This window comes from Notechis scutatus, chromosome 2 (genome assembly GCF_049901735.1).
Source record: "Notechis scutatus isolate UNSWTSFEM ecotype Mainland chromosome 2, rNotScu1.2, whole genome shotgun sequence".
NCBI lineage: Eukaryota > Metazoa > Chordata > Lepidosauria > Squamata > Elapidae > Notechis > Notechis scutatus.
In genome coordinates, this window is record NC_142010.1 from 167,462,789 (window position 1) to 167,606,967 (window position 144,179).

General features: G+C 40.0%; 6 protein-coding genes across 12 annotated transcripts; 4 read left to right on the forward strand and 2 right to left on the reverse strand.

Annotated features, from left to right (window-relative positions):
• Positions 1–13,214: 13,214 nt before the first annotated feature.
• On the forward strand, positions 13,215–74,091 carry VAMP1 (vesicle associated membrane protein 1). Of its 5 annotated transcripts, none has more exons than XM_087954049.1 (5): positions 13,215–13,378; positions 15,762–15,895; positions 16,203–16,361; positions 17,066–17,117; positions 46,047–46,537. In XM_087954049.1, exons 2-5 carry the CDS (start codon positions 15,782–15,784, stop codon positions 46,301–46,303), a joined length of 582 nt encoding a protein of 193 aa, XP_087810175.1. In that variant the 5' UTR covers positions 13,215–13,378; positions 15,762–15,781; the 3' UTR covers positions 46,304–46,537. The 5 variants fall into 5 exon arrangements, with proteins under 5 accessions (XP_087810175.1, XP_087810176.1, XP_087810177.1 ...); XM_087954050.1 differs by lacking the exon at positions 46,047–46,537 and adding an exon at positions 73,088–74,091 and having other exon boundaries at positions 13,216–13,378; XM_087954051.1 differs by lacking the exon at positions 46,047–46,537 and adding an exon at positions 47,121–47,146 and having other exon boundaries at positions 13,218–13,378.
• On the reverse strand, positions 23,468–51,934 carry SCNN1A (sodium channel epithelial 1 subunit alpha). 3 transcript variants are annotated; one of them, XM_026688029.2, is made up of 14 exons: positions 47,144–47,467; positions 46,627–46,729; positions 42,499–42,902; positions 40,392–40,629; positions 38,135–38,322; positions 32,840–32,940; positions 31,529–31,692; positions 29,850–29,948; positions 29,585–29,702; positions 29,382–29,460; positions 28,948–29,005; positions 27,908–27,963; positions 26,913–26,988; positions 23,468–24,041 (listed from the first exon to the last, which is right to left on the reverse strand). In XM_026688029.2, the coding sequence occupies exons 2-14, from the start codon at positions 46,627–46,629 to the stop codon at positions 23,724–23,726; spliced, it is 1,902 nt and encodes a 633-aa protein (XP_026543814.1). In that variant the 5' UTR covers positions 46,630–46,729; positions 47,144–47,467; the 3' UTR covers positions 23,468–23,723. The 3 variants fall into 3 exon arrangements, with proteins under 3 accessions (XP_026543814.1, XP_087810174.1, XP_087810173.1); XM_087954048.1 differs by lacking the exons at positions 46,627–46,729; positions 47,144–47,467 and adding an exon at positions 51,869–51,934; XM_087954047.1 differs by lacking the exon at positions 46,627–46,729.
• Positions 74,092–91,092: 17,001 nt separating the features above from the next.
• On the reverse strand, positions 91,093–92,037 carry LOC113425770 (olfactory receptor 2A12-like). The gene has a single exon (XM_026688028.2). The coding sequence runs from the start codon at positions 92,029–92,031 to the stop codon at positions 91,093–91,095; it is 939 nt and encodes a 312-aa protein (XP_026543813.1). The 5' UTR covers positions 92,032–92,037.
• Positions 92,038–103,516: 11,479 nt separating this feature from the next.
• LOC113430987 (olfactory receptor 2A12-like) lies at positions 103,517–104,912 on the forward strand. The gene has a single exon (XM_026693368.2). The coding sequence runs from the start codon at positions 103,555–103,557 to the stop codon at positions 104,464–104,466; it is 912 nt and encodes a 303-aa protein (XP_026549153.2). The 5' UTR covers positions 103,517–103,554; the 3' UTR covers positions 104,467–104,912.
• Positions 104,913–121,429: 16,517 nt separating this feature from the next.
• On the forward strand, positions 121,430–122,347 carry LOC113430257 (olfactory receptor 2A5-like). The gene has a single exon (XM_026692717.2). It carries the CDS (start codon positions 121,430–121,432, stop codon positions 122,345–122,347), a length of 918 nt encoding a protein of 305 aa, XP_026548502.1.
• Positions 122,348–125,104: 2,757 nt separating this feature from the next.
• Positions 125,105–141,681, forward strand: GSTK1 (glutathione S-transferase kappa 1). The gene is made up of 3 exons (XM_087954208.1): positions 125,105–125,215; positions 140,600–140,786; positions 141,029–141,681. The coding sequence occupies exons 1-3, from the start codon at positions 125,105–125,107 to the stop codon at positions 141,199–141,201; spliced, it is 471 nt and encodes a 156-aa protein (XP_087810334.1). The 3' UTR covers positions 141,202–141,681.
• The last annotated feature ends 2,498 nt before the right edge of the window (positions 141,682–144,179 follow it).

A 144,179-nucleotide genomic window follows, 5' to 3' on the forward strand; every position in this document is an offset into this window, starting at 1 on the left:
CTATTAGCTGTGCTAGTGTATGCAGGATCATTATCTGTTTTTATTTCATTTGGGCGTCCCAACGATGCAAAGGTGCAAATGCAATGATTGATGACATGTTTGGAGGCTTCTCCCCTTTACGGGGTTGCCATTATAAACCCTGAGTAAGTATCAATTGTGACATGCAGATACTTCCAGGGGGCAAATGGAGGAAACTGAGTAACGTCCATTTGCCATATTTCGCAGGCTTTCAACCCGCGGGGATTAACCCCTAAGGGAATGGAATGGGCTTGTTGACTGCAGGTGGGGCACTGCTGTCTAATGGCCGAAGCTTCGGCCATAGTGAGGTTAAAATGTTTCATGAGAGCTTTTCATGAGAGTGTTTTGATGGAAGTATGAATAGCTCTCTCAAGGAGTTAATGTGTGTGATGTCATGGTGCCTGCAGCTGCTTGATCAGCCACATCATTGCCTTCCTGGAGGATTCCTGGGAAGGTTTGGTGGCTGCGAATGTGTGCTACAAAGAGCGGGTGCTGACGCTGTGCAACAAGGTGTTGCAATGTAACAAAAAAAGAGAGAAGATTTTTATCAATAGCGGGAGAGAGATAAGAATCTTGAATAGTAGAGATTATTTGAGTAACATATAGGCTGTCTAAGATCAAGTTGAAGGGTTCGTTAAAATTCTGGAGGACTAATATGGTTGCAGCAAGCTCAGCTCTTTGTGGTGATGTATTGCTTGAAGCTGAGGTTGCTGCAAGGATATTATGTCAGCAGGCTTTTTCCCTAAGTAAGGGCTTCAAACAATGGAGAAAGAATATCAGTGGTTAAAGACAGGAAAGGTCGGGCCCAGTTTATGGTACCCAGATATTGCTGAAGTTGAACCAGAGTGGGTTGAGAAGGTAAAGACAGAGAGTTTTACTTAGAAAAGCGATGGGCTGGTATTGCCCCTCCCTTTCTCTGGTATTTTGGTGAAATCAATCTATGTTCTCTGGAAAGGCCAGCCCACTAGGGGTCGCCCTCCCATTTCTTTTTTCCTTGCTGCTTTCTTGTTTACTTTCAAACATCCAGAATTCCCCTCATTGCATTCACAGACACACACATCCTTCTCAATTTGCACACACATCTTTCCTCTTCCAACTCATCTTTCTCTTTTTCCTCAGGTTTCCAATCCTATCCTGATTTCCTCTTCTATTTCTAGCAAGGGAATTGATGCCATTACCAGCTCTATTTCCCCTGTAGCTTCAGTCCAGATTGTCACATCAATCCCTTCAGCTAACTCCAGAGGCCTCTTCAAAGCCTCTTTCCTTCCTCCAAACAACACATCCACAAGCCATCTCTCTCCTTCCTTCTTCCAGATCCTCCCTCACCTTTATCACATCCAATCTACGTGCAACAAACAATCTTAGCTTCCCACTTCTGTCTTCTCAAGTACACCAGAAATTGTGGAAAAGCAGAACAATAGGGTAGCAAGACATTATTTACATAGTGTTGACACATGGTAGAGTTTTAGCAAAAGATTCCATTAATCAATAATGAGTTTTGTGTTAAGTTGAGACATAAGATCACGGCCCCACAGGTTGAAAATTTCCCAGATTTCTTTTTTATGACAAAAACAGGAGTATTGTATGGGCTAGTGGATGGTTCAATGTGGCCAGCGCTCAATTGTTCAGAGACCAGAGTGGTTAGAGCGAGCACTTTTTCTTGAGTGAGTGGCCATTGATCTACCCATACAAGGATAGAGGACTTAAGAGTAAGTGGAAGAGAGGCAGGCATAGTGATATTCACGGAATGTGAAAGGTAGCTCCAAGCTGTCCTAAAAGATCCCGACCCCACAGATTGAAAGCAAGGGGAAGGATATAAGGTTTGATGAGAGCAGAAGCAGAAGCATCAGGGGTAATGGCCGTGAGCCAATTAGAGCTGACCTGAGCGCTTTGAGCTCCACCAACGCCGTGAACAGAAGGTGATTGTTCAAGGGGCCATTGTGGGGGCCACTCAGTCGTTGAAATAACCGAGGCGTCTGCTCCAGTGTCCACCAGTCCTGTAAAAGGACGACCATTAAGAGACACTGTTAACAGAGGTTTAGAAGCCTCTATAGAGCAGTCAATAGCCATCAGGGAGGGGGGAGAGGAGGGGGTGGTGGAGGAGGGAAGAATAATAAGAGTGGCTACGATAGTGTTAGCAGGCAATGAGAAGGGTCTATCACCTACAGCTGTAAGAGAGAGGCAATTAAGAGCGGATGAGTCATAAAGAAAGGGAGAGGCGACCACCCCTTCCATGATCAAAGAGGAGTTTGGGATGAGCAAGATGGGCGTGCGAGGTGAGAGCGGGTGGGGAAGCGTAACTGTGAGAGGGAGAGTAAAGACAGATCCAGGATCCTCATAGATGATAGCAGTTGAAAGCAGAACAGGGAAGGCCGTTTGTGTGGAGGGGGGTGCAGCCTTGAGGGTGGGGCTAGCTGCAGGCCCCGAGATTAGTTTTCCGACGGTGCGGATTGAGACAAAGAGAAAAGATTGGAACGGCACTGACTGGCCCAGTGATAGCCGTTGCGGCACCTAGGGCAGATTGTTTTTGGTCTCGCAGTGGGAGCGGGGGGGCTTCGTCCCTTTGGTGCCCTGCTGCCCCCTGGTGAGCGACACTGGGAACGAAAATGACCGGGTTTTCCACAGTTGTAGCAATTACCAGAGCGAGGGGCAGTCATTGCGAAAGAAGAGGTTAGAGCTGAAGCAAGAGCAGTTGCACGGTGAGCCTCAGTTCCTACATTTTGGCAGGCTGTAATATAGTCAGCAATAGTCTGATGGGGAATGGACTGAAGAGGTTTCAGAACTTGCTGACAGTCTGCATTAGCATTAGAAACAGCCAGTTTGGCAAGAAGTTCAGCTTGAGCTTGGGGATTGTCTATTTGCCGGTTGAGAGCCTCTGACAACCGGTCAATGAAAGAAGTATATGGCTCAGAAGGTCCTTGAAGAATTTTGTTAAAGGACAAAGAAGGTTGAGAAGGATCAGGGACCCTGCGAAAGGCATTTAAAGCAGCATTTCTCATGATGGGATAACCCCTGCCCCCATCTGAATCTCATCCTGTGGAGTACGGATGGCTCCCTGACAAAGAAGATGGTCCAGGGTAACAGCCTGAGGAAGGCCAGCCATTGCAGCAGATCGAACAGCTAAGCGATAGTCATTGTGCCAAGCAGCAAGTTGAGAAGATGTTAGGAGCATAGAAGCCATCATTTGCCATTCAGAGAAAAGAATATTATGATTATTAGAAATGTTTTCTAACAAGGTCTAACATAGGGTGACTTAAGGCCATATTTGACAGTGGCGGATTTGAGTTCTTTCATGAGATCCCACTCCATAGGGACATACTGAGGGGCAGGATTTCCATTTCCACCACCTGCCGGGGCTTGGAGGACCATAGGAAAACAAGAGAGGTCCTCCGGATCTATTTTTCCTTGAATCAGAGCCTCCTGAAAGGTATTACATACAGGCAAGGAGGCAGGAGAATCATTGGATTTGATAGGGTTAACATCAGGAATGTGAGGGAGGTTGTAGGGAGGAGGGGGAGGGGGGGAAGAAGGGACAGCAGGATACAGAGCAGAAGGTGTGGAAGTTTCTGCCGAAGAAGGCAGGGGATCTTTAGGAGACGGAGAAGGCTGATCCGAAGTCTGATCAAGAATTGGATCAGAGATTGATTCAGAGGGAATTGGATCAGAGATTGATTCAGAGGGAGGATAAAGAATGTTGATGGCAGTCATAAGAGCTCTCCAGGCATAAAGAATTTCCGGGGGGGCTCGAGGAGGCTCATGAATGTATTTCCCTATTTTTCCCCAAATAGATTGTTTAAGAGTGCCACCTTCTGGATAAGCGGGGCAATGTTTTTGAAGGAATAGAACTAATTTTGTAATAGCCTTTTTTGAAATAGGGTATATAGTTGTACCGTTAGCTTTCTGCATGTGATTCGCCTTCCTGACTAAGGAGTGAAGCTCGTCCACATGCTTGGACAGAGTCTTGGAAAGTGGGGTGCCCATACTTACGATGCGCTTTGCCGATCTCCGGTGCGTAAGATGAGAGTCAGGGCAGCACACTTCTTCCTGGAAGTCGTGCTGTGAAGAATCACGTCGTGAAGGAGGACCAGATGCAGCCAGATGCAGCTTTGCTAAGGGAGGATGTCCTCTTTGCAGAAGATTCCTGGGGAGGGATCCGTAACACGAAACGGCATCCCTGGGCTGCAGCTGGCTCGTCCGGCTGGGTGAGATCACGTCGGGGTCACCAGTTGTGGCTTTTTGCTGCCCGCACCCTGGCGACGGCAGGGTCTGAGTTCAGAGCCCTGGGCCTCTCATGGTAAATAAATAAACACACGGACACAATGTTTACTCGGGATGAAGGCACTTGAACAAAGGCAGGTACCTCCTTTTATTAGGTTGCTTGCAAGCGTCATAGCAGGAACAAGGAAATTTTCCTTATAAGGTAATCTACATAATTATGCTAATGCAAAAACTATACCATTGCTGGGGTCTTATCACCTCCACTCTTAGCCCTGCCCAATTACTTTCTTTTCCCATATAACTTTCGTTTCTCCAGCCAGTATTTTTTCCACACAGTCAGCACTTTACCATGTAGCAACATTAGACTGTCCATCCAGCACTTTTACAAGGTTGACCATTGCAACATTAAGCGTCCATTTATTGTTGTACATTGCAACAAGTTTTAAGATTGATTATATGTGTTGGCTATGAAAGTGAACATATGCCAATAATATAATTTGTAAAAGGTGATTGATTTATAGGATTTCTGTCTTTGGGATCAAATAACAAATAAGCAGTTTTTCATCTCAAAACAGGGTTACAAGACCCTCTTGGTAGAAAAGTAAAATTTTCACCTTGTATTCACCAGTTAAAGGAGGTGGCATCTGAAAATTTTTGTTGAAATGTTAGATGTATGGATTGAAAATATGAGTTCTCAAAGGGCGGAGTTGGCGTCACAACGATACGGCATGCGATCTCGGAGGTCTGAGATCTCTGCCAATATCTTTGCTCTTGGACGGTCCAAATGGATGTAAACCATCCCGAAGAGATGGTGAATGTAAAGAGCGCATCCTGTCGATCCCAGGGATATCGCAAAGTCCCTGGTAGATCCAGGAGAAGCTCTTTTTGCCAATGGCAAAGAGGCAGCCATTAAAGCTGCTGAAGTTGGGACAGCTGTGAAATGGAAGAGAACGGAAAGAGAAAGTGTGTCGGTTTGGTGAGAATTTTTTCTTTACTTTAAGATTTGAAAGGACACCCTAAGGAAAAGAAAAAATCTAAAATTTTAGACAGAAGTGACTGAGCGGCGATCTTTAAACAGGAAGTCAAAGTGATACTTTTTTTTCTCTTTGCTGGATTTTTTATATATGATTTTATATTTTGAAACGACTGGTTTTTTTTCTACCTATTTTTTCTCTCCTTTTTGACTTTATAATATTTTAGGCTAGAGACTCCCTTCTAGTCATTTTTTAAAATATCTTTTTCCCTTTTTAATTAATTTTTATTATATCTTGTTTGGAAAAGGAGGGGGAAAGTGAAAGCAGAAGAAACTTTGTAACACTGCCATCTAGAAGCTTGGAAATATTCTATCTCTTTTTTTTCCCTCTTGACCAGACAAAGCTGAGAAAGATCTGAGACTTTTTTTCAAGGACTTTGAGCCTGTTTGATAAGATAGAGGGAAGAGCATGGGAGAGTATTATTGCAGGTGCTCTTCTGGGTTTCTATCAGTAGCTGGAGTCTGGTGTTGAAATTTACAGAAAAATAAGACGATAAGACTCTAGAGAAGAGAGTTATAAATTTTAACAAAAGCCTTGGATAACCAAATAAGGTGCAGTGTGCTCTTTCTATATTTTTTAAGCTGGGCTATTTCTTACTTTAACAAACCCGCTCCTTACTAGTTTACTTTTTGTAATAGCTATTTGGATTTTTGGCCTTTTGGAACTTGTTTTTGTCTTTCTTTTTGTTTTTGAAGTCTAATTTTTACGTTTGCATTTTATTTTAAAGGAAAAGTTTTAGTATTAATGTTTTCCTTCTTTTTTTTTTTTCTTTTAAGGGAGTAGTCTCTTTTCTTTTTTCTCTCTCCCTCCCGTTTTTTTTAAATTTACCTTCAATATTGGGTGGTTGTTTTTTTTTGTGGCTTCCTTTTTTTTTGTACATCTTTTTATACCTGAGACTTTTTAATTCGATTAAGGTGTTGAAGAACCTGAAGTACTTCTTTTTTTCTTCTTTAGTTTTTTATTTTCTATTTTTCTGCCTCTTTCAGGATTTAACAATTTTCCCCTTTTTCTGTTTATGGTCTTTTCTTCCTTTTTTGAGTTTTTACTGCTATCTAACCAATCGATTGAATTTAGGTATACAAGAACCTGAAGAAACTTTTTTTTTTTTTTATCATCACTATTATTTGGCTTCTTTTTCCCCCAGTATTTTTACTTGGAATTACAATTGGTTATTTCACCAGTGGATTAAGGTCTAGAAGAACCAGAAGATTTTGAATTGTCTGAAATGAGTAGGAAACTAACAGCAGCTGATCCTTCAACTTCTACTTCTTCCTCTTCACCATCTGGAGGACAACGCTCAATACAGACAATGTTACAGCAAGAAAAACAACAGGAAAAGGTGATGCTGCAGATGATTATGCAAGGAATTCAAAATATACAAACAAGAACAGAGAATATTGAAAAGAGAACAGAGAACATTGAACAAAGAACAGGAAAAACTGATGAAAAGGTGGAGAACATTCAACAAATGATGATGAAGTATGACGAGGGATTCCCAAAAATTGAAGAAGATAAACAAAGAGATAAGAAGATTGGAGATATTGATACCAGATTAACTGTGGTTGAACAAGATAAAAGTGGGATGCTGAGATGGGAGATGGACAGATCAGAATTTTATCTCAGATTCCAAAACATAGAGGAAGAAAAGGGACAAAACCTAGCTGAGATAATGATAGAAATTTTGGCTGAAGCTTTGGAAATAACCAAAGAGAAGATGATGGATGGAATAGACGAGGTTTACCGAGTCTTCACAAGATATGCAATGAGAAATAGCTTACCAAGAGAAATTCACATCAGATTTACAAAGAAAGCCATTAAAACGCAAATATTGCAAGTGGCAAGAGAGAAAACATTGAAATATAAAGATAAGGAGATTGTGGTCCTGAAACAAATACCCAGAAGAGTGAGAGAGATGAGAAGAGAAGAGAATACCGATTTATGACTAAAATTCTGCTTAAAAAAGAGGTGAATGGCTGATTCCAGAAGGTTTAATGTTCATATGGCAAGAACAGAGACATAGAATTGATTCAATTGAGAAAGCTGAATTATTTTATACAGAATATTTTGGAGGGAAAGAGGAGGAGACAGAAAAAGAAATGTTACTAATTGAATTCCAAGAGGACTACCAAATAGTGACTGAAAAAGAAGAAGGTGCAGTAGGTGGAAAGGTGGAAGTTAAAGAACAACGTGAACCAAGATCTACGAGAGCTGCTAAACCTACCTATAAAATATAATCAGAAGAGAAGAGAAAAAACTGATTACAATTAACATAAACGGACTTAACTTCAGCTGTTAAAAGAAGGAAAACTTTCCATAAATTAGAGAAATTAAAATTTGACATAATCTGCCTACAAGAAGTACATATTAAAAAGCAACATGAACAACTGTTGATACAGCCAAAATTAGGGAAAATATTTACTTCTTTGACTCAAAGCAAGAAAAGAGGCATGGCTTTATCTATTAAAGATATTATCCCAGTGAAATTGATTTATACTGATGACGATGGAAGATTATTAATGGTGGAAATAATGGACAATAATATGAAAACACACCAGACTGCAATCTATGCCCCAAATGACAATCAAGAAGAATTTTATAGAAAATTACATATGAAAATAATCGAACTGGACTATGCTAATATAGTTATGATGGGAGACTTTAATGGAATTGTAGACAATAAATTGGACTATACAGCACAGAAAACAACAAAGCAAAACAGAAAGACTCTCCCTAAATCCTTTTTTAAAATGATAGATGAAATAAATTTAAAAGATACATGGAGAGAAAGAAATGCTAAGACTAAACAATACACCTTCTATTCAAACAGACATTTATCATGGTCCAGAATTGACATGATATGGATGTCAACAGAATTTTTAGCTAATATGCAAGAAATAAATATTGAAACAAGTACTTGGGCAGATCACAATCCAATGACGATTAAATGGAAAGGACAAAGAAGAAGATCTAGATGGACGTTAGATAATACTATACTATAAGAAAAAGACTTCATATAGAGGATGGAGAAAGAACTGGCTTTTTTTTTTTTTTAGAGAAAATAAAAAAGAAGACACATCAATGCAGAACGTATGGGATACAATGAAGGCATATGCCAGAGGCTTGATAATAGATTATACAAGGAAAAGAAATATCACAAAAAGACTAGCCTCTAAGACATAAGAGGATGAGTATAAAGAACTTGAAAAAGAGTTACAGAAAATGCCACAGAAAAAGAACATTAAGTTAAAAATGGATATAATTAAGCATAAAATGGGACTAATGGAAAAAGAAGAACTAGCACAGAAAATCAGAGGTGCAAAACAGAACTATTTTGAAGATGCAAACAAACCAGGTAGATGGTTGGCATATAAACTGAGAAAGGAGAAAGAATCAAGGAAAATATTGCAATTAATAAATGATCAAGACCAAGTTTGTTATGGAAGTAAAGAGAAAAAGGAAATTATACAAGACTACTATGGGAAACTATACACACGAGAATATTGACAAGGAAAGTGTTAAACAGTACTTACAAAATGCTAACCTACCCCAGATACCTAAAGAGATTGAAATAATGTTAGAAAGTAATATAACGATGATGGCATTAACTGAAGCACTTAAGAAGCAAAACAATGGAAAGGCACCAGGCCCAGATGGACTTCCGGCAGAATTCTACAAAACAACTACAAGAATAGTTGAACCTTCCATTGCTAGAAGTTGTTAAAGAAGAAGATACCTAAATCATGTTCAGAAGCTTATATTACACTCGTCCCAAAAGAGGAGGCCGACCCATTACAAATCGAGAACTACAGACCTATTTCCTTACTAAATGTAGATTGCAAAATTTTTGCTTCAATATTGGCAGAAAGACTTAAAAAATACCTGAATAATTTTATCCACCTTGATCAAAATGGATTTCTGCCAAAGAGACAAATCAAAGACAATATGAGAGTAATCTTGGACACTTTGGAATACGATGAGGCACACCCTGAAAAACAAATGGCTTTGATATTTTTAGATGCACAGAAGGCATTTGATATGTGAATTGGTGATTCATGTTATTACAGCTGGAACAGATGGGCTTTGGTAAAAAAATTATCCAAGCAATAGAAGCTATATATCATAACCAAACGGCAAAGGTAATGATAGAGGGAGAACTCAGATTTCTGTCTGAATAATACTGTATATTCAAATGGATGTTGGCTTCCATCAGGCTCGGGGTGTTTTTACTTCACCATCACTTTTGGCGACACCATACTGGTTACATATTTGTATAATGTGACCTGTGGTCCCAGAAAATTAGTTCAACAAATTTTAATCATGACTAAGTTTGTGTAATTATTAAAAAGTGAAGGAATTTACTGCTCCTCTTTCAGTTTGGAGCCTTAATTTGAAAGAGAACAGATCAGATGCCTTATAAAGCAGTTTAGCTGATACTTTGCAGAATCTGCTGCTACTATATGTTGCTCTCAGCACCGTGGAGTTATGTATCCTGGCTAAAAGGATTACTAATATAAGTAAGATAAACCTCTTTGTTTCCAAAAATACATACTTTATAATGTTGTCCAGTTTCCTATTGAACTTGCATCCGATTTTATAGCCTTTTTTGCCATGGTTAAAACACGGCAAAAAGTGAATCATTGCAGTTGTTAAGTGAATTGCACTATCAGTAAGTAAATCCTGCTTCTCCCACTGACTTTACTTGTCATAAGTCAGGTGGAAAGGTTGCAAATGGTGATCATGTGACCCCAGGGCACAGCAACCATTGTAAATAGATGCTGGTTGCCAAATGTCTAAATTTTGATTATGTGACTGGGGGAATGCTGCAAAGGTCATAAGTGCAAGGACCGGCTTATAAGTCACTTTTTTCAATGCCATTGTAACTTTGAACAGTGCTAAACAAGTGGTCGTAAATCAAAGGCTACCTGTACTTAGATTTATACTTGTATGATTTCCAAGAAACTATATTGCAGCTAAACGTTTGTGTTCAAACAATATGGTTGTAGCATAGCTAAAACAAGGTAAGATTTGGGCAGAAGTACTGAAAATCTATCTAATTAAGCCAATAAATCAAAAACAAAAGAAGTTGATAAGTACTGTGTAGTGATTGAATTAACTCAAGAAGTCAATCTAAAAGGTGTAGACTTTTAACTATAGCTATAAAAAGAAGGTTCTTGGTAACAAATCAATGAGTTGGGGTTTAAAGTGGTATTTATTACATATTTGTTAATCTGCTTTAATGCCAAGTTTAGGTGATATTACTTGCTTTGGGACTCTTGGCTGTAAATAAAATTGATATTTTAAGAGAGCCAGTTTGGTGTAGCAGTTAAGGCATCAGGCAATTGAGAGCCTGGACATGAAACCAGCTAGGTGACCCTAGGCCAGTCACTCTCTCTTAATCCTAGGAAAAAGGCAATCTATATATATAAAAGCCAAGTACCGCTCACTCATCACAAAATCTCCAGAACCATAAAGTCTACAAACTTGAAATTTGGCACATACGTTCCCCTTGGCTTCTAGGTGCTTTCTAAGAAAGGATTTTTCAAAATGACCATCAGATCATTACTATTTCTTAATACAATAATTAACACACTCTGATGCTAAGGTTTTCTACTCCCCTTCCCCACCTGAAAAGAACTGTTCCAACCTCACAAGGTTGCGGAACAGCAGTAGGTAGCATTCTCTGCCATCACGCTCCATTATCCTATAGCTGTAAAAGTCAGCAGCAGATATGGTCTTCTTGAGAGGAACCTTGGTCTTTACGTCGTATTGATATAATAGCCATCTTCTCCATGGCAGAACATCAGAGGGTACTGGAGAGCCCAGAGTAGTCTGGGATTCTTTACAGTACTAAACTACCTTGCCAAAATGTCTATGCCTTCCACCTATGGAACTGCTTCTGGACTCAAGGCTGCAGGAGCAATATTCCCTTATGTGTTTCAATCACTGATCACCACTGAGCCAACGGATTGTGAACCGGATTTCTACATAGCCCAATCACTGCCAGTTGCCTCACATTCCATTACCTCAGTTCAAACTGGCAGACATTCCACTCCTTCACTCAGAGCGGTCTGGGGCTCCTTACAGTACTAAATGGTGGTGCCTCACCAAAATGTCTATGCCTTCCAGCTATGGAACTACTTCCAGACTCAAGGCAGTAGGAGCGATATTCCTTTATGTGTTTCAATCACCGACCACCACTGAGCCAACAGGTTGTGAACCGGATTTCTCCTGCATAGCCCAATCACAGTGTCATCGCGAAGCACCGGCACCATCTAGTAGCAATATATTTCCAAAGAACTTGGCAAAATTGTGTAGACTTGCCCTGGAGTTGAAAAAAAAAACGATTCAAAGATGCGCCTGTATGCACACACCTTATTTTAAAAACATTTCAAGGTTGAACCACTCCCAACTTCCCACCCGCCAATTCTGGAAGTGGCAACTCCAATGCTAATGCAGCTCTACTGATAAAGTATAGTAGTCATGGTTAGGTCTGGATGGTTTACAAGTTGAGTATGAAACAAAAATACCTCTATGGTCTCTGAGAAAAAGGCAAGATATAAAAATGTAGAAAGAATTAAGAGAAGTTAGACAACCTTGAACTACGCCAGCTAAGATTGGACTTAAGCATAGTACATAAAATCATATGTTACAACGTCTTGCCAGTTAATGAATATTTCAGCTTTAACCACAGCAACACGAGCACGAGCACACAACAGATACAAACTTAATGTAAACCACTCCAGACTCGATTGCAGGAAGTACGATTTCAGCAACAGAGTAGTCAATGTCTGGAACTCACTACCTGATTCTGTTGTCACCTGCTCAAACCCCAACTCCTTTACCCTCAAAGTAACCTCTATTGACCTCACCCCATTCCTAAGAGATCTGTAAGGGATGTGCATAAGTGCACCCTCGTGCCTACCGTCTCTGTCCTATTGTCCCCAAATATTAGTTCCTATTTCTTATATTTAAAGTTATGTTTATTCCTATTTCTATTGTATTGTAAGCTTTTGACAAAATAAATAAATAAAATAAATAAAAATAAAGTTGGTGGAGCTCCGCTTGGAAGAATAAGGCTGCAGCGTTGTCATTCCGATTTTCGATATAAACAAACAGAAGCCGATTTGGATTTTCCAACCGAAATTCCGCACACATTTCTACAGCAAATATCAATCCCTTCAAATTACTTTCAATATCTCTCATTCTCACAAACGTATCTCTCACTTAGGTAAACACGTTGCTGTTTAACCCCCCCCCCCCACCATATAAAACTCGGGGTTCACCAGTTAAGCAGAAGAGAACGTCAGGATCTCTCTATATGACTTCCCCCCACTCCCTTAAAGGAATATATTGCTGTCGACGCAGTCACAGCTTCAGTTCAGTTGGCCGCCCTTTGTCACCCGCAGAGAAGAATCTGAAAGAAGCAAAAGTTAGGAACCGCGCACCAGCGTATATGACAACAGCAGCAAACTGCTGACTGAAGTTATTGGGACTGTCGCTCGCGTGTTCCCAATTGCAGTCCCAGGATCTCGGAGAGGTTCGGAAGAGAGAGAATAAGCGTGAATCAGAAAATAAGAGAGAGCGTGCATAAAGCGCACCGCCGTGCCTACCGTCCCTGTCCCATTGTTTCTTTTATTTTTCTTATATGTATCCCTGTATTCATAACTATGTTTTTACTTATACCTATTATCTTGTAAGCAATTGACAAAAATAAATAAATGAATGAATGAATGAATAAAAATAAAACTATGCAAATTTGCCCAACATCGAACCGCAGCCCCCTGGTCGCTGAGGCCTTCGCGCTTAAAGGCAGAGAACGCGGATTCGCTGGCTGAGTTTTGCCGGCAACAATCGGGGGCATGTGGTGATAGGAACGCGCCCCTCATTGGCTCGCTGCGTGACGGGGCGGGGCCGAGAGGACCGCCCCTCCCCTTGCATAAAACCCGGGAGCGGGGGCGAGGTTCCTGCTGCAGTAATTTTCGATAGCCTCCGGTGGAGACCCTCTTGCGTGGTCCGTTCCCACCGGACGGCCGTCGACCCTTGGCGCTGCTTCGTGCATTTTCTCCTGAAAAAGACGACAAAGGGCTCCTAGAGCCGAGGCCGGCCATGTGAGTAGCAACGGGACGGACGCTCTCGTCGGTGCTTGCCTACCTGGGATGCGCGGCCGGTTTTCCCGCACGGTTGCGGCGCTTGCCGAGTTGCGCATTGCAGCATCGCCGCCCGCCCCCCTCCTCTCCCTTTCTCCTTTTTTTTTTCCGGTAGTCCGGTGCCGAAGCGGGATGGAACTGGGACGGATGCCTCATCCCATCTGGTGGCTCCGCAGTTTTCCTTGTGGCAAGCGGGTGCTTCGCCATCTCCCCGTCCCCTCGCTGCGATTCCTGCCCCCGGCCCCTGAATAGTTTTCAGGCGAGAGATATCCGGTGGCCGGAGGCTCCAGCGGGTTTCTTGAGTGGTAATATAGGTGGCAATGGAGGAGAGGGGCATTTTCACAGAACTTTAGAAGGCATCTTCGAAAAGGCCATTTTTTTTTTTTTTTTGCCTTGCGTACAAGCCGGGACTTAAAAGTTTATGTACCGGTATATTAGCGCAGGCGATTGTCCCTGTATGAAGAAATAAAAACGCAGCACGAGTTTTGTGTGACCAAACTCTGCTTGATACGGCTTTCTCCTAGGAGGTGCATGTGTGAACCCGGGTAATAAGATAGCTGGTTAATTTCAGAAGCATTCAAGTTGGCCCCCTAATAATAACTGCTGAAAGAGCAATTTGATGATGGAGGAGGATTCATCATTGAAAAGAGAAGCAAATACTGGTGTATGCGCAGGGCGCTTGCGTGCAAATGACTGCAGATATTTCTTTGCTTGTGGAACAGAAAGTTTGAAGTTTTGTTCTGTTTCTTGCCTTTTCCATAATTGCATTTCTCCAGTCTCCTCCTTCATCTGTGGGATAATGGCAAGATTGCTTACCGAAACATTGTCTGAAGCTTCTGATGGCATTTTTTGCCAACCTGGTCATTAATTAGTCTGTAACCTTCATGAGTTTTTCCCACTGCCCCCCCCCCTTGGAAAATTCATCGTTGTTTATCTAAACTGATTTATTTGGTGGTTTCTTTGACCTATTCCTCCTCCTGCAGTAAAGCCAAATATATCTAACAATGTTACTTATTGGTAAATGTTTCTGCCTCATGACACAGCAGTTCTTTTATGCTTGCGGACTTGCTTTTCATTTATCCATTCAAGTTCTAATTGTTTCTGTTAACATTACTCAAGTAGTACATTGTATGAATTCAGCACACTTCATAATCAGTGTCTGATAATGAGTCAAATAATAGTGTCTTATAGAAGATGATGAGAGGGTTAAATAATCCCCCCCCTTTCTTAAAAAAATTGTTGCTGAGGTAAGGGGAGAGTTGAGTGAACATGGCTGTGTCATCTTACTTGCATTTTCTCGGTGAGGAGACACTGCTATGACTTGAATTTAGCAGCTAAAATGAGTTGTCACAACCGTGCCATTGAACCTTCACTTGCCATGCACTGGATTTCCATGAAATTTTGCCTACGATGCTTGTTGTGAACTCTGCTTCAGTTCTTTGTATCCTCAAGAGCCCAGATGAGTCAGAGCAATGCTCCAATATATCTCCTGACTTGTAATTGAATTGTAACACCTGAACTGCTCTAGTAGTGAGATGGGTGGCATATAAATTAAATAAATAAATAGTTGTTCTTGGGGGAGAGAAAGACTACATCTGAAATATAGTTGCGTCCTTTGCTTTAATAGTTTATTTATTTATTTTATTTAGCGTATGACACATGTTAGCCAGGGATCACCGAGGTGGCTGCCTGCCTCTGTGAAAGGATTTTTTCAGGCAGTGTTATCTTTATCCCCGGGACGCCTGAATACAGGTAGGCATTCGGGGAAGGCTCCTTTCTTGTCCCTATGCGGTTTATTCGCGCACAGGAATCGAACCGCCAAGCTGCCAACCTCAGCGGTGCAGAGGCCTAGCATCTTACCATGTGAGCTACTTCGGCCCCTGATTTAATAGGTACTGAACCCATTCTCTTCTACATTCTCTGCTATTTTTCACTACTTCTTGCATTACTATCAGGCATTTGACATTTATTTGTTAGATCTAGAAAGCCACTACTTCTAAATCCTCTGGATTAACAATTAATAAGCAGTACAACAATGTAAAATAGTGTGAATTATATTATTATACAAGTACATACTTGTTTATGTTAGACCTAAGTCTTCCAGCTTCCTCTTAAGGTCCTTTTGCTTTAAAGATGAACAGATCAGGAATCTGAATGGCCCAGTTCTTTGGAAAATTTGAATAAATTTCTCTTTGTCATTTCCATGTTGTAGTGCTTGGGTTTCTTGTGTGTTGATAATAAGCCTGTAGCTAAATTACAGTTGTATATATTAATGTTCTGGTTTCTGGCTGAGTATTGGACATAGGCATCTGCATAATCTCTCGTACTTGACCTGTCTCCACAGGTCTGATCCAGCTCAGCAAGATGCCCCAGGGACGGGACAGGAAGGAGGTGAAAGTGCTGGGGGGGGGCCCTGGTGCACCTCCAAATATGACCAGTAATTGGCGCCTGCAACAGACTCAAGCACAGGTGGAAGAAGTAAGTGAATAAAATGGTTCTTTGTGATCCTCTGCTGTCGGTGAGAGACTGGCCATGCCAGGGGGAGGAGTCAAATGGGGAATTAGTCTGGAATTTCTATGTAGGCACAAGAGAGCTAGGTCTGACTTCTCTTGAATGCCAGTGAACCTTATCTGGTTCAAGTATAAACTGGCAATCTGAGAAGATTCTTGTGTCATAGGCATGAATTACAAAATAGCTAATTGAATTATTCACGTGTGGATCTGATTGTTTATGCCTGACATCTGCTTTCTCTCTTGCTAGGAAGCTAATTATATTTTCTCTTCAGGTGGTGGATATTATGCGTGTGAATGTGGATAAAGTTTTGGAGCGAGATCAGAAACTCTCAGAATTAGACGAACGAGCAGATGCTCTCCAAGCTGGTGCCCAAGTATTTGAAAGTAGTGCCGCAGCGCTCAAGAGGAAGTATTGGTGGAAGAATTGTAAGGTGAGTAAGAAGTGAGCAGCTTATTGAATGTATAGCTGCTGAGGCAATCCTACTTTTAAAAATATTTTTATTGCAAGAAAATGTTACATTAAGATTCTTTCCATAGGAAAGAAGGACACATAGAAAAAAATATAAAAGAATAAAAGAAAAATGAAAGATAACAGAAGAAAGAAAAAAGAAAGAAGCAACTTCTGATCTTTTCAGCACTTACATAGTAATAAACATTTCTGCCCATCCCCCCAAGTTACATATCATGGTTCCCTTCTTCCTATAAACAAACTTTTTAAATCCCCAATTCATTTTTATCCATTTCAGCCAAACATCTGTTCAGCGTTTCCAGTCTTTTATATAAGTAATTTTCCTACTTTGTTATAATAAAACCACAGTGTATTTCCTGAACAGGGGATGGAGACCCATAGATCAGAAATAGAGCCAATGTTTTGCATGCTTAAAGTTATAGGTTCAGTTTGGAATATTTCCAGGTAAAAACCCTGGCATGTCTGGGAAAATATAAATGGGAACCTGGAAATTGATGCCCGACAGAATAATGAGTACTGGGATAGTTGGATCAATGAACATGAATATGGACTTGGAATAAACAGTTTCAAGTGGTCCATTGTCCATCTTTGTTGGAGACCTTGATTTTGCCAAAGGAGATGTTGTATGAGGGTTCTCTATGGGCTCATTGTAATTCTTCTCTTTAGATGATGATCATGCTGGGAGTGATCTGTGCCATTGTGGTCATTGCAATTGCACGTAAGTACTAAGGGGAATCAGAGTAGCTGAGTTTGTGAGCCACAAACATTGGCTAAACAACAATGTTTGCTTTCCCTCTGGCATGGGAAATGGTACTGCTTTTGTCTCTCAGCACTGTTGAAGGCCAACAGATCAGTAACAGTTCTGCCTTTCGAGATCATGAGATATATCACTTGCTGCATGAGAGGCAGGCAGAGAGGGGGGTGGTGGTGGGATTTCCTTCTCCTGATGCTCAACGGTGTTTGTTAAATGTGGGATGCTTGGTGTAACATGCCCTCTGTTTTCTCCTTTCTCTTCCTTCTGTTGCTTCTGTTCCTAGTTTACTTTTTTTCCTGAGAATGTGTCCCTTCCCCCTTTCCCCACCCAGTCTATAGCCTTCTTACCCCATTTCCCTTTCCAGACCCAATTCTTCGTTCTCTTTCCTTTCTGGCTTTGTCATCGATTTTCTGTTAGTTTTGTTTGCTTCCATTTGAGACTGTAACGCACCGTTACCAGATTTGAGTTGACCTCCTTCACAGCTGCTGCAGCCTCTGAGTGGACCAGCTCGTTTTTGGAGGGTGGCAGTGGGCCTAAGGGGAGGAATTGTGGAGAATTGAAGGAGCCTGTTGATTACACCTAGGGTTTCACTTGCAGTCTGAGATAGCCTTGAGTCTTCTGAGATGTCTTCTCCCGTGAGTCTATAGGAAAGCATTTCCTTTAGCCACAAACAGTATTATTAAAAACTTCACCAGAATAGAGAGAAGAAAAGTTGGGTCTCATTATAGTAGTGATACTGGTATTGTGCCATGCAACCAGAATTGATGGAGTTTTCTCTTAGATTTTAATATAAACTCCTGTTGTTGCTCTGGTGACCAAAACTCTGATCTTATGATGACTGCAAGCCATCCTTTACTTCAGTGGCCCCCAACCTTTTTTGTGCCGCGGCCCGGTACCGGCATCACAAAATCATCCGCGGCCCGGTACCAGCATCAGCACGCATGGCAAGGCGAGCCGAGCCGAGCGACCGGCCAGCCATCCGTCCCCCGCTTCTCCCCGCCACCTTCAACTCCTCCTTTGTACCTGTGTCGATGGGCTTCGCGACAGCTTTGGGACGGTCGCTTGGCTCGCCTTGCCATGCGTGCTGAAAGAATCCTCGCGCCTTAGTTTTGTTCGAAGCCGCCCCCCCCTTCGATGAAACTAAGGCGCGGGGATTCTTTCAGCACCCAAACGCCGCTTTCTACCCAGAAAAGCTCACTGGAAGCACTTTTTCATCAAAACAAGATGGCGGCGCCCAGCAAACCGGCGGCCCGGTAGAAATTGTTCCACGGACCGGTACCGGTCCGGGGACCGGTGGTTGGGGACCCCTGCTTTACTGTTTCATTGCTTGGATTTAGTAGAAAAGTTACTGGTTTGATTCATTAACCTTGACTCCATGAACAAGTCTGCCTTTATTCCCAATACTGCCAGAATTAGAGGTTAGATTAATAATATAGCACATGGGATTAGGATCATTCTAGTGTACTGCCTGAAGTCCCATCACCCTTGCTCTCAAAGGCTAGGTGGCTTATTTGACTAAATTAACAGATAAGGGAGGGTTTCACTGAATTGGAAAGTCCCTGTACTGCTTGCCCCTTAGTGAATAGTAAGTGTAGGAACTATGTCCTGGAAACCTCTGCAGTATATTTAGAATCCTTTTAAAAGCAATGTGCTATAAAGTGAGGACCCTTGCCGGTTTCATGACTCGGAAACAGCAATGCAGAATGCCAAGGATTCTGGAATAATGCATTCATATTTTCTTGATGTGCTGTTTCTCACCACATTTACTTTCAGGTCATCCCTTGGAGATAGTTGTCAGAATATACAGTGACATGTGTAGGTGAACTCATGCTCATTTATTCCTCGGTGGAATAAGGTATCAGACTCCAGGGTGGAAGGAGTACAGAGAGTGGTGAATATGAGTTTAAACATGCTGAAGAATGGTAGTTTTCCTGATTCCAGTCTAAGGACTGATAAAACGATGAGGCTTAACTTGGTAAGAGGCCTTGTTGTAGTGTCAGTAGTTGACAAAGAGAATATTGTTGCAGGGGCTCAGATGCTGTAATGCTCTGACAGGACTTATCAACTGGTGCCCACTGGGCTTATTTTAACCTCAGACCAATTATATCGCACTCCTAAACATTCGTTCTGGCTGTGCTAGGAGTAACCCTACTTTCACCATAGCATGCTGCAGAGGTGCTGATTTTTTGCATGTTCACTGCCATGCACCAGCATTTCATTTGCAGAGTCCATCTGTTTGCCAATCCCCATCTTGTTTCCCCTTTGTGGGGAAATGATGGAGGAGAACAGGAATGGAGTTCCCATCTTCTTTGGACAATTCTCTTCCTATTTCGGTGGGACTGTGTTGATGGAAGTGCAACACCTGAAGAGGAGCCCGAGGCACAAGGTGTGATGCTGCTGTCAGTATGAGAGGAAGCACAGTAAGGTGGTACAGCCCCTTCTTGATTTCTTCTGGACAAGATCTTGGTTTAATCTGCTGCCGTATTGTTTTGAGAAAAGGCCACTAGGCTGCTTTCTTCTGCTTTTCTTGTCTGTTTTCATAGATGTTGTATGTTACGCTTCTTCCCTTTCTATCTCCCTACTTCTCCATCTTTATGCATGGGCAAACAGTACCCCCATTTCCCTAGGCCCTCTTTGCCTAAACCAAGGGACTACTTTCTCTATGCACAGGACTTCAGCCGCTTTCTCACACATGCGTGGTATGTTCTTGTGAGGAATGCAGCCATAATGTTCTTCTGGCATGTGTAACTACCAGCTCATGTTAACAGTCTCCACTAACAAATACTTCTTGACCCACTAAAATGAGTGGGGTTCATCTGTCTGAGTACTGGAGGAAACAGCATTCTACTTGCAGGTAGTAAAGCGGAAGAATGTAGACCAGGGGTGTCCAACCTTGGCAACTTTAAGACTTGTGGACTTCAACTCCCAGAATTCCTCAGCCAGCTGGCTGAGGAATTCTGGGAGTTGAAGTCCACAAGTCTTAAAGTTGCCAAGGTTGGACACCCCTGATGTAGACTGAAATAAGAGTACTAAAGCAATATTGTCCAAATATGTGTAACCCAATGTGAGATGGATCGCAAGTGTCCAGCATGGCATCTAGATTGGATAGATAGATAGATAGATAGATAGATAGATAGATAGATAGATAGATAGATAGACAGACAGATAGACAGATAGACAGACAGACAGACAGACAGACAGACAGACAGACAGACAGATCTTCAGGGCTGGCAAACTTGATCTTCACCCATGTGGATTCTTGTTCATTGCTGCATAAAACAGGCTGCATGCTGGTTTAACTAGTTGATATGTACAATTGCACAACGGGATGTTGCACTGAACATCGAGTAGATGAGCAGCGTTTGTGCTTAATTTGAACTTGAAATGCCCTTGTGGAATTTTAACAGAATTGGCTGCAGTTAAGAGCAGTGGAAGGCAAGATCTTTGGAAGAATCCTGAGCGAAGGCAGCCTTTGACTAGGGTTTACAAATATCCCTTCCCTCCCCCCCTTTTTTTGGGTTTTGCCTAATCTGCCTCTCCTGTTTAATCCCCATTATACTGGCATAATGCATTTTCTATTTCTTTTGCATAAAGAAATTTAGCAAAATAGCTGTTACAAGCAGAATAAACAAATGTCAAAGAGAACAAAATGCTAACAGTGTAATATTCCTAATTAGTTCCATTGTGGAAATAAACGGTATACAACTAACCTCTTGGATACAGTGGTTGAGAGCGCATGAGAATTTGTTCGGATCCTTCTGTTTAAACACAAAGCTACTGTGCAAAAGAGTTGTATGATGGTCTCGCATCTGTAAAAAGAATTCATGAACTTGCTGACCTTGCACGAGAAAGTAGTGATGAAAGGGACAAGCACGCTGTTGTCACGATAGGCCTTGTGCTGTTTGACAACAACTTGTGTCCAGTTTATGCATACAAGGGTGCACAACTCTCATATTCATAATCTACTTTTTATTATTTGTGTTCAAGTCAGAGTTATAAGACCAAAAGAAACACAGTTCTCAGATGGCACTGCTTTTGTTATGTATAGATGATATGGAAATGTTGCATTAAGATCCTGCCCAGCTGCTATCAAAGCAAGTATATAGACTACAGCATACTGAAATTAGAGCAATACTTGTCTGTCTTGCACTGTTAATATGGCACACGGGATTAGGATTGTTCTAATGTACTTAAAGGGTATCTACCTTCAGTCACTGCCTGAAGTCCCATCCTCATTATGTTACTTCATCTTCTGCATGCCAGATATATTTTCTCTAAACTCCATCATGTGCTGATTTAAATGCAGAGAGAATATTGGATTTGATAAGGATGTATTGGAAAAAATTAACCGTCCTATTGTATATTAAACAATTCATCTTCATTCCCAACTGTAGCTCATGGAATGGGAAGCTATAACTTGCTGACAGTGTATGTGTACACATATACAGTGTGTACAGAAGTGCTGAGAGACATGTCATTGCTGAAATGTTTAACTTGGTGGTTCTCAACCTTTTCTTCACATTGGACCCCCTTTAAATACCCTTTGTGGCCACGGCCACCAAGACTTAACTCAAGATTTAAATCATAACATTTCTTCAAGCTATGACAACATCGCAGCCCCCCCACCAGGAATTCGTGCACCACAGGGTAAGAACCACTGACTTAACTTACAGATATGGAGAGGATTCCGAAAAGCAAACACAAATTACAATAATATACTTTTTAAAAGACATATCAGAAGGGTACACAGGAAAGGCATTTTAAATGAAACCTGAATGATTATAGGATTTGTAGGCACTGGTACACTGGGTTTCGGTCACAGTTATACTTTCCAATCAAAATCAGGATATTTTTCCTCTTTCATTTTTGGAAATTTATTTTTAATTTGATACTCCTAATGCTAAAAATGCAGAACAACCCCCCCACTTTTTTTTTTTTTGCAAAAAAAATGTCGCAAATGTTAGCTATGATCATTTTATCTGGTTAAGCTAATATATCAGTAAACATTCAGAGAGTGTCCACTTTGGGGAAGGGAGAACTAGCTTAGGCTATCCACATGCAGTCGTGGAACATTGAAATCTTTAAGAATTCAGAAAAAAATCTTTAAGAATTAAGAATTCAGAGGGAAACACTGGGAGAGAAACACTGATGTTGATTCTTGCTTCACTGCCAATATGGAAATCCTCACAGCTGAAAGTACTTTCCATTTTTACAGGCTGTAATATGCAAATAGCAAATATTTTGTGGAGAGAAGGATTAAAGTTCTAATTCTGTAAAATTCTTAACTTAGAAGGGCTGAAGATCCATGTCTTTCCTTTTTTGTTGATGAAATGAAATACAGAAGGTGGACCTAGATTGATGGAATGCTAGTAGAATCTTCATAAATTAATATTTTCTTTATATCACATGGTTATCATCCTATATACTAGGTAAGTGGGTTTCTGCAGAACCTCTGGCATACAGACTAGTTACCTATATTAAAACAACAGTGCTTTCTAAAAATATAAATTAGAAAGTCTGACCTAACCCCATCTTGGATTTTTTATACAATACTATTGAAAGGGAGAAAAGGACGCTGATGTTCACATAACCATGTTTTGCTCTTGGAGGGATATTTGTTATTTGCTGAATGGGAAATAGTGACAATATGAAGGCCTTCCATTCACTTCAAGAATGAACCCAAGACTAAGAATATACTGCCCCAGGAGAACAAAGGAAGTGAGAAAGAATTTAGGTCCTTGTTTAACTGAAGTCATTCACAGGGAGATACACAAGAAATTGAAGAGATACAATACAGAAGCTGAATATTTAGTCTCATGAGTAGCGGAGTAAGACTTAACATCCATATTAAATGCATAATAAAGTATACAGTCTTCAAAGTTTGGATCTACTCAAAAGGAAGAGAAGTGGATGAAAATCCTTGTTATAGCTTTCTTAAAGAAGCACCGATTGAAGTGTACCTGGGTAGTTCATGGACCCAGAATTAGGGATCTTTTACTGTTCATAGTATGGAAGTTTATCGATGTATAAGGGTTGTTCTAATCCTAGCAAGCTTTAATATCCTGTTTAGCTGTTCTCAGTTTCCAGTACATATCTTCATGCTGATACTTAGCTGCAATCAGCAAAGAGTTCTAGCTATCTCAAGGGATAGGAAAAAGCTTGTGTTTGTTTTTAACCTACAAGAAAGGGATTAGATATCTTTGTCCATTTGACTTTAATTTGATCAGCAAGTGGCCTCAAAGAAAAGAAATTGAAAGCAACAACCAAGATCAATTTGTAGAAACTTATTTCTCAAAATACATAGGGAAAAAATACACAGCATCCATCTTTTTAATTTTGTTTGGTGGTGGACAAATACAGACTTGAGGACTTGCAGACACCAAGGACAAAGTGAGACAGAAAGGTGCTTTCATGTCATTGGATCTGTATCTTCAGAATTCTTTTAGAAATTCAGACCTATCTTCTCTGGGTGTGAGAATCCAGCTAACAAGTTAGTTCCAAGTGCTGAGTCTATAAGTCAGCATTAATTAAAATACATAATGTCATATCCAAAGCATCCTGGTCTGGATTTTATTCTGTTCTGAAGGAAACTCTGTGTAAGTCTAATGTTTCTAAGGTGTTATAAGATGGCAATGCAGCAATCCCAGTCTCAGCAGGTATTTCTTGTGGAGTTTTGTGAGCCGAAATGATGTTATGGAAAACAGAGTTATTTGAGTTGCTGGGTGTATAAAGGTCTGAAGATTGATATGAGTACAGCCGGCGGAAAACCAGGATGCAGGTGACGATCAAAAAATCTAAAATCAACTCTGCCAGTTCCACCACAGAAAGGACTGATGAACCAAACCAAAGACTCCACTGGTTCCCTAGCTGGGAAAGCAATGTTACCACCTGTACAAGGAAAAAACAAAACAAAATTAAAAGTGGTTCAAAAAGATCTCTGTTTCTGTGTCCAGCTGATATATTGATAGAGGTTGAAGAACTAGCATATTTTGCTTTGGAATTGCCTTAGATTTTAAGGGATTTGTTGTTGGTTCTAGGAATTGGAAAATCACTCTGTTTATAAATAAGAATAAACATGCTGCTTTTGTCTTAAAAGCAGGATCAATCCTGTCAAAGTTGAAATTACATTTTGAAATTTAACCCAATGCTTAATGATACCGTGCAAAAATAAATGGTTATCAAGCTTTGGCTATTGTTTTGATTTGTTGAATGAAAGTAAGGTAAAGTTACTCATTGTCATTGTACTATCTATGAAATGTTTATTGCTTACTGGTTCACACCTGCTATGATATTCTGATTCTTGTCTTTTGTTATGTATCAACTACAATTACTGATACCTATAGCAAAATTACTGGAGGTCAAATGTCAATTACTGAGAAATGTTTGCAGAGCATACAAATCTAGAGTACATTTTGTGAATTTTCACTATAAATGTTTGCTTAAATGAATGGGTAGACTGAGGATAAATAAATAGTTTTTTTGATCAACCTAGTATGCGTAACCTTTCACAGTAGTTGAAAATAATTTCAAAATTTCCTGCTAGGATTGAGGCTAAGAACTAAGACTAAGAACTTCTCCATCAATTATTCTAAGATTAGTGGAAGAGAGATTGCTCTGTCAGGCTAGGATGTGCCTAAAAGTATTGCTCTAATTAGTATTAATAATTAGCATTATCTGACACTGCATTCTGTCTGTCACCTTCCAAATAGCATCCAAAGTGAGAAAATGCAGTCTATTGAAAATGGAAACATAGCTAAAAGGAAGATGCTGGAGAAGGTTCTATAAAAGATAGTTCTAGAATTTTACCAACTACCGTGTTTCTCACAAAATAAGGCTGGGCCTTATTTTTTTTGATCCCCCCAAAAACGGCTAGGCTGTCTTTTCAGGGGTGACTTAATCCCTCCCCTTGCATCCTCGAGCAGGTGGGCGGCGACGGCTTGGATGTTGACTTCGGTGTTGGTGGGGCACTTCGTATCGGGAGACCTTCCGCCCCTGTTGCTTTCCCTTCTCCCTGTGCTACCGCGGCGTTTAGAGCAATGCCGCGGCATTTGGTGCAGCCACGCGCGGCCATCCAGGGCTCCTCCTTGCAACCGGAGCCCGGAGGAGACACTCGGCTTCAGGCTCTCCTGTCGCTGCCTTCCCTTTGCCTTCGAAGGCAAAATCAATTCTTTTAAAAACGATGCCCTACTACCGGTACGACAAAGACTCCCCTGCCTGAGAGGGCAGCCCAACCCCATGTGGGGAGGCAAATCTCCTGGGGCCGCAGTGCAGGATTGGCCCACCCTGGGAGAAGCGCCCAGCCGCCATCCCTGCCTGGCGCCGGGCAGAGCGTGAAGAGCTTTGCCTGGGGTGCCCAGCGCAGCTGACAGGCGGGCCCTCCTGCCTGGCGGTGGAGCTCTCGCCAAGGCAGCAAGCGCCTTCCTGCTGGACCCTCCGCTCATTCTGCCAGAGCCATGCAGGCTGGGCAGAGCCGGGAAAGTGAGCCGCGGGTACGCGCCTGCCTGCCAGGCAAAAGAGCCAGGCCGACCCGGCTCTCTTGGCTTCCTTCCCAAGTCCCTCGATCCCGAACCCAAAGGGGCCACTGGGAGAGGCTGCCTGAGGCAGTTATAGCGCCCACCCATCTGTGGACAGGGAGGTAAGGTGATGGCCTGCGCCGCATCCTCCGAGCTGAGCCCTGCCGAGTGAGCGCCTCTGCCCGATGCCCATGCTGCTGCAGCGTTTGGAGTTGCTGGTGCGTTTGGGGATACGTGGGGATGGGGACGGGCTGGGCGAGGGGTGGAAAGGATGGGCAGCTTTGAGCTCTCTCCGCCAGACCCGCTGGCCAGGGAAGCAGCACTGCTGTCGCCTCGCCTCCCTGTGGACAGGTGGGCGCTATCATTGCCTCGGGCAGCCAGTGGCTCCTTTGGGTTTGGGCTTTGAGGGACTTGGGAAGGAAGTCAAGCTCAGGTCGGCCCAGCTCTTTCGGTTGGCAGGTGGGTGCGCACCCGTGGCTCGCTTTCCCAGCTCTGCCCAGCCCGCAGGGCTCTGGCGGGATGAGCGGAGGGTCCGGCGGGGAGGCGCTCACTGCCTTGGCGAGAGCTCCGCTGCCGGGCAGGAGGGCCCGCCTGTCAGCTGCGCTGGGCGCCACAGGCGAAGCTCTTCGCACTCTGCCCAGCGCCAGGCAGGGATGGCAGCTGGGCGCTTCTCCCGGGGTGGGCCGATCCTGTGCTGCGGCCCCGGGAGATTTGCCTCCCCATGTGGGGTTGGGCTGCCCTCTCGGGCAGGGGAGTCTTTGTCGTACCGGTAGTAGGGCATCGTTTTTAAAAGAATTGGCTTTGCCTTCGAAGGCAAAGGGAAGGCAGCGACAGGAGCACCTGAAGCCGAGTGTGTCCGCCGGGCTCTGGTTGCAGGGAGGAGCCCTGGCTGGCCGCGCATGGCTGCGCCAAACGCCAGCAGCACAGGGAGAAGGGAAAGCAATGGTGGCGGAAGGTTTCCCGATACGAAGTGCCCCACCAATGCCAAGGTCAACGCAGGCAGCACCATATCTGTGTATGCAACAAAAGTACGTCCTAACGGTCAGCCCCCCCGCCATTCCCCCCCATTTTGCATGTTTAATTTGGGTGGGGGGCTTAATTTGATTTTATGCCTATAAAGCATGCTGGGACTTCCTATTGGGGGAGGCCGTATTGTTGGTGAAACACGGTAGAAGGACATTTTAAAGATGGTAGCTCTGTGATATTTTAGGCTGCTGGAAACATGCGATCAAATGTGTGGACATACCGTGAAAGCCGGAGATTCTCCGTTGCTTTTATAATTCCACTCGTTGAAAAATATATTCACTTTGGCAATTCCATCCCTGGCAATAGAAGAGAGATGGAATGAGTTCAGTCTTTTTTGAAAGGTGTATTGGTCTAAGACTTTAATCCCACCCAGCCTCATTTAGAAAGAATCTTATCTCAGTAGGTCATCTTTGAGGACGCATTTGCTTAAAATAAATGTCCTTTAGTTTAGTGAACCTTTCTGCTAGGCAAATACATCTGCAATAGGAGTCTCTTAATACCCAAATCTTCAAGGCAGAATCCTCAGATCTATACCAATTTTAGTGCAGTTTTTAATAGCTACTTTATTGGATGTCTAATTTTACTTTAAACTCCTGTTGTGATACGCAAATCATATAATAAGTCAGGCAATTGTCATTAATATGAGCATCAGTTCAGATGCTGGGATTGTTGCTGATCTTTAACTTCCTCTGAACCACTCAGCAGTTTGTGGTTGGTAGTCTAAAAGAAACTAATATTTTGTGGAAGAATGAACTTCTGAATAGTTTTTTGCACTTGAAGTTCAGTCCCTAGGAAAAGCTGCACTATTCAAGATTTACTTAATCTAATTTCTGAGCTCATAGCATCAGAGGTGGTATTCAACAGGTTCTGACCAGTTCTGGAGAACCGGTAGTGGAAATTTTGAGTAGTTCAGAGATTTTACAGTATCCTGCCACGCCCACCAAGCCACGCCCACAGAACCGGTAGTAAAAAAATTTGAATCCCACCACTGCATAGCATCCTGAACCATTAACTAATTATATAACCAGGACTATACTGATAGATACTTTATATTCCAATACTTCCAGCTGATCTTGAAGCAGTTAATATATTGTACTTTTACTCCATTTCCCTCATCTTTTTTTACCTCAGCACTGCTGTTTCACTCCATTGGTTTGACTTTAACACCTTTTCCCACAGCTTTAATATTATTTCATCTATAGGGGGAGCTCTTACCTCTTAGAAATGACATTGTATTTATTCTGCCGGTTCAGCATGTGAAACACCCAAGACTGAAATGATAGATTTGCAATATCAGCTTAAACAGTTCAAGGACTATTAACCACTCATGCATAAACACATATAACTATCGGTATAAAAAAAAATAGTTTTGGAAAGGAAGGCATTTTGAACACAAAAAAGCACTTGTTCTTTTTTGCTTTCGGTATTTCTCTCCAAATGATAGGTTAGATCTGGTTTAGATTTCTCCACCTCATGCCTTTCACTTATAAAATGGGCATTAAAGGGAGGATGCTATTGCATCCATTGGTGTGAAGCATTCATCTGGTCCTTCGTAGCTTTCAGATATTTCTCATCCTTGCAACTTTAAGATCTATGGACTTCAACTCCCTGAATTCCCTAGCACCAAGAAGTCCACACACCTTAGAATTGCTAAGGTTAAGAAATACTTTTTGGGGATGCCTTTGAGTCAGGGTTGAATCCTGGTGACTGCCTGGTCTACAGAGGTGGTATTCAGCAGGTTCTGACCAATTCTGGAGAACCAGTAGCAGAAATTTTGAGTAGTTCGGGGAACTGGCAAATACTACCTCTGACTGGAGATTTTACAGCAAAGGGTCTTCAAACTTGGCAAGTTTGGATTTTAACTCCCAGAATTCCTGAGTTGACTGCAGGAGGAATTCTGGGAGTTGAAGTCCACAAGTCTTAAAGCTGTCAAGTTTGAAGACCCCTGTTTTACAGTATCCTTCCCCTGCCATGCCCATCAAGCCACGCTCACAGAACCAGTAGTAAAAAAATATTGAATCCACCACTGCTGGTTGAGTTTCTACAATTTTCTTGGCAAGGTTTTTCGGAAGTGGTTTGTTGTTGCCTCCTGCCTGGGTGTAGTTCAAAATCTAGTTCAAAATCACCCAGTTGGCTTTGTGACCAAGGCAAGACTAGAATTCACAGTCTTCTGGTTTCTAGCCTGATGATTTAGCATCTATACAAAATTGGCTCTTAGGAGAAACACTGCCCTGCAACAAAAATCAGCTTCTTACCTCAGAGACAGATGAAGGCCATCGTGAATATCCAGCTGACAGCTGGTACCCTGTCACTCTAAAGAAAAATAAAAAAAAACTTCAGATGTGTCACCCAGCACACTTGAGACAAGCTCTTTAGCTGGCATCTTTATTCAAAAGTGAAGTTGCATGGTTGAGGGAAGTCCCACAGATGAAGTTCCTGCCAGCATCATTTATTGCTCTGCAGCTCAAATAATCTGAGAATATTTAAACAGATGTGCATCATCTCCTTTTATTTCCCTGCTTGGGTGCTCCTTTTTTTCAGCTAGAATTGGCAGGCCAGCCTGCATGGATGTATCAAGGATAAAATCTGTTTGTTCCATTTCCCTGACTTATCTTCTATTGCTAAGCAAGCATTGTGGAATTTGGCCAGACCCAGGAATGCAACTCCACAAGTTTCGAAGCCTACTTACTTGCAAGGTTTCCGGCATTTAGTGAAGCAGCCCAGGTGGTCTGCTTTAAATTCAGCTTGGAGTTTATAATAGCAGTAGCCTAAAAGGAAATAAGAGAAGCATGTATTAATTGAACAATCTCTCATCAATAAAAGGAGCTGAGGGAGGGAGGGTTACAGAGAAGTGATACGAGTGGATTCTTCCCTCCCTTTCTCTGTACTTACCCCAGGCTACATGCTTAGTGGACTCACAATACTCTGCTCCACGGGGTAAGGGGTAGAAGTAATGGCCACAGCCACATTGTTCTACCATACTGGCCTGGAAACAGGAACGTATGCAGACCTAGAAAGTGCAAAAGGAGCCCTTTGAATATTCAGCTGTGCATTCATGCTGGGCAATTTTGGGTGATGGGAATAATTCCAATGCAGGGAGAGAGAGCTGGGTAGAGCCCAGACTGGGTATGAGAGCGGTTCTGTTGAGGCAAGATACCTGCTCAGTGTAACGGGATGGGAATAGGTTCTTCACTGGCACGTCACTTCCATCTTCTGTGCAGTCACTGTAGCTTCCCCCAAGACGTTGGGTGGTTTCCTGTCAAGTCAATTTACAGCTTGTCAAATCAATGCAATTTTTTTTTCTTTTTTTGCAACTGGGTGTCATCTTTTCTTTGCCTGCTGGCTGAAGGTATTGCCTGACACAAACTCAAAACTAGAAATGATGTTGATCTGGAGATTTTCTAAAAGCATCCGGTACACTCCAGGTCATTATTTCTCAACCTTGGTAATTTTGAGATGTATGGACTTCAATTCCCAGACACTGCAAGGATCATGTGATCACTTTTGGCGACCTCCTGACAAGCAAAGTCAACGGGGAAGTCAGATTTACTTAACAACTGTGCTACTAACTTAACAATTGCAGTGATTCACTTAACAACTGTGGCAAGAAAGGTCGTAAAATGGAGCAGTGGAAATTTTGAACTCAATTGTGGTCAGAAGTCGATGACTACCTATATTCTTGTTATTATAACACATTAAGTCATAAAAGCTAAACCAGGAGCCTTCCTCTGTGTAATCTGACAGCATCCATGTCCTTGTGGTTGGTGCCAGTCCTTTTTCTAATGCTAATAGGCGTGTGATGGGAGCCTGTGAAAATGATGGTAGGTACTCCATAGTGAAATTCCAAATTTAAATGCTTCCTTGACATAACAATGGCACAATAAGTGGAAAGGAGAATTATATACTGTGTGAAGCTACGCATTGCACTATTTTTCACAAACGTAGCATGGAGAATTGAACCTTTCGTATTTACCAAGTGATGTGAAAGGGCTATTTTACCTTCTCTAAGGTAAATAATTATATATATCTATATCTATATCTATATCTATATCTATATATCTTATCTATCTTTATCTATCTATCTATCTATCTATCTATCTATCTATCTATCTATCTATCTATCTATCTATATGAGATAAAACAATTGACCAACAACTACCAGTCACATTTTTTGGTTAAGGAAAAACACAAACCCTTGGTCATTTTTTAAATCAATAAGCACTATGGGAGGACACTCATTGGGAACTGTGACATCTTGTAATTTCACTGAACAGATTTCTATGTTTTGTAAGTAGTGAAGAAAAGGCTTGTAGTTGCTTCTTACATTGTGGAATAGAAGCAAGTAAACACTTTTAAGACTAGATCAGTTTTTCTCAACCCCGTAACTTTAACCTATGTAAATTCAATTCCCAGAATGCTGTCTGGAGAATTCTGGGAATTGAATGTTCTCCACATCTTAACATTACTGGCATAGAATGTTCTGTGCTGTTAAATTTTCTGTTTAACACCACAGAACACTATATATGCCAGTAATAGAGCCAGTTCTTTCTGTTCTGTGCCTTGTTAAACTTTTAACACATATATACACACACAAATACACACCCCTAGATAAGAAAATGGTAGGTTGTTTTTATGACAATTGATGGTTTGTTGACAAGACTCTAGTTTTACAGCACCATAATGGTTCATGTTTTCTTTGGTAAACTATGAGTTCTAATAAACTCTGAACTGAATAAAACTGAATTGAACAGCCTATTCTTTTTTTAGCCATGTGCTTATATTTCTTTGGAAGAGAAGCGATTCCACCCACGGCTTATCTTCCTCCCAGTCTCTCACCTTTCTCATACTGATGGATGTTTCTATGCCAGGACGCACATTAAAACCCCCTTCGTCCATGAAGGCGGGTTCATTCTGATTGTGGACCATTATTCGGGCTCCTGTCACAGTAGACAATAGTGGGATGAAGTCATTTTGCTCTGTGCGGACGACGAGAGAAAGGCCTGCGGAGATAGAAACCAAGGGTGATTATCTCAAGAGATCAAGTGATTAAGGGAGGGAGGTATAAAATTTAAAATAAATGTTGCTGTGTGGAAGGAGTCCAAACAATGTTGGAAACAAATGAGATGAGCCATAGTAGCCTTCCAAAGCTTTGAATATGTTTCTGAGGTGAAATTCTAATGTAGCAATACAATGGCCTTATCCCTGAATGTTCTGACCTTAAAAAAAAGTTTCTTGAGTAGAATTTGCTAATCTTAAAATGGATGTAAAACAACCTGAAGAGGGGAAAAAATGCTGGCTGGAGTAAAGTCAAGGTACAATTTGTGCCTTTGTAATTGAGTCATAGAGGCCAGGCCTGTGTTATATAAATAGGCAAACATCACTTCAAACTGGCAGGGAAAGTTCTGTTGCTGGATACACCTTTTTACAAAATGTTCTCAGCATAGATAATAAAACCATCTAACACAAGAGTTGCAGTTTAGCCATTGTGTACTATTGAAATAATGCACACAGACTGAAACTAAAGTTAAGAGTATATATTTTGTAAAAAAAAAAAATCTTGAGGCTGGTGCTTTGCATTAAATAACCCAAATATCAACTTTATATTAAAAATATTGTGGTGTGGTAGGAAAGCGGGCAGATATTTAAGGCTCTGCAACCAAAAGCCTGTAGTCTGCTGTCTTTTATTTGGAAGAGAGTAGTCTCGTAAGAACTTGAAATATAACAATCAAGAGCTAGAAGAAAAACACAGCTGAATTGAGAAGAAAATTAAATTAAATATCACCAAACCAATAAGATGCCTATGATGTAATGTAAGAAAGATAAGTCACTTAGAAAAGAAAGATAACAGTGAAAACTCCTTTTTTTAAACATGCATGAGTGTGAACACATGCACACTCACACTGTCTTGGCCATAATGATCAGTAGGTAGAGAAAGCCTTGTAGTTTTAAGAAATAATGGCAGTATCTCCTTAGTGCAATTAAGCCTCCCTCTCTCTCTCTCTCTCTCTCTCTCTGTGTGTGTGTGTGTGTGTGTTTGTATTTCTATTTGGCCTCTAGCATTATTTGTGCATACAAACAAGGGACTTAACGCCTATTGTTGTAAAAGCCTTTCCAGACATTCATTACCATTTTTTGGCATTTGCTCACCATTGTTCATCCCAGGCAAGGAGGACATCCACAAAGTGCTGCTATTGTCGTTGAATGTGTAGCAGTTCCCATAAATAGGGTGATGAAAATGTGTATAGTTCCTGAAAGAACAAAAATAAATATTGTGGCTAACTACACAACTGATTCAAATAGCCCTTAGAGGAAAAAAAATAGTATTTTTATTGGGATTCTCTTTAACATAAAAGTTCTCTTAAAATTTTGCATGTTGGAAAATCAACATGTAAAATTTCAGCTAAGAGAGCTTTTTTTAATGTTAAGATGGTTGTCTCTGTTGTGACAGGCTAGGTTGAAATGGTTTTTATCTTTCTTGGTGACTTCAATCTACCTCATATTAACTGGACCCTAAATGAATATACAACTGAACCCATACATGCAACCTTCTACAATGCTGTAACAAATCTGAGACTGGAACAACTGGTAACCAACAATACTAGGCTTAACAACTGCCTCGATCTCATCTTCTGCAATAGCTTGAATTCAATTTATGGAATACAAATTAAAGAACCCTTTTCCAACAGTGACCACAATATGATTGACTTTTGTCTCAACGTACATCCACACAAAAATCACCACAACGACAAAATCCCCAATTATAACTTCAAAAAAGGCAGCTATGATCTTATAATCAATGATCTCTCTTCCCTTGATTGGCAATTTATATTCACTGGATGCAATACTATTGAAGACCATTACAACATATTCTTACTAGAAATCAAAAGAGCCATCAAACTATATGTACCGATAACAACTCCCAAAACCAGGAAAAACAGATTACCCATAAAAATAAGGAAGCTTCAATTCAAAAAGAGATCACTGGCGAAAAAACAAATCTGGTCACGTTGCCAACCTCAAAAGCCGATACACAAATCTATGCCACCAGATAAAAACTGAATGCACTAATTATCACATTAAACAAGAGGAAAACCTACGCACAAATTCCACCTGTGCTTTCTACAATTTTCTAAACAAACTAAAAGACTCAAGGACCATCCCACCCTGAAAGGACCTAATGGCAAAGACTGCAACGACAACACCATCAAAGCAAACCTCTTTAACACATTCTTTGGCTCAGTATTTGTAAACAGCAATGGATCAAGCCCAGTACTTCCTAGTTGAACCACAGACAACTACAATGATCTAATACATGTTGATTTTACAGAAGACATTGTTGAAAAAGCACTGCGCAATCTAAAACCATCCCTATCTATTGGACCGGGTGGAATATGTGCCTACTTCTTAAAAAAGCTATCCACTGCCATAGCCGAACCTCTAAGCATAATCTTTGAAAAATCTTTCAGGACCAGCTCCTTACCAAAACTATGGTCACAAGCCACGGTCATCCCCATCTTCAAAAAGGGACACTCCAGCCTAGTTGAAAATTACAGACCAATCTCCTTATGCTGCGTCGCCTGTAAAGTCATGGAATCAATTATTAACCAATCCATTATCCTCCAAACAACCTACTCTCTAATAAACAATTTGGTTTCAGAAAAAGGCTATCCTGTAATCTGCAACTCTTACACTGCAAAAACATATGGACTACACAACCCGATCAGGGCAAAGCAATCTACATAGACTTCTGTAAAGCCTTTGATTCAGTGGTACACGACAAACTACTACTAAAACTAAAATCTTACGGTATCTCTGGACACCTGCATAACTGGATAGAAGCATTCCTGTCAAACAGACAACAAATGGTCAAAATTGGGAGCGTCCTATCAAATTCTGTACCTGTCAACAGTGGTGTCCCCCAAGGTAGTGTTCTAGGACCATCTCTTCATACTCTACACCAATCGTGCCTACCGTCCCTGTCATATTGTTTTTTATTTTTCTTATAAGTATCTAATGTATTCAAAACTATATTTATTCTTATAACTGTATCTTGTAAGCGATTGACAAATCAAATCAAATAAAAATAAATAAATAAAACTGAGAACAGAGTTATCAGCTTATTGTGAGAATCGGATTATTACATAAACCATGCTGTGAGCATAACTTGTTATTGAACACAGCAGTTGTGCATTATTAATCTGTGTTTAATGTATTGTGTGAACCCAACCAAATAATTCTACCACTATACATGCTACACCTTGAGATACTTTTTGTACTAGAAAGATTTAATAACATATCACGCCTCTTTTGTTCCATGTTAAGACTATTGCAGATACTTTAAAAAAAAAATCAAGCCAGACAACATATTTTTTTCTTAAAGAAAAATTCAATGAACTATAACTTTATTTAGTTGACAATAGGAAAGATGTGTGAACTACTTGTGGTTTTTGGTGGGAAATCCTGATAGATTTATAAATTGGCTTCTCTGGAGAAGATCAGCTTCTAAAATGAGATGGATGAACTTCTTCACGTCATCTCACATTGCTTATGATCCCTGCATCAGGTACAATCAACCGTGCGGCTAGCATTTATCAATGGCTTTAAATACGTAGGAAGAAGCTTGGTGCCAGCAGCAGGTAAGCTTGGCTGAGGTGTGTGGGGTGGTGGTGGTGGTGGTGGAATATACACAAGTTGTGAAGAAATGCCAGAGAAAGGTTGACTAACAAAGTCCTCAAACAACTGCTGCAACTCATGGTGGCTTGTCCAGGTGCCAGCTGGATCCAAATGAGCCAAGGTTCAACTGCACTGAAAAAAGGCCATATTGTTCCCAACAAAAGACCCAACCAATGTGGCTAATTCCAGTTTTAAGTGTGAACACGTAATCATTATTTCATCACCATGGCAAATGGAACCCACTAGGGATTTAATAGACTTCCTGGTTTTGCTGTTCTCTTGACACTGAAAAGTCAGAGAAAAGGACAGGGTGTGGTTAATAAGCCCTTGGCATCAGTCTTGAATAGCATGGCTAGTGGACTGTGTCGGCTTTGATGAGTCACATGTTGTGACTCCTTTACCATTCCCTCCAAAAAATTCCTCCAGGGTATTTTGAAGCCATTCTTCTTCAAATCTTGCCTACTTCAGTCTTCCCTTTGTAGGGATGACTCTCATCAGAGTTAGTAGCTTCACAAACCTTATGATCTTAACTAGGAATCATTATTTTTCTTATTTCATCTGTATCCTATCTTTTTCCATGCCTCAGTTGCTCTAGGTCTTGATTATGATGTACATAAACTTGTGCACGCTTATGCACACCACCCTCTCTCTATATATCTCCACAGAAAGAGAGAGCCAGAGATATAAAGTGGTAGACAAGCAGAAGCATTTTCAAAAGAAAGGCAAATAAAAAAGTGAAACTAGTTGTTGGACAGTTATTGATGAGAAACAAATCTAAAACATTTATCCAGATGACTTTTGTTAATGCTAATCTCCATGTTCTAAGCTATTAATTTTAAAACAATCCCCCTCCCTGGAATGGGGGTGGTACAGTAGCTCAGCACTTAAGATGCTGAGCTTGTTGGCTGGGAAGCTGGCTGCCCAGGTTCAAGACCCAGCACCATGTGACAGGATGAACTTCCTCCTTGTTCCAGCTCCTGCCAACATAGCAGTTTGAAAGCATGGTGTAGATAAATAGGTACCACTTCAGTGGGAAGATACCAGTGCTCCCTGATGTCATGCTGGCTACGTGACTGTGGAAATGTCCTCGAACAGTGCTGGCTCAGTGGCCCTTGAAATGGAGATGAGCACTGCCTCCTGTAGTTGGCAACAACTAGTGGAATAAAATCTGCAGGGACTCCTTTTTAAAAACCTTCCTGGAATAGGAAATGCTAAGGGGAAAAATGGGTAGTGCAATGAAAATGGGTCAAATATTATGAGAAAATGTCTTATCCTCCCCTTCTAAAATCTGTTCCACCCTTTTTGTAGTTCTTTAAAATAATCTTTGAAACTAAGTAAAAATGACACTTTATTCAAAGGGATGTCACAAATATAACATTTCTATTCTGCTGTGGGTATATGATATCATTACATAATCTGATCTATTGGGTAACTGCATGGGATCATAAATAAATTTATGCTCAAATAATGTATTGACTACACAACTTCAATAGGTACATGTCAGCATGTCTTGGAAGCTATTTTTATATATTTTTATGTTTAGTGAAGTAAGTCCATTGGAGCTCCCCGTGTTGTCAGGGCAGTAGATATGATATTAGAACAAAATACATAAGATGCTTAACAGACTGGAGATTGAGAACCTAGCTTGTGAAAAGGGCTAAGAAATTGGGGGCACATTTCAACCTACAAGTGCAACTCTTCTTAGCTTAGGATCTGGCACCATGGGAAAAATGTCCCATAACTAACCTTCCTGCATGTTGAAAACCATTCAGGTATGAGCACAGATTTAAACATTTAAAGCATCTTTGATGGCTCCTTACCCCAATAAGGAGCATATTATAAGTAAAGTTTTTATCTATTTTGCAAGGCTTATAAGCTGCTCCAAAGGATATTCAATTCCTTTTTCTTACATGTTACTCTGAGGATCATCTAGCTTTACCTTTATTGGATACTGCTATATGCATGTTGATTTGAGACAGTAATAAGAAGTAAAATTATACTTCCAAGCCCAAACTCAGATATTTATGTGTTCAGTGGAAGGCCTGAAATGAACTGTGTATTTCGGAACTCTACATACAGCCTTCCCCATAAGACTGTGTAAAGATTCATTGTACGCACCACTAAAGCAATTGAAATTCAGGCTTTGTGATGAATGAGTGAAGTGTTGGCATAGACTACATCTGCTGGCTACTCCCATCAATAATAGTAGTAATCTAACCACAAATAGCTCAGGGCATGAGTTGTTTAGTGTGTCCTCCAAGCCTTGTCACATTCCTCTGGGAATCAGCCAGAGAAGGAGGCCAAAAAGGTGTTCAGATTTACTGATCAGTTTTCCATTCCTGCTCATAAGAAAAGCTATTAGATGCGTTTTTGGGTATCATGAAAACTTTCCCTTCTTTGGGAAATTTAGAGTTTTCTTTTAGAAACTTAGTTTCACAGATGAAGTGGTAGATCTCTTACTTGACTGCAGACTATACTGCAGACTATAATCCAACTACCTCTTTGTAGTTGAATTGAAATGGTGATTAAAAACATACAGTATGTAGGTTATGTCAGGACTTCCTTCCATTAAGCTCATGACCCAGACCTACCACTTTGTTTTTTTGAAATAAATTTAAATGGTAGTATGAATCAGTCAATACCAATAATCAAATTATTGATAATAAAAAGGTGGGTTGTTGATAGTTTAAGTAAAAGGAAATGGTGAGAACTAAGACCGGAATGGTAGGGACTTAAGTTGATCTATGGAGCAACAATGTTGGAACTCACGCTTTGTTACATGACACTTCGTTGAATCGGCAGGCATAGATGAAACTTGTGAAGTTGGATTCTTCTAGGGCCTTAGTGTCAGGGAACTTTGCCAAAATGTTGATGTAATGAAAACTGTACCACTCCCGTATAGCATCCACACCAGAAGAATACATTTGCTGGAAACAATCGGTCTTATCTTCGTTACACTGAAAAAGAAACCAATCCCATTAAATCCATTCTGGAATAAGAATGAACTCAGCAAGATAGGAAAACATTCCCAATTATAGAGGAATCAGTGGACAAGGTCCTATGATGGTCCATATGGCCCTATGAAAACCTCTTCTCCATCTATAGAATCAGATGTACAGTATGTCCGTATGATGTTTTTAATCCACAAATCAACAAAACTCTCAATGTAATGAACTCAGCAAATCTCTATTTCTGAAACTATTTACGTTCTCAAAAATCAGAAGATGAAGTAATTTTTTACTATTTCATCTAGATTTAATGACAACCTTAAGAACTGAATCAATCCCATAGTGATATACAAGAATATGATGTGGATCTTTTATAAAACATATTTTTCTTCCTTTTAATTTTTTAAAGTAATAACATGTAGTCTTTTAAAAATTATATTCTGTATTGTTGCTGTTACTTATATTTCAGGTGATGATGCTGTTGTCAGCATTCTAAAGAAACTCTCCATCCCAAATTCAGCACTCAGAGACAAAGTCCATCCAAGTAAGAATTTATTAGAGAAGTCATATTGGCACATCCGGGGAAAACCCGAATCTGAATTCCCATGTTTTCCCCCTTCTACACTAAAACTCACACCCAGCCCCTATTGATGATTCTTTAGTCTCATTCTCCAATCTACCTCAATTCTGAACTCCCGCCAAGTCCTGTCACACACCCCTCCAAACTCCAGCAACTCGGCCTTGAGCTCTTTTGAAAGAATGTTGTTGTGGCTATCCTCCCTCCTCACTATTGTCTGATTCCCACAGTTGCTCATCCTCTCTGTGGCAGCCCTAATCTGAATCAAGATAGATCCAGGGCTGACAGGTATATACTGGATTCAATAATCAATAGAACTGCCCTCAAATAACTTAATCACATGTGATAAGACTGCCTTATTTAGTTCAATGACTGCCCTCTGGGAATGGAACCGATACCATAACTTGTTCTATATGGGACTCCCTCAAAGACCATTAAGCTAGTACAGGGATGCAGCAGCTCCCATCCTGATGGCCATGGCTTGATACACTTGCATACATGATGATTTTCCATTATTAGGCCATGAAATATCTGCAAGCAAACCATGAAGCTCAGAGAACATCAGGAACACCACTTCTGCATGGCTGCTAGACTGCAGGAACTGCATTGGCTGCCGGTTTGCTTTCAGATTCACTTCACAATTCGAATCCTCAAAATCCCAACTGGGTAACTATGAGGTTGCTTGCTCCAGGAAATATCTGCTTCTCTGAGGCATGCCAACAGAGCATATTTGCTAAGAGTTTCTGCCCCGCTGCAGGATGAGGCAGGAGTGGACTTGGAGACCAACATTCTCTACACAAATCTTGAGCAATCAGTTACTCCTTAGAAATAAAGAAGCACCCTCATTATTAGAATTTAGAAAACCTGTTGGTTTAAGTGTTCATTCATGAGCAGAGGATGTGATAAGTAGATATCTGGGATGGCGCTACAGTATAGATTGTGGCTTTATGAAGATGATGTTTTAATTTGGATTTAGTTGAGGCAACATTATTAATATGAATTTTGTTATTCTGTGAGTGGCATAAAAATACTTGTAAATAAATGAACAATCCAGTGAGAATTTTTTACTTAATCATGTGCTGCTCTTCCCCTCTCTTCTCTCTCTCCCCTACCACCAAAGCAAGATTTTTGTGACTGTATTAGCTATTTTGCCTTAAAAATTATGAGGAGTTGATGTTGTATTTTCCCTATCCCCAATTCCTGAACAGCTCCAGTGAATTTAAGACAGCCCCTCAAGTATTGGAAAACTGCTATCATGTCCCCCTTAAGCCTTTTCTTCATTAGGATAAACATATTTAGTTCTCATTCGTTCTCTCTCTCTCTCTCTCTCTCTCTCTCTCTCTCACACACACACACACACACACACACACACACGATAATGGGAGGATAACATATTCATGATTTTGATTTATGGACACTTTTCAGATCCAGGAATTTGGTCATGAAGGAGATTGAGGGGTCTTGGAACAGCTGTTCAAGAAAAATCTAAAGTCATGCTTACCAGGGTGAAACCAATGCTTGAATTCCTTTTGCCCACTTGACGGTTTTTGTCATCCATGGCTCGTATATCACGTTTGCGTCGATGCAATGGATAGCGCTGGATGTGATTGTATAGGCTCCTAGAGATGCGTTTCTGAGAGGATTTATGGTCCAAAGACATATTGTATTTGTACATTTCCAGAAGAGTCTGTCGGGTCATTTGATCCAATTCTTCCATGTCTTTCCGAAAAGCACTGTACCTAAAAGATGGAAGAATTGGCTTCAGGGATACAGTGTCCAATTGTTAATAAATTGCTGGTCTTCAGATGTGTGAGACTATAAGCTCCAGAAATCTCTGTCAATATTACCAAAATTCAACATATCCAAAGGCACAAGCTCTGGAAGGCTAAAGTTCACTTTCTTTTAACAATACAGTATATCAGAGGTGAACACAAGATGAATTAGGATCCAGCTGTGCTGGGATTCTTACCAAGATTGTTGGACTGAAGCTATCATTTCTAGAACAGGGAAGATCTAACTATGGTATTTCAGGTCCAGGATCACTTTTAGCTTTCTGTAACACGTTAAGGCTTACACTCCCAGAAATGTGATAATCAAAACACAATTACAATAACAACGTGTGCCCATGCATCTTAGTCTTGATCACCTCACCCCACTCTTCTAATCCTTGGCTTGGTGGTTGAATTCCCATCAACGTATCTTTAATCATTGATTAATAAATAATTTTAAGCTTAAATTAATCCCTATTCTAACAGTTATAATTTATTTTACAGTACTGAACAGTGAGGAAAGTGCATCTATTTTTGAGATTATTCTGTTTTTATCCATTCTCAACAACCATTATAGTATTTTGTTAAAAATCAATTACCATTATGAATAATTTTTAAAATAATCAATTGACTTAATCTTTCTCTTTCTTACAATTCCTTCAATTAAATTAAATTTTAAATTAAATCCTAATAATTACCTAGTCTTTATCATTTTTGTTATGCTTTCTAGCCCAAGCACCACATAATTAAAATCAGTTCTGGAATTCTTGACTCTTGGAGCATGTCTCCCCTCTAATAATACTATTCATTCATTCTTGTGTTGGAAGAAAATATGATAGCATGACATCCGTTGTCCTTATCCATCTCAGTGATGTCCAGGTCCCAGTCACTCTGAATCACATGACTTTGACAAAGCCTAATAGTTTTCACACACCTTGAGGAAGGATGTGGAGCAAATTACTGCCACCAGTGCAGCTAAGGACAGCTTAAGCTGCCGCCTGTCTCATTCATGGACTGGGGATAAAATAAAGGGAATATCAGGGAATATAAATATAAAAAAGATTATTAGGGCATGGTTATGCCATACTTGGCATTACTGGGAAGATACTTTGCAATAGCAGCCAGGTCTCTAGATAAGTCGCACCTTTGAAGAAGAATTCAGGAATTCAACCTCTATAATCTGAACATCTGCAGAAATATTCAGGGCAATTACATTTAAAATTTAAATTTCTCCTGAAAATCCTGAAGCTTTGCTTGGGCACTAATGATTACTCAGAGGAATTTTGTAGCAAGTAACAGTGCCTTGTGAAAATAATGTAAAAACTGTTATAGGAAGACTACTAAATAATCCTTTAGTTCTACACCACTAAAATCTACAATGCTACAGACACAGGTAGTCCACAACTTACGATGTTGTTAAGTAATGCAGTCATAACATGTGACATCACATGACTGCATCTCTTAGTCATGGCAACCCTAGCTGTCCAGTTGTTGTAATTCCAGACATAAAGGTGTTAAGCAGGATGGAGTGCCTGGAGGGCGTAGGGAGGCGGGGGAGACCTAGGGCAGATCATATGCAAGATTTGGGGGGAGGGGGGTGTCACAGTGTGGTACAAGTTCAAGGAGGCCAGGGAAAGAAGTTTGAGTTTGTCTTGGGTGCAGTTGATTCCCTTATTGAGTTCTGAGCCCTGTATTGAAGCTTTGAGGGGAAGGGTAACTGTGTACTTTAACAGTCAATAGCTTCTGTTTTATAAATCAAATGCCCTAATGGGTCACAGTTCCCCAAATATCAATGCCAGGAGAGCACAACACACAGACCTGAAAGACCACCGGTCTTACCTATAAGGATTGAGAGTACATAATGTGACAGCAGGAAAGGTAAGCCTATCAGAGTTCAGGTTCAAATTCAAGTTGACTGGAAAGCTGAAATAATCTTTATAAATGATTCCAAACTGCCAGTACAAGAGGCCAAAAGTCAGGAAAAAAAGAACTGTCCAAAACGCAGTCTTCATCTTATTCTTCTTAGAGCAAACCAGTCGGATGGCACCATGGATGGTTGTATTGTTGCAAAAGAATTGGAAAAGATCCTGGTAGGAACTGAAGAATTCAATGAGGCCTTCACTTTCTTCCTTCTTCTCTTCATCCATCTCAGTTTCCACCTTCACATTCTGTTGCTTTGCCTCCAGTCTGGGCTGCTCCACCTTCTTGCCTTCTGACTGATTTTCAACCTTCATAGCTGAAAGCTGAAAAGAAATATTCAACAGTACTATGAATTTTTTGCTTCTGATTTTACCATTCATATATGAAAGTCCTGATATCAGATAAAAAGACTTGGCATTTTGAATGAGACATTGTGTCTTGGTATAATTGAATGGAGTACAGCCCTACACTATGCATGCTTCCTTGAAGATAAATCCAAATAAATTCAATGCAACTAGGTTTCTAGGTAACATTGCAACCAGAATCCTCTTCCATGTATCATTATAATATTGGCAGGCATCACATGTAATTTTTCAGAATCTATAAAATTATGCAAAATATTAAAGTATTACTTTAAACATTAGCTTGTCTATTATAACATACATCTTTGAACTAAAATATGGATTTTTGTGGTCATTTAACATTAATGCTGGATATTACGTATAACAAGTTCATGTACTTTATTTGTATTATCATGTACAAATAAATTTATTTTGTTCAGTGCTTAACACAAGACGAGCTCTGATTAATGGTTTTATCCATTAGTCTAATTTGTGAGTTTGTGCAATAAACCAACAAACCATACTGTAAATAACTGCATGGGCTGCATATTGTTAAATATGAATCTTTGTGCAGACTTTGTTCCTTCTGTTCAGTGCTTAAAGTAACAGCAGAACAGAATATGAATTAATATCCACCAAAAATGGACTCAAACTGGGGAAGACATGTCAAAAATCCTTTTTTTCCCCTGAAGTCTTTTGCACCAGAGCTTGCTCATCATTATTTGTCAACTATCTGGACTCTGCTGAGATGATAAATTGTACAGTATAAATGAATGGATGAATGAATGAATCATGTGAGTAGAGGAGTGGTCTTCTCCTATGCCCTCTTCTCTGTTTGTTTTTCTCTCTTTTCTTATTAAAGTTTAGCTCCTTGAGCCTTGGGTTTTGCTTTTGTCACTCTTTATGCAAAGTCCTGTAGTACGTACATCAAAAAGTGATGAAATAATCAATAAAAACCTGATGCAGCAGCCAAGCAGGAAATGCCATTGTCAATGAATCAAAAAATTCCAAAATAAAGGCCTCAGAGAAAAGACATAGCATCTGCTCATAACAAACAATACATTCACTCAGAAAAGTGAAAAGCCAGTTGTCCTTGCTGTATGATGGTCCTTCCTTACCATATATTTACAGAAAATTGCACTCGGTTATTTATTAAACATGTTAACAGTGTAGATCTGGGATTATAGGTATTAAGTGAGAAAATAGACGTTGCTGGTTCATTTAATCTTAAAATCTGTTTATGATTGTCTCGTAAAGAAAACGAGGATCAGAAATAAAAACTTGCCAGCTTTGTTATTTCTTTACATAGACTTAAAAGTATTTATCATTCTTTAGACTAAACCTTTGATTTAATCTCTGCACTGGCTATTGCAATTTGTGTTCTATTATTACTATAAACTGCTTTGTGAAGTTCCTTATCTAAAAAGCAGTTTTTAAAAACGTGTAATAAGTCTGAAGCTAGTTCATTGGGGATGTACCGTCTGGCTAAAAATATACTGACATTAGGGCTGAATCTCTTTCTTTCTTTGTCTCTGTCTCTCCTCTGACATTGATAAAATGCTAAATCAATAGAGTGCCAGATATAAACATGAAATATAGGGCATTGTCACAAGATTTTTGCTAGGTGGGCATTTCAGGTATGTAATGGTCAAATATATTATTCAATTTCTTGTCCTACTTAAAGTCATATAAGTAGAAGAGCTGAAATGAAAGTTGAGGCAGGCTGTGAATAAAATGAGGAGCAAAAAACCACCACTTTTCATCCCTTAACATAATGTTCATACCCAGGTTGAAGGTGCAGTTTTACATCAAATGCAAATTGATATTTCCCTGCCATTTTTTTCACAAGGTTTGGCAGGGGATGGGATGGGGAATCAACATAGCCACCCTCAAGCCAATGGCTAATTTTTGCATGTCACTATGACAGCGTAGGATGCATGTAATTCTATGTACTCTGTTCCCAATCACTGCCCAGTTACAAAACTCTGCCTAAGGAAGTTACATATTGCTGTAGGGAAATAAACTGTCTTCTGGCAAAGGCCAGGCATTCCATTCCAATCATTGTCCATGCTGATTAAACACTTGTGAGCACTTTGTCCCAGCAGGATCACAGGTTGAACAGCGTGGAGAACAAATAGTTGCATCATGACTTGAAGGTTCTGGATTGTCTTCAAGTGAATTGCCATGAAAAGAATGGTGCGGTATTCAGGCTGGAGCTTAAAAGCGTTTATCAGCATTGCAAGCTCCTGATGTAGAGAGAGAAAATAGACAAGCTTTCTAGTGAACTGAAATGGCAAAAAGACACTCCACCAGAAGCTAGGATAGACACAGAATTAGGGCGAGACTTTTAAACTGACTGAAACATATCACTCTAGGCAAGCAAATTCTATATAGTATCACTGCTGTCTGTCTGTCTGTCTGTCTGTGTCTTCTTCCCAACTAATAGCCTCCAAATATCTAGGATAAAGACAGCTGTTCCCAAGTTCTGAGGTAAAATATGTATCTCTTAAAGTTACAGACTATCTCAGCCAAAGAGCTTCATATAGCATTGAACAGTACTATAGGATTGATAGTATTAACCATTTACTAGGTAGCTATTAACACTATAGTATTGTAGAATAGTAGAATAGTATTGACGATGACCTTTTGACACCTGTGGAAGCTTACAGCAGAATTTCCAGAAATGAAAATGGGTTTTTTATTCCTCTGAGTCCATTTGTTAAACAGGAAGAAACCCACAGGAGGGTTTTCCCTAAAACACCTGCCAAAATTTAAAAGCGTAATTTAAAAAACTTGCCATTGTGCTGAAAGTTGACTTAAGCCCAGTGCTAGCAAAGAAGGGACACTCCTATTGTCTATTTCCAGAAAAAAGTTAATCCACTAGAATTGGTCAATGGGCTGTGCCAAAGATGTTCTTCTGCAATGCACCACTTTTTATTATGAATCTGTATTATTAGCTCCCTGCCTCATGTTTCTCTCCCTCCCTCCCTCCCTCCCTCTCCCTCCCTCTCTTTCTCTCCCTCTCCCTCCCTCCCCCCTTCTCTCTCCCTCCCTTCCTCTCTTTCTCCCTCTCTCTCCATCGCCCATCCATTGGCTGGGTTCTGGCATTTAAAACTCCTTTGCCAGTTGGCCCCCAGTCCAGAAAAGAAGACAATGTTAAGAGGGCACATCACCTCTTAACACCCAGCTCTCTGGATGCTGCACTTAGGACCTCTTCCCCAGATATATACACAAACGCAGCATCTTTGATTTTCATGCAAGCCAAAAGAGAGAATTCCCGGCAGAAGACAAAACCAGTGGGAAGCATTGGGGCATCAAGCAAAGGAAAGTTTAGCCACTCCAATTCTCCTTTGTGGATCAGCTTCTCAAAAGACGCTTATTAATATCATTGAAGTTGTAATGCACCCACTTTGAGTCTCATCTCTATCTTGTTCTAAGAATAAATCAAAACCAGCCTGCTATGATTTTTCCATGTTTTTTTTTTTTAAAAATCATTGCATTGACTGTTGACAGTTCATCATCGTGGCATGCGAAAAAGCACGGATCTTTTTTTTTAAACCCAGTAATTAAATCTCAGGAGATACAAGGCACAAAGTAAGCTACAAAAGGAGCGGCTGGACAAACAATGCGATACAGGAATCGTGGCGGCGGTGGCAGCGGCAGGAGGGAATAAAGAGACATTCTGTTCTGAGAAAGTGCTACATACCATAATTGCATGGAAGCGAGGAAAGGTTTGCTCTGGAAACGAGAGAGGGTGGTAGAGGGTGGCTACTGGCAGTTCGCTACTTCAGCATCACGGCACAGGATCCCTAAAGAGAAAATATTTCCTTCACAAGATGGAACAATGGGCTCATTCCATCAAGGATGAGCTTACAAAGTTGGCTCTGGGATGCCTTTAAAGTCTGGATCCAAGGCAAAAATCCCTATCTGATCGATCTAACTGTTGTGACTCTCTCTCTCTCTCTCTCTCTCTCTCTCTCTCTCTGTGTGTGTGTGTGTGTGTGTGTGTGTGTGTGTCTATTTGCCTAGAAATCCTGTTCAGCTACATAGATTTTGAAACGATGGTACAATTTAATAGTCTACTAGAAAATCATTGGCATCCTTCTCTCCTCCTCCTCGCGTGCATCTCACTTGTCCTTGATCTCCTCCCAAAGGTTTTTCCTCTCTCTCTCCCCCTGTGCTCTCTGTACCTACCTGCAGGACTACAGTAAACGGAGACCAACCTCGTGCCTTTTTCTTGTGGTGATGCTCATGTCTTGGTGGCTTCTCCAGTGAGGGGCACCTGGGGAAGGGGAGATGTCTCTCCTCCAGAAGAGAGAGGTGGTCTCCTCCTCCTCCTCCTCCTCTTCCTCCTCCTTCTCCACTCTGATCAGAGAAGTCTGGTCTTGGTTTGCTGGCAGCTGCCTTTTCCTGATAGTTGGGATTAAACTGGTTCCTTTCCAGATCAATCTTGCAACTTGTCCTGCTCTCGCCCTCCCTGGCTCTCTCCGCCCATACAAGGGGCTGGGATGAAAGAAAAGTTTTTTGTGCTGCTGTGGCAAGCAGCAGCAGTGTCTCAGTTCACTGATTAGTAGATGAGGATAAGAAACAATTGGTAAAACCAAGAGAAAGTACCAAGGAGATAATTGCTCTACCACACATTCTGCTTAAATGTGAAGATCTATGAGTTACTAAACTACAGTCCCTAATTTTAAACAGTACTTGGATTCACAGGCTTCTAACTGTGCATCAAACCTGCCTCATCTTTAGTTCCAGCTTATGGTCACTGACGTATCATATCTTCTATGAGTTTAGGGGCAGCAACTGGCTGTGAAATAAATCTGTGAAAGGATCTTTCTTTCATAACCAGGAGAGAAAAAGAGGGCAAGAAAATAGAGGGTGCTGACTAAATGAATGGGAGGTGCAAGATGGACAATGCATAAAATACAGGAGAATGGCCAAACATTGATGGGGTGCATTTCTACCTGTGAAAGGGTGGAAAGAGAATTTTACTATGTTGTGTTTATGTGGCTAATGCCATGTTTTCTTTTGGCTTTAATCCACATTATTTATTTATTTTATTCAGTATCAGGGCCACCCAACACCAAACTGACTCATAAAAGAGTAATTTATTACTCTGGCAGTTACAGATGCTTCCTGACCCTGCCTTGGAGTTATCTTTTTAAAAACTCTCATGAAAGTTGCTTGTTGCTTCTTCATTACAACCTTCTTCATTACAACCATACCAAAAATAAGAGCGCAAAAAAGATCCAACAGCAGACAGAATGAGGTACACAAGGACATACATTATATATCCTTCCCATGCACAACACTCCAAACTCTTGACTTTTAGTCACACTCGAGTTCCCCCCCCCCCTCCATTTGATATATAATTGAGTGAAATTCTGGATTTCTAAACTGGATTAATCCTAATCTGCCTTCTTCCCTCCCTCTAGATTTGAATAATTATGGGTTGGATTCTAGCCATGGGTGCACAAATTTTGTTAAATCAAAATAGCTTTTCAAGGAATTATGGAGGTTGCACAGCAAAAAGAGGTATGGCCACATGACTACTGCATGAATTGGCAAATTTAATCAATTTAATCATTGTTTATAATTATTTTAAATAATTGTCGATATTATTATGTAAATTTATTGGTTGACAGTTAAATTTTGACATATGCAGACACATACTTGTCTCATATATACAGACTGCCAGAGGCGTCCATTGTAAGGTCAAAAAAGTCAAGATGGCAGACACAACCATAAGATCAAATTTGATTGATACACAATGGATCATTAAACAAATTATCACATGACTGGACCTGATTTGATTACTATTTTACCATGTTCATTAAGCAAAACACCAGAGTCATCAACCAAATTCAATTTTTCCAATGGGCTTTGCTTGGAAGCTGACTGGGAAGGTCACGTCACAATCATGTGAATGCAAGACACTGCAACCATCATAAATGCAGGCTGTTTGACAAGCACTCAGATTGTGATCACATGACCATACGATAGTACAATGGTCGGACCTTTGAGGATAAGTCTTAAGCAATTTGTTCTGAGGTCATAATAACTTCAAATTGTCATTAAATGGTCCTAAGTCAAGGACTACCTGAAAAGAAGCATATGAGTAAAAACATACCCGCACATACATCGAGGACTTCTATGCATGAGGGTGCCAAATCAAGGCCCAGAAAAGTGGCCTCAGGTTGGGTGTGTGTGCAGGAGGTGAGGAACATAATCTGAAGAGATCAGGGGGACTGTCTCTGATCTCCTGGTAATGGGATGTGGCCTTATACCAGGAGTGTCAAGCTCAAGGCCCGGGGGCCAGATCTGGCCCACCGGGTGCTTTGGACTGGCCCGTGGGGCCTCTGCCAGAGAAAATGGCCCCTCTCAAGCTCCATTGTTGCAGACAGAGGGTTGCAGGAAGCCGTTGCAGCTGAAAACAGAGCTTGGGAGCCTGTTTTCACTGGCAGAGCGCTTGGGCCACCACAGGTGCCCCCAGCACCAGTGACGTCGAGCTGGCCATGCGTACCCTGGCCACACCCACACTGCCCCCTTGAGATCAAACACAACTCTGATGCGGCCCTCAATGAAATCAAGTTTGACAACCCTGCCTTATACTATACATGTCAGTCCTGTAAGATAGACTAGACTAAGAAACCATTGCCATATAGGTCTGAAACTACTTTTAGTGGAACAGCTATAGTAACTGAATCTTGCAACTCTACAAGTGCTCCTGCCCCTCTTTGTGTGTATAGAGGAGTGGCTTGTCTGAGATGCTTTCTCAAATTAGTTTCTTGGAAAGGACGTGAATCCTATTTTTATGTCCTCTATATTATATACTGCCTTTGTTAGATCATGACCAGCTGGTCTTCTTTGCACATATAAAACCAATCCCAGACCGTTTTCAGACCTCACACCTATAATGAAACTGAGGAGGTAGATCTTTCAATGTGGTGAACTGGATGTTTCTGGAATTGGGCAGAGAATATGCTCTACTGCTGGGCAGGAAACAGCTGCCTCGGGTGATGGATATCAAAGAGGTGGGAACTTTGAAATAATATGGGCCAGCCAGGCAGTATCTGTATATGGAAAGTGGGTGGGGCTTGACTTTTCCCTAGTAAAATTATAATGGGCAGCAGCTTTGAGTACTGTGTGCTATAGTGTGATTCAGATGATTTACCCCAAACAAAAGCCACAAATTAATATATGTATTTTAGACAAAGAAAAAGCCGTGGAATATCTTCATTTGTGGATATATATCCTCCATATGGTAACAGAAGCCAAAAAGTGAGAGGGGGAAAATCAGCCTTGGATATATTTAAAATGCCTGCCTTGCCCCAAAGTAGACTCTGTGACTGTTTATGAGCCTTCTCATTTCAATAATCCAAGTTGCAACATGACTGCTGATGACTTTTTTTTTTCTTTCAGCAGAGACCAAAGTAAAAAGTCAAAAAGTTGCTTTCCCATAGCTGTTCAGTACAAGCTATCATTACATCACATGCATTGAATCACCATGCAATTTAGATGAAGTCACATCTTCATGATGACATCATGATGACATCATGATGACTGAGACACTGCTTAATCCCATATTGCACTCTCTGGATCTTTTCTTAACTCTGGCGACATGAACGGTTTGCATAGCACTGACAAAAAAACCCAAAGACCATGAGAACTATATTCCAATTATATGTAACAAAATTCCTTTATTATTTTTAACAAATACTAAAAAACCCATTGTTAGTTCATATTGTTCTTCACAGTTGTGGGTTGACTGTGGTAGATTCTTATTTATTTCACTTTTTTTATTGGGCTCGGTTACTCAGATTGCTTTGCTCTCAACTTTCCTTGCAGGTCCAGTTCTACTGGGTTTTTCTTCCTATTTTCATTAAAACTGAGGAATTTGTGCAATAAATTTTACTGATCATCTATTTTATTCACAGTATTGAAGTACTACTTGCCATTTTGAAAAGGCAGCGGAGCAGAATGAAACAATAAATAAAAGGTCTCAGGAATTTTTTTTTTGGGGGGGGGGTCCTGGACTTTCTTTAAAAACCAGGTCTTGTGTTTTAAATGCAAACTTATGACCTAGGTGAATGGGGGAAAAGAGAACCTCAGACCTCCTTGGCAGAATAAACTGCCCCCCCCCCCCGCAAGTCCTATTGAGTCCTTGCGAAATTACCGAACAATGAAATGTTCCAATGTATTCCCATGAATCAGCCTGGGCAGGACAAACAGATCTGACCACAACTGATAGCAGCGGTAGAATTTCTGTACCTCTAACAGTTCCATGACAGGTGAGATTTTTCCCTGGCTATTTTATTTGCTGCTAGGTCAGTAAGTGAACGGTGGTGATCTTAACTGTCGGCCGTTTTGTCCTACATCTTGCTTAACAGTCTTGCCTGGTGCAGATTACAATCTCCTGGCCCTTTTCTGCCACTTGTAAAGGGGAGGATGGGAAGAAATACACTTTCTGCTCCAGGGTATAACTACAAGCGTCAGTAAAGAACACAATGTTCCTAAAAAGGGAGGCAGGGGTGGGGGACTAGCAGGTAAACAGCCGCTGTTGCTGCAGGGTGAGGGAGGGAGGGAGGGAAGGTAGGAAGGAAGGAAAGGTCGAAGGAAGGGAGAGAGAGGGAGAAGGAGGAAGACCATTGGAAGCAAATCCTTAGAGAGGGGGAAACTTCAGGCAATTGCCTGATTTTTATTTTTATTTTGTCTACTGTCCATGCTTAGGAGTTACACACTTCCTAGTGCCTGTGCCCAGTGGTGAGATTCAATTTTTTTTACTATCGGTTCTGTGGGCGTGACTTGGTGGGCATAGCAGGGGACGGATACTATAACATCTCCATTCCCACCCCACTCCGTGGGAAGGAAACTACAAAATATGCATTCCCAACCCACTCCTGGGGGAAGGTTACTGCAAATCCCCATTCCCTCCCCATCCCACTAACCTGCTTTCCAGCTCCGTTCTCCTGTGCAAGGCAACAAAAGGAGACCTAGCCAATCAGCTGGGACTCGGGAGGCAGAGAATAGACGGGGGCGGGGCCAGTCAGAGACATTTTGTATACACGTTTTATAGTTGTCAGAGGTGGTGTTTGCCGGTTCTCCGAACTACTCAAAAATTCCGCTACCGGTACTCCAGAACTGGTCAGAACCTGCTGAATGCCACCTCTGCCTGTGCCCCCCTTCAGAGTTAGAATGCAGACGATGGTCCCTTCTTGAGACAGGGGAGAGGGCTTCATCGTTTGATGTCACCCATAAAAAGTGAGCTGTTGGAGACCTACACATCAGGAGGCACATCTTGCAGATAACCATATGCTTTTTCATTATAGTGAAAGTGATTATATTTCTATCTATATTGCATTTCTCAATGTTGACTAAGGGCAGCAATATATTAGCATATGCAGCAGATCATGTACAGATTCAATCTTTCTTTATCCCTCTTTTTGAAAGTATGCTTCCTCCTTGAGGGGATCACTCAGGCTATACAGGATCTGGCTGGCTTTGCCTGGGATGGAAAGCTAAATAGGATCAGGCAGGCATGATTGGAGAGATGAGAAAACTGGGAAGTTAAACAACCACCCCAGAATGAGGCAGTGGCAAACCATTGTTGTCCTAAGTAGCCAGAAAAGTACATGGATGTGTCCACGCAATCCTCAGGAATCAAACCCAAAGTCAGTTCCCTTCTTTGCACTTTGGATTTGGTAGGAAGTCTAAACTGTCCATGTTGTCACAACATTGTGATATTGACTGTTTCACCCCATTGTGAACCATGGCCCTTCTCTGCAGTGAATCTGATCAGTTGCTCCTACTTTTTTGACCAACAGCTTCTAATATGTCGGAAAGAGGCTTCACTCTGTACACAAAGGTGACAGGGAGGATTTTTTCTTGCAGATGCAGTTTCATTTGGCCTCCTGCTTCCAAGTGTTTGTGGGAAAATAGGACTTTGAGAACGACTTATGAATTTTCTTCCCTTTCCCAAATATCTATTAATTCAGCCATTTCTGTATCCAGTTGTCCAAATATTCAGAAACACTCAAAATGTTAAGAAAATGAACCTGGAGCTCTTGGACAAGCCCTGCCAATGTGCAGGTGATCAGAGATAATATGCTACAAAAGTTTAGTTTACTTTTTTATCATTGCACCTCATACAAGGAAATTAAATACCATCTTCAGTGTACATTATGACTGAAAGTAAACATAAAACATCATCCATACTCCACACATTGAATTGAAAACCCCTGATATTGCATTAATATTGCACTATACAATAGAATTCAACAGAGCTGCTGTCCTGGGATAGAAGCTGTTTTTCAGCCTATTTGTCCTTGTTTTTATTATTCTGTACCGGCTGCCAGATGGTAATAGTTTAAAAAAAGGGTTCCCAGGATGAGATGCATCTTTGAGAATGTTTTGAACTTTCTTAAGGCAGCGGGAGCTATAAAGCTCTTCCAAAGAGGGGAGAGGACACCCAATGATCTTCTGGGCAATGACGTTAACCCTCTGGCATGCTTTCCTATCTGCCACTGTGCAATTGGCAAACCATACAGAGGTGCAGTAAGTTAAAATGCTCTCGATGGTGCAGAGGTAGAAGGTCACCAACAGTTTTTCATTCAGTTGTTGTTTTCTGAGTGTCTCAGGTAGTATAATCTCTGCTGGGCCCTTTTGACCAGTGCTGCAATGTGAGCACCCCAGGTCAGGTCCTCTTTTATGGTCACCCAGAAACTTAAAACTGCCCACTTGCTCCACTCGGTCTCCATTGATAAGCAAGGGGTGGATGTCTGATCTGTTCCTTCTATAGTCCACTATAAGGTCCTTGATCTTATTGGTGTTGAGAACCAAGTTATTGTCTCCACACCACGAAAGCAACTGATCCACCTCATCTCGCTAGGCAGACTCATCCCCCCCGCTGGAGATGAGTCCCACCACTGCTGTATCATCTGAAAATTTAGTAATAGTATTACTAGCATGAGTGGGAATGCAGTCATGAACATAAAGAGTATAGAGTAAGGGACTCAACACACAACCCTGTGGTGTACCAGTGTAAAGAATAAGGGCTGAAGAGATATGATTACCTAATCTGACCTTCTGTGAGCGGCCAGACAGGAAATCCATAATCCAAAGGCAGATTGAATAAGAAAGTCCAAGGTCCAGAAGTTTAGACACTAGTTTATGTGGAAGAATTGTGTTAAATGCAGAACTAAAATCTACAAAAAGCATCCCCCCCCCCCGCTGTTCTAGATGAGTCAGAGCAGTGTGAAGACTGATGGCTATAGCATCCTCTGTAGATCTATTTCTTCTGTATGCAAACTGGTGTTTATCAAATGTATGCGGCAGGCCAGAAATGATGTGCCGGCAGACCAATATCTCAAAGCACTTCATGATGATAGGAGTGAGTGCCACTGGTCTGTAATCATTGAGATTATTGATAGGGAACTTCTTTGGCAGCGAACAATGGTGGAAGCCTTCAAACAAGTTGGAACAGTGGACTGGGATAAAGACCAATTGAAGATCCTGGTAAAGACGCCAGACAACTGAGCAGCACAGTCTTTAAACCCTCGGCCAGAGATACCGTCAGGACCAGCAGCCTTTCTAGGGTCCTCAGCCTTCAGAATGCTCCTCAGCTCCTGTTCCTCCACAATGGGGTGGGGGCTACAATTGGCTGGTGGCTGTATTTTAGCTGTCTCTGATGTCTCCACTTCAAAGCGAGCAAAGAAGTGATTCAGTTCCAGGAAAAAAAAATGGCCCAAGAACAAGGAATAAGCATATGCAGGTTCTGCCAACACATAAAGATTGTGGAAATTTCATGGCCTGGAATGCTCAGGTCTCTCTGAAGGATCACACAACAGGGGCACAACAATTGACACCAAGTGATGAGGTCATGTGGGAATGCTCCAAAATGTGCATCCCAGTGCTATGGCAAACCCAGGAAAGGAGTATAAATTGTAATGATGCCATTTGCTTGTGATAATTTCTACCTATTCTTCCTTCAAAGAATTCAGAGAAACACGCACAAGCTTACATTACAATGTACATATGAGGGATAGCTATGCTTCCATTAGCCCCACTTGCTTGGATTTATAAGTGCTAACAGTATGTACAAGTCAGAGCATGCACCCAAGCCCCATTTCTAATGTCTCTGTACAGCAGGGTTTCCCAATCTTGGCAATTTTAAGATTCCTGGACTTCAACTCCCAGAATTCTGGAGTTTGAAGTCCACTCATCTTAAAGTTGCCAAGGTTTGAAAACCCTGCTGTAGAGGCGCACTTGACTTCCAGTTTTGATTCTAGGCAAATGTCCAGCATTTTAGTTAAGTTCATCTGCATGACGGGAAACCCTCATAAGACAATACTCTCCAGGCTGAAAAGAGGCTTTGATTACACTTGCCAACTCTATTCAGACTTCAGTGCTGATCAGCTGCCGAAATACTGCGGACGGTCTCATGCCTTCTTCAGCCCATTTTTTGGCACTTGTGCATATATGAAACTCACTGCTGACTTAGGATCTAAAGATGATTTGCCCATGCTTTTGCTCAATATCCCAATATCCCAATCACTTTAACATTGCAGCTCATTGCTTACGTTGACTGTCCTGGGAGAGCTCTTTCACACTGTGTGGCATCATTGCATTCCCCTGTATACTATTTAATTGCAGTTGGACAGTTGCAACGTTTCCTTTCAGACCTACCCAAAAGGAAGGAAGGAAGGAAGGAAGGAAGGAAGGAAGGAAGGAAGGAAGGAAGGAAGGAAGGAAGGAAGGAAGACTAAAAGCATAAATAAAAAAATGTTTTGCTGGCCTATGAAAGTGTAAAGAACCCTGCCCCATATAGTGAAAATTGCTGAGGATTGATCTCGCTGCTGCTTATTTGTCCATTTAGATTAGGTAGGTTCTATTGCTCTACAGGTTATGCTGTAATAAATGTGTCCTATGACTAGTTAATTTTGCTGCAATACTTTAGAGCAGTCCCTTTAAAGTTGACTGATTTCCTGTGGTTAAATTGATTCTTAATTTTACTGCACAAACTGCAGTTATTGCATTTAACTAGAAAATTGAATTTAACTAGAAAATGATATAAAGATTAGGATGCACACTGGAAATCAGGTGCCGTCATGTAGTATAAATTTCACAGCTGCTAGGTGAACATACTCAGATAAACTACTGCCACTCCTTTCATATCAGCTACTCTTCTCACTGACAATCCATCCCGGAGGAGACCAAGCCCTTGTGGATGATTTGTGTTGCATTCTACAACACAAATTATCAATATCTGTTTATAGATGCCACAGTTTTATCCGAACCAGAGATGTATTCAGCTACTGCAATGTCTAGTCTTGTTAATGGCTGTGTTTTCCAATCTGAGAATATGAGCAGACTGTCTGGAGGCCTATCCTTTCTCCATAAAGTTTTGTGTAACGTTCCTGGATTAAGCTAAGAGTACTATTATCAGAAATGGTGAATTCTCGTTATGATAGAGTTGTCCCAATATGCATACATATTGAAAGTACTTCTGAAAAACCCAGATAGAAATTCTATGTTTTTGAAAAAAATCAGAATCCAGTCAACAATATACCAATGTAAACAAGAACCTGGAATAATGGGAATTAGTTGACTCTAGTGAGCTTACTTTTTAAGAACCACTCCAACCCAGCTTGTGAGCTGGATTTTTAAATAAACTGTCTTCATTGTTTTAGTTGATAAGTTAAAGTGGGAAATTAATGGGAAGAGAACACCCCTATTCATTCTCCTGGATCTCTGAATGTTTGATACCATTAATAAAACATTCTCCAAATTCAGTCACATCTAGAGTGGAGGATTTGAAAGCAATAATGACTAAATTATATTCTGGTCCATAGACAATGAACCAATGTGAACATTCTTTTTATATCGGTTTGTGCATTATGTTATCTGTGCTTACTCACAGCCATGTCCATTGTTTTATTATCTCCACCACTTGGAAAATAAAATGAAGTGTTCTGAGAAGTACTATGACCTGGAGATATGGAACTATGTGGGATTCAATTGCCCCTAAAGAGCCATCTCCACAATTTTCCTGGCCTTGTTCATTATCCTTCTATGGTTTTGTCAGGAAACATCCAATGAGGCTGTTGGAATATAATCAGAAGACGTGATGAAAATTCTTTAATTTCATAACACATGGACAGACGAGCTTTGACTGGGAAACTGTGAACATCTTGACCAAGCTAAATCCAAACATTTTAGAGAATTGTTGGAAGCTTGGCGCTTAGACAAATCAGCCATCAACAGGCATACAGAGAAAAACAAAATGTATACACCATACCAAAGAGACAATAAAAAAGCTAAAAAGGAAACAAAAAGACAAGAACACCTCCAAGACAGTAATCAATACCCAGATAATCAGGGATCACCATCAAGATAACACCAAACAATAAATCAGTAAACAACAACCTAATAAATGAACTACGGAGAAACAAACACTCTCACCAACACTAACAGGGCAAGCCACTTTCATATAAACAGAGAGCAAATCCCACTTCTTTCTAGCACTGTAAATGTTACATAACCGGGAAATGAAACTTCAGCAAGCAAGTAACCCAGCTCAGAGAGCACCAGGGACTCCACAGTTTTCTCAGCCAGCCATTGGTCCTTCTAGTTGGATTGCAGAGTTCAAACATTGCTTTCTTTGGCAGCACTCTCTATGCTTAATGGCGCTCCTTGAAATATTGCCCAATGCTTCACTCTCAGGAGCCCTTTCTCAAAGTAGGATGCTGAAGATCATGTGGGTGGATGGAAGATGGAATCCAGTTACAAAACTGCAACAATAGGCTAGATTAGTGATGGCTAACCTTTTCCATGTTGCGTGCCAAAAGTGCACTCGTGTGCCTGCACCCATGCGCATGCGACTCCCCCGCCCTCCTGCACATGCACATGTGACCCCCCCGCATCACACACCTCCACATATGCATGCAACGCCCTCCACACTGTATGCCTCTGCGCATGCGTGTACATCCCCCCCCCCCACGCATGTATGGCAGATAGCTGACAATCAGCTGGCTGGCGGAGGGCAAGCGTGCATGTGCAGTGGGGCTCTTCTGGGTGACCTCTCGCATGCCGGCAGAAGTGGCTCTGCGTGCGATAGGTTTGCCATCACAGGGCTAGATGGTGGGGTATAATCTTTCAGCCCTTCTAGCCAGGGGTGGGATTCAAATTTTTTAACAACTGGTTCTGTGGGCATGGCTTAGTTGGTAGGCATGGTTTGGTGGTCATGTGACTGGCTGGGTCTGGCCAACTCAACATCACTCACATCGAAGCACGCATCTCCTCGCCTGGCCTCATGACTGTGGGGATGCTGCAACAGTCATAAGTGTGAAAAACGGTCATAAGTCACTTTTTTCAGTGCCATTGTAACTTTGAATGGTCACTCCACACAAGCAAAGGACCAGCAAAGGAGAGGGAAAAAAACTCCAGAGACGTTCCTGAGACAGGAAGTCCAGTCCTGCCAAGAATGTAATAAGGGTTAACAAAGAGGCAGTTTCTGTAAGCAACACCAGAATATTTCCTTCCTGCCTTCCTTACAGGATTAGGCTAGTAATTTCTTCTAACAACCAGTTCTCTGAACGGCTTAGAATGTTAACAACCGGTTCTAGCAAATAGGTGTGAACTGGTAGAATCCCACCCCTGCTTCTAGCTGCTGCTTGAAGTCCCAGAGTTTTTGTTTTTGTTTAAAGCTAGCTGGATAAAAAGCAATTCTGATCAGGAGATCTTCAACCAAGTCAACATGGCAGTCGCTAAAGCTTATGGAAACCCTTTCTAGCTTTGCTGTGGAGCTTGATTTTGAGTCCACATAGAGAAATAAAGCATCTTTAAATCAAAGCTATCTATCTTAGACTCTGGAATAACCAGTTTTCAGATTGATACAGGTATCCTTAACTTACAAGTTACAACGATTCGTTTAGTGAACATTTGAAGTTACAGTGATACCGAAAAGAGTGATTTATGACTGTTTTACACACTTACAACTGTTGCAGCATCTCCATCATCATGTCATTAAAATTTGGGCACTCGGCAACTCGTACTTACAACTGCTGCAGTGTCCTGGGCCCTTGTGATTCCCTTGTGACTTTCTGACAAGCAAAGTCAATGAGGAAGCGAGATTCACTTAACAAACTGTATTGCCATCTTAACAATTGTTGTGATTCACTTTTTTTTTATAAATATAGTTTATTAATTTTTACAATTAAAACCAGTCACAATACATACACAAATAAGCAAAAGAAAGAAAAAGAAAGAAGAGAGAAGAGGAAGAGAGGGAAAGAATTTTGAGAAAAGAAAGAAAAAGAAAGGGGAAGAAAGAAAGAAAGAGGTTACAAGATAAAAAAGTATTCTTATTTTAACAGTTTGCAAGATCTTCTTTTGTTTTCATAACCTTAACTTGTGTCATAACCACACCTGTTTTTAACTTATATCGCTACCTCGTTATTATGGGTTGATACTTTTCTTTTATGCCTTATGATATATAATTTATCTTTGGTCAATCCAATTATACCAACAATTCCAGCTATCGTAGTATAGTGAAGTGTCTTTGTTTTTTAGCGCCAAAGTCAATTTATCCATTTCTGCGCATTTTGAGATTTTTTCAATAATCATTTCTTCTGATAGAATTTGATGTTGTTTCCAGTGTTGAGCAAAGGCTAATCTGGCCGCTGTTAAAATGTGTATTGTTATGTATTTGGCTTTTTGGGAAATTTGCTTATCAAAAATCCCTAGTAGGAAGGACTCTGGTTTGTATTCGATCTGCTCTTTGGTGATTTCTTCCAACCAAGTTTTGATTTTCTTCCAATACTTTTGGGTTTCTGCACAAGACCACCACATATGGAAAAAGGTTCCTTCTTTTTTCCTACACTTCCAGCAATGCGGACTCATGTTGGGGTGCATCTTCGCTAACCTCGAAGGGGGGAGATGCCATCTATAAAACATTTTATAAAGATTTTCCTTGTATGCTGCCGATTTGGTAATCTTATTGTTTCTGCCCCAAACTTTCTCCCCTTCCGCTAATGTGATGCTGCGCCCTACGTTCTTACTCCAAGCAATCATATTTCCTTTTACAATTTCTTCTTCTAGTTCTGTTTCTAATAAGTAGTTATAAAATTTTGTTATGTTTTTTTTATTTGATCCTAATAAAATTTTATCTAACTGTTGCAGTTTGTTATTAATTCCGAATTCTTTTTTGTCTTGTTTATATCTGCTTTGAATCTGAAGGTAAACCCATTGATCAATTTTATGTCCTTGCTCCTGAAGATCCAGCCTCGGTTTCAAATTTCCTTGTGGGTCTAATAAGTCTTTGTATTTAATCATTTTGGTAAGCTCCAAATTGTTTGGGTGAATCATTGCCTCCATTGTTGAAATCCATACTGGTACTTTTGTATAATGTTTTTTCCTTATTTTCCTCCAAATTGTTAATAGTGCGTCTCTAATTAAATGTCTATGGAAATATTAAATGTCTATGGAAATATTTTTGACTGGTTTTCCCTACGTCCCATAGAAAAGCGTGCCACCCCCTTTGTAAATCGTGGCCTTCTAGAAATAGTATTCTTTTATTGGTTAAATTCACCCAATCCTTCAACCAAACTAACGAGGTGGCCATATGGTATAACTCCCAGTTTGGAAATGCTAACCCTCCCCTGCTCTTCATATCCTGCATTGCTTTTACATTTATTCTGGGTTTTTTCCCTTGCCAAATAAATTTCAGGGTTATTCTATTGAGTTCTTCAAAAAACTTTTTTATGTAATTTAATTGGGATCGTTTGGAATAGGTACAAGAATTTAGGGAGAATGTTCATTTTAATAGTAGCAATTCGGCCTAGTAGTGAAATTTGAAGAATTCTAAATCTTTCTTTACCTGGTGTATCAGTTTATCATAATTGTTTTATTTAAGTGTCTTACAGTGTGGGGTTAGCCAAATTCCTAAGTATTTCATTTTCTTTGTCACTTGTATATGCATTATTTCTTCTAGTTCTATTTTCTGTTTTTCTGTTTTTCTGTTAGGTTTTTGGTCATTAATTTGGATTTTTTTTTGTTTATTTTAAGTCCAGCTACTGCTCCAAATTTCTCTAATTCACTCATTAATTTTGGTCCCGTCTTTTGGTTGTTCAATGAAGAAAATCATGTCGTCCGCAAATGCTTGCAATTTATATTCCTCTTTCTTAACTGTTAATCCCTTTATTCACTTAACAACTGTGACAAGAAAGGTCATAAAAAGGGGCAAAATTCACTTAACAACTGTCTTCGCCACAGAAATGTTGGGTTCAGTTGTGATCCCACTAAACAGTGGTAAAGGAGTCCCTGTGGATTTTACTTCACTGGTTGTTGCCAACTATAGAGGGCGGTGCTCATCTCCGTTTCAAGGCCAATGAACCAGCGATGTCCAAAGACATTTGCACAGTCATGTGGCCAGCATGACGTCACGGAGCACTGTTACCTCCCCACTGCATATGCATGATTTCAAACTGCTAGGTTGTCAGCAGCTGGGACAAGGACGGGAGCTCACTCTATCGTGGTGCTCAGGTCTCGAACCTGGGCTGCCAGTTTTCCAGCCGACAAGCCCAGCATCTCAGCCACTGAGCCATGACACTGCCCTAAACAGTGGATCTAGGCAGTGGTGGGATTCAAATAATTTAACAACTGGCTGAATCCCACCACTGGATCTAGGTATTAAGATGGTTCTCAAATAAGTTTCTGAGACAGAGGAAGTTCAAATCTGAGACTTTCTGAATCTTTTTGCCCTCACATGAGTTCAAATTCTTTCTACTATTTTTAAACTTGGAGTTGCCATTCAGAAGAGTCTTAGCTGAAAGAGATGATTGGAATTTCAGAATGTTTCCCCAATACAAGTTTCCTCTGGAATAACCACATGCTTTAGTCCAGGTATGATAATGTTTTATTTTATTTATTTTATTTTATGATCATATTGGAGAAAGAATGAAATACACCTCACTAGCCCACTTAACATCATGGTTCCACTTCCCCCCCCCCAAGAATAGTGGTTTTGACATTTGACATTTGCAGTGATATAACTGCCCATGTGATTTGTGCTTGCTTATATCTTGAAGTCTACCGCAAAGCAGCCTTTTATTTATCAGTCATTCACAAGGCACTTTAAAGCCAACTCATTGTATGTACATTGTCCTCACTATTTGCAGATTTGAAATGGTTTTAATACCGCATCGTCTATATGCTTAGATATCTGGCAGAGAATGTCTTCAGGTGCTGCTCACATTTTGACTGACAAGCCAATAGCAATTGTGCCAAATGCTAAGCAATTACTATTGGCTCTCCCCACCCTCCCACCCCGATGACCAGCTGCTGGAATGTCCTGCCCCAGAGCTTTCTACAATGCATGAATTAATAAATATCTATTCACCTTTCATTTACAAGGAGAAAAGCAGACTCTCTCTCTCTCAAAAAGAAAAAAAAAAGCTGAGAAACTGGGGGCATGGCTAGTGTTGCCTATAGTGGGAAACCAGATACCTACTGTAGTGTATTCAAATAGAGACTTCTAAGTCGATGTTCCTATTGGTTAATAAACACAACGAGCTATTGGCTAATAACGCGAGCATCTAATTGGCCGCTTAAAGCGGCAGGAAGTTTGAATAGATGCCATTGGTTACGAGCCGCGAGCAGCCGCTATAAAAGGGGCTGCTGCGGCTCAACTGCAGTTGAAGTTACTGGTTATGATTAAAAGAGCTGAATTCAACTCCGGTCTGCGAGTCTCTTTTTTTTGGCGACAGAACACTGGCGACGAAGGTGGGATTAAAGAGACAAGGACCGTGGGCACGTGGGAACGATAGCCGAAGGACCCATGAGATGGCCGGCAACAATTCGCCACCCGCACCGTTCAACCCAGCCGAAGAAGACTGGGAATCATACATCGACAGGTTCCTGATGTTTTTATAAAGCAACGAATTGCAAGGAATTACCGACCAGAGGAAGAGACCTGTATTCCTAACGCATTGCGGTCCGACTGTTTTCAAAATGGCCAAGGCATTAGCAAGACCAAATGACGTTAAACAGATGGCATGGCCAGACCTAAATCGGATGTTGAGAAACCACTACGCACCAGCCGTATCCAACCTCATTAGAAGGCACGAGTTTTACAAGCGTGACCAACTAGAAGGCGAGAGCATTGAGGATTTCGTAGCAGCATTAAGAGACATTGGGGGGGCATGCGAGTTCCTCAACATGGACGAAGCCATGAGGGATCGCATAGTCCTAGGACTACGAGATGCAACCCTACAGAGCAAACTGTTAAACAGACCCAACATCACTGCGAACAAAGCCATCACAGAAGCAACCGCCGCTGAAGCCGCAAAGAAATCTGCAGCAAAAATGAAGCAGATGAATACAACGGGCAGCCCAAGCACAAATAAAGAGAAAAAGACAGAAGGAACCCAGAAGCACGCTGCCGTGACCTCACACCATGGGGACATCGAATCACCCTCCGATTCAGATGACGAAGACGAGGAAGTAAACAGGCTTTTCTAGGAAAGAAACCGGAGAGAGAGACGAAGTAGAAAACCCGAGTTCCAGTTCCGCCGGGTTGCGGCGGAAACCACCCAAGATCAGAGTGTAGATTCCTGGATGCCACCTGCCGGCATTGTGAGAAACGGGGGCACATTGTGAGGGTATGCCGAAACAAAAAGAGCTATAATCCAAGAAGACAAGGCAATACCCCCCCCCAGGAACACAGATAGATCAACTGGAAAACATTGGAGCCGAGACGGAAAAAGTCAACGGCTAAATGAAAGAGAAGAAACGCACCAAACTATCACAATTGGAACGGCTAGAACAACAAACACCAAGAAGGTTCAAATCAACGTCCTAATTGAAGGCAAGCCGTGCGAAATGGAAGTAGACTCCGGATTGTACTTATCGATGGTGTCATGGAACACAATTAAAAGTTTGATACCCGACATTAAACGAAGAGAACTTGAAAAGCAAAGCCTGATCATCAAAGACTACCAAGGCAACAAAATACCCGTAGTGGGACTGGGACATTTCACAGTGAACTTTAAAAGGCACACCGAAGTTCTCCCATTAACCATCATAGACAGAGATCGCCCCAGCCTACTCGGGTTGGAATGGTTCGAACCGCTCGGAATCGAAGTGACAAGAATCAACAACGTTACCATGACTGACTGGGAAAAAAACCTGATGGAAGAATTCCATGACGTATTCGACGGAACTTTAGGCAAGTACCGTGGGACCCCTATATCATTTAGTTTAAACCTGAACGTAGCTCCAGTCAGGCTTAAAGCCAGACGGGTACCATTTGCATTAAGACCAAAAATTGATGAGCAACTAAACAAGCTAATCGCCCAGGGGGTACTAGAGCCAACCGACCATGCCAGATGGGAAACTCCAATCGTGACCCCCATAAAACCTGATAGGTCCGTGCGCATCTGTGGTGACTATAAGGCCACCCTGAACCACGCATTGCAACAGAGCGCATATCCCGTTCCAGTAGTCCAACACCTGTTGCATTCACTAGGAAGAGGAAGAATTTTTGCAAAACTTGACCTCGCACAGGCATATCAACAGTTACCCATTGATGGTGAGACAGCTGAGGCACAAACCATCGTAACACATAGAGGAGCATTTAAATGTAATAGACTACAATTCGGTGTAAGCGTGGCCCCTGGCATTTTTCAGAGCCTGATGGAACGCCTCCTGCAAGGACTAAAAGGGGTGGTGCCCTATTTCGATGATGTACTAATATCTGCTGATAACAAAAAACAACTAAAAGATAGTTTAAGAGCAGTCCTGACAAAATTTAGAGAAGCAGGACTCAAAGTCAAAAAAGAAAAATGCCAACTTGCCACAAACCGGGTTGAGTTCCTGGGATACCTTATCAATGAAACAGGAATCCACCCTACAAAAAAAAATATACGAGCAATAAAGGAAGCTCCCAGACCCAAAACCAAAACGGACTTGCAAGCCTTTTGGGGACTCATTAATTTTTATCATGTCTTTCTGCCACAGAAGGCAACAGTAGCAGAACCACTGCATAGACTTCTCGACAAAAAAGCCAACTGGAAATGGGGCCACAAGGAAGAAACAGCGTTCCAAGAAATCAAAGACTTAATCACATCGAAATCAGTTTTGATTCAATACAGCGACACACTACCTCTAACTGTCACCTGCGACGCATCCCCTTTCGGAATAGGCGCAATACTTAGCCACACATTACCAGACGGCAGAGAAGCACCGATCGCTTTTTATTCCAAGATGTTGTCAAAAACCGAAAGAAACTACAGTCAATTGGACAGGGAATCGTTGGCAGTCATCTCGAGAGTGAAACGTTTCCACGAATATTTATACGGTAGGACATTTTCTTTAATTACCGACCACAAGCCGTTATTAGGAATCTTAGCCGGAGACAGGGCAACCCCCAACATCCTATCCCCAAGAATGACTAGATGGTCAGAATTTCTAGCAGCTTACAATTACAAACTCATTTATCGCCCGGGGAAAGCCATATCCCACACAGACGCTCTAAGCCGCCCACCACTGCCGGGTCACGATGACGATCCAGCTCCCACCACAGAGACATTACAAATTGAAACGATTCCAAATTGGCCAATCACCGCATCGGACATCGCAAGAGAGACGGCTAAAGATGCACTAATGGGCCGGATATTAAATTGGGTGGGACGGGGCTGGCTGGAAAACATAAAAACCGAGACTTTTAAACCGTTTAAAAACCGGCAAACTGAGTTATCTCTGGCAAAAGGATGCATTTTGTGGGGAGACCAGGTGGCTGTACCTCAAAAATTACAAGAACCATGTTACATGAAGGACACCCTGGCATGGTAAAGATGAAGTCCCTGGCCAGAAGCTACGTCTGGTGGCCAGGAATAGATAAAGACATTGAAACCTGGGTTAAAACATGTAACAAATGCCAATCTTCCAGACCCACACCCCCTTCAGCACCGGTCCTTGAATGGGAGACACCCAGAGGCCCCTGGTCAAGAATCCATATGGATTTCGCTAGCCCCACAAAAGGTCACACCTACCTGATCATCGTAGATGCCTATTTCAACTGGTTGGAAGTTATCATCATGAACTGTACAACAACAGAAGCCGTCACCAAACAACTTAAAAAACTTTTCGCCACCCACGGTCTATCAGATGTAGTAGTATCGGACAATGGGCCGCAGTTTACAGCATTGGCTTTTTAACAATTTCTAGCAGAACATGGAATACGACATGCCTTAACAGCGCCAGCTCATCCGGTGGCGAACGGTAGAGCGGAATGCATGGTTCGTTTCACAAAAGAAGCATTAGAAAAGCTTGATGGAAATGACATGCAGGAAAAATTCAACACCATGCTCACCCTCCAACATATAACACCATGCACGGCTACGAACAAAAGCCCGGCTGAACTTTTGATGGGGAGAAAGCTGCGTTCTTACTTGGATAGACTGCACCCCACTTACAACCCAGAAAAGCTGCCAGACTCTTCCAGTAAGTACCGCTCTTTCTTACCAGGCGACTTAGTTTATGAAAAAAACCTCACTGGAGAACCATTGTGGTTACCGGCAACAATTACACAAATCACTGGCCCTCATTCCTACCGATTAGAAACCGCTGATGGCAGAGAATGGAAACGACACATCGATCAAATACGGTCACAATACATCGAAAGAGACACTGACGTTCCCCAAAGTGCAGAACAGACAATTTCCCAAACACCCCCTGAGAGTAATAAAAAATCCGGAGGGGGGAGGGAACAAGTTATAAATAAAGAAAATGAAAATCTTCCGGTCACAAAAAACCAACCAGAAACAGACATACCAGAAAGAAATAAAAATCACTTACCATTAGAAGTTTTCAAGAGAAGAGAAGAACCAAAGGAACCACAGGAGAGAGGCAGCCAGGCCGACTCAGCCTGCCCGTGCAAGGTGCGAGGAGACCACACCGTCAGTCCAACCAACCCAGGGCAAAAGGAGACACCCGTCCACCCAACAAGGCATGGTGAGAGTGGCACGGTTGAGGAACCCTTCCAGGATGTTCCAAGGAGACGAGTGGGATGGACAGCGGGCCTGTCCGAACCAGTGGAGACCAGCACAGGGACTGAACTGCGCAGGTCAACCAGGACGCATAGGAGCCCCGCCTACCTGCGCGACTATGTAACGTTGGAACGAACCAAGAGGGGAGGGGTGTAGTGTATTCAAATAGAGACTTCTAAGTCGATGTTCCTATTGGTTAATAAACACAACAAGCTATTGGCTAATAACGCGAGCATCTAATTGGCTGCCTAAAGCGGCGGGAAGTTTGAATAGATGCCATTGGTTGCGAGCTGCGAGCAGCCGCTTTAAAAGGGGCTGCCGCAGCTCAACTGCAGTTGAAGTTACTGGTTATGATTAAAAGAGCTGAATTCAACTCCGGTCTGCGAGTCTCTTTTTTTTTGGCGACAGAACACCTACAAACACAGGATTGTGTGACTGTACATTGCAGGTTTCATTTATTTTGAAATGAGACAGAGACAATGGAAACAGGTTTTCCAAGGGGATGAGAAACCACAACTTTTGAAAACACACCTTGCAACAGTATTTACTTAAATTATGACATCAGCAGAACCACGGTGGATGGATGCCAGCCAAATTTAAGGATAAAGAATAGGGTAGAGTTATTTTAGTATATGTTTGGATTGGTGCAATTGTATTACTTTTAAGAGCACAAAAGCATTTCACACCTTTAAAAAACACACACCATGAATTGCTGTGTTCATTTTGCAATGTTCAAGTGAAAAAGGGGATTTCCTATCTATTCACAGAACTGCAGGGCTGGCTTATTTAATCAAACTCGGTGGTCAATGCAAGTAAATATCTTGTCTCACCTTGGCTTTTCCAGCCTGCTTCTCTGGTGGAATCCCCACTATCAAAGGGTTCTTATTAATAGGAAGGATTCTCTCTTCTACATTGAATTAGAAATGGTTTTTCCTCATATGACTTATATCTGTAATACCATATCTGCACATTGAGAATTAATGAGAACACATATGTTTGTGTGTATGTAGAACTGTATGATATCCATTCAAGTATCTGAACTGCTGTGGTATCATACCACTCTGCTTTTCTCAGCGCTAAATGGGTAATTATGTTGTCTCACATAATTTAGAGTACATTGTTTTCTGTTAATGCAACAAGAACTGCATTTTTGGCTGACACCTATTGACTCATACACAGTTTGCAACCAACTATTGTTCCAAGCTCTTTTTCATAAATATTGTTACCAAACCAGTTATCTTCTATCTTATACCTGCATTTTGATTTTTGTCTTTTCTAAGTGAATAATTGTGCTGCTTAATTTCTTTCCCAACCAGCCTAGATAACTTGCTTGCTAGTTAACTTAGCACGAATGAGGGACTTTATCTAATACTTTGCTATAATCAAGGCATATTCTGTCTATAGCATTTTCACAACCTGATAAGGAAACAGCGCACTTATCCAATGAGATAAGAATAGTCCACCAAGACTTGTTCTTTATGAATCCTTGCTTCTTCTAATAATTATCATATTATCTTTACGAAGCCTATAGATGAATCCTTTTTTGATCTGCTTTAATCCTCTTTAGCCTACCCATTTAAAAAAACCCATTAAATATGCTCTGCAAGGAAGCATCAAGTTACACATAAATTTTTTAAAAGGGCTTTAAATACTCTTACCGCTCAAGTATGAAAAGTTAATTGCATTGCTGAGAGTAGGTTCTTGCAAACAAGCAATGCCTGGATGGTGCTAGAAGCAGCCACTCAGGAAGAAAACATAATTTCAGAATTACAGGAGCAGCGAAGCCTCACAGGTGACCCCTAGGCAAAATGAGATCGTTATCTTGGGCAATGAATTTCAAACTTTTTCTGGAGGAAAAGGAACAGGCAGAGCCATAAGACCAACAAGCTCAAAAACAGAAGTTGGGTATTTGGTCCACCACTTGGATCGTCACCTGAGATCCAGCCTCCAGCTTTTCAGTCTCAGGTTGGCCTTTTGGGGTTGTCATTGCAGGAAGTTGTCTTAAGGTATAAAGATTACTCTTTTAATGTAGAGTAAGATTAAACATTTACTGGAATACTTTTATAAATATGTCTTCCAGTCTGCACCTGCAGCCTACAAATTAGTTTAAGAAGCAGCACATTGAGCATTTATCAAATGGTCTGCAGAGCTGAGGAGGAAGGGCTAAGGAGAGAAGTTTTTTTGTGAATTCTGGGATGGGAAAATTATTATCACAAATAATTTTAAAAAATGTGGTTGGGGTTACAGACATATTTGGGGACTATATGCCCTACAGGACTTAGGGTTTCTGGACAAAGAAGAAGGGTCAGGATTATGCTTATATAAGCAGCATGTTTTGAACATGCTACCACCCTTTACTATCTCCATCAGCGTTTCAAGGTAGGCTGGATCAAAAAATAGCTATCACAATACCATGTTATTGTTGTAGAGTGTAAAAACAGAATTCTGAAAGCCTGCCACTGCCTACTCTTATACCTTATGCAGTAAAATCAAGGCAAGCCTATCTTGAAATTCTTTTTCCTTTCCTTTCCCACTGTTACATTGTCATTTATTGTTTCTTTCATTTGCTAATGGCTCTTGTGTACTTTCACCAACTTTTTCTCCATTTTCCTTTAGACCATCTTGCTGCCTTTGCTTGGTTGCTTGGGACAGAGATATGGGCCCTCAAGCCAAATATGTAGGCCCTTGGCATGACATTGGACTCTCTCCTTTCCCCCCCAAGTTTCTGACAACAGGTTTTCCATTTTATGTAAGAAATTGATATGTACTTGAAACACAAGATCCTCTTCATCAAACATTATATTAGGTTACTTGGAAACATCCAGTTTCAACCCTGCAAAAAAGAAGTTTATGTTCATAATGTTGGGCTTTGCTGGGAGCTCTTAAGAATGGTCCTTATATATTCCAAATCAAGTTGACAGGATTTTCTTATGGGTTCCAGTATTGGAGGAGATCATTTACAACTCATCACAACAGTCTTCAAAGTCATGGAGGTAGCCTGGGTTGCCTTAACAATAGCACTTAGACTTATATACCACTTTACAGCTCTTTTTAAGCACTTTACAGAGTCGGCATATTGCCCCCAACAATCTGGGTCCTCAGTTTACCAACCTCGAAAGTGTGGAAGGTTGAGTCAAACTTGGCCGATCGGAATCGAACTGCTGGCAGTTGACAGAATTAGCCTGCAATACTGCATTCTAACCTCTGCATCACCACGGCTCTTAAGAAGCTTTTTGTCCTGAATATCACCCTGCTTAGTTCATGTGAGCTTGGAGGTAGGGAGGTAGGGTGCGTTGACCAGCTACATGCAAAATGTCAAGACCTGCTCATTTCATATTTTTGTGCAATACCTGTTAACTTTCCATGGATTTCCCTTTGGTTCCATGCAGTGGACACCAGACCAAATGTTTGGTGGAACTCTAACTTAATTTGGCCCTTAACGAAAGCCTGAACTTGGCAGAAAGGGTTCCGTGATCAGTACCAGTAACCAGGAAGCAAACTTCCATGTGCACCAGCGAAATCTCAATAGTCAAAGGCCTAGCTTCCTGTTTAAATTAGGTCCAGGTACAATGTGAGAAGCTGGAAAAGTACATGACACCTGGCGTTTTATCTACTGTTTTGAAAACATGCTGAATTATTGAGAAGAAAGCATTGCACAAGTTATGCTATTGTTGTGATGCATTTGCCAAGGAAAAGTCTAATTGAATGCAAAAAGGTACCTTTGGAAATTCTTGATTCATTGGACTAGTTTTTCTTCTTTCTTCTTTTAATTTTATTTACAAGTTACAAGAAAAGCTAATCAAAACGCAAAAACTCATGAAGTGAAACAGCATTTATACCTAAAGTAAAGAAAAAAAAATATCAAAACAAAAAAAGAAAAATCCCAAATAAATTAAGAGAGAAAAAGAAAAAGAAATTACCTTACCTTATATATTATCAGCAATGATTGGTTTACTAATATGTACCATACTCTATTATAATATTAGTGTAACAATTTATTGTAAAATATTACAAAATCTTTGCCATAGTAACACATATTGCTTTAGCCTTTGATTATTAGGAAATATTGCTTTTTTCAAAATAGATACAGTACATCTCACATTTCTGGAAGCTGCTCCTTAACATCACTTTTCCGATTTCTCAGTATGATTTTCCTAGCCATTTCCCTGCTCAGTCCCACCATAATTCTTGATAAACAGTCAGATTCCAAGGCTGAACTATCTATATAAGTCAACGTGACACTGCCATCTTTAATACTTAAAGATTTCCCCTATAAATTCCCCATATATATTAACACACTATTTCCAAAAGTTATCATATGATCATGTTTGATGATGATGATGATGTTATCCATTCAATTATGTCCGACTCTTGGCCATTCTATGGGCCAAGTCTCTCCACCTGTTGAGCCTTTATAACTTTCTACATGCCGAATAGAAGAGGACAATTTTCATATGAGCAGAGAACCATTTTTTAAAAGTTTAGGCAGCTCCAAAGGACTATTCCAAGCTGGTATGCCCTGTGGGTGGGAGGAAATCCAATTCTTAGGAGAGGCTGGTGATCAGATTTTCTTTGGACTGTCCAGCCTGGGATTAGATGAATTATCCCATTCTTCCCATTAGACTTATTACAGCATGAGAGAGCAAAATACATTACGTAGCCAATGCAAATGCTGGTTCTAGAATTGTTGGTGGGGGTTGTTGTTGTTGTTTTTGGTCATGGTGTCTAGCTCTTTTTTAATACAATAGGAAAAGTAGAATGCACTTGAGCCTTCAAGGAGTACGAACTTGGCTTTGCAAGTCATCTGGCAAATGTAAACTTCTCTTAGTATTATCCCTTTTCATATGCGTCAGATGTGCTATCCATTTCAAAATAGGAATCTTTTATTTACCGTAGATGTAAGTTCAGCTTTCACTTTGCCCTGTAAAATTCAAAAAATATTTGCTGACACAAAGAGAATGTATTGGTTTTCCAAATAATTATCTCTGAATTGTATGAGTGCATGTATGGGAGTGGAGATGGAGATATCTCTACTACCTAGCAAGATAGTGTATTTTAAAGGGTGCTGATTTTAATTAGGCATCATTTTAATCATTATCATTTATTTTTGAACTAGCCCCAAATACTTACACATTAGTATATTACATATACACTGTTATGGGAGGGCCAGAATCTTCATTTGAATTTGGCAACCCCAGATAGGCAAAGTGCAGAGTTTGGGTACTACATACCTTTTCTTTATAGTTTTCTGCCACTTCTTTCTTTGGAGGGAGGTTTGCCTTAAATTCAAGGTGTTTCCTTTTAGATAAAAATGATCAGGAAAAGAAGTGATGAAACTGGTCAAGGAAAGGATAATAAGATATATTGGTGATTAAAGATGCTTGTCCAGTTACTGTTACAATTTAAACTGCAAAATTAAGAATTTAGCAGAATAGGGAAAAACATTTGATTAGCTTCAGATGTTGGCTTGCTTAATCATGGTTGTTTTTTTAACTAGCAATTGGTTGGGGTCCTCACTAACTTATAATCTATGTTTTGCAAACCAAAGTGGCTCATAATGTGAAAAATGAGTCTCCATGGGCGTGGAGGGCTAAGATGGTAAATGCAACTGTCTGACTGAACCCCACTCCTTTGTATATGTATGCTGTACAGTGTCAACACATGTACAAAGGAGATGAAACTTCAAAAATATGGCCAATCTGGCTCCATTTGGTCCATTTCCACCCCTCCCCTGATGCCCTGGCCCAAACCCAACAAGCAACCATGGCTTAATGCATTGGGCAAAGTTGCAGTTAACACTTGTATGTGCTAAGATGGCCCTTTAACCTGCCCCAAACAAAGCAAAGAATGCAGAAGAAAAAATGAGAACCAAACTGCACAGAGAATTCTTTGGGCTGTGCATGAATGCCCACCCCATAAGAAACTCACATTTCTTATAATTGTATTGTTACCCTTATTGTTATAATTGTACAATTCTTATAATTGTATCAGATAGAAATTGTGACAGAGGCCCACCATTTCTGAGATCCTCCATGTGATGCCTAGATGTGGTTGCAGGGTCTTTTGAGGGCCCTGTAAGTCTGTGCCATGCAATCCTTTCCACCATACAGTACTCTTTCCTAGGCTCTGGGAGGTCCATAACATCAACCCAACAAGAAGCAGTTGAAGCCTTTCTAAGATCTCCATCACCAGCAGAACATCTGCAGACCTCTAAGCAGCAACCTGGAGTTATCAAGATTATGGAGGTTTTTTCCCCTACACATCTCCCTGTTATGTGTGATTGGCTATTCTTGTTCCTTGAAATGTTCTGTGCATAGGTGTTTATTCCAATTTCTAAATATTCATTTGTTATGTTTATAGAAGAATTTTTTTTAATATTTTAGGAACAAAATCTGTGGTCTTTATTATGTATCATAGTTCTGCAGTGAGCTCTACCTGGAGTCATTATTGTGGCCAGTGTTGTGTGAATGTCATCTAATATACTTGGGATTTACATAATGAAAATGGCTAAATTTCGGTTGTGGAGTGACTCCTAGTAGGCAGCAGTAATGAGAAACAGGAAATGTAGGTTTCAAACCCAATGCTGGTTAATACTGTATATCCCTTTCCCCCTATAGTTCTATAACCGGAATGTCACCTGTGGGATATAATGACTTTGGAGTTTGTTCTCCCTTTCAATTCAGTTAACTGAACAAGCAGAAAGAGCAGGCTCACATTTTGTGGGATGAGTTTATTTCTTTCCAACTGAATTCTGTAACTATTTCCCTACAGATAGGGTGCTCCTAGCAAGGTTGTTCTGGAAATACCAGAGTTTTTGAAGACTGTAGAAGACCCTTGGTTATCTGGTGTTCATGAGAGGGAGCCATTGCTAGGAAACCATGCCCAGAATTCATAATTATATGGCCTATGTTCAAATATAAAGTTTACTTAGTATTTTTCCAACAAGAGGTTTTCTTTAAAAAAAACAAGGGTTGCTTAATCTTTTCTTTTCAGGATCTTATGCTCACATGGTGACAAAACTTTCCCAAGTACTGCAACCTTTCAACTCATCAGGAAAGAATATGCAGTATTTTTCCTTTCCTTAAGAGAACTAATATTTATGCATATTGCCACCATGTCCTACACAATTTTTAAAACTCTAACTACCTCTCCTCCCAAAGACACACACAGACACACAGACTCACACACACACACACACATCTCTCTTATTTTGCTTGCTGGAATCTCAGCATTGGCATACAACTGCATTTAACTCACTGCTTCTCACAAGCATTTCTAGAATAGAAAACAGGACTTTTGCAGCAACAGTATTCCTTTCCAAATTCTAGAGCAGTGACAGTGTACTGGTTTGGATGCTATTCTAAATCATAATCTGCTAGATGAAAGGAAATATGAAGCAATGCAAAACTCCATATGCCAGAAGAATGCCTGAGATATGGGGATGGAAAACTTCCTTTTGTGAAATGACCTAACATTTTATTTAGCCCAAGACTTTGAGTAGGTGCTAATAGCCATCAGGTTTACTGGATCCATAGCAATAATTGCCATGACATGTCACTGTAAATTAGTTGTTTCAATCTTTAGTCTCTCCATGCAATGTATTAATGCTAGCCTCCTATTAAATGCTTCAGTAGGCAGGATAAAGTACTAGGATATCCAATTGGGAATGTTCTTTTGGCTTTAACAACATATCTCTAACAGCCCAAAGCTTACTTTGGGTTTTCAGATTCTTATTAATATATTGGCTAATATTGGGGATTGTTTATAAAGTTTCAGTTTCTTAGATTATGTCTAGGTATCTTCAGAAAATTTATGACAATGTTTTGGGGTAGCCCAAATATTAGTATAGGGTGCATTGATTCCTTATTTTATATGTACCATGTATTATAATCACATATTAAAAGCATTACATAAAAACATCGCTTTTAACCGGGGCACATCACTGCTTATCTTGAAGAAGACAATTTCTCAATGGTGAAAGTGTAGGATGTGGGATGGCACATTGTGTTTTCTGGGGGAAAGGACATGTCAACTTCCGTTCCCTGAGTCTGTTTATTCAGTGCTGATATGAATCTTCAGAGGAACAAGGAAGAAGGAATTGAGAGGCATGTTCAACAATGTATGTTTCCTAGAAATTACGTTGGTCCATTTGGGTGTTCTGGATAAGCCAAAGAAATGAAAGTGAGTCATTTCTTCCATGAATTATGTCTTGGAGAGTACCTGTTCATGTCTTGAGACATCCAGTGTCTGCACTGGACTAGAAACACTGGACTTCTAGTCCTGCTTTAGGCAGAAAGCCAGCTAGGTGACCTTGGGCCAGTCACTCTCTCTAAGCTCTGGGAGGAAGGCAGCAAGAGCAAGCCCCTTTCAAAAAAACTGCCAACCCCCCCTTGCAGCATGTCTAGGCAGCTGCCAGGAATCAAGAATTACTTGAAGACAATTCCAATTGTTTTACCACAATAATGATATATTGAAATAACTTAAATTTAGCCATTTGTGTAATTATTAGGAAACTTATATGTTCTCTGGAATGCCTTGATAAAACTCTACTGCCTGGATTTTTAATACTTTAATATCAAGAAAGATCCAGCTATAAATCCAGTTTCTGCCTTCCTGCAGTGAACTCTATCTTGGGCACAACCCATTAACCCAATGTTGTGGTACATTCCTCTCATGCTTTCCATTCACTTTATGGAGCTGGTACAAGAGAACAATCTGCAGAGCTATTTTTGTGGCTTTTGAATGTATCCTTCCCTTCCCAAACTGCCTGGAGAAATCCCTTCTTTATGTTTCATTTACAGCATATATTTGTAGGTGTACACTGTGCATTGGCTATGTCAAAGAGAAATATATATATCTTTCCATGCATTGTCATCTTCATTATTTATTTTTAATTCATCAGATTTATATAGTCTCCCATTTCCGAAATCTAACTTTGGGTGGTGTAGTGTAACAATCAGTTAAAAACAATTAGACAAAAATAGAAATACAAATAGAATACCCCCCCCCAACAACCTGCAGGAGAATAGACCAGGGTGCTGCGTGCAATGTAAGCATTTCACAGGTTTTCCATTTCTCTGGAATCCCCAAGCTTGCTGAAATAAATAAGTTTTCATGGATTTCCATAATTTGTCTGCTGTTTTATAAGCAAAACAGGTAATATCAGAGGTTGCTTGTTTTGAAAAGCCAATCAGATGCCATGAGTACAATGCTAAATGGAGACTGGATTTAGATTTCCTTCTAGCCATTAGGGCAGCTCGTTCATCATTCAGTCAATGCCTGTGGTGAGAATAAAATTATGAGTGGTACCATGATCTTCTTGGAAGAAAAGTCAGATATTCCTATTCTGAAAAGTATTGAAGCTAAGAATGACTACATATAGGGTAGGACATCCTTCCCCCACCTTCCAAACAGCTTCAGTAGTGTTTTGTTTTATATTCTTGTAATTCTATCAGAAAATTTAGCAAAATATTTTGTGAGCAACCTCTTAAATAGCATAAAGTCTTAGCATCCTCATTTCATATATTAAACACTGCATTATTATTTGCAGATGAATAACACTGGATGGAGACATTTTGGATAAGACATGTGCCTTATTAACTCATATTCATAAAGGTTTGAGGGAGGGTTAGAATTCCTTCCTTCCTTCCTTCCTTCCTTCCTTCCTTCCTTCCTTCCTTCCTTCCTTCCTTCCTTCCTTCCTTCCTTCCTTCCTTCCTTCCTTCCTTCCTTCCTTCCTCTTAATGTTGCTTCAAGGGAAGCTATTATACAAAATACAAAAATAAGGCTCTGGAGTATATTATACAAAAAATGTATTAAAACACTTGGGAGAAGGAGAGCCTGAATGAGCTGCCAATTTGAAGAAAGCACCAACCTTAATTCTTCATGATGGAAGAATTTGGAAGAGGGCATCATATGATGATCTAAGTGACAGGCATTGATTGGTGTGGGTGATTTTGTGTAAATATAAGCATCAACGTTCTGGTTTTAAAGTAGTGGTGAGAATGCTTTCTGATTGAAAAAAAAATAGGCTCAAAATGCCAACAGCACCTCCTAGTGAGAATTAGTGAAATTAATGAGCCTCCAAACATTAATGGAAGAAGATGCTTCCTCCTACTTGTACCTTTTAGAGACAAGGACATAATATCTTGTCATCTGGTTAGCTTCTATGCTTCTGATTATTATCTTTTTTGCTATCAATCTTGACTCCTGATGACTGCCTGGATAGATTCCTGCAATACTCTTGGCAATGTTATGGAAGTGGTTCGCCATTGCCTAAGGCTGGGAGAGAGAAAGTGAGTGGCCCAAGGTCACCCAAGTGGTTTTGGGTCAAAAATAATTTATTTCCTGTTCTGATTTTTTTTTTAAAAAAAGGATGTTGTTGTTAACATTCATTGTTATCATACTAATCTTTCACATGATTTGTAAAGCACTTTGGAGTGGTATATAAATCTAGGTACTATTGGTAAGTGCTATTGCTATTTATGTAATTCATACTAATAATAAGATATCTCTTTTTTCTACACATTTTAAATATTGAGTAAGCAACTCAGAATATTTTATATAGCCCATTTTAACATAATCCAGTGCATTACAAGGCATATTTCTGTGTTAGATTCCCGCCCTCCCAATTCTATGAAGGGTAGAGGAACTCACATCTTCTACTGAAGGGTCTCGGTTGTTAATATCCTTTCACATGTCTACTGATAGGGTCTCCCAAAGAAAGAATCTACTGCTATACTGAAGGTACAAAAACAAAGGCACCTTAAAAAATTAGCCACAACGGATTTCAATGGTTAAACACGCTATCTATAAACAACATTGTTCATTTTTAATAATAAAGTCCATTGCAACTCCTTGTTCTGATTGCCAAGGCTGGATTACACTATGGGGGGAAACTCTGGTTCCTTAATTACATCCACTGTGAGCTTACTACAAACAAGAACATTGCTGAAATCAATAAAGATTCCTGTATATCAGAAAGTGCACTCAAAATAGTGAAAACTAAATTCAAGATTGTGTATGTGGGAGTCAGTAGTGGGATTCAATTTTTTTTTACTACCGGTTCTGTGGATGTGGCTTGGTGGGCATGGCAGGGGAAGGATACTGTAAAATCTCCAGTCAAAGGTGGGATTTGCCAGTTCTCCGAACTACTCAAAATTTCCACTACCGGTTCTCCAGAACTGGTCAGAACCTGCTGAATGCCACCTCTGGTGGGAGTCAGGCTGGATATTTAATTAACATATTTTGACTCATATGTTCTGAGTGATCATGTCTGTGCTATCTTTAGTTGTGTTTCTGTGAAATATTTTTTGAAGTGTAATTCCAGCCTTGTAGATGAAAGAAGGATAGGGATTAAAATGGAAACAGCTGAAAAATAGAATAATTTATAAAATAAAGTTGCAGACCCCTAGGAAAACTGAATTATCTTGACCTTTTTCATTCAGGGTTCAAGCCTGGGCATTAATTGTTCAGGTAGATGCCATTTATTGGAATCTTAGTAGGGGCAGAGATAGAAGCACTCTTTTTGGTTATCTTGGGGGCTTTTGATGCCATTAACCAGGTTAGGTTTAGCAGCACTAAACAATTTTACAATGAGGAAGAGAAGGAGGGAGTGGGGGCTATTCCATAACTTGGGGGTCCTCCTAAACTCACAACTATTGTTGAATGGCACATGGAAGCTGTGACTAAAAGAATTTTGCCCGACTTTATTTAGACTTTCTTGAAGAGGATGGATCTGGCTACAACATTATACATTTATTATATTTGCCTTTTCTTTACCATGGAGGTTTTGTTAAATTTTATTTTGCTCTAAGCCACTGGGAGCCTGAATAATCTTGATGATAATGATATAGCAAATTGATGTACCTGTCTGTATCTGATGATGACTGATGATGTACCTGTCTGTAGCTACAGACAGGTACATCATTCATATATTACAATGCACTACAGACAGGTTGTTGATGCACCTGTCTGTACCTGTCTGCCTGTACCAGTCTGTACCTGTCTATAGCACATTGTTCATCAAACATTTCAAGGCAAAGAATTTCTTTTTCATACGATTCAATATCTTAGCAACCTGTTTCCAATATTGACATTTACTGTTACACTATTTGTCCATTGACTTTTTAAAAAAATATTTTTTTAATATATACAATAAATTCATTTCATTTCAACCGTGTGTCGATTAGGTACATATTTCATGTGTTTACAGTTTGTAATTAATACCCTTCTTAACAATATACCAATATAACAATAATCACATATTTGTATAAGTAATATCCAATGTATCTATTTTACAATCTTCTCTTATTGCTTTACATATACATCTAATCTATTTTAATTTGTTTTATTTTCTAACCATTGATAAAATAAATCTCATACCATGTAATATTCAAAATCTTCTTTTTCTTTAATTGCCAATGTTAACCTATTTATCTCTGCACATTCAAATATTTTCTCAATTACTTTTCCCTCTATTGGTATCTTACCACTTTTCCAATTCTGAGCATATACAATTCTAACTGCTGTTAATACATGTATAATTAAATATGTTTTTTCTTTACTGTAACCTTCAGGTACCCATTCCTAATAAAAATATTTCAGGTCTCAAATCTAAATGTTGTTTATATGTTGTTTTTTCCAACCAATATCTTTTAGCTTCTATGCAAGACCACCACATATGGTAATATGTTCCTGGTATTTGATGACACTTCCAGCATTTGGTTGATTTAACTTTAAACATTTTTGCTAGTTTTGCTGGTGCCAAGTAGTATCTATATAACATCTTGTACAAGTTTTCTTTATATGCTATCGATATTGTTAATTTATAATTTCTGTCCCATAGTTTCTGCCATTTATCTAATTCTATGGCATATCCAAAAAAAATTGTCCATACTATCATTGTTTCTTTAACTTGTTCCTCTTCCAACTTAACACCTAATAAATAACAGTATAGTCTTTTAATCAACTTATCTTCTGTTCCCATTAGTATTTTATCCAATTCTGTCAACTCTTTATTAATCACTTCATCTTTAATGTCTTTTTCTTACCTTGATTGTATTTGCGTATATGAATACTAATGTATCTCTAACCTTTGTTCATTCAATTCTTGTTTTCATTTGAGTTCACCCTTTTCATTTAAAATATCTTTATATCTAGTAACACTTCCCATTTTACAAACATTTGGATATACAAGTGTTTCCATTGTTGATAACCAGACTGGTATTTTCATGTATTTTGGATGCGCATTCTAACAAACCTGAAATTGACAGAGGATGGTGTTGCTGAATATAGAAAGAACTTTGATATAGTGCAATTTTTGCCAAATACGGATTGCCCATATATTTATTACCATATTTTTTGCACTATAAGACACACTTCCCCCCAAAAAAAGTGGGTGGAAATGTCTGCGCGTCTTATAGAGCGAATGTTGCCGAAGCCCCATCCATCCGCTGGCTCCCACCCGCCGGCCTCTGTCTCCCAGCAATTTACCTCCCTGCAGCAAATAACCAACAGCCTGGTCAGCTTCAGCACAGCCTGATTTAGCACAAGTAGCTGACTGGCGGTTGGATCAGCCTCTTGGAACACCGATGATCAGCTGTTCCAGGCAGTGAGGATCGCTGCCACCCATCACCACCGTCGCCTATCGCTGCCTCTGTGTGCCCCATTTTTGGCCTCTGTGCACCTCATTTTTTGCCTCCGCGCATCCCATTTTTGGCCCATTCCAGGTGGTGGGGATCGCCTACTCCGATGCCACCTATTGCTGCCAACCGCTGCCACAGATATAATAGGTGGCAGTGATTGGTGATCAGTGGCGATCAGCAGCGGTGGTGATTCCCGCTGCCTGGAATGGGCTGAAAACAGGGTGTGTGGAGGCCAGAATGGAGCACCTGGAGGCCAAAATTGGAATGTGCAGAGGTGGTGATAGGGAGCAATCAGCGACGGTGGTGATGGGTGACGGCGATCCCCGCAGCCTGGAACAGCTGATCAGTGGTGTTCTGAAAGGCCGATCCGACCACCAATCAGCTGCTTGTGCTAAATCAGACTGTGCTGAAGCTGACCAGCTTGTTTGCCACAAAGAGGCAAATTGCTGGGAGGCAGAGACAGATTTTTTTTTCTTGTTTTCCTCCTCAAAAGCTTGGTGCGTCTTATTATCTGGAGCATCTTATAGTGCAAAAAATACAGTAATTGGATTAAAGAATGTTATTATAAGGATTGTTACACTGGAATTATTTACTTATGAATTAACTTGTTTTATGGAATGTATAACGGATGCTTTTTATCTCTTCTCATATTTAATTTGACAAAAGAAAGATTTACCTCTTTTGTCAATCAAGCAAAGACTATTCTGGATATAAATGTGGCTGGACTCCTACATAAATTGTTATTATACACTGATATTGTATTAAAAGTTGTTCAAATATGACAATATTGAAGATACAGTTTACTGTTAGTCACTGATGTACTATAATTTCCGACTAAGTTGGTAAACATCTTTTATAAGGATTACACCCAGATATTTGAAACCTGAAAATATTAAGAATCAATCGAGATGGACTACTCAACCTTTGCTGAATATGAATTGGAATATTTTTTATATTGAATCTGATTGATTGTATTTGAACCTCAATTCAAACACTTTTTAAAAAGAAGAGACATAACATATATAGTTTGGGTAGGAATTGTTTTCTTTCGGGAGTACAATTCCATCATCATATAAGGTTATTATTTACTGTTAGATATTGTTGATAGAAACTCTGTTTGAAATCCACTAACTAACTGATGGCTGCCACGAAGCCAGATTCATCTGGCATATAGGAATCATCACATTTATTGGCTCATATGGCTGAGAAGAATTTTATACCTTGTTTAAGACACAGGAAGATGGTGACTGAATTATGCACAGCCATAACCGCAAGCCTGAAACAGTGGACTGCATCTTGCCAAACCGGATAATATCGAATGATACCATGCTACCCAATGTGGGACTCCACTGTAAAGCTATCCATTCTTAGGGAGTTCCCAAAATTCATTTATATTTTTCTTCTCTACTCCCACATCTCCTTGTTAGAAATTGAGGCTGAATACCTGAAGGAATGAGCTTATACATTTTTAGTTAATTTTATTAAAAACTGTATTAAACCTATGTGTGTTAGAACTGAAGGAGTCGTAAATTGGAGGGGGGGGGGGGAATGAAATGATTATATGCTTAAATTGGGAATGCTTGAATTGAAATAATATAAATATTGTACTTTTTTTTCCAAAGTGCCTTAACTAGCATCTTGTTCCAAATTGATGTTTTAAAGTAGATTAAACAGAACTGAATTTGGTTCATTTTTAGAGTATCTAATTCTACTTTCTCCTGCTACAGGGAGATATAAATAATTTAAGTTCCATTTTATTTATGAATAGCGAAATCACAATCTATTCACTTCAACAAATGACTTCTCATTTAGCCCTCTCTTTTTTAACTGTTCAACTGTAAAGGAACAAGCAGACAAGAAACATGGAAAAGATTAGCATTTGGTAGAGCAGTCATAAAGGTCTTGGAAAATATATATTTTACAAAAATCAGAACTGTAGAAGCCACAGTATTCTCTATGACATTCTATGGAAGCAAAGTTGGACTTTGAAGAAGTCTCTGTTCTGATGTAAACCTCATTAAGTTTAGTCCCCAGATGGTCATTAAGATTATCAAAACTTTAACTTTGAAAACATCTCCCTGAAGAGGCAAGATAGTTAGAGCAAGATTAGAAATGTCCCTTGGAAAGTCAGCCAAGGCTCTCTTTAGACCTATTTTACCATCACCTGTTCAACTCACCTCTAAGGATTATTAATCCAGGTTGGAAGGTGATAACAAAATACACAGATATGTACTCCATTAATATGCTCCTTTGGGTTCAGAATTGCTGAATATAGTTGAGTGAAATTAATATGGTTTCAATAGGTGGTCTCAGTAGCACATAACCCACAAGAGATTCAAGTTATTCTTTTCTTTTAATGATTATTAATTTGGGTAAGTAAAAAAACAAAGCCACAACTGGTGCTTTTTTCTTCTGGGAATAATTGGAAACCACAGAGGGATCTGTTTATTCTACATATTTACCATAGGTTCAAGTCAGCCTGAGGTTGATGATGTGAAGATTTGCACAATGTAGAGATCCTAAAGAAGCCACTAATGAAACTTTAGATTAACACTTGGCTTTGTCTCCTTTTAAAATTAAAATGTTCATTTGTTCCTTATGTTTATAATGAATTCAAATTAAATTTTACTGCATACCATCCCAAGTTCATTGTGACTAAGAATGCAAATTATGTGTTCAATAAAAGAATAATTGTAATTCATTTATACATTTACATTTATTATTTTAAAAACCTTTAATACATCATGATATATGTTATAGGCATTATCAGGTCAGGTGCACCTCCAGTAATTCTTTTTGGAACAAGAAAAGTCAGAATTACATAGAATTGTGTAGAATTACAGAGCTGGACGGGACATCAGAGGTCTTTTAGACCAGCGGTCACCAGAACATTTTGGTGGTTACTTGTATTTTTTATATTGCACTAAATCAGGGGTCCTCAAACCACGGCCCCTGGGCTGGATACATGCAATGAACGTTTGTGTTGTAGCCAGCCTGGGTGCTAGATCAGCCCCCTGCAAACTCCATCTCAAGTAGCCTGGCCAAAATTTCACGTGCCACTTGCTGAAGCGCCTGGACTCCCAGTGACGGGATGGGGTCCTTCAGGCACTTAGCTTGGTACCTTAGCTTTAGCTCCTCTCCATCATGGGAGTCCAGGTACCGCATGGTCGCTTCTCTCCGCTGTAGTGCTTCCTGGATGCAGCTTACCACTCCAAGCCCAAAGCAGCAGGAGGCGAAGTCTGCCTTGGTGCCACCTGTTGGCGCAAATGTATGTGACAAAGGCGGAATGCTGTCGCTACACAAAGGCAAGTAGCGCTTCACTCCTGCACAGTAAGGCTCTGACCATCACCACTGCTGCTTCAGCCCACCTGTGCCCCTCCCAATGCTGCAACAGCAACATTACCTTGTTCTGGCCAGTGAGGGCTGCGCTACTCCTTGCATGTTGCACCACTTGCAATGTTGCACGTTGCACATACCATCCTCTATGGCAGAAATATCCAGCCTCACCATGAGCTGCCTGGACAGTCCCATATTTCAGAGCTCTAGTCACAGGACTATCCCATTGGTCGTCCCAGCTCCTCCATCTGGGTGCACCGCCCTGCTGGGGAGCTGCTGCACCCGGATGGAGGAGCTGTTCAGGGACGACCAATGGGATAGTCCTGTGACTAGAACTCTGAAATATGGGACTGACTTTCCCACCGATGTCAGCAAGCCACCGTCAATCTGCCTGTCTTCTTTTTCCTTCACTCAGATTGACCACAAATCTTCTCCTTGAGAGAAGGGTGTTCTGACCAAGGCTTCCTGAGACAGTAACAATCACATGCTGTTCCCCAAAACCTTGTTTTTATTTCAGCGGCTGTGAATTATATGCATTCACAGCCCATAATGAGTCCCAAATAGTTTATGAATAGTCCAATGGAAGTCTGCCACAATCTTTCGGGATAAGGCTGATAAGCACCCACCTTTATCTCCCTTGAAATGCTGCCAATGAGTAAATTGCCAATTAGCTGTACAAGACCAAACAGAGCACAAAGTCAACACAGAGTTTCAGATTTTAAACCAACCAGAATGAACAAAGTTGCTTTCTGCAAAGTCTCATGTTCCTTTGCTCCTCCTTTAGGTCTTATGGGAGGGGCCAATCATCTCCAAGCCTTATTCTTGAATTGGCCCTTTTGTCTTAACTGTTTTTGCCTTCTGGCAACTCTGCGCAAGCACACACTGGGAACAGGCTCCCCCTGTTCCTCTGCCTAGCTGATGTCAGATTCTGGAGGCTCTGGAGCCAGCACATAACTCTCAGATGGCCCTGGGCCCATCTCTGTGTCGGACGCAGATCCCTTGTCCAAGCCCTCCCCAGACTCCAGGACTGGCCCATGTTCCTCCCCTCTGTCTGACTCTGCTGCCAGCTCCACAGGCCTCCGACAGACCACAACAAAGGAACACAAAATAGATTCCTGGAAGGCTGTGTGGACCAGGTGATTTCTGTTGGGCCCCCCGCCCAGATGCCTCGCAGAAGCCGAGATGGGCAGGAGGCCAAGAGAAAGTGCCTGTCTGGGCACACAGCGCTCCAGCATCAAGCTAGGTTGGCATTCCCCTGCATCGATTTCAGGTTGTTCCTTCTCCAATCTCTTTATGATATAGCATATCCTCTTCTGGATAGAGGAAACATGGCAAATTCAGACTTCCCAGTTTTAAACTGTGTCACTGGGAGCACCAGAAGAAATGAAAACATTTGCAAATGCTCCATTGATTGCAATGCCTTATAATTGCTATAGTTGAAATCGTATGATTTTAGACAGAAAAGTTTTATTAGTATTTTACTGATTTTACATTTTTAATAACCCCAGTGTTCAGCTGGTCTGCATGATGGGAAGTATTAAATCTCTTCTACACCAAGATTCCCCAACTTTGGGGCTGATTGGCATATTTAGTGTTTTGAGAACATGCCATTAGTTTCAATTCAAAATAACAGTTTTTGAATTTACATTACTTAACTGTTGAATTAAAAATGTGAAAGTGGATAAAAAAGCAGATGGTAATGAAGAAAAAAGGAAATATGCTTTATTTTGTTTATCTTCAATATGCTATCTCAGTTCCACCACAAAACTAGTTTTAAATACAATACAATAAAAAGGCATGTTTTTTCTTAATTCTAATTAGCCACTATGGACTTGGAACAATTAATCTTGTATCTATAGGCAACATTTTCACTTACAAGATCTACTGCAATTCTTTGTTGTAGCTAAAATAGCTGTATTGCATAATGAGTAGAAACACTGGTTCCTTCATCAAATTCACTGTGCGCTTGCTATTTTTAAAAAGTTGTACTGAAGCTAATAAGACTATCTATACATCAGGGATGTATAAATGAACAAAGTCAAAATGATGTTCAGGACCCTATACCTGAGGCCAGGTTGTAATTGCTAATAAATACAGTATATTTTGTTTTGAGTCTTTTACAGGACCAATATAAAGCCAAAATCCAATATAAATATCAAATATAAATATATCTTGCTTTTAATATTGCAGCCAATGACTTGTCCCCTAATAACAGAATAACAGAATTGGAAGGGACTGTTGGAAGAAATGTCCATCTGGGTTGAGTTCCAAGTGGGAAGAAAGACATTGGAAACATGGAGATTGCTTGGAAAGATGGTTTAATGGTGGACAGCAGGAGCACCTGATTTGAGGTCCTGGGCAAAAATAAAGAGCACATGGGTGACAGAGGGAGAGAGATTTATAACCTCTGTTGGGCTTTGAACTTGCTTCGTGTTCCTGTGGCAAGCAATGTATCCTGATTGGTTGTCAGACTCCCATGGGGCCATGCAGGGGTAACTTTGTAGGTTGTCTTTGAGCTTGGTTGAATCTTGCTGGGTGATGTAATCTTCCCAGGTGCCATGTGGTGAGATGGGTAGAGGGCTATTCCTATTATGTCCTGAGGGCCATGTCTTAATCCCATCACCCTGGAGCTGAAGTGGGGGCAGGGAGCTGCAGGGAGCTGCTTTGACTTTAAAAACATGTTTCTCCTTTTCTCATCCATGGAAATATAATATTCTGCCTTTTAAATATTTCCTAGAATATTTCTGTCATCTAGGAGAGGGGTGGGGTGCTAACTTTCTACAGGACATTGGAAGTCTTCTAGTCCAAGCCACTGCTCAAGCAGGAGACCCAATAACATTTCATATAACATTTCTGTTATTCTTTAAAGTTCAGAAGTTAAAGAGCTTGACTAATCTGAATTTCAGCCTGCATCACAACAACTAGCTAAAGAGCATGACCAGCTCAGTGTCAACCTTCTACCATGGCAGAAGAGAATGCTCCTGAGAAGGTATGGCAGCACATCACAAATTAAGAAGAGAAGAATAATGAAGTCAAGCTGTCTGCATGAAATAAAAAAGTGTGAAACAGCAAATCAGTCAAGCTGGTAGGAAGGGACATATAATCTTGAATCAGAATAGAGCTGGAAGAATAGAGCTTGGAGGTATTCTAGCCCAACCACTGTTCAAACAGGAGACCCTATACCATTATAGACAAAGGACTGTCCAGTCTCTTCTTAAAAACCTCCAGTGATGAAGCACCCACATATTTTGAACTGTTACCATCAGGGAGACGCTATAGGTGTCTTAAAATGAGGACTAATAGACTGAGAAACAGTTTCTTTTCCAAGGCAATAATTGTCTTGAATCACACAATGCATATGTGATTTAGTTCTATGTATATAGTGACATTTTTAAACTATCTAACTTACTATATGTTTTAGATAGGTTTTAGACTAGGGTTATTATTATTATTATTATTATTATTATTATTATTATTATTATTATTATTATTATTATTATTATTATTATTATTATTATATACTCTGTAGTGTGATTGTGATGTGGTGTTTGGGGTACTGTGCTGGAGTAGCTTTCAAATTTCATTGTATTTGTAGAATGCAATGGCAATAAAGGTATTCTAATTATATTTATATTTATATATATATATCTATATATATATATCTATATATCTATATCTATATCTATATCTATATCTATATCTATATCTATCTATCTATCTATCTATCTATCTATCTATCTATCTATCTATATATATATATATATATATATATATATATATATATATATATATATATATATATATATGGCATTCAGCTTTGTTCGGGTATTTTCCCACGTCATTATAGTTGTGCTTTTAAAGTTGTAGCAACGTTTTGGCAGAATCTCATCTGCCATCATCAGGCTTCTGTATTGTGTTCGTCTGTGAGTCAGACTTTTACAGTTGTTTCAGTTTTAAATTTGGGGCTAGCCTACTGCTGTGCCAGAATGGTTTTTTCTTAATCCTGATTGGTTGGGAGTCATGGTCTGTGTTTATTGGTCTTGAAGTTTACTGTGTTCTGCTTGATTGATGTTTCTAATATCTTCTGTCTGTTTTGTGGCTTTTTTTGTCTTGATTGGCTGGCAACATTGTGTTCCTGTATTGGAGGCTTTTAGTGCAGCTTGGCTCCGAGTAAATGGACGGCTATCATTTATTAGGAAGCTAGGTTTCATCTGGGTGCCTGGTTGGAGTGTGTTTGAGCTGGAGGTATCAGGGGGGATCTGTTTTGCCCAGGTGTTTGCCTGGCTTGTGGTGTGGATATTTTTTTGTTTGTGAGTGCAGGCTTCCAAATAATTGACAGTCTGGTGGAATCATCTCTTCTATTCATGCTTTCAGGTCTTTTTCAATCTCTATGGCTTCTCTGATAATTCTGCGGCGGGGGTTTTCTATAGTGGCTAGGGTTTTTGTGCCATTGAAGTTGATGCTATGACCTGTGGCTTTCATGTGTTGGACTAGTGAGGAAGTGTGTTCCAGCTTTTTTACTGCATTTTTGTGTTCATCCAGGCGGGTACTTATTCTTCTATTGGTCTGTCCAATGTATGTGGCCGGGCATGATGCACAGGGGACTTCATATATGCCTTGGTTTTCCAGGTCAATTTTATCTTTGGGGTTTCTAAGGATGGCTGATATTTTTCTGTCTGTTTTGAAGGCAGTCTTGATGTGATGCCTGTGTAGTATCTTACTGATTTTGTCTGTAGTACTTCTTATGTAGGGCAGGACAGCTGTTCCATAGGTCTGTTCATCTTCTAGGTCTCCATTATGTCTCAGTGTGTTTTTGTGGATCAAGTCGGTGATTTTGCTTTTGTGGAAGCCGTTGGCTGTCAGTACTTTAGTCAGGGTGCATTGTTCAGTCTTTATGTGTGTGTTGTCTGCCAGGTGTTTGGTTCTGGCGATTAGTGTTTTGGCCACGGAGTTTATCTGTGCTGGGTTTTGTATTTACATACTTCACCTACAACGGACAAAAATACAAACAAATAGAAGGAACACCCATGGGATCACCCTCTCACCTGTCATCGCAAACCTCTACATAGAACACTTTGAAACACAAGCTCTAGAAAAATATGATCACAAACCCAAACTCTGGCTCAGATATGCAGATGAGACCTTCATAATCTGGCCACACGGGAAAGAAAAACTGAACAACTTCCTCACACACCTCAACAGCCTACACCCCAAAATACAATTCACCATGGAAACAGAAGCTAACAATCAACTTCCCTTCCTAGATGTCTTAATATACAAAAAATCCAATGGCTCCCTAGGACACACCATCTACCAGAACTTTGTTTGTCATCTTGCATTCAGTGTCTCAATTGGAGATTGCAACTGTATACTTTCATATTACAACTAAATTTTAGAATCTGAATGTACCCGATTCCTTTTCTTGACTTTCATTACCTGATTCAGAATCAAATTCATTGTTTAGAGGAATATGCTTGTCAGGTTTGTGATCTGGATATGTTTGAATTTTAAGGAATTATCATTTAAAAACCTTTGCTTTATGGTTGGTAAGATGCTTTGATCACAACACTTCAACATATGAGTCAAACCCAATCCATGACCACAAGCAATCCCTGTTCCACTGCAATAATCTAAGAATATGCAGAATAAGTGAATTGTTATCCCAGAATTAGTATGTGCAAATTGTTAAAGCTGATGATAATATCAAGATGTGATGCAATCCAAACAGATTCTCTATCCTGAGTTACATTGGCCAAATATGAATTCATATGTTGAATACTTTATCAAGAACTCAACTGCTTGTGTGAAAGCTCACCCTTTACCCAATGATCAAACACTGTTGCCCTGTTCTACTATCATGCCACCCTTGGATCAAATTGATAATTGCTTTTGTTAAACTGGGGAACCAGTTTGCCCTAATGGGTAAAGAATCAGACTAGAATCTGGGAGACTGGGGGTTCTAGTTCTGCCTTAGGCACAAAGCAATAGAAAGACTATAACTATACTTTATTAAGATAGATAGGCTATAACAAAATTCTACAAGACTGATTGTACTGCGCCTTCCCTTCTTCATATACCCCAGTGAATCAGAACTAGCTGCTTCTAAATATTATCTTATTTCCCAGGACTGAAATAATGTTTATCCCTTTTTGCCTAGGAAATGGTTCTTGCATAGTTCTGTCACAGTTCTCACTTACAACCCAGTCATGATTACAACTTGGTCTTGATGGGAATAATAATCTGAGTCTAGTTTGGGCTTGATGGTACCTTCGTCTGAATCCAAACCATGGTGGAAATGATTGCTATTATTGTAGTCTATTAAAATAACTACTGAAGTTGCTATGAGTTCAATGGGTTGCTATGACACAGGAATTGCAAGTGCCTTCTCTATATAATAAGGAAAAATAAAAGTTTGAATGATTTTGAAAAATAAACACACAACAATCTAGAAACTTTCCCCTCAGGAAAATATTTATTTAACCATCCATTGCAGTGTTATATCACACTTCCTCGTAGGCTGGAATACATAAACATAATTTCATCTTATCAACATAACAAAACAGAAGGTGTTAGACTCACCTGAGAGCAATTTGTCCAAAGTTACTTGGTTAATTAAATGAACATTATATTAATTTTAATGTTTTTAATATATACACTATGAAATCTTAATCATTCTTATCAATCAGTACTCTAAAAACACTGAGATTTAACAAAAGACAAACCAGAAATGAAAATAGAGCATGCTCTGATAACAATTAGAGGAAATCTCCTTTTCAGCAAAGAGAGCTTAAATGGATACTTCAGGAAAAAAACAACAATTCTTATTACGAAACTTTAAAAAAATCAACATTGCTAATATGACAAATAATATGGATGAGGAAGCAAACAACTTTCAGTTCAGCCCAGCCTCACCCACCTGGTGTGCAAAAATGAAAAGGCCCCTTGCAAAATCTTTACAGTTTTTCTCTTCACCCATGCCTTGAATGTAGCAAGATTTTAAATATCCACTGCTGTACTACCATTACGTTGTTTAGAGGGCATAAGTCTCCAGGTTATCAATACAAAGCATCAACCACGTTGAGTCTAACACGTTTCCAGTTAGACCACATTTGGGGTGAACATTTCATTCTGACCTCCAATAAATTTTTAAGTCCTATGACGGACATTGCATCTCTGCAACACTTTCACCATGGCCCCTTTCACTTCCTTGTTCCTGAGACTGTAAATCATGGGGTTAAACATGGGTGTGACAATGCTATAGAACAAGGAGACCATTTTATCCTGGTTTGGTGAATGGCTTGAGCCAGGTCTCATGTACATGAACATAGCACTTCCGTAAAACAATACCACCACAGTGATGTGGGAGACACATGTAGAGAAAGCTTTATGCCGACCTTGTGTGGAGTGAATCTTCAAGATGGTTATTAGAATGTGGACATATGTGATCAGTATAAAGGAAAAGGGACACAAAAGAATGAGGACAGCAATCACAAACACAATCATTTCATTGAGATGGGTGTCAGCACACACAAGTTTCAGCAGAACCAGGATGTCACAGTAAAAGTGGTTAATGACATTTGGACCACAGTAAGGCATTTGGAGAGTATTGACTACATGCACCATTGCAAGGAGGAAGCCAAAGAGCCAGGCTGCTAACACCAGCTTGATGCAGACTTTCTGGTTCATCATGAGGGTGTAGCGCAGAGGGTAACATATGGCCACAAAGCGATCATAGGCCATGACTGCAAGAAGGACACACTCAGTAATGGCCAGGCCAAAGAAAAAGTAGATCTGAACACCACAACCAGCAAATGAAATGGTCTTCTTTGGGATCCACAGGTTGGCTAATAACTGAGGAATGATACTAGTTATATACCAGATGTCTACAAAGGAGAGGTTACTTAAGAAGAAGTACATGGGGGTGTGGAGTTGAGAATCCAGCCAAATTAACATTAGGATGATCACATTGCCCATTAGTGTGATGCTGTAGACAATCACAAACATCCCAAAGAGAACAAAACGTATCTTTGGTCCACTGGCAAGACCCAAGAGGAAAAATTCTGTCACTGTTGTTTGATTCGCCATTTCTTCCTCCACTGCAGTGGAAGAAACAGCTTCCTCTGTAAAATACAATGGCTTACGTTATCAAGTATATTAATCAATGAGAGATCCTATTAGAATTTACGTTCACTTATATTAAAGCCAAAGAAGTAACATTTATTCGACAGCTCTGGTTTTCTTCATTCCTGGAATAATTCCTACCCAGCAGTATATATCATTACAAAATTTCAGGGGTTTCAGTTTTTGTCATTCTGTTTATCTATCTATGTATTAAATTCATACATTGGATCCTTCATCACAATGAGCTCAGAGTGATATTTTGCAGGAATGTAATTCAAATTACTAATAAAAATAAGGCATAAACTGAGGGCATAAGGCATAAAGTTTTAAAAGGAGACAAAGTGGAGTGAAAATGAAATGCACATGTAGCAAAGTGGTTGTACAAATATCCAAATTATTATTAGCCAAAATTAACAAGATCCTTGTAAGGGCCATGTGAATATATCAGAAAGTGGAGAGACATGGTGAAACTGTGGCCATTCCCTCAATAGAAACTTGCCACTTTTTTTTTTTTATAAATATAGTTTATTAATTTTTACAATTAAAACCAGTCACAATACATACACAAATAAGCAAAAGAAAGAAAAAGAAAGAAGAGAGAAGAGGAAGAGAGGGAAAGAATTTTGAGAAAAGAAAGAAAAAGAAAGGGGGAAGAAAGAAAGAAAGAGGTTACAAGATAAAAAGTATTCTTATTTTAACAGTTAAGTTAAGGTTATGAAAACAAAAGAAGATCTTGCAAACTGTTAAAATAAGAAACTTGCCACTTTCTAGAATCATCCAACTATTGTGCGAATCTAAAAGTAATCCGGACTGGCCCTACATCGCTTCAGTGATGTTGGGGTAAGGAAGTGCTTTAAATTCCTAATGAGGAAGCAGCCTCAACTAATTTAATAATAAATTAGAATAACAATATAACCAATATTGCAATTTTTAATGCAAATGTAATATTTTATATATTGTACATAATATAAATAATAATAAATAAGAGAGAATACCTTATCAGGTATGACAAATTTGCAATTGAAAGCTAGCAGAAACTTAGCACTCAATTTTGGCATCAGGAGAATACAATTCCTAGACAACATCAAAGATAGCAATTATTATTTTTGTGCTCTCCAAATGTGGTAGGAGCATACTTTGCAGAATTCCTAGTCAAAGTTCCCAATACATCAGCACGGGAAAGCAATTTTGCTTTTCACTAGAGTCCCATGATCTATCTTTAGGAACAACATGCAAAAACAATGGGAGACTTGGCCTACAGAAATTTGTTTACCTAAAGCTACATCAAGCATTTAATTCACAAATACACTCCCCATACTTACTTACTTGTTTACCTGCTTCCTTACTTTACTTATTTAAAACATTTATTATCACTATCATCATTTTCATATTGCTATCATCCTTAGTATCAAAAAATGCTTTCTTTTTTGAATTGCTAACAAATTGTGCATTAAAGCCCTTTGTGCATCAGCTTCAAACAATGTTAGACCAACATGAATGAAATGCTCCCCAATCTGTTGCAGACCTAAAATACTTCCAATGTATAAGCATTACATTCTTTCTCTCCCTCCCTCCCTCCCTCCCTCCCTTTCTGAAACAGATACTATTCTTTCTACATAAAATAAATATAACTTGAATGTACAAGTGACAACATACTAACCAAACTTAGTGCTATTCACCATCCTCATTCAGCAGGGTTAGGAGAAAAATGTTGTCCAATAGATCTGAGAAATATCAGAGAGGGAAGGGAATGCTAGTTTAGTACAGTTTTAGTAGTGGCTTCTTAGAAAATCCTTATATTGCAAAATTCCAAATTATCAATCCCAGTCAGTCTTGGACTACAATAAATATCTGCAGTTTAAAAAATTGCTTCCTCTATAGGTTTCAGCTATGGGAAAAAAAATCAATAGTAGCTTCTTCTTTACTTACCCAGGTTAATGATGATTTAAAGAAATTGATAAATTGATTCTGTTGTAGGTTATGTGCTACCGAGATCACTTGTTGCAACTATACATCTTTGATTCAACTATGTGTGGCAATTCGGAAGCCAAATGAGCCTATTACACATCTGTGTATTCTGTTATCACCTTCTGTTCCACCCAATGGGGATTAAGACCAACTAATCTTCAGAGGTGAATTGAACAGTTGAGGGTAAAATAAGTCTAAAGAGAGCCTTGGCTGACTTTCCAAGGGACATTTCCAATCTTGGAAATCTTGCTTTTCTGTATCTTGTACAGAGGTGGATTCATGAACTGTACAGATGCAGATAGATAACTCAACAAGACGTCCATAACAAAGAACATTTATTGGTTCATCAGGTATCCTCATAACTCACGTTTGTGATGAAGTTCTTCTTTTATGACCAATCCTTTGTATATCTGCCTTGTAGGTAAAAGTTGGTTATCTCCTAACCCATCTCATAGCGGTAGAAAAAGCTACAATCAGTTCATGAGTCCAGGCAAGAATGGAGGGAAACCTCCCCTAACCCCTCGAGGGTCAATTTAATGACCAATCAGGATTGAAGATGTGGCCACATGACATGAACTACATTTCCCAGGATACCTTTAACTACATTTACCATGATGCATTCCCTTAAGGGGACAGCTCATAATTCCTAAGTAACTATCCAATTCCCATAGACTGGCTGGGACAGCACACTTGCGACTTCAGAGAGGTGTTTCCAAAATAAATTTTTGACCACCTTACATTTTAATGAGCATTTGGGGACTAAAGTTAACCTGAAGTTTATATCATAACAGAGCCAAACATGGAAACTGCACATTAAAAGCTGCTAAATTGCATTAGAGAGATGGCAATAGATAGCTCTTTGTGGTGAAACTATTTCTGGAATATGTAATGTATTGCTGGCACATGAGGGAGAAATTTAGGAAGAACTTTCTGCTGAAGCTCTGGGTTGGAACATCTTTTAAATATCAGAAGCTTACAAAAAATGTGATTTGGTTACATGCTTTTCAAAAGCCATAAACAGTTGGACCCAAATTTGTGGAAAATCAGAAAAATAGTAGAAAACTAGTGATTTGGTTTACTGGTTAAAAAAAAGGTCTCCTTAGTAGAAGTGGAACTGCAAATTCCATTAATGATGTCTACTGCTGTTGGCCATGTTCATTCCGTTCCTGCCATGTTCATTTATTGAAAAATAAGTTATTACCTACATCTTACTTTTGAGAATACCAATTTTGCCATACTTTTTTTATTTTTTCAGTTTTTATTCCAAAATGTTTGGATCAGAATCAGAAATATTCCAAATAATAAGTGTTCACCTTTATATTCTTATACTCTGTCAAGGATCTTGGAGTACTCATCTCTAATGATCTAAGTGCTAGAGCCCACTGTAATTACATAGCCAAAAAGGCGCTAAGAGTTGTTAACCTAATCTTACATAGCTTTTTCTCTGGTAATATTACACTAATAACTAGAACATACAAAACATTTGCTAGACCAATACTCGAATACAGCTCATCAGTCTGGAACCCACATTACGTATCTGATATTAACACAGTTGAGAAAGGCTATGTAGTTACAGTGGGCTCTAGCACTTAGGTCATTAGAGATGAGTACTCCAAGATCCTTGACAGAGTTTGGATCGTCAACAAGGTCTTGACTATTCAGTCTGTATTTTATTTTATGATTTTTTTTGCCAATATGTAGACAGAGCATTTGTTGAGATTTGAAGTTGCCATTTGTTTGACCATTCTGATGCATAGTCAAGGTCTTTTTGAAAGGTAGCAGTATTGTCTGTGGTGTTGAATAGCTTTACATCATCAGCGAAGAGAACACAGTTGCTAAACATACAATTCAAAACAGCAATATAAAATAATATTAACATTCCCAGGATGTGAGAGAACCATGTGGGAATTTATTGATTCTCTGTTGCATTTTTTCTTCCTGTGCACGTGGGGACATCGGTTGTGGTGGGATATATGGTTTTGGACAGAATGTTGGGCACTTCCCAGCTTTTCCTACAATTGGGTCTGTTACCTTAGTTGAATATAACTGGATTTAACATTTTGGGGGGTTGTGTGCTAAATTGGTTTTGGGTGTAATCTTCATGAGTTCCAAAATAGTCTAATGAAAATTGCTTGTTGTTGTTTTTATCTCAGACACATTAGAATTTCCTGTTTAAAGGTTGATTCAAACAGAGAAGTTTTGTATCTATCTAAAGTTAAGAATCTGATACTGTAGAATACTACCGGTACCAATCTTTTGAGATTGGAATTATTTCTATGTTTGTGTTACACCATTATTTGTGGGGAGAGGGACACTTTTTTTAGTTAGTTTTGGCAGGTTTTAGCTTTTGCATGCATAGTTTATTTTATAAGAGTTTATTATAATATTACAATATTACTATAAATATAGTTTATTTTATGATCTACATGCTGGTCAACAATAAATGAATCAGATCAGGACAGCATTGAATGTGATTATCTTTTACCAATTTCAGGAAAATATAGCATTGGTTTCTCTCTGCATAAGACTTTTGATCTAGTGGAATGGGCCTTTTGATTTGAACATCTTCTCCAAAGTCAAATTTTTGAAAGATTCATATTGATTATGAAGTGCCTTTATAATATATCACAGTTGATGCTGAGGTTAGAATTATTTACCAAGCTATTGCCACAAGAACAGTGTTTTGGGAAAGCCAACAATGGTAGTGCCCCTCTTTCTGCCTTTCTTCTTGCTGCAAAGATGACTATTTTGTTGAATGTATTAGACCTAAAATTTTAAAGCTAAAGGGAATTTTTTTTAAAAAATCAACAATATCTAATAAATAAAAATTAAGTTAGTGGAGCAACTTATTAAGGAACCATGGTGGTGCAGACCTGATTGGCTCAAGGTTGACTTGCCCTTCCATCCTTCCTGATATGGAGAGCAATAAGCTGACATTGTAAACTGCTCAGAGAGTTCTGTAGAGATCTATGGAATGGTTATATAAGACTAAGTGCTATTGCTGAAATTTGATGGCGTTTGCTCTTTTTTATCTTATACAAATTCTGGTGTGAGGATCAACTAAAACAACGTTGATATGCTAAACTATTCCAGTTTATGTACACCAAATGTTGGTTACACTATGCAGGCTGAATCCTAAATGTTCAAGTTTCAAATTTCTGGTTATAAACCTTATAAAAATATCAAGAAATAATGATGTATTAGAGAATAAAATGACACTGGATCATTTTGATCCTCTTGGTAAACCTTCAGAACATTCCCTTTAACCACTCAAGGAGTACCTGTAGTGAATTTGCTGAATTCCTGTTCCACCAATGCTTTCACATCACAGTATCTAGACAGTGCATACTAGTGATGGTATATTTTAGAACTGAACAATTCTAAGGGAAGAAATATGAGAGGGAACCCCTGCTTTACATGGAAATGTTTTTTGAAGATGGATATATTGAATGTAATGTGAATGCGCAATGTACTGAACAGAAAAAAGAAACTGGGTAAGAGACTTTTGAAAAATGGTTTTGATGATGAATTATAGTTTGAGATGCTGTTGATACCAGTTTTTGTTCTATTTCAAAAATATTTACAAAAATATAATATAATCTTAATTATATTTTATCATTAACATACACACACACACTCTACATAAACAGAAGCCTCAAAATTATGTTGCACCATGTGTTTTTGATCTATAAGCCAATGTTTCTACGATGAGTAAAAATAAAATGATAAGAGTCCTATATTTGTCAACAGCAGAACACACTATTTCCAGTTGAGGAAATGAACAATTTAATTTGCCAACTAACCAGCTACTAGCATTTTTTCACAGGGCCTTGAAGATCTGGCTCTTTGCCAAGGCTTTTGGCTAGGATAGTTGAAACCCCTTCAGAATTGTGTGTGTATGCGTGTGCGTGCACACACATGTATGTATGTATGTATGTATGTATGTATGTATGTATGTATGGTATTCAGCTTTGTTCGGGTATTTTCCCACGTCATTGTACTTGTGCTTTTACAGTTGTAGCAACGTTTCGGCAGAATCTCATCTGCCATCATCAGGCTTCTGTATTGTGTTTGTCTGTGAATACAGAAGCCTGATGATGGCAGATGAGATTCTGCCAAACGCTACACTTAACTACAAAGCACAACTACAATGACGATGGGAAAATACTATATATATATATATATATATATATATATATATATATATATATATATATATATATATATATATATATATATATATATATGGATCTTTGGTTATTCGGTTTTCTCCCGCGAAGATTGGAAGTATCTAGGCAGCGTTTCGATGAAGTCTGGCACAGCAATAGGCTGCCCCAAATTTAAATCTGAAACCACTGTAAAAGTCTGACTCACAGACGGACACAATACAGAAGCCTGATGATGGCAGATGAGATTCTGCTGAAACGTTGCTACAACTTTAAAAGCACCACTACTATGATGTGGGAAAATACCCGAACAAAGCTGAAGGCCATACATGTAAGTATATATATATGTATATGTATATGTATATGTATATGTATATGTATATGTATATGTATATGTATATGTATATGTATATGTGTATATATATATATATATATATATATGTATATATGTATATATGTATATATATATATATATATATATGTATATGTATATATGTATATATGTATATATGTATATATATATATATATATATATATATATATGTATATATATATATATACATATATATATATATATATATGGATCTTTGGTTATTGGTTTTCTCCCGCATAAGATTGGAAGTATCTAGGCAACGTTTCGATGAAGTCTCATTCATCATCTTCAGGCTTGTGTCTTCGGCTCTGTGCTTCTCAGAGTGATGTGAGTTTGCAGCTGCTTCTTCCTTTTAACTGCTAGTGGGGGGTGACTTGATTGGGGGGGCTTGGCTGTGTTCTGATTGGTTGGGGGGTTGGCCATGTTCTGATTGGCTGGAGGCGTGTTCTGTTCAGGTGGGGGCTTGGTTGTGCTCAGGTTAGTCTTAGTTGCTGGGGGATTTGAGCTGGTGAGCAGTGATCCTGCTGTTTGGCTTCGAGTTCGTGGTCGTGCTGCATCTTCATGGTGGGTGTCAGTTCGCTTCATGTATGGCTCGGAGGGGTTTGAAGTGGGTAGTGATGCAGCTGCAGTGCGGCTTCTGGTCCGTGGTCATGTCTCATCTTCTGTGTGGGTGTGAGTCTGCTTTCTACGTGGAAGTGTGGTGGTGGCATCTTGTGTGGCCCTCATGGGTGTGGGTCTGGTGTCATTTTCATGTTAGCTACTCGTCTGTTCATGAGGGCGGGTTTCCAAATGGCTGGTAGGCGGGAGGTGTCATCTCGTTTATTCATGCTGTGTGGGCGTTTTTCTATCTCTATGGCTTCTCTGATTATTCTGTTGTTGAAGTGTTCGGTTTTGGCGATAGTTCTGGTATTTTTAAAGTCAATCTCATGTCCTGTGGCTTTGAGGTGTTGGACCAGGGAAGAGGTCGGTTCTTCTTTTTTGATTGAGTTCTTATGTTCTTCAATGCGTGCATTTATTCTTCTGTTAGTTTGTCCAATGTATGTGGTGGGGCAGGCAGTGCAAGGGATTTCGTATACTCCTTGGTTTTCTAACTCGATTTTGTCTTTAGGGTTTCTTAGGATGGTGGATATTTTTCTGTTTGTGCAGAATGCTGTTTTAATGTTGTGTTTTTGGAGGATCTTGCTGATTTTGTCTGTAGTGCCTTTTATATATGGGAGGAGGGCTTTGCCGTTTTCTTGTTCTCTGTCTTGGATTTTGGTTGGGGTTTCTTTTTGGATTAGGTGGGTAATCTTCTTTCTTTGGAATCCATTGGCTGTTAGTACGTTGGTGAGAGTGTGTAGTTCAGTTTTTAGGTGTTGTTCGTCGGCTAAGCATTTTGTTCTGGAGATGAGTGTCTCGGCTACAGAATTGATCTGTGCTGGGTGGTGGTGTGAGAGTGCGTGTAGATAGCGGTTTGTATGTGTTTTCTTCTGGTAGATGGTGTGTCTTAGGGAGCCATTGGATTTTTTGTATACCAAGACATCTAGGAAGGGAAGTTGATTGTTAGCTTCTGTTTCCATGGTGAATTGTATTTTGGGGTGTAGGCTGTTGAGGTGTGTGAGGAAGTTGTTCAGTTTTTCTTTCCCGTGTGGCCAGATTATGAAGGTGTCATCTACGTATCTGAGCCAGAGTTTGGGTTTGTGATCATATTTTTCTAGAGCTTGTGTTTCAAAGTGTTCCATGTAGAGGTTTGCGATGACAGGTGAGAGGGGTGATCCCATGGGTGCTCCTTCTATTTGTTTGTATTTTTGTCCATTGTAGGTGAAGTATGTATTGGATAGGCAGTGGTTGGTCAGATCTAGGATGTGCTTGGGGGGGGTTGTATTTGTTTTGGATGGCTGTCAAGGCTTCCTTTATTGGCACTTGGGTGAAGAGGGATATGACATCGAAGCTCACTAGTAGGTCGCTGAGTTGTAAGTTTTGTTTCTTTATGATCTCGATGAACTGGAATCCCCCAGCAACTAAGACTAACCTGAGCACAACCAAGCCCCCACCTGAACAGAACACGCCTCCAGCCAATCAGAACACGGCCAACCCCCCAACCAATCAGAACACAGTCAAACCCCCAACCAATGAGAACACACCCCCACCCAATCAGAACACAGCCAAGCCCCCACCCAATCAAGTCACCCCCCACTAGCAGTTAAAAGGAAGAAGCAGCTGCAAACTCACATCACTCTGAGAAGCAGAGCCGAAGACACAAGCCTGAAGATGATGAATGAGACTTCATCGAAACGTTGCCTAGATACTTCCAATCTTACGCGGGAGAAAACCCGAATAACCAAAGATCCACATACAAATACCCAGAATATATATATATATATATATATATATATATATATATATGTATGTATGTATGTATGTATGTATGAACCTCAGAGAGTTTTTTTTCCAATAGTAGTGGTACTTTAAATATACAGAAGCCTGATGATGGCAGATGAGATGACATAAAGCACCACTATATGGAAAATACACACACACATACTTAAGAATATATATATATATATATATATATATATATATATATATATATATACACACACACACACATACACACACACACACACACACACATATATATATATGTCTGGTTTTGCCATCTTTTTGCTCCTTTGTTTTTATTGTAGTATGTTTTTTTATTATTTTTTCTGTGGCTTTTACTTCATGAATTAACCAGAATCTCAAATTCAATAAAAATAATGAATATATAAGGTTACAATGTTGACCATGAAAGATCTACATGCTCAGCGTTCTGGAACACTTTATTACTTCACTGAGGGAACTTATGTTGACATGGGTTAAGGTCAGTTAAAAAAATAATATTTGCTAATAGGGCAATTATTTGCTTCTTTGTGTTTGGGTGTGCATTATTTGACAGGGACAGTAAAGTTTTCAAATATAGATATGGTATTTATGTTGAACACAAATTCTAATTTAGCTATTTCTTAGTTATTTCTTAGAAAGTAAAGTATTGAAAATATGAGTAATAATTATTTTGAGAGGCAAGAATCTAAAGGGATTAGCACATATTTGTCGACAGTCTTTTCATCTTTGGATTTACATAATGATATGGCTGGGTCCCAATCCATGGATTCCTCCATTCTCTCAGGAGCGTTATGTATCCCTTGTCACCTCTTAAGCATTAGACATCACTATTTCACTACTAAGTGAAGTGGGATTTATTTTTCAGCCCGCACTTGTTGTAACAAGGGAGCAGGAGACAAGATCTCTGAGGGAATATTTGTGCTTCAGGTAAATGAGTTGGAAAAGAAGTGGGCTTTGCACAGCTTCTGCTGGTCTTTTTTAAGGAACGCTTTGTGGATCATAGCAGAGCTACAAGTGAAGGGATAGTTTCAATTGTAGTAAGCGTAGTTCACTGATGATGGTCCTTTTGGGCACATCTAGGAAGAAGTCTTCAGAAAGGGCTGAGCTACATATGACTTGCAATTCTGGAAGTTGGATGAAGTTTGGAGATGGCACAAGGAGAGGTATATGGAGTGTAGAATGGGCAGGTAAGGGTGGAATCTAAACTGAGAGAAGAACCACAAGGGGAAGATGGGCATAAATTATGGTTCTGCTAAGGTAGGTATTAGTTATTTGCAAGACTGCTAGAATTGAGGTGGAACATCCCATAGTAATAAATCAGTGCCCGAATCCTTATAGAGTATCAAAATGTTACTTATAATATTTAGAGGAGACTAATTCAAGTTTTTGTTTCATGTTTAAACAATGATGCTGCACTGATATGTCTTTAGACAAAAGGATTGGCTGTTATATTGGAATTATTAAGAAGAGAAAGAGCACTTATTCATTCAATGGCCTGTCTCTCATCTATCTGATGCCACCAAAATATATACTTTTAAGTGTGGGTGTGGGTACAATCCCCTCGCATTTGGTTTCACAGTTTTACTTTTAACATTATAGAAGAAATGTAGAAATTCCATTATCCTGTTTCTATAATGGAATATGGTCATGTTTGGTAATGGTTGTCCTTCCTCATCTTTAGTCTGAAATTAAGAGACCCAGTGACTGTTCTGTCCCCTAACCATTTGGGGTTTGGGGGCAGATATATTTTCTTGTTCTACCGTATTTTTCTTTGCCGGTAGAGACCACTTGTGTTTATAGCGTATCATGCATGCTCTTAACATAGATTTACGGAAGGGCATTATTATATTCGTAGTTTGCCTTTCAGTGCTGTTCTTATTACGTATGTTTTTTTACAGCAGCTGTACCATTCATATATATGTGAAATTGGGGTATAGTATTTAAAGCCAATATTGTTGTCTGCTGGAGGAAAAAAAATGCAGTTACTGTATGCATTAAAATTACATACACTGATCAATGCTCTTAATTTTTATATGAACTGGTGATAATTCATGATTACTGAATCTATTTCACTGCAAGGGATTTTAATTAGCCAGATTTATCAACCATTTCCCAAGGTTGTATTGAACAATTATCTACCGGAATAATATAACTTTTAGAGTATCATATACTTTTGAAAGTTTTAAAAATTGTGACCAGCATCATATACTGTATGTCACAGACATGATAGCTTTTTCCAATGGCCATCCCCATATGTATCTTTGGGGGGAAGAAGTATGGTACTGCCCAATACTCTCTAATCACTGCAGTCTTTGCAAAGGGAAAACTTTGCAGGTGTGCATATTCTCCCAAAATCCCTGTCATGCAGGTGTCCTGGTTCCATGGAAATGTGTATCTATATAAGTAGGCTTCTTTCCCTTTTCAAATATTGAAATGAATGCTGAGAATATAATAAAGTGAGAGGGTTTTCCCCCCACATAATGGAATGCATTGGTAAAATTGTCTCAAGATGTTTGTGTAAGATTTATAAGCACAATCAATTTTTTTTGTTCCCTGTGTATATATATATAGGTCCTTGTCCATACATCCAATGAAACAAAAAACAACAACTCCATCATGATGAACCAAACATCTGTGACTGAATTCCTTCTGCTTGGTCTTTCCAGGAGCTTGAAGATCCGTCTTTTTTTGCTTGGACTTTTTTCAATTGTCTATGTTCTGACTCTGGTGTGCAATACAATCATCCTGATGCTCATTTGGTTGGATGTGCGACTGCACACCCCCATGTATTTCTTCCTGGGCCAACTTGCCTGTGTGGACATCTGCTATACTTCCAGCACTGTCCCTCAGATGTTGGCTAATCTTCAGAGCCCAAGACAAACCATCTCATTGGCTGCCTGTGCCATACAGATGCATATTTTCCTGGCATTGGCTATTACTGAGTGCATTTTGCTTGCAGTAATGGCCTATGACAGGTATGTAGCAATATGCCACCCACTGCATTATGTCTCCCTCATGAACAAGACAGTGTGCATGAGATTAGCCTTGATCTGCTGGACTACTGGTTTTTTAGTGCCAGTGGTCCATACTGTTCTTACCTGGCAATTGCCGTTCTATGGTTCTAATTTGATTGATCATTTCTTTTGTGAAATGCCGGCTTTGCTGAAGCTAGCATGTGCCGATACCCAAATGGTTCGAACGGTTACTTGGGTGGGGTGCATTTTCACCTTACTTATTCCCATCTCCTTTATCTTGATGACTTATATCCGCATCTTAGCAGCCGTCTTGAAAATCCAATCTGCACAAGGGCAGCGCAAAGCTTTCTCTACATGTGGTTCCCATATGACAGTTGTGGTGCTTTTCTATGGCAGCGCCATATTTATGTACATGAGACCAGAGTCCAGCCATTCTCCAGGGCAGGACAAAATAGTCTCTCTTTTCTATAGCATTGTCACACCCATATTCAACCCCATGATATACTGTCTAAACAGCAAAACTATGAAAGATGCTTTTTTTAAAATGCTGTAATAATGTTAGTTGTGAATGATTAGAATGCGAAAAGAACCACTTTTTTGAGCTTTAATACCATTGCGCTAATAGCAGTCTCACTCTGACAATGGAACAAATATAAGTTGTAATGAACAATGGTCCGCATTATTATTACTATTGATCAGAACTGATTAAAAATCATCTATATGAGTTTTTACAGATTGACTGATTAAGTAATTGTTCATAAATGTCCACATTAGAGAAATCATGTGTGATTTCTGATTGAGCCCATTTCTCCCTGGAATAACATCTACAAATGGAGCAAAATTTCCCTTTCCTTGCAGACCAATGTGACTATCCACACTAGTTTTAAAGCATTGGGATGTCTTTGGAAAAACATTTTGGAAATGCACAGGGCGCCTCTGTACTGGGTGGGGGATAGCAACCAAGTTAAATCCACTGTGTAAATAACAGTCTGCTCATAATGAGACACTATTGCAAAAAATAAATTCCTTTGTTTTTAAGTGATAAATATAGATGTTACATTAGGTAACTTCTTAGAGGAAGTATTTCCTTAAATGCACTGAAGCAGGAAATGTTTATGCAAAAATGTTCCCTGTTGTAAATGTTTAATTGATTGCAACAAGTTTTTTTTAAAAAAATAAAAAATCTGTTCTCTGATCAACAAGAAAATTTCCACAAAGTACAATTTATGCATTCGCCTTGTTTTGGATTCCAGACAAATCAATTTATTAATAAAGGACAATATTTGTAGCTCAGGGTTGAAGTCCAAAAACGGCAGGGAATTTTTAGAAGCCTGGTGTCAGTCTGTGCTCCCTTCAAATTCCAAGAAAGAAATACTCAGACTCCATGGGTTAGAGCAAAGTTATCCTTTTACTGGAAAATAAAGTGAAAGCTACAGATTTAATTCGAATCTGAGAAATTGGCGCGCAGATCACATATACAAAAGGAATGGAAATGCTCCCACCCCCAAAGTCCAAATGACTCTTCCAATTAAAAGTTCTGAATATGATCATGTGGCCATCTCCAGGTGGTGATGAGGCTTCTGTCCGTTGACCTTGACATATTTTGATAAAAGTTCGCAGTTGCGCAAAAGGGGATAGAAGCTAGCCAAGAAATGGAAAGTTAAAGAAAGGAATCTCCCTCCCCTTGCTAACCACAGCAAAGGAATGCAAAACACCTCCAGCTTTCTTCCCCTCCAAGTTCCCCCTCCCTCCGTTGCTAATGACAGCCGAAAGAAATAGATTGGCATAGCAGCAGAGAAGATGCAATAGTTAGGATGCAGAATATATATATTATGGAAGATATCTTGAGGCTGACATTCGGACCCCCTAGAAGAAGGACATTAGTCCCTGTAAGAAAAATAGCATAAACATATGTTAACATTTGCATGCACTTCTATGGTTTATCAGGGTATTTGGCATAAAAGTTCTTGAGCAGTTCAGGAGCCCTAATGTCTTTCTCATTTACCCATTCAGCATAGGACGGAGGAAAATGTTTCCAAGCTACAAGATATTGGATACGACCCTCCATTTCCTAGAGTCTAGAATTTCTTTAATCTCGAAATGTTGTTCACCCTCAATCAACAATGGTACGGGGGATCAGTCTGGGTCGGTCTCAAGGTACAGGTATGTTCGGGTTTTAACAAACTGATGTGGAAAACCGGATGAATACGACGAAGAGTCTTTGGTAAAGTCAACTGAACAGTCACAGGATTTACAATCCGCTCAATAGGAAAGGGCCCACATACTTAGGACCCAACTTCTTCGATTTCTGGGTAGTCTGCAAATATTTAGTCGAGAGGAATACTTTGTTGCCCACTTGATAAGACTTCTGCGGGCTCGCTTTCTGTCAGCAAATTTCTTATGAGACTGGTGCGCCTCGTCCAAAGCTTTACGAGCGACCAGCCAATTAAGTTGAAGTTGAGATATCCAGTCGCCCAACGATTGGACATTGGGTTTTTCACGAGGAAGTTCAGGTATGGGCACAAAATCTTGCCCCGTTGCCACTTTGAAAGGAGTAAACCCCGTACTGCTGTGGACAAAGTTATTATATGCCACCTCCGCAAAGGCAGTAGATCCGCCCAGTTGTCCTGCTGATAGTTTATGTAACATCTGAGATATTGCTCTAGCACCCCGTTAGTCCTCTCACAAGCCCCATTAGTTTGGGGATGATGGGCGGAGCTTAAGCTCTGGGTGAAGCCTATTAACTTCAAAATTCCCTCCAAAAGTTCGAGGTAAATTGGACCCTCGATCAGAAACTACACGCTCAGGAACACCGTGCAACCTGTAGACATGTATAATGAACATTCTGGCCAATGACTCCATGAGGGAATCTTGGAGCAAGGGATGAAGTGGGCTTGTTTGGAGAACAAATCAGTCACCACCCAGATGACTGTGTGCCCAGCGCTCTCGGGTAGGTCTACTATAAAGTCCATGGAAATTTCCCTCCAAGGAGCAATTGGCCTGGCCACATCTTGCAACAGACCTGGTGGTTTACCAGGAGGTCTTTGCTGAAGCGCAAACTGGACAGCTTGCTACATAAGTCTCAATGTCCTTTTTCAATGAAGGCCACCAGAACTGCCGTTTCACCAAATGTAGGGTCTTCACAAACCCAAAATGACCAGCCACCTTGGAGTCATGAGTTTGTTGTAACACTTGGCTTCTCAGAAACGTCCATAAGGAATTTCCCGGCTTGATCCAGCCTGCATTCCATCTCCTCCCTCTCTTGCCACAGCCTTTCCTCGCACCTCTTTGACTTACAGTGATCCCAGGAGGAGGGGGTCTTCAGGGTCTCTCCAACCAACCCCCAACGACCATCTGGGCATCTCAGCTGGGGTTTCTTCCAGAGTCAGGTCGGCCAGCAGGTCAGCAGCCGGCATCTCTGGTAGCAGTATCGACTGCCCCCGCCAGCTCCCTGGTCATCTTCATTGCTGACGACATGAGATGAAACCCCTCGGAAGAAAAGTTGATATTTTCTCTGGGTGGGTTGATGCTGAGATTCGGAATAATGTCAGTCTGTGCTCCCTTCAAATTCCAAGAAAGAAATACTCAGACTCCATGGGTTAGAGCAAAGTTATCCTTTTACTGGAAAATAAAGTGAAAGCTACAGATTTAATTCGAATCTGAGAAATTGGCGCGCAGATCACATATACAAAAGGAATGGAAATGCTCCCACCCCCAAAGTCCAAATGACTCTTCCAATTAAAAGTTCTGAATATGATCATGTGGCCATCTCCAGGTGGTGATGAGGCTTCTGTCCGTTGACCTTGACATATTTTGATAAAAGGTCACAGTTGCGCAAAAGGGGATAGAAGCTAGCCAAGAAATGGAAAGTTAAAGAAAGGAATCTCCCTCCCCTTGCTAACCACAGCAAAGGAATGCAAAACACCTCCAGCTTTCTTCCCCTCCAAGTTCCCCTCCTCCGTTGCTAATGACAGCCGAAAGAAATAGATTGGCATAGCAGCAGAGAAGATGCAATATTGGATGCAGAATATATATATTATGGAAGATATCTTGAGGCTGACACCTGGCAAATCAGCCATCAATAGACACATAGACACCATCTATAGATTATGCAAAAAGAGACTACCACCTAGCCCAGAAAGAAACAAAAGGACCCAAGCACCTCTCCACCAGCAATCAGCACCCAGATCAGCATAGGTTAACTCCAAAGTTAACATCAGACCAACAGTCAAGTAAACAATACTCCAATCAAGAAAATGCCAAAAAGCCAACAGTAAAAAGCCCAACCAAAGAATCTCTAAGACCATCTGCACTGACACTGACAGGGCAAGCCACCAGAATATAAACTCTTAGCAAACTGCACTCCTTACTAGAACTGATGATGCTACCTAGTTTGGGTTGCTGGAAGAACTATCCTTCTGGGTTCAGTTCCACTGGAAACATGGAGGCTGTTTGGAAAGATGATTTAATGGTGGACAAAACCACATGGCTTGTAGCTCCAAAGAAGGAAGGATGACCACATGCTTCAAGGTGAAAGGAAAAGATCAAGAAGAAGGAGCATGGCTGAAAGTGCCTGGTTTTATGCCCTCAGTTGGGATTTGAATTTGAGGTTGTATTCTGATTGGTTGTCAGACTCCCATGAGGTCATGCAGGGGCAACTCTGTAGGCTGTCCTAAGTCCTAGGCTTGGTTGAGCCTTGCTAGATGATAATGTAATGAAAGGGCTTTTGGCAGCTCTGCCTGGACCTTTGCTATCTTTGTTATCTTTGTTATGTAAAATATTCTGTCCCCTACCCATTAACAAACGTGGGAGTGAGCTTCTGCTTCTGAGGTGAGTTTCTGCTTCTGAATTTCTATTTCTCTTTTTAGGGGAAATATTCTGCCTTTTTATTATTTCCTAGGATATTTCATTTTTCTAGGAGAGGGGTGGGTTTTAACTTCCAACAGGATAATGAAAAGTCTGCACGAAAACAAGCAATTCCAGAGAGCACCAATGACTCCTCAAATTAATTAATTAATCTATACAAAAGAATTAAACACTGTATTCATAATTAACATATGGCCAGTCCAAAGACCTTTACAGAATACATAACTGAACTGGAAAGATCTTTATACATTTATTTGAAGCATGCTGGAATTTAGGTTGAATCTCTTCTTAATCAGCTTCCATCCATTATTCCTTGTCTGGCCTTCGGGTGCTTTGGAAAATAGCTTGCCCCCCTCTTCTCTGTGGCAGCCCCTCAAATACTGGAACACTATTATCCTGTTTCCCCTGGTCGTTCTCTTCACTAGACTAGCCATACCGAGTACTTGCAACCATTCATCGTATATTTTAGCCTCCAGTCCCCTAATCATCTTGGTTCTGTGCGCAAATACAGTATTTATCCAAAAGGACAAGTACCAATTAGCCAGTATTTCTTTAAATTCTACACAGAAAAATTGGAAATATGGTAGGGATCATTGGTACCTTTGGCTCCCAGTAGATTTAAAAGCAAAAACAAATTGTAGGTGTGTTTAAACTGGATTCAATGGATTGGCAGATGGAAAGGTTGATTATATGAAGAACATTCACAGTAGTCATATTTTGAGAGGATCCCTTGACTTCAGTAGTTCTCTGTTCTACAGGTGAAACTTGAAAAATTAGAATATCGTGCAAAAGTTCATTTATTTCAGTAATGCAACTTAAAAGATGAAACTAATATATGAGATAGACTTATTACGTGCAAAGCAAGATAGTTCAAGCTGTGATTTGTCATAATTGAGATGATTATGGCTTACCGCTCATGAAAACCCCAAATCCACAATCTCAGAAAATTAGAATATTACATGTAATCAATAAAACAAGGATTGTACATAGAACAATATTGGACCTCTGAAAAGTATAAGCATGCATATGTACTCAGGACTTGGTTTGGGCCCCTTTTGCAGCAATTACTGCCTCGATGCAGCGTGCCATGGAAGCTATCAGCCCGTGGCACTGCTGAGGTGTTATGGAAGACCAGGATGCTTCAATAGCGGCCTTCAGCCCTTCTGCATTGTTCGGTCTCATGTCTCTCATCTTTCTCTTGGCAATGCTCCATAGATTCTCTATGGGGTTCAGGTCAGGTGAGTTTGCTGGCCAATCAAGCACAGTAATCCCACGGTCATTAAACCAGGTTTTGGTGCTTTTGGCAGTGCGGGCAGGTGCCAAGTCCTGCTGGAAAATGAAGTCAGCATCCCCATAAAGTTCGTCTGCGGAAGGAAGCATGAAGTGTTCCAAAATCTCCAAGTAGATGGCTGCGTTGACCCTGGACTTAATGAAGCACAGTGGACCAACACCAGCAGATGACATGTGTTAAGTCGCGGGAAAGATCGACTCGAGACCACTGTGACTTCAGGTCTTTATTTAGTCTCTTGAAAAAACTGAACAACCGCGGAGCCATGGCAACCTTTTTTATAGCGGTGGCTCGCGGCCAATGACGGCTCCTTGAATTTCCCACCGTCAGACGGACCAATCAAAAGACAGTATTACAAGTATTCAAATGTATAAGACAGACCAATCAAAGGCAGTATTGACGGACCAATCAAAAGGCAGTATTGACGGACCAATCAAAAGGCAGTATTTCAAGTATGCAAATATATAACACCCCTCCCCATTTGGTTTAGTCCAACCTATGTTACGTAGTTGCGTAAGTAGGCGGGGCTTTTATGGTTCCTACTTGACCTGCACAATTCAGTTGCGGTGTTGTCTTCGGCCGGTTCGGACGGAATCGCTGTTTCTCCCGTCCTTCTCCGTGGAACCTTCTGGAAGGTGGAGTCAGCCATGCCGCTTCTGCCTGGTCTTCCCGGGCTGGTTGAGTCGGCTCGGCTGCTCCCTTCAGGAGTGGCTTCGTGTTGACTCTCCGCTGCCTGCTCCCTTCTTTCGGAGTCGTCTTCAGGTAAGTAATTGCGATTTCTTACCAGGGCTACTGGTGGTGTTGGTTGGTGAGTTAGGGTTTGCTTCGTTGTTTCTCGTGTTTGTGGAGAGTCTCCCCCTCCCTGTTCATTTGTGTTTGAGGGGTCTCCCCCCTCTCTGGTTTGGTTATTATTATCATTTAATGTTTGATGTGGTTCCTGTGTGTGTGCATGATCTTCCCCTTTGCTCCTACGGTTGTTAGTGTTACTCGCTAGTGTTCTTGATCTCAGTTGGTCTATGTGTCTCCTCCAGTTTCTTCCGTCCTCTGTCTCTACTCTGTATGACCGGGGTCCTGTTATTTGGGTTATTTTCGCTGGTATCCAAAGTGGGTCCCCCGTGAGGTTTTTTGGATAGACCAGGTCCCCTGTTCCAAATGTGTGGTACTTACTGGAGGAGTCTGTTGGCTTTTTGGGGCTGTATGTGAGGTGTAATCTAGGTGTGACATTAATTTTCTGCCCATCAATAGTTCTGCTGGGCTTTTATTAGTTGTTGTGTTTGGTGTGATATGCTGTATAGTTAGCAGTTTATAGATTTTCTCCTGTATGTCACCCGTGTCTAATTTATCTAGTGTCTCTTTAGTATACCGAACCATGCGTTCTGCCCGTCCGTTTGTAGCCGTCTGACCTGGTGCTGTTAGGGCATGCCTTATTCCCTGTTTGGCGAGGAACCTTTCAAATGACAACGCCGTGAACTGCGGCCCGTTGTCTGAGACCAATAGTTCCGGTAACCCATGTGTTGCGAACAACTTCCTTAGCTGTCTGATTACAGCTTCTGTCGTCGTGGAGTGCATGACGCTTACCTCCAGCCAATTGGAGTAAGCGTCTACTACTATCAAAAATGTGTGTCCTTTCGTGGGTCCTGCGAAATCTATGTGTATCCTCGACCAGGGCCCCCTCGGTGTTTCCCAGTTGAGTACAGGTGCAGAAGGGGGGGTAGGTCTGGATTTTTGGCATTGTGTGCATGTTTCCACCCATGTCCCAATATCCTTATCCATCCCTGGCCACCATACGTAACTCCTGGCCAGGGATTTCATTCTTACAATACCTGGGTGTCCTTCATGTAATATATACAGTATTTTTTCCTTTAGTATTTCCGGTATGATAACCCAATCCCCCCATAGTACACATTCCTTCAAAATTGAGAGTTCTGTTTGTCTGTTCCGGAATGGTTTAAAAGTCTTGTCATTATCGGTTTCTGGCCACCCTTTACCTACCCAGTTTAAAATCCGCGCCAGCTTTTTGTCTCTTGCGGTTTCTTTCGCGATGTCTGATGCGGTTATGGGTAGATTTGGTAATGTCTCGATTTGTAGAGTGGATGTGGTTGGTGCCGGGTTGTCTTCCAATTCAGGTAGGGGGGAACGGCTCAGGGCGCCAGCGTGTGATATGTTCTTCCCTGGCCAGTGGATTAAATTGTAGCTGTATGCGGCAAGGAACTCGGACCATCTCGTCATTCATGGTGACAATATGTTGGGGGTGGCCTTGTTGCCTGTGAGTATTCCTAGAAGTGGCTTATGGTCTGTAATCAGTGAAAAGGTCCTGCCGTAGAGGTATTCATGGAATCGTTTGACTCCAGTTATTGCGGCTAGCGCTTCCCTGTCCAGTTGGCTGTAATTTCTCTCTGCCTTGGATAGTGTTTTGGAGTAAAACGCGATCGGTGCCTCTCTTCCATCGGGTAAGGTGTGGCTGAGTATGGCCCCGATGCTGAACAGTGATGCATCGCAGGTTAGTGTTAGTGGCAAGGTTTCGCTGTATTGGATCAGTACAGAGTCTGATGTGAGTAAGTCTTTGATGTCCTGGAATGCGGTTTCTTCTCGTCGCCCCCAGGTCCAGGTAGCTTTCTTATCCAGCAACCTGTGTAGCGGTTCCGCTGTCGTTGCCTTCTGCAGCAAAAAGACATTGTAAAAGTTAATAAGTCCAAGAAAGGCTTGTAAGTCTGTTTTATTTTCGGGTCTGGGAGCTTCTTTGATTGCTCTGATTTTCTTTTCAGTGGGGTGGATCCCTTCTTTATCTATGAGGTACCCCAGGAATTCAACCTTATCGGTGGCTAGCTGGCATTTCTCTCTTTTCACTTTGAGTCCCTCCTCTTTAAATCTTTGTAAGACTTCCCTGAGGCGGCTTTCCAGTTGTTTTTTGTCCCTGGCTGATACCAGTACGTCGTCAAAATATGGTACCACCCCTTTGATTCCCTGTAATAGGCGCTCCATCAAGCTTTGGAACACCCCTGGGGCCACGCTGACTCCAAATTGCAGTCTTTTGCATTTGAATGCCCCCCTGTGAGTCACAATTGTTTGTGCCTCTGCTGTTTCTGGGTCAACTGGCAATTGTTGGTACGCTTGTGCAAGGTCGAGCTTCGCAAAAACTTTTCCTCCCCCCAACGAATGTAAGAGGTGTTGTACCACCTGAATGGGGTATGCGCTTTGTTGTAGCGCGTGGTCGAGGGTGGCCTTATAGTCTCCGCAGATGTGCACGGACCCATCTGGCTTAATCGGAGTCACGATTGGGGTTTCCCACATTGCGTGGTCTATTGGTTCTAATACCCCCTGTGCGATGAGTTTATCCAATTGCTCATCGATTTTTGGTTTTAATGCCTTGCCTTCAGCCTGATTGGGGCTATGTTAGGATTCAAATTAAATGAGATAGGGGACCCTCGGTACTTGCCTAGTTTTCCATCGAAGACGTCCTGGAATTCCTTCATCAGGCTTTCCTCCCAGTCCATCTTGGTGGTGCTGTTGATCCCAGTCACTCCGATTCCCAGAGGTGCGAACCATTCGAGTCCCAGCAGACTGGGGCGATCCTGGTCTACTATCGTCAATGGAAGGATTTCCGTGTATCTTTTGAACTTGACTTGGAAATGTCCGATTCCGACTACGGGAATCCTGTTCCCTTGGTAGTCTTTCAGTGTTAGTTTTTGCCTTTCTAATTCCTTTCTTTGCATATCTGGTATCAGGCTCTTTATGGTGTTCCACGATACCATGGACAGATATGAACCAGAATCCACCTCCATCTCGCATGGCTGTCCCTCTATGGTTACTTGTACGTGTACCTTTCTTGCATCGCTTGCACTCGAGTGGCCAATGATTATTGTCTGGTGTGTTTCTTCTTTCCTGTTGGTCTCGTTGAAATGCTTATTTCTGTTTTCTCAGCTCCAACGGCTCCCTGTCTGTCTCTCCCTCGTTCTGGGGGGGGGGGGTGCTTCCTCTTCGTCTAGGGCTGTAGCTATTTCTGTTGTGACAGACCCGGGCTATGTGTCCCGCCTTTCACAATACCTGCAAACGGCGTCGAGGAAACGGCACTCGGAACGTGGGTGGTCCCCTCCGCACCCGGCACAATGGAATTCTGATTTCCGTTCTCTTCGGTCTCATCTGCTTTTTTCCGACTGGAGTCTGATGATCTCTTCTTCCTCCTCATCGGTTTCAGACAGGGATTCGATGTCCTCATGGTGTGTTGTGGCGGAGGTCTTTTGTGTCCCCTCTGGCTTCTCGTCTCGGGCTGTGCTGGGGTCTTTTAGAGCTTCCTGGGTTGCTCTGTTCATTTTCTGCATGGTGGCTGCTGATTTCTGTGCTGCTTCAGCTGCGGTAGCTTCTGCGATGGCCTCAGTTACTGTTATGCTGGTCAGTAACCGGCTCTGCAAGGTGAGATCTCTGAGTCCGAGGACCACGCGGTCCCGCATGGCCTCGTCCATATGTTTCTTAGAGCCGCAACGAAATCTCCTATGCTCTCACCTTCTCTCTGGTCCCGCTTGTAGAATTCGTGCCTCCTGATGAGGCTGGAGACGGCTGGTGCATAATGGGTTCGTAGCACTCTGTCCAAATCTGGCTACGCCATCTGCTTCACGTCTTGGGGTTTTGCCAACGCTTTGGCCATCTTAAAGACTGTAGGCCCACAGTGGGTTAGGAAAACGGCTCTCTTCCTGTTGTCGGATATCCCTTGTAACTCATTACTCTCTAGGAACATGAGGAATCTGTCGATGTAAGAGTCCCAGTCCTCCGTCGCTGGGTTGAATGGTGCGGGTGGCGAGTTGCTGCCGGCCATTTCGTCTTCGCTCGGTTCTCGTTGCCACGTGCTCAACTGGTCTCCCTCATCTCAGAATCCCACCTTCGTCGCCAGTCGCGGGAAAGATCGACTCGAGACCAGTGTGACTTCAGCTCTTTATTTAGTCTCTTGAAAAAACTGAACAACCGCGGAGCCGCGGCAGCCTTTTTTATAGTGGCTGCTCGCGAATCGCGGCCAATGACGGCTCCTTGAATTTCCTGCCGTCAGACGGACCAATCAAAAGACAGTATTACAAGTAATCAAGTGTATAAGACGGACCAATCAAAGGCAGTATTGACGGACCAATCAAAAGGCAGTATTGACAGACCAATCAAAAGGCAGTATTTCAAGTATGCAAATATATAACATAAATATATAACATATAAACTGGATTCAATGGATTGGCAGATGGAAAGGTTGATTATATGAAGAACATTCACAGTAGTCATATTTTGAGAGGATCCCTTGACTTCAGTAGTTCTCTGTTCTACAGGTGAAACTCGAAAAATTAGAATATCGTGCAAAAGTTCATTTATTTCAGTAATGCAACTTAAAAGATGAAACTAATATATGAGATAGACTTATTACGTGCAAAGCAAGATAGTTCAAGCCATGATTTGTCATAATTGAGATGATCATGGCTTACAGCTCATGAAAACCCCAAATCCACAATCTCAGAAAATTAGAATATTACATGTAATCAATAAAACAAGGATTGTACATAGAACAATATTGGACCTCTGAAAAGTATAAGCATGCATATGTACTCAGGACTTGGTTTGGGCAGCTTTTGCAGCAATTACTGCCTCAATGCAGCGTGGCATGGAAGCTATCAGCCTGTGGCACTGCTGAGGTGTTATGGAAGACCAGGATGCTTCAATAGAGGCCTTCAGCCCTTCTGCATTGTTCAGTCTCATGTCTCTCATCTTTCTCTTGGCAATGCTCCATAGATTCTCTATGGGGTTCAGGTCAGGTGAGTTTGCTGGCCAATCAAGCACAGTAATCCCACGGTCATTAAACCAGGTTTTGGTGCTTTTGGCAGTGCGGGCAGGTGCCAAGTCCTGCTGGAAAATGAAGTCAGCATCCCCACAAAGTTCGTCTGCGGAAGGAAGCATGAAGTGCTCCAAAATCTCCAAGTAGATGGCTGCGTTGACCCTGGACTTAATGAAGCACAGTGGACCAACACCAGCAGATGACATGGCTCCCCAAATCAACACAGACTGTGGAAACTTCACACACTGGACTTCAAGCATCTTGCAGTGTGTGCCTCTCCATTCTTCCTCCAGACTCTGGGTCCTTGGTTTCCAAATGAGATGCAAAAGTTGCTTTCATCAGAAAAGAGGACTTTGGACCACTGAGCAACAGACCAGTTCTGTTTTTCTTTAGCCCAGGTAAGATGCTTCTGACGTTATTTGTTGTTCAGGAGCGGCTTGACAAGAGGAATACAACATTTGAAGCCCATGTCCAGGATCCGTCTGTGTGTGGTGGCTCTTGATGCACTGACTCCAGCCTCAGTCCACTCCTTGTGAAAGTCCCCAACACTTTTGAATGGCCTTTTCCTGACAATCCTCTCCAGGCTGCGGTCATCCCTGCTGCTTGTGCACCCTTTTCTTCCATCCTTTTTCCTTCCACATAACTTTCTATTAATGTGTTTTGATATAGCATTTTGGGAACATCCAACTTCTTTTGCAATTACCTTTTGAGGCTTTCCCTCCTTATGGAGGGTGTCAATGATGGTTTTCTGCACAACTGTCAGGTCAGCAGTCTTTCCCGTGATTGTGATTCCTACTGAACCAGACTGAGAGACCATTTAAAGGCTCAGGAACCCTTTGCAGGTGTTATGGCTTAATTAGCTGATTAGAGTGGGACACTTTGAGCCTAGAATATTGAACCTTTACAATATTCTAATTTTCTAAGATTGTGGATTTGGGGTTTCCATGAGCTGTAAGCCATAATCATCTCAATTATGACACATCACGGCTTGAACTATCTTGCTTTGCATGTAATGAGTGTATCTCATATATTAGTTTCAACTTTTAAGTTGCATTACTGAAATAAATGAACTTTTGCACGATATTCTAATTTTTCGAGTTTCATCTGTATGTATGATGGTCCAGACCATTGTTTCTCAGCTTTAGCAACTTTAAAAGGAATGGAGTTCCCAGAATTTCCTAGCCAGCATGGCTGGTTGAGGAATTCTGGGAGTTGAAGTATACTCAAGTTTGCTAAAACTGAGAAACACTGGTTTAGATCCAAGTGGAGGTCTCCAGGGCATCACACAGCAATTTTTGTTATGAAAGCTCCACTGAACTGGAGGTTTCCTTCTGAAGAAGCATGTGTTTTGCCACTGGAGTGCTGGTTCCTCCCATTTAAAACTGAACTGAAGATACCTCTCTGCCCATAAATAAAAGCGGGAAGGAATACGGCATGCAACACAGACAAAAATAGAACAAACCTTTCCACAACATTACAACTAACAGGTGGGTGCATTGCAGTACAGTCTTTATATTTTTTAATTGAAAATCAATGCAATGTTTTAGCAAAAGTTTCAACAGATATATATATATATATATTAAGTATGAAATAGAATACAATGCCAATAGAAAAAAGGATAAATGGTGAATATACAGGAAAAAACATATACCTGGATATATCATGGTGATTAAAATAAAATAAACATAACAAAAAAGAGAAAACAAATTAATAGAAAAATGATTTGAAAGATCCATATTATTATAGCCATTAATAAAAATATATAATTAATTCAGTCCTTATGTTTATCATTAAACCTATGCTATAGAGAAAAAATTGCTTCACTTCTCATCTCTGGAACACAGAGACTTTTCACAGAGACAACAGACTCAATCCTGGATCTATTCTTTAAAATTAGGAAATTTCTTTACATGAAGGTAAAATTATCTTCTTTGTCATGATAGAAATTAAATAGAGCCAAAACTCTTCATGAGACAAGAGATTCCAGTCTTCAGGTATACAGTTTGACGTTATTTTAAGATCCTTCACTTTATTTCTTCCCAAAATCATTCTAATGTACGTGTAATAATCTGAAACCAAACTGATTCTATGCTGGACAGGATCAGTTCATATGAGCTTAAGAATCTTCCATTTTCTTACTATGCCAACAGAAAAGAATCTAACATGTAACTGTTTTCAAACATTATTTAAAATGTCCAATGAACATGAAATAATATTTTTGATGAATTAATATCAAGTTTAATCATAAGAATTATATTGTTGTGGATTCATTGATTCTCCAAAATTTGGTATTCTCATTTTTATTCCAAAATACATATATATAACTGATACTGACTTTCATTTACTTTGAAATTCCTTTTAATATTGAATTTTGGTTTTAGTCAAGCATTACTTCTCTTAAAGATCTTTAAAGTGTAGGTATCCTGCCAAGAAAATTTTGTAGGAAAGTCACATTGATCATACAATACCTCAAGATCTTCAAAATAACCATTAAGAATAGTATTGATCTCTTGTTTGGTCTAAGCATTCTGCTAAATGTTTTAGTAAATCTCTGCACTATTTTCAAATTTGTGTCATTTTTCAACTATTTCTTATGATTAGGAATCAAAACATATTTAAGGCTGGAAAGGAAGAATCCTATTTAATGTACCTGGATGCTAAAACATCACATTTTCAGAGGTGTAACAAACTTATTTTCCATAAAGACCCATGGAGAAGAATATTCATAATTGTTTTTCTAAAAAAAAAAAAAAGTTAAAATAAATGCCCAAATATGTAGTTGAGGCTCTATGGCCATTACAATTGTAACTAACCTCAATTTAGCCAAGAATGCTCAAGGGCTTTTGCCTGCCATAAAACATTTTCTTACTAACTCTCTATGTACAAAAATATCTAATGGGGGCTAATATTAGATACCTCTTAAAATATATATTAAGTTCCATGTAATATTTATTTCAATAATTGTACAAACTATATTAAATGTATTATTATTATATGGTCCACTGAGCCATTCCTAATTCTTTGAGACTGCGTGGAAAAGTCTCTGCTGTTTTCTTGAGAACATTTTCAGAAGTAAATTCCTAGCACTGACAACTGAGAGACCCCAAATTACCATATGTAGACTAGATTAGAATCCATGCTCTCTTGGTTTCTGGTCCAGCACCTTAAACAATGGAGCAAACATTGGAGAAGAATAACTCCTTCCAAATCTACTTAACCCCATTGTTTCTTTATCCAAACAATGGAGTTTGGTAAAGTATTTGTTGTTTATCTCCCTGGCATTAAATAGAAGTAAAGCTATGCAGAAACAGATGCACATATTCCTGAATGATTTGAAACAATGAGAATCAAGGCATTAACATAATTCAATCCCAGATTTAGAACAAATAAATAAGGAAAATCATGTCATAATCAGTTGGATTTAATGGAAGTAAATGAAACTTACTATAAGTTGAACGTGATTGAATAGACATTTTGAAAAAGGTAAGGAAGAAGATAAATCCAGGCTTATCATCTGCATAAGAAATAAGATACAGTAAAAGAATTGTTACTTCCATTTGGGATGGTTATTAGATAGGTTTTAACAACAAAGAAAATGAGAAAGCAATTTGCTAAATATTATTTTATATTATAAAATAAACCGACATCTGAAAATGATCAAACAATATTTGAACAAAACTTTGCATACAAAATTTACTGATCACAAAAAGAAATTTTTAATTATCCTCTAACTAATGAAAGAGATTTCGTGTCTTTTTAAAAATAATTTTAGCAAATAGTCAAAATTTATGTATCATGAATTTAAATCAGGGATATATACAGTACATATTATTTATTTATATTTATATATTATGTACTGACATAAAAGTCTAATGTTTTATTCCATAGTGAAGAACCTTTGATTTAAGAATACAGAGTAAAAATGTTTACGTGCCTCATCTTCCCCATTTAGTACATAAATGTCACATTTTCCAACTGAACTTAGGCAGATAAAAAAATTAGCATGAAGACGGGAGGGAACATCTATTTAAAGCCATCATTTTTGTTGAGGTAATTCCCCGTTAGGAGAATGAGTGCGCACAGGGAGACGTAGTGAGAGTGGTGAAGAATAATACACAAACAGCACACAGCTACACTGTATAGTAAAATGTAAGTTTTACTTCCAGTAAATGGTTAAGCAAAGTCCAAACAAGCAGTCCAAGTCATTCACAGTTAAAGCAGTCAGTTTTCAGTCCAGGGATAATCCAAATAACAAAGTCCAGTATCAAAAACAGTTCAGTAACAGACTTACATCAAATCCAAGAAAAACTATGGTCAGCAACAATCAATAGGGAAATGCAGGAATTGCAACACTCTCAGCAACAGGAGAACAGAACCCAGGTTTCTGGCTCCATCTTATGGCCGTTTGAGGAACCACACCCAATTATCATTTTAGCATTCCCTTAAAGAGACAGTATTAAAATGTCTATCCTGGTTTATATATTTTCCAACCCAACTGTTAGGTGACTTACATTCCTAACAATTTTCCTTTCTTCTACAAAACATAGTAATTGGGCTTCTATTCTCTGAATACCAAAATACACAATATAGGCAAAATCTTACAATTCTTGCAGAATTACAGTTTTATTCTGCAATCATTTTTCTTGCAAAGTCTTTTCTTGACACTAGAAAAAGCAGAAGGAGAGGAATTCACAGAACAAAAAAAGTCTGTAATGAAAGTAAATCAATGTTTGGTCCAGAAAAATTGCTTTTCTCTACTAAAATGCTCAGAAAATGTTTAAGCTGTTACATTTTGTTTCAAATTTAACCAATGCCAAAGGTGCACGGAACGCTGTTACCTTCACACCAAAGTGGTCCCTATTTTTCTACTTGCATTTTTACATGCTTTCGAACTGCTAGGTTGGCAGAAGCTGGGGCAAGTAATGGGTACTCACTCCCTTACACCGTGCTAGAGATTCGAACCACCGACCTTTCTGATCGACAAGCTCAGCGTCTTAGCCACTGAGCCACCGCGTCCCCATATCAATATGACAAATACCTAAATAACTACATAATTCATTCATATAAAATGGACTAACAACACTGCAGTGAAAAAATGGTGTTACATAGTGATAAATAGAAAAAATAAAGAAATGTATGTAGATCAAAAATATTTGATAAATGTATTTAATTCTACCTTTTATAGGATTCATGACATTTGAGCCGTGGTGGCGCAATGGTTAGAATGCAGCACTGCAAGCTTCTTTTTTCAACTGCTGGCTACCTGCAGTTTGGCAATTCAATTTTCATTTAGCTCAAGGTTGACTCAACCTTCCATCCTTCCGAGGTCAGTAAAATGAGGGCCCAGATTGTTGGGGACAATATGCTGACTCCGTAAACAGCTTAGAGCGGGCTGTAGACACTGTGAAACGGTATATAAGTCTAAGTGCTATTGCTATTTCAGATATTAAGTCGATTTATTTTTTTACAGAAGTGGAAGTGACTGATATTCATTGCTCTAGACATATTGTAGTTGACAGAATTTCCCTCGTGTCTGTAAAATGAGATCAGGAAGCCATAATGGCAAACCAAACCTATGTGGCTGAATTCCATTTCCTTGGCCTTTCCAGAAGCTTGAAGATCCGTCTTTTATTGCTTGGACTTTTTTCAATTGTCTATTCTCTCACTCTGGTGAGCAACACAATCATCTTAATCCTCATATGGTTGGATGCCCGGCTCCACACTCCCATGTATTTCTTTCTGAGCCATCTGGCTTGTGTGGACATCTGCTATACTTCCAGCACTGTCCCCCAGATGCTGACAAACCTTCAAAGCCCAGGACAAGCCATCTCAGTGCTTGGATGTGCCATGCAGATGTATATCTTTCTGGCCTTGGCCACAGCAGAGTGTTTTCTCCTGGCAGTGATGGCCTATGATAGATATGTGGCAATATGCCATCCACTGCATTACACAGTCCTCATGAACAAAAGAATGTGCATCTTTATGGCCATGATATGCTGGACGAGTGGCCTCGTCCTCCCAGTGGTCCATACTGTTCTCACTTGGCAGTTGCCATTCTGTGGCCCTAACTTGATAGATCACTTCTTTTGTGAAATGCCAGCTTTGCTGAAGCTGGCATGTGCTGATACTGGAGTTATTAAAAAGATTACTTCATCAGGGTGCATTTTTACCTTGCTCGTTCCTATCACTTTTATCACCATGACATACATCCGCGTTCTGGCAGCCATCTTGAAAGTCCAATCTGCAAAAGGGCAGCGCAAAGCTTTCTCCACATGTGGTTCCCATATGACGGTTGTGGTACTTTTCTATGGCAGTGCCATATTTATGTACATGAGACCTGAATCCAGTCACTCTCCAGGCCAGGATAAAATGATTTCTCTGTTTTATAGCATTGTCATTCCTTTGTGCAATCCCATTATTTATAGTTTGAAGAATAAAGATATGAAAACAGCCTTGACTAAAATCCTGCAGTTCTGAAGACTTTGTGGAGTGCCAAACAAACACATAAGATGCCTTGCAGTGGTTTATAAACTCTGGTCTGTTTCTTCTTTCGGGCAACAACTTTTTATGGTTTCAGGCAGGATTCTGCAAATATCTTTACTGCTATATTTACTGATGATAAAGATGTAATCTGGAATCTTCTAGGAAATATCCTATTCAGATTTTTCTTTGTAGGATTAAGTGAGAATGTACATGAAAATTTTGAAATTAACATTTTAGTTACTTTCATTAAATAACGATTGCTGCAGAAAAATACTGTAGTGCGATAGCAACAGGAACTGACATGTACGGATGTTACTTAAACAAATTGGAGATTTGCTCAGATGACTATATAATGGTACTATTTTGTTCTGGTTTCTCAGGGCATACCCTCACAGGATCTTTGCACCACTCCGAGATCACTTTTGCATCAGTCTGATCTCTGTCATTGTCATCTGGGTTCAGCTACTTAGCTGATTTATTTCTACCACAGACACTATATATTTGAAAGAATAAGTACAATCTTTTGCTTGAAGTGTTGTGCTTGATGGAGTCTGTGGGCAATACATTACCCTACTGGCAGGAAACTTGCTTCCTGTTGTAAATAGCTGGGAGTCACCAGATTCCATCAACTTCAGAGCTGTGTAGCCTTTCATGAATTTAAGGATTGACCAAATCTCATCTTTGTAAATACTTTGAAGTTCACTTTTTAAATACTGCTTTTTAAAGATTGAAAACTTTAAGAACCGCAAGTTGGGTTGTATTTGCTGGATGAATTTCCCTTCAAACTGTTAAGAAAGAAAAATATACATTTAAAATTTTATAACAACTTTTTTTTTAATATATATACCCAAAAGATAATCACAGCATTAATTTTAGAAAGCTTTAAATGGACTAAAGATTCAGATGGATTTGATTTCAGATTTTGAAAAATAATCTGTCAACACTGTCCAACTATTTACAAAGTCTGCACTACTATTACTATTAATCTTCTCATCACTCCTTAACACCCAGCCCCTCCCACTTGTGACTGTATGACTGTAACTGTGTCACTTGTATCCTTACGATTTATATTGAATGTTTCCTAGTAAGTAATAATTCCATAGTATTTGTTTGCTTATTGTACCCTATGACTATGATTAAGTGTTGTACTTTATGATTCTTGACTCTTGATGAATGTATCTTTTCTTTTATGTACACCGAGAGCATTTGCACCAAGACAAATTCCTTGTATGTCCAATCACACTTGGCCAATAAAGAATTATATTCTATTCTAATCCTTTTTTCATGGGAAATGTTTATATCTAAACAACTAATAAAATGACTTAAAGATTGGGCACCAGAGGGCAGTAGAAAGAAGTAAATGATGGCTGCATTAAAGGAAATTTTGGGGGAATAGGCTATAGGTGTAATCTGCTAGTATAAAACTTGGGAAATGATCCAAGTTCCATTGAATGAAACTGAAATTAATTGAAATATGAATTTAAAAATTGATAGCCTATGAGAAAAATATGGAAATAATAAATTTAAAAAAGAAAATGGAAGATGATTTATTACAAATATTAAACCAGAAGAGTGATGTGGATAATTTCTCTTAAATGGATTTTAAAAAAGGGATTTGTTGAAATTGTCAAAGATTTCATAAGTGACAGTGAGAATATGAATAGTGACATGAATAATTTTTCAATGCTGGAATTACAAGAGACACTTGATAAAGATGCCAATAATGAGAGAAGAGGTAAAAAGAGTATGAGAATGCAGAATTTTGGACTTCGCTGAAGGGAACTAAAAGTGTGGAGAAAAAGAAAGGTTAATATAAATGGGCTGCTATTATTGATAATGTTTAATGGATTTTTGATTACGACTGTATAGTGATGTTTAAAAAAATTAATTTGAAAATGGGCTAGGGAAATTTGTTTAAATAGGAAATGAAAAGTTCAGATAAATGGAAAAGGAGAGATGCAAAAATGCTTATTAATGTAATTTGTATGTTATGTTGTTATTTCTAATAGCCCTTAATGCACTTTTGTTGATTTAAGACGTAGTGGTAAAGCCTTGAAGATTTGATTGTAGAAAATGTGTTTGAAATATGGGATGAAGAAATGATTGGTTTTGGTTTTTTTTTTCATTTGAGAAAATGGAGGTAAGTTGTTGGTGTTGATTGTACTTGCTGAGGAGGAAGACATGGTCATTTCTTCCTTTCTTCTGCTGTTTCTTTTTATATATTTTTACTCTATGTAGACTGTATCAGTTTTATTTGTGTAATGTAATGTTTAATAAAATTATTGCAAAAAACAAGACATTTTAATGAAACAAAACACAAAATCTTGGAAATTGTCCTTGGCACCTGCAATTCTGATTTGTAAGTAGAGTCCTTTTGAATGTTTAAATGCTTTTCTCTTGCTCATCGATCTGTGGCTGCTTATGTTTAACATGCTTCCCAATATATTCTGTTGTGGAGTGGCGGAATAACTGAGGCGAACATGAAGCAAACTTCAGCTTTTACTTTATTGTAACAATAAAGGATTGCCGCGCTGCCGCGCTAACAAGGCAGCCAGCTGGCGGACAACAGCTGATGCCGTTTGACAGCTCCCTTTTATAGCCAGCTGTCAAACGGCATCAGCCAATAGGAACGGAGTGAAGACTTTAGCTCAGTCTTTTCCGAACACCACACTCCTTTCCCCCAGAATGGAGCATGCGTAGTCCTTAGGTAACTCGGGCGCTTGCGCAGGCGGCCAGATCTTCTAGGCTCCGATGGAGCTGCTGCTGGAACGAACTTCTCTGCTTGTTGGGCATTTTCTGGCGCTGACGAAACTGGCGTCTTGGGTTCAGGTGGCTCTGGGTGAGGGACTGATGACTGCTCAGGTAGGCTTGTGTCACTGTCAGGTTCGCGGGAAGTTTCTTTGGGTGCCGGTGGCTTCTCTGTCGCAGGAATGAGGGCCATCTGTAGATGAACTCCAACTCCTTCTAAATTGATCGATATGGCGGCACCAAATGTGCCCATCTTGCAGTTGGACCCTGTAAGACTTAGGACCGGTTACTGCCACAATCCGCCCAGGCATCCACAAAGGGTGCCCCGCATAGCTCCTGGCATAGACCTGGTCACTCTCAGCAAACTCCCTTGTCTGACTATTTGATCCTAGGGGCGTGACTGGGGCGTAATATGGATGGAGTCTGTCTAAAGCAGTCCTCAGACGTCTACCCATGAGAAGTAACCATAAGCTTGTTTAGAGATAATGGGTGAAAATTTAATTGTAAAAGGGATTCTGCAAAGGTACATAAGATAGCATTGTTATATTACAAACAGAAATAATTTTAGAAAATATGACTAAAATGATGGATAAAATATTTACTGTAATGTAGTGGAATGTTTGTTAATAAATAAATGAATTAAAGTGAATGAGAGAATTAAATGGGAACATTTTAATTATTATTAATGATTTATAAAAATGTAAGTGAGAAATATGGAAAAAAGGAATTAATTATGGAAAGTTTATAAGTATTCCCAAGGAAGTATGATATTTAATTGAAAAGAAATGTTAAAGATGTTAAGATTTTAATGAATATTAATGATAGAATTGAATTGGAATGGAATGTGTGTTTTATTTACATATATATATAATCTTTTTTTAAGAATATAGTGTGTATTTTAAGAAAGTACCAAGCAGAATTCAATTGGAAGTTATGTATTTTATTGAATGCTATTATCTTAAAGGTATACATTGAAGCTTAAATAAGAGTTTGAATGGATAAAATTAAATGATATAAAGGTGTCATACTCCAATTGGTAACTACAGGGAAAAATTTATTTAATGAGAAAAGATAATATGAAATTGAAACAGGACAGACAAAAGTATAAATATAATGATTTGAATTGAGATGAGATAATTAAAATAAAGTTGAGAAAATTAAAAGAGGGGAAAAACTATGTAGAAAATATAAAACAGTAATAAGATATGGAATAGAACATAAACATGAGCATGAAATTGAGTTTGTGTCTGTATGAAGAAGTGATAACCTGGGACCATGCTATTTTCAAAAAAAGATGTTTTATTTGTATTTTGTTTTTGTGAAAACCCAAATAAAATAAAATAAAAAAAGGAATAGGCAGCCAGAAATAAAGTCCACCTGGTCATTCTTGGAGACAAAATCTGAGGAGTTTGTCTATCGCCTGACAGAAGACCTAACAGAGGCTTATGATCCATAACTAACCCGAAATGGTGTCAAAACTAACTCATGGAATTTTTTGACAGAAGCAACTGCAGCCAAAGCCTCCTTGTCAATTTGGCTGTAGTTGTGCTCAGCTGGGGAAAAAGTTCTGGAGAAAAAACCAATGGGTGCCTCAGAACATTAGGCTATGACTTAAAACGGCTCCTATGCCAAAAGGAGAAGCATCTGCTACTAAAACTAAAGATAAATGTTCGTTAAATTGGATCAGAACAGCATCGGATGTAAGCAACGATTTGACTGCACAGAAAGCATGGGCTTCCTTAGGTCCCCAATGCCAGGAGGATTGCTTATCCAAGAGTCAATGCAGAGGTTCTGCAATGGAAGCCTTATTTGGCAAAAATGAAGCGTAGAAGTTAAGAAGTCCTAAAAAAGCCTGGAGCTTGGTTTTCTTAGTTGGTGTGGGTGCCTCGTGAATAGCCCTTACTTTGGATTCAATTGAATGAATACCAGAGGCGTCAATTCTGTATCCCAAAAATTCAACCTGTGGGGTGGCAATAGTGCACTTCTCTTTCTTTAACTTAAGACCATACTTCCTGAAACAATCAAGGACTCCTTTGACTCTTTGCAGTAACTGAGGCTTGTCAGGGCAGATATTAAAATGTCATTGAAATAAGGAATTACTCCAGGTAATCCTTGAAGTAGTCTTTCCATTAATGATTGGAAAATTCCTGGGGCCACACTTACGCCAAATTGGAGGCGCCTACATTTAAAAGCACTCCTGTGCGTTACAATAGTTTTTAGTTCAGTGGCTGTGTCATCAACAGGGAACTGTTGATAGGCCTGTGACATGTCTAATTTCACGAAAATGGTTCCTGGCTCAAAAGAATGCAGCAGGTGCTGGATAACTGGCACTGGATAAGCGCTGATTTGTAAATATTTATTCAAAGAGCTCTTGTAATCCACGCAGATTCTGACTTGTTCACAGAATCATTCAGTGATCTATCTATCTGCCATCGGCAAGCTCAGTCTGTCACATAAAATTTGCTTGCCGTGAGTCTGCACTGAATAATAGAACTTTCAGGGAGGTTTGGAAGTGCCTAAAAGCAGAGCCGAAGATCTAAAGACTAGTTAGAAAGCAAGAAATCCAACCATTTCCTGCTTTCTAACTAATCTAAACTAAATCTCCTGGCACAGCAGAACAGCTGATGGTCAGAAAAACAGCAATTTAGCAGGCAAGTTTGCTGGGTAAGACGTGAATAGGCAGGAGGGTTCCCATAGGCCATGGGGGAAGCACAGCCTTGTGTTTCTGTGCAGCCTGGATTAATTGCTTTGGGAGGGGTGCCCTGTGGGTGAGATTTCTCTGCAGCCTACCAAAATTTTCTCGCAGCCCACCAGCTAGCGATCGCTGACTTAAAGAATTAAAGTATTTCAAATTACAGTTAGAGATAGTCCTCGAGTTAAGCAGTGTTGGGGCCAAATATGGTTTGGGTGAATAAATATATAAAACTTAGATATCATGGTTTAAGTGCTTATCACTTTAAGCAAAATGCAGCAGGAAATTAGCCGATTAAGGGTGCGGTTAGAAGTTACAATATAAGGAAGCATTAGAAGCTGGAAAGCTTACTCTCTGTCTGTAACTGTGTGCTACTGTAACTGTAACTGTGTGCTGCTGCGAGTAACTGTGTGTTACTGTGACTAACTGTGATTACTGACTGTGAGTGCCTGTGACTGAACTGTTATTGTTTGCTACTGTTTGCTGAATATCCAGCGTTTGTTTCTCTGGAGAGTGAAACCGGAGGAGGAGAAGATATCTTTATCGGCTGATAAAGATATTGCAAGGACTCTTAACTTGGACTATACTAGTGAGTCTTACTGGATGGAAATACTGTGAATGACTTAATGGACTGAATGACAATGCTTAAACTCTAACTGGATTAAAAACTATTTAAACTACAAACAGTGTTTGTGTTCAGTGTGTGTATACTCTGGGGCCCTTCCGCTCTCCTTTGGCTTCTTGGTTTGACTACTGCTGCAATACTCTTCTAGGGGTTAATCTCCAAACCCTAACATTGGTTATGGGCCCAGCAGCATAGTCTAACTAACCAGGATATAGCAGAGAGAGTTGGTGTGAGTTGCACATTACTGTAAAACAAACTGTTTTAATTAGTTTAAAATAGTCAAAATATCTGAAGAGTAATGGCACAAGTAAATTTGTCACAACTGTCCATGATATCCAGGCTGGATGGAACAAACTATGTTTCATGGTCAATGAAATGTAGTTTACTTCTACGCAGAGAAGGTTTGTGGGACATTATAGCAAACCCACCAGATGTGAGTAGCTGGGATCCTGCTAATGATGATGATAACGAAAAGTTACAAGACTTTAAACTGAAGAATGAGCAGGCTTTATGCATCATAGGACTGACTCTCTGTGATCAGCAGCTTGTCCATATTCGTGGAGAAGAAAATGCTGCAAACTGCTGGGAGAACCTCAGGAAGATTTATGTTCGGGACAGTGTAGGAGCACATATAAATCTTACACGGAAGCTTTTTTCGAACGCATCTTCAGAGGAATGGAGATATGTTAGTTCATTTAAACTGTATGAAGAGCATTTTTCAAGAATTGCAAGAAAAAGAGCTTATATTTAATGAACTGCATCAAGTCTACATAATATTATCTTCATTAGATCAAAGCTATGATGACTATGTGACTTCGTTGGAAGTATTGCCAAAAGAAAGCCTCTCATTAACCGAGATTACAGGCAGGCTACTAGAAGAAGCCAGAAGAAGGCGTGAGCGTGACGAGCTGAGAGAAGATAAGAAAGAAGAGAAATTATCTTCAAAGCTTGAAAGAAACCAGATTAGCAAAGTAAAGCACCTGGAAGAAGAGAATTTATCTTCAACGGCATACACAATTAAAAAGTGTTTTAATTGTGGAGGCGCAGAGGACATTTGGCAAGATTCTGCAAAAAGAAAAAAAGCCAGAATGTAAAAAGCCAAAGAAAGCATTTGAACTAGCCATGCGTTTAGCAACTCTGATGTGAATAATAATTTATGGGTGGTTGACAGTGGCGCATCCCACTGCATCACAAGAGATAAGACAAAATTTATAAAAATGTCTACAAGCTCTCAACATATATCTCTTGCCAATGGCTGGAACCTGAAAGCGAAAGGTCAAGGTTTTGCACGTTGTCCGTACATAAACCAGGATATAAAAATGTTGTATGTACCGCAACTAAAGTTTAATTTGCTTTCAGTAAGGGTATTAGATAAATTAGGTTATGTAATTACTTTTAAAGATAATAATTGCATAATTGAAAAGATAACAAAAAGGTAACTGCAGCTTTAAATGGAACATTATATGTCTTAGATAATACTAAGAAAGGGGAGGCTCAAACTGTATTTAATAATATAAAGCCTCATGATGAATGTATCCATTTATTGCATAGGCGTTTGGGGCATGTAAATTTTAAAATGCTAAAACGTACAGTTGAGTTATCTGAAGGAATAAGGTTAAAATCTTGTGATAAATATTTGCGTTGTAATGTTTGCTGTGAAGATAAAGCAAGGTATTGCCTGCAAATAGGCTAAATGGTTTCAAAACAAAAGAACCTTTAGAAGTGGTATTTGCAGACATAATAGGTCCAAAGAAACCCAGTATGGGGGGTGCTAGATATATACTGAGCATTATGGACCATTATTCTAGATATGGGTTTTGCTATTTAATGAAAAGCAAAACTGAAACATATCAACATTTTTTCAATTGGCTTAGGTTTGCTGAAAGAAAGTCTAAACGACAACTGATAACCCTGGTGACAGATAATGGCACGGAATTTATTAATAACAAATTCCAGAACAGACTTAAGGTAGCTGGAATAGAGCATAAGAAGTCTGCTCCATACAGGCCAGAACATAACGCTTTTATTGAAAGAAGAGGCCAAACACTACAGGCAATGGTTAGAACAATGTTAAATGATTCTGGGTTACCTGATTCTTTGTGGGGGGAGGCTACAATGTGTGCTAATAACATATTGAACAACGTTGTTAATACAACGACAGGTGAAATACCATTTACCAGATGGCATGGCAGGAAACCTGATCTAAGTTACCTGCACACATTTGGTGCACCAGCATGGGTGCATATTCCTGCACAAATCAGAAAAAAAGGGCAACATAGAGCTAAAAGATTTTTCTTCGTTGGTTATCAGGCAAACCATAGGGCATATAGATTTTGGGAGAAAGGCACATCTAAAGTGTTATGTAGTGCTAGTGCCCAATTTCTAGAACATGAAGGATGGGAGAAATTAGAACAGGATGCCAATAAAGATGTAATTATTGAATCCTATAGAAATCCCATTAGTTATCCCTGTAACTTTAAAAATAAAGTAAAGAGACAAATACAGGATGAAATAGTGCCCATAAAGGAAGAAACAGATTCAATAGCTGAACAGGATGAGGAAGATGAACAGGTAGTAGTTCAACAAAGTCCTCCTGTAAGCCCTGTAATTCCCAGAAGAACTACACGTGTATCTAGACCGCCTGATAGGTACCAGGCTAACACAGTGTGCCAGATTAATCAAGTTCCTAATTCTGTTGAAGAAATTAAAAAGTATCCTAATAAGGAAAAAGAAAAATGGTATGCAGCAATGAATAAGGAACTGAATTCATTAAATGATATGAAGGTGTATGAAAATGCCAAATTACCTGTAGGTAAGAAATCCATTGGCTGCAAATGGATATTTAAGGTAAAAATAGATAAAGATGGTAATTTAATTCATAAGGCAAGGTTAGTAGCCCAAGGTTTTAGGCAGAATGCTAATGACTATGATGAGGTGTTTGCACCTAGTCTTAAGGCAGCAACCTTGAGGACAGCTTTAGTGTGGGCAGCTAGTAAAAACTATATAGTTAACCATTTAGATGTGGAAACTGCTTACTTGCACGCCCCATTAAAACATACTATTTATATGAAAAAACCTGTTGGTATTAAAAGTGAAAATAAGGATAATAATGATTGTTGGTTGTTAAAGAAAAGTCTCTATGGTCTTAAACAATCAGGCTATGAATGGAACCAGTATATTGTAAAGGAACTAGACAATATAGGATTTAAAGCTGGTTTAGCCGATCCATGTCTGTTTAAGAGGGAGACAAATGGGAAAGTATCATTATTATTATTATTCACAGATGATATTGCATTGATAACTGAAACTAATGATGAAGCAAATAAAATAATAGCATCATTAGGAAAGAGAATAAAGATCAAGCAATTAGGGGAGATAAAGAAGTATCTCGGTTTGAATATAAAGAAAACACGGAAAGGTTTTAAGATATCTCAGGAAGATAAGATAAGCAAATTGCTAAAAGATTACAAGATGGAGCTTTGTAAGCCAGCTAAGACTCCAATGAGTCAGGAGTTTAGCAACACTGATGTACAAAGCCCTGAGTTTGATAAGGTGATTTATCAATCTTTAATTGGTAGTTTGAGTTATATTAGTAATTGGTCTAGACCAGATATTTCGTGTACTGCGTGAATCAGTTGGCTAGATTCAATTCTGCACCATGTGAAAGACACTGGAATGCAGCTAAGAGGATATTAAGATATCTTAAAAAGACAATGAATTATTCATTGTATTTAGAACCAAAGGGTGATTTAATTTTGAGTGCTTATGCAGATGCTAGCTTTGCATCAGAAAGAGACACTAGAAAGTCGACTTCAGGAACAGCCATAATGCTGGGTAAGACATTAATAGGCTGGAAGTCAATAAGACAACAGCATATAAGTTTGTCTACTATGGAGGCAGAATTCTCCTGTTTATCATTGTTATGTACAGAATTAATAATGTATAAACAAATGTTAATTGATATAGGTATAACAGTAGATTATCCTATAATTATACATGAAGATAATCAGGCAGCAATTCAAATGGCCACAAATATTGGAGTAAAAACAAGGAGCAAGCATACAGATCTAAGATACCTAAACGTGAGACAATCTGTAAGAAGTAAGATGATTCAGCTAGAGTACTGTATGTCGGAGGACAATTTAGCTGATAATTTTACTAAAGCCCAAGGTGCCAATAAGCACCAGGAGAGTTGTGATAAATATGGGATAAGATTGTAAAGGTATTATATATTTATTTCACCCAAAAGGGGAGTATGTTAGGTATAACATTGATACCAAATATGGTTTGGGTGAATAAATATATAAAACTTAGATATCATGGTTTAAGTGCTTATCACTTTAAGCAAAATGCAGCAGGAAATTAGCCGATTAAGGGTGCGGTTAGAAGTTACAATATAAGGAAGCATTAGAAGCTGGAAAGCTTACTCTCTGTCTGTAACTGTGTGCTACTGTAACTGTAACTGTGTGCTGCTGCGAGTAACTGTGTGTTACTGTGACTAACTGTGATTACTGACTGTGAGTGCCTGTGACTGAACTGTTATTGTTTGCTACTGTTTGCTGAATATCCAGCGTTTGTTTCTCTGGAGAGTGAAACCGGAGGAGGAGAAGATATCTTTATCGGCTGATAAAGATATTGCAAGGACTCTTAACTTGGACTATACTAGTGAGTCTTACTGGATGGAAATACTGTGAATGACTTAATGGACTGAATGACAATGCTTAAACTCTAACTGGATTAAAAACTATTTAAACTACAAACAGTGTTTGTGTTCAGTGTGTGTATACTCTGGGGCCCTTCCGCTCTCCTTTGGCTTCTTGGTTTGACTACTGCTGCAATACTCTTCTAGGGGTTAATCTCCAAACCCTAACAATAGTCCTCGAGTTAAGCAGTGTTGGGGGTCAAATATTTTTACCACCGGTTCGGTGGGCGTGGCTTGGTGAGTGCACTTTGCGTGTACACGCGTGCCAAATATGCACTTTGCGCAGGCACAGAGGCATTCTAACTCACCTCCTACAAGCCTGCACAATCCCGGTTGCTTCAGCAGCTGCCACGTGGCACTATTCTGTGCTGCGCAAAGCAGCTGTGCTTCAAATTCAGCGGATAAAGGTGAGTATGGGAGCCCGGTGGGCAGGTGGGCCCAACAGCAGAGTGGCGGAGAGAACCGGTTCAGTCTCCGCTGCTCATCGCTGCTACCGGCTCGGCAGAACCGGGCCGAGCTGGTAGAATACCACCACTGGAGTTAAGAATGGTCATTGGCGACCATTCAAAGTTATGACAGATAACCCCCCTCCAGCTATCAAAATAATAAAGATGGATTTTTAAAAAAAATACCCACAGTTTATCTTTAGTTTCTGTGATATTTTACATGTACTGGATTTGTATCCTAATAAACGTGCATCTGATTTTCAACAAACATATTATGACCTTCCACCATAGTATAGCCTATGAAGGTTCATGCCAAATGATAAACTTGTTTGCTTCTGGAGCAGTAAATAAATGTCTTTAAATGGATGCCTCTGGAAGCATTGTGGTGTACTGGACTAGGGCCAGCTTCCTCTCCACCCAAGCTATGGAAATTCTGGGTGACTTTGGGCTAGTCGCTTTCTGTCAGGGCAGCCTATTCACAGAACTATTGTGGGGAAAAATAGGAGGAAGGAATGCTGTGTATGCCACTCTATGCTCCTGAAGGAAAAATGGATTATAAATAAAATATATTTGTGATAGCTTTCTTTTCCTATTGCAGGGGCACACAAATTCTTTTACCCTCTACAGATGTTGCTTTACATTTTCTGATTCCCAGTTCTCAATTTAGTGTAGTAGGTAGTCTACAGGTAGTCCTCATTCATTTAGTGAGCCATGAATTTGACAGCCTTGCTGTACAATATTCCAATCTTGAATGATTACACAATATGGCTTCCAGTACCAGGATATCCATAAATTTAATGTATTATTTCCAAACTTTATCCATTTTACCTGAGGAATATATTAATTTCTGCTGTGAAAGAACCGGTTTGCAACTAAACCAAACGGCTGCTTCTCTTACCTGCTGCTGCACAGCGGAAAGCTTCCAAGTCCCCCATCTCCTATTAGAAATGGCTGCTGGGCAAGCACAGAAGCAAGCCAGGTTTAATCCTGCTTTTCTCTGCTTGCCCAGCAGCCGTTTCTAATGGGGGGGGGGGCTCCCATTAGAACCCCTGCCCAGCCGCTCCCAGGAGTCCGCACAAGGCCCACCTGGCTACCAGGTAAGTATAGGGTAGCCTCCTGGGAGCAAAAATGGGAAGTTGGAGGGGATCAGGTGCCACCCCCTCACTCCGTGTTTGCTCCCACGAGGCTCCAGGGAGGCTTGCTAGGCTGAAAATGTGGGGGGTCCAGCGCCATCCCCTCACCCCATTTTTGCTCCCAAGAGGCTCCAGAGAGGCTTGCTAGGCCCTGTTTTGTGCCTGGGAGGCCTTCCTGCAGCCTCCTGCGAGCATCCAGCCATCCAGTATGCCTGGATTCAGTGTTTAGCAAAAAGAACATTTGGAGCTAATATAGTATTGATTACTGCCTTGGAAATATTCTGGGTAAACAAAACTATGCAGTCTCTGAAAACTGTTGGAGTCAATGTTCTTTCTTTCTTCCATATCCTCCTCTTCAAAACTAGTAAGTTGCTTTGCTTTTTCATTCCAGGCTTAGTGTGGTAAGTTCAGAATGGGTTTTGTAGAGAACAGCTTGCCTTTAGGTCTCATTCATTTGTTCAATTTCAGAGCATACATTACCCAATTTCCAAAGCATAATTCAGATTATTCAGCAGTTTGCCTAGCTGCTGCTTCATTATTTCCATTGCTGTCACAACCTTTATGGAGTGTTCAATGGCCTTTTAAGTTTGACAAACAAAAAACACAGTAAATATTTCTCACAAATATTTTCCCTCTTCCACTTTGCGGTTCGATGTTTAACATACAAAATTATGTGCTGTGTTTGCAAACTTGTGTTTTTTGTTATTGGAAGGCAACTCTTTAATTTGAAGATGGTGGTAAATTCTTGGTAATAAAATGGCAAGTAGAAAGGCTCACTTCTACTTGCCATTTAGAAAGGGCTAGAAAGAATGAGAAGGTTAACCTTTGCTTTGTTTCCAATCTCCTTTTCTTGACTTGGTTTTCATAAAAAGTAGCTTTGGAATTGTGTTAAAATATGTCATATGTGTTAAAATAAAATTCTTTCTGTTTAAGTACAAGTATACAAAAAGTTTCAAGATTAATCCAAGATATTTAATGGCTTTAAATATCTGGGTGTTGTACTAAGGTTTAAGCCAGAGGCCTTCAAACTTGGCAACTTTAAGACTTGTGGACTTCAACTCCCAGAATTTTCTAGCCAGCTATGTTCTCTATGCATAGCTGGCTAGAGAATTCTGGGAGTTGAAGTGCACAAGTCTTAAAGTTGCCAAGTTTGGACACCCCTGATTTAGGTAGAAAGATGTTCCAGCTGAAAATATGCCATGAATAGCATAGAGTTTCTTTCTTTCTTTCTTTCTTTCTTTCTTTCTTTCTTTCTTTCTTTCTTTCTTTCTTTCTTTCTTTCTTTCTTTCTTTCTTTCTTTCTTTCTTTCTTTCTTTCTTTCTCTTAAAAGGAAGAAAAAGAAAGGGAGGGATGGGAGAAAGAAAAGGGAGGGAAGGGAGAAAGAGGGAAGGGAAAGGAATGTGAATGAGATATGGATGGATGGATGGATGGACAGATGGATAGAGGGAGGGAGGGAAAGAAAGAAAAAGGAGAGGAAGGAAGGACCACAAACTCTGGCACTAGACGTAGCTTCAGAGGATGCTTTGAAACACCATGGTGTTAGGAGCAGCTGATGGTGAGGCGTAGCTGCCCGCGGGGCACTCCTAATGGCAAGTTCCCCTGTCTCCCCCCCACCAATTTCACATGTTTAAACTAGGCCTAAATTTGGGGGGAGGGGCTTAATTTCATTTTATGCCTAGAAAACATGCTGGGTCTTCCTATTGGGAGGGGCGTATTGTTGGAGAAGCACGGTATATGTCCTATCCTATCCTACCCGAACAAAGCTGAATACCATACATATAAATACCCGCGAAAACTTAAGAAAACAAATATCCTATCTGTGTGTGTGTGTGTGTGTGTGTGTGTGTGTTCAATATTTGAAGGGCTGCAACAAAGAAAAGGGGATCAACCCAGAGGTTGTATTCAGCAGGTTCTGACCAGTTCTGAAGAATCAGTAGTGGAAATTTTGAGTAGTCCAGAGAAACAGCAAATACCGCCTCTGACTGGCCCCCATCTATTCTCTGCCTCCCGAGTCCCAGCTGATCAGCTGGGTCTTCTTTGGTTGCCCTGCACAGGAGAACGGAGCTGGAAAGCAGGTTAGTGGGGTAGGGAGGGAATGGGGATTTTACAGTAACCTTACCCTGCCACGCCCACCAAGCCACGCCCACAGAACCGGTAGCAAAAAAATTTGAATCCCACCACTGGATCAACCTCTTCTCTAAAGCACATGAAGGCAGGACAAGAAGGAATGGATGGAAACTAATCAAGGAGAGAAGCAACCTAGAAATAAGGAGAAATTTCCTAAGAATGGGAACAACCAACAATGGAATGGCTTGCCTTCAGAAGTGGTGGGTGCCCCATCACTGGGGGCTTTTAAGAAGAGACTGGGCAGTCACTTGTCTGAAATGGTGTAGGGTCTCCTGATTGAGCAGGGAGTTGGACCAGAAGACCTCCAAAGGTCCCTTCCAACTCTATGATTCTGTATATGTGGTTCAGTATAAGTTGCTTTTTAAAATTTCCCTTAACATCTGTATTTGAACTTTTATGTTTTCTAAGGTATTAGTTATTAATATCTTGGTTCATTTTTGAAGAGCTCTTCAAGTAATTCAAAACATACTGGATTGGCCATTTTAAACCTTAGTTTAAACATTGATAAATGCACTTTCCCTTTTTTTTCTTTATGCCTGGTCCTTTAGTCCCCTCTAGTGTTCATTTGCAGCATTCAAAGAATCTCTGTTCCTAATATAGATTTAATTCTGTTCTCACTGAATTGTATATTATTTAATTGTATACTTTTTTCTCTAAATTGTACAAATGTTTCAAATTTATTTATTTATTTGGAAAATTTATTGATTTACTCCTCTGGTTTCCTAGTCTGTTTATAACTTTCCTAATCTTTCCCCCTTTTTGTCAATATATTGTTTTTAAATTTTCAAAATCTTTTTAAATTTAAAAATCCTTTTATCAGAGAAAAAAAAGTAGAACATCAGGTGTCAAATGAAACTTGTCATTTTTGAAGATCTCTGATATCCATGAAATCATTAAATTGATCAGTTCCAAAGGTAATTAGAAATGAATGCAGCTGGATTATTTTCCTATTTAAAGGCTTTGCTGGTTTGAGAGCAAGGCCCCAGCTGATGCTCAATCCTGTTGGGAATTGCCACTGTCTAGTATAATTTGTTCAGTTAACTGTGTACTTGGCTGTTCTGTAACAACTTATTTTGGTCAAATTTCTTAAAGTAAAAAACCCCAAAGAGAGATAATTCCTTCTCCCCATTAAAATTAAGTGTTCAGAATTCAGGTTTCCACAATCCTATCAAAACCTAGAATATTGGCTTCCCATACTTTGATGCAGTGGTGAGATTCAGCTGGTTCCCATCTATTTGGGGAAACTGGTAATTAACTTTCTGAGCAGTTCAAACCTGCTGTTGGAAGAAATTCCTTCCAAGAGTCTTTTGTTTTTCCCACCTTACGGTTTAATCCTGTCAGGAAGGCAGGAAGGAAGCTTTCTGGTGTGCCTCTGTGTGTTGTTTCTAGCCTAATCCTGCTTATCTTTATTGTCCTGCTTAAGTGTTTGCAGAAACTGCCTCTGCTGTTAAGCCTTGTTACATTGTAACAACTTAATGATTCTTGGCAGTAAGTCCAGACTTTCTATAGAGCCGTGTTGGTGAACCTATGGCATGCATGCCGGAAGTGGCACGGAGAGCCACTTCTGCCGGCACGCGAGGGGTCGCCCGGAAGAGCCCCACTACGGATGTGCCGCTGCCTGATAGCTGCTTCTCGGGTATCTGGCACGCAGGGGTGGGGGTGCGTGGTAGACGCATGCACATGCGCAGAGATGCGCAGCATGCAGGGGGTCTCACGCACATGCGCAGAGATGCATGAGTGCGAGGGGGATCGTGTATGCATGCGCAGAGATGCATGATGCGTGAGGGGGATCATGTGTGCATGCGTGGGTGGGCCAGCACACATTGCCTTCTGGGTGTTGGCATGCGCGAGCCCATGCGCATGTGCAATTATCAGCACAGGAGCCAAAAAAGGTTAGCCACCACTGCTATAGAGGCTTCTCTGGGGTTTTTTCCCTCTTTTGCTGGTACTTTCATTTTTGACTTTCTTAAAGGGAAGGGCTTGAGTTTCTTAAAGGGGAAAAGTTGTTTTAAGCTTTTTACACTGCTTTAGTGGTTCCTGGCACTGTCCTTTTGGGGTGTACTTCCAACACAACTGAATCTCCTGTCAGCACTCCTTACCTGTCCCCAATTAAGGATGGGAGGGGGCGATCATGGGCCTCTTTGGATCCATAATCTTCTCTAAATGGAGTGATATGGCTAGTTTTTGGCCTCTTTGTTTGTTTGTTCCAAAAAAGGGCTTCTTTGGGAGTCTTCTTCCCCCCACCCCACCACTGATGGGAAAGCGACGATGTAATCTTTTCAGACTGCCGCTGCCTGCCTGATCAAATGGCTGATAGACAGGATGCAAGCTTGACACTCTGTTTGATTTTTTTAACTGCCTTTCTTGGGGCATGTGATCTTTCCTTAAATCTGGATGCTTTCCTTAGGATATCTTGTGAGGTGAGATCAACTGGTATCTTTAAGTAGTGCAAATGAATCTAAGGATTGCCTCTCCTGGGTATGAAAGGGTGCTTTGTCAGTTCACTGAGCACAGGAGTCTCTTGTCTATGGGGATTCTACAGTCATCCAGGTCATGGTTGTCCCAAAGGTGCTTTTTTCAAGAGGCAACTGGACTTTCCTTGTTTCCAGAAAGTCCAGTTGCCTCTTGAAAAAGCACCTTTGGGACAGGAGTCTCTTGCATTGCTTGGCCAAGGCACATGATTGCTCACTAATAGTAAGATTTTTTTAAAAAGGAAGTAGAGGTGTGGATCCTCCCTCCAATTCATTTTGGTTTTCTCTCATGATTAATAAGGTTTAGTAACATGGCACCCGGCTTGAAGTTTATTTAGATATCTGTGGCATGTTCTAATTTTATTGTGATCCTGACAAGCTTGGGAGGGCAGAGACTTGAACCTGGGTCCCCTATATACTTTGTTGATTTGTCTCTTTAGCTCGTCATTTTGTAGTCCAAGTATGCCCACCCACTTTCTGAAGAGCTTAAATGACCTCTCTGCTAAAGGGTTTCACTTTTATGAGCAAGAGTTGGCTGCTTGATAGTTATCGCTGCATTTGAACTATTTTAATTCCTCAAGGTGCTCTGGCACCCTGCCTGATCTGTAACTCAGGGTTGCAGGCATTGCTGATGAAAAGGATCTTCAGTGTTGTGTTCCCCCATTTCTAATCTAATGATTGGTACTTAGGGCAGCTTTTTGCAAGCAAAGAAGCTTTTTGTATTTTTGTACAGGTAATCCCTGACTTACAACAGTTCATTTAGTGACCATTCAAAGTTACAATGGCACTGAAAAACGTACCTTATGACCTGTTTTCACACTTACGACAGTTCAGCATCCCCATGGTCAAGTGATGAAAATTCAGATGACTGACAACAGTCTCACATTTATGACGGTTGTAGTTTCCCAGGCTTCATGTGATCCCCTTTTGCAACCTTCTGACAAGCAGAGTCTATGGGAAGGCCAGATTCACTTAACAGCCATGTTACTAACTTAACAACTGCAGTGATTCACTAAAAAAATGTGGCAAGAAGAGTCATAAAATGGGGCAAAACTCACTTAATAAATTCTCACTTAGCAACATGCATTTTGGGCTCAATTGTGGTTGTAAGTCCAGGCGAGGCGAGGCGAGGCCGGGCATGACAAGGAGTGGCTGCGGGAGGAGGCGGGGCTGGACATGGCGAGGAGAGGCTGGGCGAGGTGAGGTGCCTCTCGACGTGAATGACGTCGAGTTAGGCAGAGAATTAGTTGTTAATTTATTTGAATCCCACCACTGCTTTGATGGATGGGAAATAAAACACAAATAGAAAATTAAAATCAATTGAAAACACATTTTGTGAATTATTGTCTTTTGCAACAGGGAACCAGGCTCCAGCAATGCTTCCTAAGAGAGGAGAGTATATGCTAAAGGATGTCAGTCGAATGGCAAAGTATTGCCAAGTGCCAATGAATTCACCGAAGGATTTTGTAAACACTGTGACAGTGAAAGGTAATGAAAGAGATTGTGAAGGATTTTGTAAACACTGTGATAGTGAAAGGTAATGAAAGAGATTGTTTTCTCCAAATTGGTGCCAGTCAGGCATTTTGGAAATGATGGTTTCTGCCCACGTGTGGGACGTCAGGAAGTAGAAAGTCAAAGACATCCTTTTAAAAGTAAGGGTGTGTTTGTCCCCTTTTAGCATTTATACAGCTTCTCTAGAGCGCTTTTGTGTATGTCTCTACTGTCTACAGGAAGTCTGCCTGCCATGCGTTTCATCACTGCTGTGGATACAGCAGAACCTCAGTTTTTGGAGTCTGTTTCTAGAGAACTCTGGATGCGCATTTGGTCCAGGGTAAGTATTGAGGGTCCTGCACACATACGCATCTCTCTTGGCATTTCTCCGTCCTTTCAGATGATCACTTAAGCGAGAAAGTTGAAATCATTTTAACGAGGCTTGCATGCATGTCAGTCAACTAAGCCAAATAGAGAACTATATGGGGGCTCCAGAAATTTAAATATTCTTTAAGACCCAGTTAAGTGAATAAGGTCGTTTGGAATTTCAACTATTTCTCTTCTCTCCCTATTCCCCAGGTAGGTTAAATTAGGGAACTGCGGACTAGAAAGAGGACCACGTTGATACGTAACAGGTCTATGTATGTTTAAACAGCAGAGTGAAGCCATGTGTAGTCCATTTATGAAAGACAGTTTAAGAAACACTTATTTCTTGGGCAGAAGCAAATATGATTTTTTTGAATTTGAACATGATTTTTAAAATACTTGAAATATTAAAGTTGGTAAAGAGTGGCATGAAAGGGATTTGTTAAAATGCCTGAACAAATTGAGGTAATTGTATTAATAAAGCAGGAAAAAACCACTGAAATAATAAAACATTCTTCTAACTTTTTGTGGTTGCTTTAAGTTCAAGATCTGTTTATGTAAATGTGTTTTCTCAGTTATTTTAAGCTGGATGGTGCTATTTTGCATATGCTGCAGTTATTATTATAGTTTAAGGTAGTTTTTCACCATTTCCCCCCACTTCAGACTACATATGACTCTTGTTTACTGACTTCTTCATTTAACAATTGCTTAAAATTACAACAGTGATGAAAAAGTAACTTTACAAACAATCCTTGCATTTGCAACCTACACATATCTGTATAGCAAAGGAAAGCTGAAGAAAGATCATAAATAAGCACTATCTGTTTTATTTAGCAACTACTTCACTTTCAAATTGTGGGTCCCAATTGTGGTCTCTAAACAAGAACTATCCATGTGCCCCTTTCCTCTCTGTAAAAGTCCGCCCATTGATCACATTGCTCTTAAATGTCTGTGTTCATGCTTCACTGCTTTTTTCCTTACATACACAGTAATGGAGCAGTAAAGAATAATTATTGTAACTGCTTGGAAAAGGGAGATGGAAAGGACCCATTTCCACTAATAGTTACCAGGTATCCCTCCAGGAATCAAGGCAAATTGAAGCAACTTGTGTAATTTGTTGTCAAGGATTTGCTTTTAATTTTGTATCCTGCCTAGGGCCTCACAAGAGACATGCTTAGTGATGTAATTATGTTACTAGAATAACTAAGAAGTGTTTCTGAATTTGGGAGGGGGGGGGTTAAGGGAGAGTTAAAGTGTAAAATGAGTATCTCAAACCATTTTGCCCCTAAAGCATCCAATGGAAAAATTAAGATTTGTAAAATAAAATAGACAAGATGTCAAAGGTAACCATGATCTGTATAGAGCTCGGATGCACTGACCCTTTCGTAGCTTAAGAACCCTAATTTACATAGGCAGAAGACAGGGAAATTGGTGGCAAATGCTTTTAATTTAATGTCAGTTGGTAATCTGCTACAGGTCTGTTCTAATTTTTGAACAGTTAACTGTTATGTTTGGAGGAGGTTTTTTTTTTATGAAGAGCATGTAAAATTAGCTCTAGGACTATAAATACAATAGTGATATTAAAATAACTTCTAACATTCTTAAAAACACAACAATTGTTAAAAGCAGGGGATAGATGTTATGTTGTGATACAGACATTGAGAATGGTTCTTACAGATTCTATACAAACAATGCAAAACACACTGTTGTCATTGTATTTAGAGTTTTTACCAAAGCATTATTTGGTGGAATACATTTCTACTAGGGCTTACGAACCCCCATAATTAAACATTTTAGATGAAATGTTAACTAAACTACAGATCATTATGATTCCAGGCCTTCCTCTTTCAATACTATAAAACCTTAGATATTTGTTAGCTTTAAGCAACACACACACACACACGGGTGAATTTATTTATTTATTTATTTTATTTATTTATTTGATTTGCCTATTGTTTACAAGATAATAAGTATAAGTGTATACATAGTTGTGAATACATGAAATGGGTACATATAAGAAAAATAAAAGAAGAATAAGAGAAACAATAGGACAGGGACGGTAGGCACGTTGGTGCGCTTTATGCACGCCCCCACAGACCTCTTAGGAAAGGGTGAGGTCAATAGTAGACAGTCTAAGGTTAAAGTTTTTGGGGTTTGGGGAAGAAACTACAGAGTCGGGTAGAGTATTCCAGACATTGACCACTCTATTGCTGAAGTCGTATTTCCTGCAATCAAGTTTGGTGCGGTTAACTTTGAGTTTGTATCTATTGTGTGCTCTTGTGTTGTTATGGTCGAAGCTGAAGTATTCGTTGACAGGTAGGACATTGCAATGTATGATTTTATATACCATGCTTAAATCAGACCGAAGACGGCGTAATTCAAGGTTTTCTAGTTCTAGAATTTCAAGTCTGGTGGCATAAGGTATTCTACAACGAGTAGAGGAGTGGAGAACTCTTCTTGTGAAATATTTCTGGACTTTCTCAATTGTGCTAATATCAGATACGTAATGTGGGTTCCAGACTGATGAACTGTATTCGAGTATTGGTCTAGCAAATGTTTTGTATGCTCTGGTTAGTAGTGTGATATTACCAGAGAAAAAGCTACGTAGGATTAGGTTAACAACTCTTAATGCCTTTTTGGCTATGTAGTTGCAGTGGGCTCTAGCACTTAGATCATTAGAGGTGAGTGTTCCAAGGTCCTTTACAGAGCTTGGGTCATCAACAAGATCTTGACTATTCAGCTTGTATTTTATTTTCTGATTTTTTTTGCTGATATGTAAGACAGAGCATTTATTTGTTGAGATTTGAAGTTGCCATTTGTTTGACCATTCTGATACATAGTCAAGATCTTTTTGTAGGGTAGCAGTATTGTCTGTGGTATTGAACAGCTTTACATCATCAGCGAAAAGAACGCAATTGCTCTTAATATGATCACAGAGGTCATTTATGTAGAGTATGAAGAGAGTTGGTCCTAGAACACTGCCTTGGGGGACACCACTATTGACAGGTACAGAATTTGATAGGA

Coding starts and splice junctions, on each gene's coding strand:
- LOC113430257 (XM_026692717.2), top strand. CDS start 121,430: ATGGCAAACCAAACCTATGTGGCTGAATTCCATTTCCTTGGCCTTTCC.
- LOC113425770 (XM_026688028.2), bottom strand. CDS start 92,031: ATGGCGAATCAAACAACAGTGACAGAATTTTTCCTCTTGGGTCTTGCC.
- VAMP1 (XM_087954049.1), top strand. CDS start 15,782: ATGCCCCAGGGACGGGACAGGAAGGAGGTGAAAGTGCTGGGGGGGGGC. Junction 15,896..16,202: donor CTCAAGCACAGGTGGAAGAA/GTAAGTGAATAA, acceptor TTTTCTCTTCAG/GTGGTGGATATTATGCGTGT. Junction 16,362..17,065: donor ATTGGTGGAAGAATTGTAAG/GTGAGTAAGAAG, acceptor TCTTCTCTTTAG/ATGATGATCATGCTGGGAGT.
- SCNN1A (XM_087954047.1), bottom strand. CDS start 47,173: ATGAGCATCACCACAAGAAAAAGGCACGAG. Junction 29,949..31,528: donor CATCCATCAGTATGAGAAAG/GTGAGAGACTGG, acceptor TTGACTTGACAG/GAAACCACCCAACGTCTTGG. Junction 27,964..28,947: donor GGCCTTCATCTGTCTCTGAG/GTAAGAAGCTGA, acceptor CTATCATTTCAG/TCTTGGGTGTTTCACATGCT.
- GSTK1 (XM_087954208.1), top strand. CDS start 125,105: ATGGAGCTGCTGCTGGAACGAACTTCTCTGCTTGTTGGGCATTTTCTG. Junction 125,216..140,599: donor AGGGACTGATGACTGCTCAG/GTAGGCTTGTGT, acceptor AAATAAAACACA/AATAGAAAATTAAAATCAAT. Junction 140,787..141,028: donor AAACACTGTGACAGTGAAAG/GTAATGAAAGAG, acceptor TACTGTCTACAG/GAAGTCTGCCTGCCATGCGT.
- LOC113430987 (XM_026693368.2), top strand. CDS start 103,555: ATGATGAACCAAACATCTGTGACTGAATTCCTTCTGCTTGGTCTTTCC.